General features: G+C 53.2%; 2 protein-coding genes across 2 annotated transcripts; one reads left to right on the top strand and one right to left on the bottom strand.

Moving 5' to 3' along the window:
• Nucleotides 1–41,958: 41,958 nt before the first annotated feature.
• On the top strand, nucleotides 41,959–90,183 carry SLC6A2 (solute carrier family 6 member 2). The gene is made up of 14 exons (XM_055145983.1): nucleotides 41,959–42,238; nucleotides 54,158–54,289; nucleotides 57,660–57,897; nucleotides 71,616–71,754; nucleotides 79,763–79,897; nucleotides 82,479–82,582; nucleotides 83,722–83,846; nucleotides 84,615–84,727; nucleotides 86,094–86,222; nucleotides 86,356–86,455; nucleotides 88,395–88,495; nucleotides 88,861–89,028; nucleotides 89,397–89,468; nucleotides 90,026–90,183. Exons 1-14 carry the CDS (start codon nucleotides 41,959–41,961, stop codon nucleotides 90,047–90,049), a joined length of 1,860 nt encoding a protein of 619 aa, XP_055001958.1. The 3' UTR covers nucleotides 90,050–90,183.
• Nucleotides 90,184–102,490: 12,307 nt separating this feature from the next.
• Nucleotides 102,491–137,348, bottom strand: CES1 (carboxylesterase 1). The gene is made up of 14 exons (XM_055145510.1): nucleotides 137,201–137,348; nucleotides 132,071–132,275; nucleotides 129,257–129,401; nucleotides 125,819–125,952; nucleotides 124,633–124,786; nucleotides 122,345–122,449; nucleotides 120,432–120,536; nucleotides 118,349–118,387; nucleotides 113,466–113,606; nucleotides 111,912–111,992; nucleotides 111,493–111,640; nucleotides 104,746–104,877; nucleotides 103,047–103,119; nucleotides 102,491–102,823 (listed from the first exon to the last, which is right to left on the bottom strand). The coding sequence occupies exons 1-14, from the start codon at nucleotides 137,250–137,252 to the stop codon at nucleotides 102,640–102,642; spliced, it is 1,698 nt and encodes a 565-aa protein (XP_055001485.1). The 5' UTR covers nucleotides 137,253–137,348; the 3' UTR covers nucleotides 102,491–102,639.
• Between the last annotated feature and the right edge of the window lie 4,602 nt (nucleotides 137,349–141,950).

The raw sequence follows: 141,950 nt of genomic DNA, 5'->3' as shown, positions 1-141,950 counted from the left end.
AGCAAGCACCTTACCTGCTTCACTGTCTATCATCCCCTGAAAAGTATTTTTATGCAGTTAAATTCACATCGCATTTCTTTCCTGTTGAATTTATAACAAATTGCCTTAAATTGAATGGTTTTAACAATACAAACTCATTGACTTGCAGAGGTCTCTGGGACTCATTGGCTTAAAATCAAGGTGCCAGTGAGGCTGGATTTCTTACCTGTGGAAATTTTAGGGGAGAATTTCTCTTGCCTTTGGCAGCTTCTAGAGGATGCCAGCACTCTGTGGTTTGTGGTCTCTGACTTCCTCCATTTCCTTTTCTTTGTGGTGTTGCCCATGAGGGGGTTGGGGGTTGGGTCATACCCAGCGGTGCTGAGGGGTCAACACCTACTCTCTAATCATTCCTTCCTTCCTTCCTTCCTTCCTTCCTTCCTTCCTTCCTTCCTTCCTTCCTTCCTTCCTTCCTTCCTTCCTTCCTTCCTTCCTTCCTTCTTTCCTTCCTTCCTTCCTATCCCTTTATTTTTCTTTCTTTCCCTTTGTTTATTTCTCCCTTCCCTTCCTTTCCCTTCCCCTCCCTTACCTTTCTTTTATTTCCCTTCCTTTATCTTCCCTTCCTTTCCCATCCTCCCTCCTTCCTTCTTTCCCTACTTCCCTTTCATTCTTTTCCTCTCTGCTTCCCTCCTTTCTCCTTCCTTCCTTCCTTCCTTCCTCCCTCCCTCCCTCATTCCTTCCTTCATTCATTCCTCCCTCCCTCTTTCCCTCCTTCCTTCCTTCCTTCCCTCCTTCGTCCCTCCCTCCCTTTTTCCCTCCTTCCTTCCTTCCTTCCCTCCTTCCTCCCTCCCTCCCTCTTTCCCTCCTTCCTTCCTTCCTCCTTCCCTCCTTCCTTCCTTCCCTCCTTCCTTCCCTCCTTCCTTCCTTCCTTCCTTCCTTCCTTCCTCCCTCCCTCCCTCCCTCCCTCATTCCTTCCTTCCTTCATTCCTCCCTCCCTTTTTCCCTCCTTCCTTCCTTCCTTCCCTCCTTCCTCCCTCCCTCCCTCTTTCCCTCCTTCCTTCCTTCCTCCTTCCCTCCTTCCTTCCTTCCCTCCTTCCTTCCCTCCTTCCTTCCTTCCTTCCTTCCTTCCTTCCTTCCTTCCTCCCTCCCTCCCTCCCTCCCTCATTCCTTCCTTCCTTCATTCCTCCCTCCCTTTTTCCCTCCTTCCTTCCTTCCTTCCCTCCTTCCTCCCTCCCTCCCTCTTTCCCTCCTTCCTTCCTTCCTCCTTCCCTCCTTCCTTCCTTCCTTCCCTCCTTCCTTCCCTCCTTCCTTCCTTCCTTCCTTCCTTCCCTCCTTCCCTCCTTCCTACCCTCCCTCCTTCCTTCCTTTCTTCCTTCCTTCCTTCCTTCCTTCTTTCCTTCCTTCCTTCCTTCCTTCCTTCCTTCCTTCCTTCCTTCCTTCCTTCCTTCCTTCCTTTCTCCCTCCTCTCTCCTTCTCTTTCTTTCCTTCCTTCTTTCTTCCTATGCAACTGTGCAAGACAAGTGCCCTACCTGCTCTACAATCGCCGAGCACCTCTTTTTTCTTTTTTACCTTTTTGGTTTGGGGGGTCACACCCAGCGGTCCTCAGGGCTTACTATTGGCTCTGTCCTCAGAAATCACTCCTGACCATGTTCAAAAGACACCATATTGTGATGATGGGGATCAAACCGGGGTCAGGTTTTTGAATGGGGAGACAGGTTTTGTGCCATGCCTGGCCAGGGCTCAGGACTTACTCTTGTCTCTGTGCTCCAGGTTTCACTCCTGTCTCTTTGCTCAAGGATCATTCCTGGTGGTGCTTGGAGTACCACATGGGGTGCAGGGATTAAATCCAGGTCGGCGACATGAAAGACAAGTGCTCTACTAGCTGTATGAACTCTCTACTCTCCCATTTCTTATACAATATTTTGATAGTGTTTCTCTTTAAATGGTATAACAGGAATCCAGGATAACTATTAATTTGAACTTATTTTTTATTTTACCTGCAAATTCATTCCCGTTTACCAACATACTCACTGATTCCATAAATTAGGACATAAACACCTCATTTTGACAGTATGGGATCATTATTCTGCTTAGTTAGGAATACATTAGAAGCAGAATTCACATATAACCACAGTAGATTCAGAAAAGATGCTTTCTATCTTGTTCTTACTCATCTTGATCATCATGGAATAGAAAGAAACTTTTAAAGCTTTTAAAACAGAAATTTCTAGCAAGTACCACATTAATTATGAAGGTGTTCCTTTAAAACCAGAGAAGGGAAGAATTCCTGCTGCCCCAGCTTCTGGGAACCCTTATAGTGGAAATTCTCACTAACACAGGAAAATGGGGAAAATCAGAAATGGGAGAAGAAAAAAATATAAGATATAAACATAAAATAAGGTGTTGATGATATAATACAGTGGGTAGAGTGTTTGCCTTGCACATGGCTGCCCTGGGTTCAAACTTTGGCACCCTGTATGGTTCCCTGAGCCTGCCGAGGGTAAGGCACAGGGCCAGAAGGAAACACCCTGAGCACAGGGCACAGAAGGAAACACCACTGAGTGTGTCCCAAGCGCCCTCCCTCCACACAGAGAGCCTAGCAGCAGTTCTTGAAAAAAATATCGATTGAAGGCACATTTGGATCGCACCCAGCAATGCTGAGGACCCTTGCTTGGATCTCATGAGTTAAGGTGGCTTCAAGGCAATTGAACCCTGGTCTCCTACATGCAAAGCATGCTCTCAACCCACGGAGCGCTCTCTCTCTCTCTCTCTCTCTCTCTCTCTCTCTCTCTCTCTCTCTCTCTCTTCCTCCCTCTCTCTCTCTTTCTTTCTCTCAACTGCTATATTTTTATATGGGAAACTAGCCACATCAGATGTTAAATCTTCTACCGTCACTGTCACTGTCATCCCATTGCTCATCGATTTGTTGGAGCGGGCACCAGTAACGTCTCTCATTGAGAGACTTATTGTTGCTGTTTTTGGCATATCCAATACGCACGGGTAGCTTGCCAGGCTCTGCCGTGCGGGCTCAATACTCTCGGTAGCTTGCCAGGCTCTCCGAGAGGGGTGGAGGAATCGAACTCGGGTTGGCAGCATGAAAGACGAACACCCTACCGCTGTGCTATCACCCCAGCCCATGTTAAATCTTCTAAAGATCTCAAATTAACTGTAGCACTGCAGCACTGTCGTCCCATTGTTCATTGATTTGCTCGAATGGGCACCAGTAACATCTCCATTGTGAGACTTGTTACTGTTTTTGGACTGGACTGATAGCACAGCGGGTAGGGCGTTTGCCTTGCACGAGGCCAACCTGGGTTCAATTCCTCGGTCCCTCTTGGAGAGCCCGGCAAGCTACTAATAGTATCCCACCCACACGGCAGAGCCTGGCAAACTCGAATTAACTGCATAGTAAAAAGACGTGAGAGGGCCAAAGATGGGGCTCAGTGGGTAACGCATTTACCTTGCACGTGCTTCACCCGGGTTCGAATTCCAGCACTACATACAATAACATACAATACCTCCAGCTTTTCCAGGAGTGATCTCTGAGCTCAGATCCAGGTATGTTAAGCCCTGAGCCCTGCCAGGGGTTGTCCCAAAACAACAATAATGATGTGAGAGTAGAAAAACAGATCTTGGGGTAATAGCAAGCATGGATAACGAGGTCTCTACACAGCTGGCCTCCCTCATTCAAATTAACTTACAAAAATACCTGTCTTGGGCATGGATTACTGCCAGGTCTTGATCTGGACAAGGAGCTAGTGACCTGAAAGACAAATAGTCCCTCACCTCATGGGACGCAAAGCCTAGTGGAGAAGTCAGGTGATCAAACCATTGTAATTAGGCAAAGGAAGAGGTTACTCCAAGGAAAATCCTGGGGAAGTTTGGGATATGTGAAGGAACACTGTAATTCATATCTGCAGAGAAAATCCTCTATCTGTCAAGAAAGAAGTGGAGAAGTCAGTCAAACAATGGAGAGAGTGTATTTCTTTCAGGATGAACAAAGTATGACTGGGAAGCAAGTCTTCCTTGTGGGACTAACAGGAATCTGACTTGGGTGGGGGTAGAAGGAGAAGAGTGACCTCTTAAAATTCATCTGCATTGATTTTAAGGAGTCCTCTTCCATGTTCACATTGCCTTATTTGAGAGAAAAAGGGCACTTCTCTCAGCTAGTCTGAATCTTAAGATCATATCGTATCCCACGGGTGTAAGAATTTTCTGGGATGGAACAAAGAAGCTACTTGAAATGCTAATATAGGTATTGAGAAAGTGAATAGAAAAATAATCAGATACCAAATATCTCTTATGCTTTCAACAAAATTGAAGGACAGCCACCAATTCCCTAGTGAACCATTTACAAGTAAATTTTTGCTATTAGATTTGTATAAATTTATGGGGAAAAAAACTACCAGTAATTAAAATCATTTTCTATAGCAAATATTTCCATTTCTATTTCTTACATAGATTTTTTTTTTAAAAAAACCACATCAGGGCCTATCTGTATGAAAATAGAATGGGAATAGTAATGATAACAAACTGAATCCTTCCTGTAGTGAATAATAATCATGAGTGGATACTAATGGAGAGAAATCTTACCCATCTTATTAAAAGATGCATTTCCAATAAAATTCGTATTTGATATTAATTTTCTTTGTATTTGATGTTAATAAAAATTTAATGCATTCAATATATCAAGATAGAAAAAATTTAAATTTTATAGCCTTAGATCAGATATGAAAAAATGATCAGTTCATCAATATAAGGGTTAAGGCCAAACTTAATAAATACAAAAAGAGAACTATTATAAAATATCTGATAAAAGAAAGTTTGTCCCTGTGCTTTAGAGCTCTATTGAATGCAAAATATATATATATACTGAAGTATACAACTCCAACTGGATACACATATGTAAGCCACAAATGTTCAATTAAAATCTTACACTTCAATAATCCCCATCAGGTAATTATTGCTCATGGCTGACCTTGGTTCGATCCCTGGGATGACATATGGTTGCTTGAGCAACTCTAGGAGTGATCCCTGAGCTTTAGTACTTCTGAGTATCACCGTATCATTGTCTCACTGTCATCCCGATTTACTCAAGCTGGCGCCAGTAACATCTCCATTCATCCCAGCTGTGAGATTTTAGCAGCCTCTCCTGACTCGTCTTTTCCAAAGATTGGAGGCTCTTTCAGGGTCAGGGGAATGACCTGACCTGGTCAGTAGGCAACTTCTGAGTATGAACCCTTAACTTTAAAAACAAACAAAAATCATCATATTTTTTGTACCCCCATTACCACACAGATGGTTATTGTTTTATTTTCTGGCACTGAAAATTGGTTGTTGCAGGGCTGAAGAGATAGCACGGTGGGTAGGGCACTTCCCTTGCACATGGCTGAACCGGACTTTGAACACTACCAGGAGTGATTCTGAGTATAGAGCCAGGAGTAATTCCTGAACGTTGTCAAGGGTGCCCCCCCCCCAAAGAATGAAAGAAAATTAGCTTTGCTCGTTCTAGAAATCCATGTAAATGAAATTAAAATCATATACCTTAAGTACATAAATTATGCACTCCTAGAGTCCAGGTTCTTCTGCATGACTTATTGAAGTATATCTATGTTGATGAATCTATTGAATATTAGGATTCTGCAGTAAAAATATACCTAAACTTCATACCTATTCTTCAGTTGATCAATAATTGAGGGCATATCTTTGAAATAAAGATCAATACAGATAAGAGGAACTATGCCCAGTTTCCCTGCCACACCCCCTCCCCACCCCCAACTTAATTCTTTGTTTGGGTTTTTAGATGAGATGGCATGTGCCCCTGGAACCAGCACATCAGGGGATTTTATTGACCATCCTGGCTCCCACTAGTCTGTTCTCCTTTTCTTTCCCTTTTTTTTCCTCTATAAAATTCCTTTGTCATGACCATGTGGAAATGATGAGTTTTTGAGGACAATAAGTGTCCACCATCTTTTCCGTTTCCTAGCCCTTTAAGTAAAGTCTTTTTTTTTATTACTCATCAACTCTTGTCTGTAGGATAACATAGCCTCAGTAGTTTAGGTTTATTGGGTTACTCCCATTACAGTGCTCCTATTCCTCTTTGTTTATTTGTAGCTTCTTTCTTAGTGTTCTGTTGACTTGTAAATAATGTTTTTCTCTTCTCCTTGAGTCCTTTGCATAGTTTATTCAGAGCAAGTCCTTTTTGTATGGACACAGGAAGACTTAACAAATGTTATGCTTTTGTAACCTGGGAGTCATTTGACTCTACATGATATTTTCCTCCAGGGCATCTGTTCTCTTGACCTAAGCCTCAGCTGCCCTTACTTCGTAGCACCCCCAAAGCACGGTCCCGACGTGGGACAAGAAGGACCCAGGGCAAGCGGTGAGTTGTGTGCTACCCTGGCATCGAGATGGGCCTGGCCAAAGTGCCTAATGCTTAACTATAAGTTAAGAGCTTGATCATGGACAAATGTTGTCATGATCCAAACAGTGATACTAGATTTGGACCCTGCTAGGGTTAGGAGTGATTAATCTGGCCTGAGTGCTGTGGTCTGAGCCTGTGGCAAGATGTTGCCAGGAGAGCTGCCTTGCAAGCCTCAATGTATCCCTTGCTATGTCCATACAAAAATAACTAGTATTAAGATGTTAATAAGTTCCTGGACTAAGGAAAAGAAAAAAAACCTTATGAGGAAGGGCTTTGGAGTGCCCTGCCCTCAGGAAGGGCTTTCTTTTTTTTTTTTTTTTTTTGCTTTTTGGGTCACACCTGGTGATGCACAGGGGTTACTCCTGGCTTTTCAGGAATTACCCCTGGCCGTGCTCAGGGGACCATATGGGATGCTGGGATTTGAACCCGGGTCGGCCGTGTAAACGCCCTACCTGTTGAGCTATCTCTCCAGCCCCTGGAAGGGCTTTCTTATGTTGATTTGGCTACCTGGCTGGTTGTAGCCTAGAGGGCAAGGTGGGAGAGACAAGGAGGAGGAGAGAGAGAAGCCAGGAAGAAGCAGAAGTGGATCCAGAGAGAGGCCTGAGCAGGGAGTGCGGGAGATGAGAAAGATGAAAGATTGAATAAACGGTAACTAATCAGCAACTAGCTTGGTCCTCGTTCTTCCTTCGCCTGTCCTTGACCACCGGCCGTCCCGATCCAGCCCATACACCGCGGTTCCAGGGCACCGAACTCGGGCGGTGAGACAGAGCCGCCTAGAGAGCCCGCGAGTGCACTCGCCCCTCGGCGAACTTTAGTTTTTCACACTTGTCTTTCTTTTTTTTTTTAATTTTGTTCTTTTTACTTTGTTTATTTATTTATTTATTTATTTTTATTGAGTCACTGTGAGATAGTTACAAGCTTTCATGTTTGGGTTACAATCACACAATAATCAAACACCCATCCCTCCACCAGTGCACATTCCCCACCACCAATATCCCTGGCATACCCCCCCCTTTCCCATCCTCCTCCTGCCTCCATGGCAGTGTAGAATAACATCACATGAGGCTGACACCTCAAGGACAGCAGATACAACTCTTGTCTTCAAGAGGTGAGCACCTAACTTGGATTTGGCTACATTTTCAACAATAGAACCTTACTGTTCAAGGGCCCAGAGAGAGGGTACAATGGATTAGGCTTTTACCTAGCATGCAATTGACCTGGTTTCGATCCCTGGCATATGGTCGTCCAAGCCTGCCAGGAGTGACCCCTGAGCACAGAGGCCAGAGAAGGAGCTGAGCACGGCCAGGTGTGGCAAAAACAGCAAGAACCTTACTGCTTAAGATGTGTTTTGAGGTTGATTTGTGTGTTTTGGTTTGGGGATCACTCCTAGCATTGCTCTGGGCTCATTCCTGGCTCTGTACTTCAGGTTTTTTCTCTTTCTCTCCCTTCCTGTCTCCTGCATAAAGACATTTTACTTTGTTCTCCGTGCCTTTGCTGAAATTCTCTTTTGCAAGGATAGAGGCTGAACAGGGTTCGGAACGTGGACAGAGGTCAGGGCTGACTCCTTCCCTATAGAGACCATGAGTCCCCCAAAGAAATGGGTGGTTGGAACTCTCTCCTCTCCCCCTGGGTCTTGGGTACAGCTTCTTGGCTGACTGGTGGGACTTGTGGGATACAGGAACTTTTGGCTGATTTTACCAGGTCCGAATGATCCTAGGCACTTTCCCAGTGACTAGCGTGCACTGAGCAGGAAGGAAGTAGCACCCCCTCCTTTGAGGTTACTTTCCCACCTCCCTTGCCCTTCACTTTATCAAATCACCAAACATCAGTCAAGTCACTCAGAGCCAGATGACCTGCAACACTTGAGGATCCACCCAGGAAACCTACGCATCTGGGGACCCCCTCCTTTCACCTGTAACACCATCAATAGATTAAAAAAAAAAAACAAAACCTTGATTCTTCTACATTCTCATTCACATTTGGTTGCATTGGGATTTTTTGTTTTATGTTGAGTCTTAAGGAATTTGTTGATTTTATATATTTTTTGAATTTGTTACAACAAAGTTTTTGATGATATCCTTGTGCTATTCATCTGAGGTCTTAAGATTATCCACACTCCAGTATACTCTTCCTTATTCTTAGCATTTATTAGTTGCATTTTCTCCTTTATTCTCCTTTATGGTCAGTCTTGCTTTTTAAAAAAATTAACAGGTAAAACTAATAGGCTTATTTATTTTATTGTTTCAAAGAATCAACTTTTGACTCTTAATTGTAACTGTTGCTTACTTTACTTTTGTACGAGTTCTCCTGGGTTTCTTTTTGCTTTAATTTTGGTTTTTGTTATTTGTTCTAACTATTAAACATGAATGCTTGAATCATCAATCTTTTAGAGTCTTCCCCCCCCACCACCACCTTTTGCTTTTGTTGTTCTCGTGGTGATTGCACACACTCTGTGCTGCTCTCACACTCAACCCTTGGTTGTGTGCCTGCACACAACCTCATGCCTGTAAGGTAGGCATTGTACCACTGAACTAGGACCCCAGGCCCAAGACCACTCACTTGATGCTCTTCTTTCTGAACAGGCAATTGGAATCTATAAATTTCCCCCATAAGCATTACTTGAACTGCTTCCCGTGAATTTTGTTTTTACATTATAATTCATTCCCTAATATTTTAATTTTCCTTCAATTTTAATTGCCCTTAATTTTTTTTTTTTTTTTTTTTTTTTTTTGCTTTTCGGGTCACACCCAGCGATGCACAGGGCTTACTCCTAGCTCTACACTCAGGAATTACTCCTGGCGGTGCTGGGAGACCATATGGGATGCTGGGAATTGAACCCAGGTCGGTTGCGTGCAAGGCAAACGCCCTACCCGATGTGCTATCACTCCAGCCCCCTACTTGCCCTTAATTTTGACTCATGGCTTATTTAGAAGTATATTATTGACTATTTAAATATTGAAATACCTTCTATATTTCTTATTTTTAATAATGTCTAATTGAATTGTGTATATTGCCTTTCTGATACCCTTTTATTATTATACAATGTCCTTTGTATCTAATAATGCCTTTTTAAGTCTCTCTCTCTCTCTCTCTCTCTTTCTCTCTCTGGATTTTTTTTGGGTCACATCCTGCAATGCTCAGGGGTTACTCCTGGCTTTGAACTCAGGAATTATTCCTGCCAGTGCTCAGGGACCATATGGGATGCTGGGAGATTGTACCCAGGTGGGCCATGGGCAAGGCAAAAACCCAACCCTCTCTCCAGCACCAAGTCTATCTTTTATGATGCTAATATAATTACTCAAGTTTCTAGTGCTTACTGCATGGTAGATAATGCAAAATATATATATTTTCCCTCACTTATTTTCATCTTTTTGCATAAAATATTTCTCGAACAGATATGTATTTGTGACTTTCTTATACAGTATGACATGCTCTGATTTTTGTATATATATCTTATTTACATTTAGTATATGTATCCTATTTACATCAATTATTGATATGATTAGATTTAGGTCTACCCTTTCACTGTATTTTCCATGTTATAGGATTTCCTTTCCCAGCTTATTTTCCCAGGTTTTTTTAAAACACAAATTAACTGAATTATATATTTTTAAGATTCTACTTGAATTCCTTTCTTGGACTTTTTTATTCTATTCTTATGTAATATTTTTCCTGCTATCGGACTTATAATATACACCTTATCACAGACTATTTTGTATTGCAATTTATATTGGATAAAGGAACTTCCAACATTATAGTTCTATTTATTCCACCTCCTGCTTTTTGCATTTTCACTGTCAAATATGTTATATCTATCTGGATTGCCATAAAGGTCATTTATATTCTAAAATTGATTTGGAGGGAAATTAACATAAATCTTATATTTATTTATCTACTCTTTCTGCCCTATTCGTTTCTTTATGTACATTTAAATCACCATCGAGTGAGATTTTTCCTCAGCTTAAAAATCTTCATTAAAATATCTTATAGTGTGGTCCTATTTGAGACAAACTCTCCCTTGGTTGGTCAGAAACTATTTTTATTTCATCTTAAATAAAACTAATCAAAGCATTAGTTTCACTGAACACAAAATTCTAGATTGACAGGTTTCCCATGAAAATATATCATTTTCCTCTCTCTGGCCTTCTTTGTTCCTCCTGAAAGAGGCAGGCTCAGTTTCCCCTTGCCAGCGAGAGGGGAAGACCCAATTTTCTCTTGCCAGATGCTTCTCTCTCCTCCATCCACTTAACATATACTTCATCCCCAAGGTCCTGTCTTAGCATTCCAGAAATTAGCCAGGATCATAAAATTCTGCCCTAGAGCTTAGGCTCCCAGGGAGCACACAATGCCTGCGGCAAATGGCTGGAAAGACAAACTAGTCACTTCTTTACATCCTCTGTAACATTTGTCAATAGATAAGAAATGTAAAGATCTCAACTTCCACTTTAAAGGGTCTACAGGAAGAGCCTTCTTCTGTAACTTCCTGGCATCCTCTGTAACATTTGTCAATTGATAAGAAATTCAATTGATCAGAGAGACTTTAAAAAGGGCACCACAAAACTCCCTTTTAACTGAGTCCTATACTAAGTTCCTCCCCACTTGGGGAACTTCTTTTCTCTTCTCTTTTCCAATAAACTTTTCTACTTTCCAACTCTGAGTCTGAGCATCGTTCTTGTTCAATATTTTCATCCTTGAAGTCACTAATGAGCATAAAGCGAATCGCTAATGCCGCTGCCTCTGCCTCATCTGCATCCTGGGAATGCAGGGAATGCAGTCAGCCCTTCTTTGTATTATTATTATTATTTCCCTGGCGGTACTTTGTCTGTATGCTCAGACCACCTTCAGCTCTTGGGAATTCGATGAGGTCAGATCTACTTGCCTTGCTTTCCTGTGATCTGTTGGGGTCAACCAAATGCGGAGATGGGGCAAGAGATCAGAGAAGGGAAGAGCCTGAAGCCAGAGCATTTGTCACTCCAGCTTCCTCTCTGTAGGGGTCTCCTCAGCCTGGCCTCATCCCTTTATTGAGGCTCACTGCTACATCCCTGAGTGCTCTCCAGCAAGCTTCCTCCCAGAATTCCCATCAACAATTCCATCCCTGACTGTAAGGCTGCCATTAACCTCCACCGCCAACACCATAGTAACAGTCCCTGGATCCCTCATGCATGCGTCTTTGTGATTTAGATCCTTCCAGAAGTCTTCCTCCAACTATCCTAATTGGATCACACCATCTGTTTCCTTTTGGGATCCTGACAGAAAAAGGTGGGGGGGTCGTTTAGAATTCAAAGAGAGCTTCAGGAATACCATTAGCTCAGTAAAGCTGGCCTCAGGAGAGGGGCCTGGGATGTTTTGCTAAAAGGTGCGAAATTGCTGAGAACAGAATCGGGTAGTCACTAGGTAAGATCAAGGGAGAGCTCCAAGGGATTTAGTGATCTAATACTGAAAACAGTCTTGTTGAGAGCATAGAAATCTATGCCTTGATTGACTTCTGCCCCTTCCCTCCCACCTCTGTGTCAAATTCCCCAGTATTTGGGTTGCCAAATTTTCTGTACCATTATGAAAGGTAAAAACCTAAACTAGCACCATGAAGTATCTTCTCTCTTCCTGCCAGTTCTCATCAAACCAATGCCTGAGTCCACTAGGACAGCTTCTCACCCTATCCCAGAGGCCCTGAGGGAGGGTGAGGGAGAGGCGTGCTTCCTATCTGAGCCATCCCATCCAGCAGGGGTGCCCAGCACCCCAGGGAAGTGGAACCCAGAGTCTCAGGTGTCCTGTCCCGTTCTCAATCTAGTGAGTAAGGGAGAGAGCCACAAGCTCCAACCTTCTCTCAATTCCCAGATAGGAGTGGGAAGTGAGGTCTCCTGAGAAACAGAAGATTAGACTAAAACAGCCTAGTTTCCTTTCCTTTTTTGGCTAGAGCCTGTGTTCTAAGACTGGGTTTTCCAGAAAATAGCTTCATCAGTGGTTGCACATATACTTTGCCAGGAAGAAGGATCAAGCTTATGCGTCTGATGGAGGAGGTTCAAGTGGAAGGACTGAGCGATCATTTGAGAAGCTGGTTTAGAGAAAGAGAGAATCTTCTCTAACCTTGCTGCTTGAGGTGACATTGCTGAGTTTTAGTACAATTCACTTCTCTACAGTAGAAAAAACTATTTCCCCCTAGATTTATTTTATACACATACACACACACACACATACACACACATGCACACACTCACACACACAGAGTGCTTTCCACAGTGAAAACATTCATCATTTAAACTTGCATATTTCCCCAGATTTCTTGGATTCAATCACTTTACTTGTCCGTATTTTAAGCCACCAGGCTCTCCCAATTAAATTGACATAATTGAAACAAAATCTCTGGGTTCAGCATAATTGTTAGAAAAAAACCCAAGTTCCTTGGCAAGGTAAACACAACCCTGTGAAAATTACTGATGAGAATCATTACAATCACTTCTCGCTCTCTCTCTATTCAGGGTAATTTCCAGATGCAAGGGCTGGAGGAGGACCAAGGACTTAGCAAAGCTCACTAAAATGGACAGAGAGAAGTTTGGGGGATGAAATGGGATTTCTTATGTAGCTGATAGTCCATCACAACACATATGGCCTCAGAAAAAGGGCTCGACATGCACTGAAATATATTTCCGCTTATTTACTAGCCCCCAACCCATTGTACCATCTGGGCTTTGTCTTTACATCTTATCTTTCCTTTCCTGCCACATCAGTTGAACTTGGGTTAACTTCTCCACTCTGGCCTGGCACATCTAGACAAATCAGGAACTGAATACACAACCAAGAGTTGCCTCCTGAAAGAGAAGTACTGGCACATTCCCCAATGACAGTTTGGGTCTTTGTTTTGGTTGTCAGTCAATAGAGATCCTGCCTGCTGGTAAGGCTGCCTTCCATCTGCCAAAAGGGCCTCTTTCCCCATCACTGCTGTGCAATGCCTGCGTCATGGGCATTGCTAACAAGTCTGGCAAATGAAGAACAGTTGGGAGAACATTTCATCATTTTCCACAAAGGGCTCAGAAGAGAAGAAACCAGATCATTGGTTCACTGCTATGCTCTGTGGTTCTCCAGGCAGGATTTCTTTTCTTTTTGAGTCACACCCAGAGATGCACAGGGGTTACTCCTGGCTCATGCAATCAAGAATCACTCCTGACGGTGCTTGGGGGACCATATGGTATGCTGGGAATCGAACCCGGGTTGGCCAAGTGCAAGGTAAACACCCTACCTGCTGTACTATCGCTCCAGCCCCAGGTTTTTTTTTAGATTTTTTGGGGGGTCACACCTGGCAATCCACAGGGGTTACTCCTGGCTCTGCACTCAGGAATCACCCCTGGTGGTGCTCAGAGGACCATATATGATGCTGAGAATCGAACCCGGGCCAGCCACGTGCAAGGCAAATGCCCTACTCGCTGTACTATTGCTCCAGCCTCTTCTTTTAAATTTTTTAAAATTTTATTGAATCACCGTGAGATAGTTACAAGTTTTCATGTTTGGGTTACAATCTCACAATGATCAAATACCCATCCCTCCACCAGTGCACATTCCCCACCACCAATATCCTAAGTATACCCTCCCTTTCCCACCCTCCCCCTGTCTCCATGGCAGACAACATTCCCCATACTCTCTCTCTACTTTTGGGCATTATGGCTTGCAACCCAGACACTGAGAGGTCATCCATCATGTTTGGCCCATTATCTAAAAAGCACAGTAGAAATGACATCTATACCTATATATTAATTGCAGCACTGTTCAGGTTTATTTTTGAAGGCTAATTTTGGTTTCGTCTTTTTTTTTTTTTTTTTTTTTTGCTTTTTGGGTCACACCCGGCAATGCATAGGGGTCACTCCTGGCTCTGCACTCAGGAATTACCCCTGGCAGTGCTCAGGGGACCATATGGAATGCTGGGATTTGAACCTGGGTTGGCCGAGTGCAAGGCAAACGCCCTACCCACTGTGCTATCGCTCCAGCCCCTAATTTTGGTTTCTAAACTTTGAGTTCACTTGTGACTAAAAGTCTATTTTGCCTAATTCTGAAGTAGATGTACGTGTTGACATTTATGTAAAATATTTACACTGCAAATGTTTTTTTGTTTGTTTATCCTCATAAAAGATCACTATCTTTAAGTGAAAACTGAAGGTCAGCAATTTAAAAAAGGAAGCCATAAATATACCTACACTTTGTTCTTCTTTTTTCATTTTCTTTTAGTTTTTGAATCATACCCCATGTTTCTCAGGGGCTACTCCTGGCTCTGAACTCAAGAATTACTCTTGGCGGGCTGTGGGGACCATCTGGGGAGCCAGGGATCAACCCTGGGCCTGCTGCATGCAAGGCAAGCACCCTTCCCACTGTACTATCTCTCCGGCCCTGGTCTTCATTTTTTTTCTTTTTGAGTCACACCCGGCAATGCACAGGGGTTACTTCTGACTCTGCATTCAGGAATTATGCCTGTCGGTGCTCAGGGGACCATATGGGGTGCTGGGAATCGAACCTGGGTCAGCCACATGCAAGGCAAAGGCCCTACCCGCTGTGCTATTGCTCCAGCCCCCTGGTCTTCATTCTTGCTTTGAAGTCATGGGGCCCCAAAGCTGAGGGATTGGCGTGTGTGTGTGTTCAGTGATCCTCAAAGCACTGTCTAAAAGAAACCATTCTCTCACTGAGGTCCATTCTCTTGGACCTCAGTGGGGACCGCCAAGAAGCAGCAGCCCTCTTCAGTGGGAAGCGTTGCCCTGAGGTTCCATAGCGGTGGCAACCCAGAGCCTGCACATCTCCATGCCTGGAGTCCTGGGTCAGCTTCCTGTCGCCTCCTTGTCTCTGCATCTCTAATCCTAACCGGCCCAGGCCTTTGGAGAGAATAGAGCAGACACGAGAGGGGAGAGCTCTCTGGACAGGCGTGGGGCCACACCTAAGGGTAGGGACGGGAAGATGACCTTGGAGGGGGGGCCTCCTTCGCTCCACACCCCTCACATCAAAGGCTCACGCTTCCTCCGCCATTGTCTGTGCGTTTATGGATGAATTCCTGCCAGCGTTGCCCAACCCCAGTGCCTTGGCAGCGATGAAGCCTGGATCACAGGGAGGGGTCAGCCACGAGAGGGGAGAGGGGAGGTTGAGGGTGGTGGGGTGGGGAGGAAGAGCTTTGTTTATTCCCAGACAGCTTGATTCTCAGGCTACAGGCCTGGGCTCCAGTGCACATTTTTTGGGGGGAGCAGAGGGTGTGGGATGGAGGGGCTGAGACTTCTATCTATACCTTCCCAAGGGGGCCTCACGGGGGCCACATTCTGTCCCAGTGCTCCAACCCTCCTGTCCTACCCTCTGCGCTTCCTTAAGTGTATCAGATCCAGAGGAAAGAACACCCCTCCTGTATCCATCCTCTGACTTGCTGCCACTGTCCCAGCCTTTCCTGGGACTCAGTTTCCACATTATTTCATCCACATACAGTCATAGCTCTTATGTATATGTATAAAAAAAAAAACACCCAAACCCAGAAAAAACAGTGGAGTGGGTAGAGAGATAGTACAGTGGGCAAGGCACTTGCTTTACACACATCCAACCTGGGTTCAACCCCTGGCACCCTATATGGTCCCCTGAGTCACACCAGGAGTGATCCCTGTGCACTGCCGGATGTGGCTCAAAAACAAAAACAAAAACAAAATAAAACCAAAAAAGCCACAACTTTGTGAGTCAGTTGGGACCCAGCTGGTGTGTGTGTGTGTGTATGTGTGTGTGTGTGTGTGTGTGTGTGTGTGTGTGAGTGAGTGAAAGAAACAGACAAAAACAGAAACATCAAGACTGAAAGGAAGAAAATAATGAACCTGGTAAGAGTAACATGTCCTGCGGATGTTGTAGCTTCTGGAAAGCTGGTGCCTGACCATCTGAGTGCTGGGAATCACGAGGATGGATGTGGTCTGGTAACTTTCTTCACAAGATCTCCGGGTGGAGCCTAGCTCTCGCCGAGGCTGCCCCCTGGCACAGCCGTTGTGCAGATGGACAGAGAGAGCATCAAGGCGACCGGCGTCTCAGGCTTCCGCTGGAGAAGCATCCTTGGGTGAGGTGCGGGGTGAACTGGCCAACTGGCAGACCCTTGCCCAGGTCCTCTGCCCACTCAGCAGAACGTCCGGTTCAGGCCCAGCTGCCCAATCAACCCACAAAATGAGCTGCTTCTGGCGCTGTGCTGCAGGGGGTGGGCAAGACGTGGCTGTGGTCCTCTGCAAGCACATACGCTCGAGGGGTCATTGCCGGCCTGTGGCTGACGCCTGTGACTAGCCTCACCCCGCACAAGAGGGCCATGGAGTCAGGACCCAGGATCTGACTAGGCTGTGGGCTCAGGGAGCTGGTGGGAGGGGACAGAGACAGATCGGGTCGCCCTCAGCGGAGGAGCAGGAAGTCTTGCATGGCCGGTAGAGGCGTGAGGAGAATGGAGGCAAGAAAAGTGCTTGAGGGCTGGAGTGATAGCACAGCGGGTAGGGCGTTTGCCTTGCACGAGGCCGACCCGGGTTCAAATCCCAGCATCCCATATGGTCCCCTGAGCACCGCCAGGAGTAATTCCTGAGTGCAGAGCCAGGAGTAACCCCTGTGCATCACTGGGTGTGACCCCCCCCCCAAAAAAAAGAAAAAAAAAAAGAAAAGTGCTTGAAGAGACAGACAGGAAGGAGGCTGAGTGCCTCATTGGAGCTTCTCAACTTTCTCTCAGGTGGTAAGGCCCAATGGTTGGTTCCTTTACACTATATACATATATCTCAGGGATTCAGAGAGAAAGAGCTGACACCACTCAGCCCACTCATGACCTCCAACCCCTAGCAAGGTCTTGACCCAGAAGAGTCAACTGCCGAGCTCTGCCTCCCTTTTATCTCCCTGATCAAGAGTGCGTTTTCCAGACTCATGCAAGCAAAGCCTTGGTCATTCCCTCCTCGCCATGGCAGCTCCTTCACCCCCCCTGAGACCAGGCCCAGCTCTAATAGAATCTTCTCCCGCTCAGCCCCTGTTTTAGGATGATGAGGAGCCCCCACCCACCACCCACCCCTGCTTCCACCCAGACCTCGGCTTGCTCTTGGAGCAGCCAGGCCAGCCCTAAGGTTGAGAAGGAGCGTTCTTTCCAACACACACACACACACACACACACACACACACACACACACACACACACACACACACACACTTCCAGGTGTGAAGTGGGCAACCTAGAGACCCCTCTGCACCCTGCGTTCCAGGGTGACCCCTTCCCTTCTGCTTTCAACCTCCTCCACTAGGCACACCCCCTTTTGAAGGCTTGCGGGTGGGGGCTCAGTTTCCTGCTTCCTGCTCTGTCTCCTGGGATCTGGGAGTTGGGGACACTCAGAGAAGCTCAGGGAAGTTGATGTCCTAAGCGGTAGCTCCCTCAGTGACAGGGATGGTGAGGGAGCTGCCGGACAAATGTCCTGTTTTCCTCCTCCAGGGAACCTCACGAGGGCTCCGGGCACAAGGATCTTAGTCCTGCGCCCACCCACCCCCCTCACCCCACTGCTCACCACACCACCCTGATAGTATCGCCTTCCCAGGTGATGTTTCTTCAGCCCCAGCTTCCTGGCTCACCTCACAGAGAAAAAACTGCCTTGGGCCCAATCTTCCTTATAGACACTGAAAGCAAACTGTGCTCTCAGGTAAGAGTCTCTTCTGAGAGAACTGAAAAATTGTGTCTCTGTAAAGATTTAGACCTTCCATCCTTCCACTAACACACTTACACACTCCTTCATCCAGTCATCTATCCACTGCTTACCTGTCACTGCTTCCCTCAGGGTTCCCTCACTCCCAAACCCAGGGCCTTCATGCCTCAGGCTGCTGCCCCTTCTCCAGGCCTCTTGGCTCAAGGGTGGAGGAGGCCACAGCCTTGAGAGGATCTGCTCACCCAGAAATTGTGCCTCACAGAAGCTTTCCAAGGCTTTGGGCCTGGCAGGAAGCCAACAGGCAAATCCGCTCCCCACACCTTCCCCACTCCTGAGGCGCCTCTCCCACAAGCCACCATCCCTTGGGGCGGGCAGCCCCTGTGTTGATAAGAGGGGGGCCATCTTTAAAACTCCCTTAGAGGGAGTTTTCATAATTCCCTTCGCCCTCTGTGGAGCTCAGTGGGGAAGGAGGAGCACTTTCTCTGATGAAAGCCGACCACCCTGAGGGGGCTGACAGGAATAACCATTTTCTTCAGATATGCCCTCCACCCGCTTATCCCTGTGACCCCTTAGTCTGGGAGTCCTTTAATGGGGAGGGGCTTCAGATCCTTCTACTTTCCCTTCCTAGCAGGAGCAAGAGGGGCCGGGCCGGAAGCGCTTGGCTTGATGTGTGGGCCTCCCGGTGGAAAAGTTTCTGAAGTCTCTGTCATCAACAAATATCTAAAAGCTAAAAAGGATGGTGGGAAGGCAACAGCATCTTCCCTGCTTGGGGGAGAATAGCTTTGTCTGCCAGGATGAGAACTGGTGAGGAAACACCGCCTGGGTTAAAGGTTCTCATCCGAGACTTCCTGTGCCCACGCGCCTCTGCTGGTTCCCGCAAGAGAAAGGGGCACATCATCTGTCTCTGAGACTAAACTGGCTCAGGAGCCGGAACAGTTATGGAATTAAGGTGAAAGCCTGGGGTTCAATCCTTAGCACCACCACTTGGTGCCCTGACTATTACTCAGTATAGGATGAGCACTGTTGGGGGTGGCCCTGGAGGTAGCCCTGGAGACCCCCAACAACTCCAGGGTGGTCTGGGTTATCTCTAGCACCACCAGGTCCAATTAGCACCGCATCCTCGGTCCTCACATTGAACCAGTCCACTTGTTCATGAATCACTAATAAGGCCCCCGGGCCTCATGCGTAACGATTAGAAGCCCACCTCTCACCAAAAGTGAGCACTGTTGCACTGTAGCACTGTCATTCCGTTGTTCATGGATTTGCTCGAGCAGGCACCAGTAACGTCTCCACTGTGAGACTTGTTGTTACTGTTTTCGGTATATCAAATATGCCACAAGTAGCTTGCCAGGCTTTGCCGTGTAGGCGGGATACTCTCAGTAGCTTGCCGGGCTCTCTGAGAGGGAGGGAGGGTGGTGGGATGGTGGTGGATTCAATTCCTTCCTCCCACCAAAGTTAGATAAAATAAAATGACCAGATTGGGTAAAGAGTGGTCTGGCCTATCAAGAAAGGCCAACTCCAGCCTCTGCTCACAGAACTCACTGCTGACCCTCCAAACGATGGCAGCCACCCTTCCATGACACCCTTTCCTCTCCCAGGAGCTCAACAAAATGAGGCGCAGGTTGGAGTCTGTCTCCACGGGGTTATACACCTGGGGGCATCTCATGTGTGTAAGTGGAGAAGCTGCCCGTTGCCAAGTAATCGTGAGGTTCTGGTGTGTGTGTGTGTGTGTGTGCGCGCGCGTGCGTGATGGTGGTGGTGCGGGGTTGGGGGGGGCTTGGTTTTCCAGATGGCAATGGGTCTTGGTGAAGTGTGATGTCCGCCAGTCCTAGCCTGAGGCCCTGAGAGAGCTACTGGTCAGGTCTGCGGACTGGATCACCTTGCAATCATCAGGCCTGCCCTCAGGATGCCCCTCAGGGACACACCCGAGAAGTATTTCATGAAACTCCTGTTAAGCTTCCTTGAGCCAGGCTGGCCCTCATTTAAGTGTCTGAAAGGCCCCCGTGGGTGTGAACACACTCGCACATCATCTAAGGGGTGGCCGTGGCCATGGCATTGATCAGATTGCCGCTTCTTCCTTTTCACCCGCCTGGTTCTGAGATCACACACGACATGTCAGATTCCACTGAGTGCCCTGGCTGTGCTTGTTCTGGTTTCCCACGTGGGAAATGGGCAAAATCAAGCGCAGACCTAGGGCAACATGGCGGGCCCCGAGGAGGGCGCCACGGCACCCTGCGCACGGAGAAAAGAGCATCCATCAGAGCTGGTCACACAGACCCGAGGATGGTTTAGCAGCCAATGGGGTGGCCGTGAGTGGGGTGCCTTGGGCAGAGAGACTGGCAACATGCAGAAGGGCCAAGGAGTTTCACACGGCCCAGAAATTCCCGCCACACTCCCCTGGGTAGGAGCTTAGCCAAAGGGACCACAATGGCCGGGGAGGGAGATTCACACGGAAAATTCAGTACTCATAGAGAGGCAAAACAATGGCTCTTTCCCAGACAAAAAAACCCCATCCTGGGGCGATGCCCAAGAGAAGGAAGTGCCCAGGGTAGGGGCTCATACTCTCAAACAAGACAGAGACCTGGCTGCAAGGCAAGTGAGCAAAGCTACTGAGACATAGGGTCTGGAGAGCTGGAGAGCTCATGCCCTCTGAGACTCAGCTCTGATGACTGATGAGAAGCCAGACCAGGTAGGTTCATTTTTAAGGAGTAATTAGGGAGCTGGAGAGATAGTACAGTGGGTAGGGCATTTGCCTTGCACACAGCTGACCTGGGTTCACTCCCCACACCACATATGGTCCCCCTACCCCTATTCGGAATGATCCTTAGCCTTGAGCACTGCCAGATGTGGCCCCAAATTAAAGAAATAAGTAATTTATCTTTTATAAAAGAGAGTAACACTGTTGCACTATCGTCCCGTTGTTCATCGATTTGCTCGAGCGAGCACCAGTAACGTCTCCAGTGTGAGACTTCTTGTTACTGTTTTTGGCATATCGAATATGCCATGGGGAGCTTGCCAGGCTCTACCATGCAAGTGGAATACTCTCGGTAGCTTGCCGGGCTCTCCGAGAGGGATGGAGGAATCAAACCTGGATCGGCCACGTGCAAGGCAAACGCCCTACCCGCTGTGCAATTGCTCCAGTCCATAAAACGAGTAGGTAAAACAAAATTTTGTTTGGGGGCTACACCCAGCTGTACTCAGAGCTTACTCCTGGCTCTGTGCTCAGGAAACATATGTAGTGCTGGGGATTGAACCTGGGTTAACCACATGCAAGGCACGCACCCTACTCACTGTACTATCTCTCCAGACCCCAGACCCAGGTTTTTAAGGGAGGGGTCCTGGTTTGCCAAGCACTGAGTGAGCCGGAGCAAACACCGGGGCACTCAAGCTGGCTCAGAAGGCATTGGGGGGTTGGTACCTCCATGTGGGAGAGGTGCCTTCTTCCACTGCCTACCCTCATCCCCGTTGTCAGTGACCTGCACCCCCAGTGGGTTCTCTCCTGAGTGATTGTAAGTGGCGAGGGCCTGTCCAGGGGCAGATCTCGGGGTGGTGAAGTGGTGCGAATGTTTGCCTTTCCCTGGGACACAATCGATACAAACCGGATCAAGGAAACCTGAGAAAGTCAATGGCGGAGGCAGAAAGACCTGTGTCCCCATGGCCTCTTAAGTAATTAGCTTTGATATCCCTGGCAGCTGCTGAATTCCAAAGGCGACTCCAGGCACCGGGATTTGGAATCAGTCTCGTAAGACCCGTTTCAAGGCACTGGAGGGCGGAAGACTGGCTCAGTGAGAGAAGAGAAAACCCAAGGTAGGGTGGATGGGAGAGTGAGAGAGACGTTACTCCTGTCTTCAGTGTCAGTGGGCTTGTGAGGTAGAAGAAGAGAGAGTTGCTTCTTTCGTGTGAATCAGGGCCAGTAGGTAGAAGCCACTGATGGATCTGACAGAAGAACTACCTAACCGGGTGGGGGCTTTGGCGACAGCACCATATTCCACTGTGTCATCATCATCACGGACTTTCTTCTCATTTGGTTTTGGTTTTGATTTTTCAGGTGCTCAGGGCTTACTTGTGGCTCTGTGCATAGAGATCACTCCTGGTGGGCTCGGGGGCCCAAATGGGATGCCAGGGACTGAATCTGGGTCAGCCACATGCGAGGCTAGCGCTCTACCTCCTGGACTATCACTCCCGCCCCCATCATCACAGACATTTATCCCTCTCCCCCCATCGTATCCTTAGTGCGTGGGACTTTTCTAAAAAATATAGACAAACCCATTTTAGGGGCTGAAAAGAAGAGAACACACATTATGTGGTGAAATATCGTGAGCACGGGGGTTGGGAAGTCATGTCCAGTGGTCGCTGTTTGGGACGGGATGGTGGGCAGAAGGGCAGCTCCGCCTGAACTCAGTGTCCTAGACGTGTGGTGATTCAGCTTGATGCTGGTGATGTTCTTTACCCTATTTGGGAGGTGGAGGGGTGTCTCACTTGGTCCTTTAGAAACACTGGCAGACAGGTAAAAATTCTCTCTCCACCCTGCAGACAGGACACGGTGCACTCAGCTCAGGCCCTTGGGGACCAGAAGGTGACCCAGAAGCTGGCTGCTCTGGGAGCAAAGGTTGCTGGGAGTCCTGCACCCTGGCTGCCCTTGTGACTGCTGCCTGGAAAGGGTTAAGGTACAATCCAGGAGTCTGACAGACAGAAGGGAGGATGGGCAATGAGGGTGCGGGAGCCCCGAATTAACGAGAAATCAAATAGCTGAGCCACTGAGTTCATTTCAAAATCTAAAGGTAGCAGGGAGGAAATCATTTTTTTAAAAAAAAATCCTGTGGTTACAAAGTAATAAAAGCTTTGCAAAGACCCCTAAGTGACCAAAATAACGGGGAAATTCAGGTGGGGGGAGGTAATCCCACACTACTATGTGAATTCTTTGCAGTGGCCAAAACAAGCCTCTGCCCACGCCCACCCCCCTTTTATTCCATTCCTGTCTGGCCACTGGATGGCCCCTGTGCCCAGGAACCATTGGAGCGGCCGTGGGGCTCCCCCTTGGTTCTGGAGGGGTCCAGCTTTATGCTGTCAGTCCACCAGGTGGGAAGGACTGAATGTCAGAAGTGAGCTTGAGGCGTCAATTCATCTACGATATAAGTGGGAAACCCATAAGTGGGCAGAGAGTGGGAGGGGCTGAGGCTCGAGGACCCGTCCGGGTTCTAGAAGGGTGAGTTTATGCTGCTGATGTTGGCACAGAGCCTTTATGGCAAGAAAACAACCTCCCGCATGGCAAGGAGCCTAGTGGAAGCCCCCACCCAGTAAGAGGCTTGAGAGGAGCAGAGAGGATTCCTGTTCCCTCAAACTGTCCCCTGTGCCAGCTGAGTGAGGTGGGGGAGTGATGGGACCTCAGTTCTGAGTCTCCCCATCCGGGGAACCACCACCCCCATGCAGGCCCCCCAGCCTGGTTTGTCCAGCCAGTATCATCTGTGAAGGACTCAAGACATTACCGCTTCTCACGGGTCTGTCTCTCTCCCGCCCTCACCCTGGATTTTGGGCCACACTCAGTGCTGCTCAGAGCTTCTTGTCTCTGCACTCAGGGGTCACTCCTGGGGGTGTAGGGGTGGGGGTGGGGTTAGGGGAACTATATTCGGTGCCGGGGATCAAACCCAGAGCAGTTGCGTGGAGGCCAGTGCCCTGCCTGCTAGACCATTGCTCTGGCCCTGAGGGTTTCTCTCTTTGCAGAATCAGAAAATGCGCCCTTGGCTCTTTGGGGGGTGGGCTCTAGTCTCGTTTGCACAACCACCTTCTGCTATGCTTCCGCCCTCCCCTTTTGCCAGTGACTCCAGAACCTTCTGTCCAGGTCTCTGCTCCCCACTGACCACGCTCACAGGCAGGGTCTGCAGAAAGCAGAGCTCCCCGGGCTACTCCCCGTGACAAGGCCTCAGAGGCCTTCCTGCTGCCCCTCTGCAAGCCCCCAGGGTGCCCCTCACCTCTTCACCATATCTCAGTGCTCTCTCCTCGGTCCTCCTGCTGTCTGAGGCCAGGCTCCTCTTCCTCTCCCTCCACTTGGAGGCCTGGGAGACAGAGACAGCCTCCCTGGGTGCCGGGTAAGGGCCCCCACAGTCTCTAAGTAAAGCCCTCGCTGGGCTATTTTCCTCCAGGATTTAGCAGCTCCTGCTGCCGTCTGGGTTCCGTGCCTGGGTATTGGTTTCCACTTGCCTGAGTTTAAGCAGGAACCTCACCTGCAGGTTGCTGTCAGTGCTCCAGTCCTGGCTCACTGAGCTGTTCTAGAGGCGGAGTCGATGCAGGGGAATGGTCTTGACAAGTGGGGGGTGGGGGAGGGAAAGAGAGAGAAAGGGAAGAAGGGAGGGAGGGAGGGAGGGAAGGAGGGAGGGAGGGAGGGAGGAAGGGAAGGAGGAAGGGAAGGAGGGACAGAGGGAGGGAGGGAGGGAGGGAGGGAGGGAGGGAGGGAGGGAGGGAGGGAAGGAGGGACAGAGGGAGGGAGGGAGGGAGGGAGGGAGGGAAGGAGGACAGAGGGAGGGAGGGAGGGAGGGAGGGAGAGAGGGAGGGAGGGAGGGAAGGAGGGAGGGAGGGAAAGCAAAAGGGAAACCAAAAGAGGGAGAAAGGGAAGGAAGGAGGCAGAAAAACAGAAAGGGTAGAGGGAGCAGTTTCCTTGCATCTACATATTTCAGTTGACTTTTAGAATAAGTAGAGGGACACCTAAAACAAAATATTGGGGACCCGTGGTGGATGGGAGCTCCCCAGTCACACTTCTGAGCAGTCAGCTCTGCCACCAGGGGTAGGACAGACTGAGCCCGAGAGGGAAGGGAGCCCCAGGCCGGGCAGAGCAGGAGGAGCCAGAGGCCAGGAGAAGTCTCCACTCCCCTGCCTTTGCAGGAGCTGCCTGGCCTGGGAGACAGGGTGAGTGAACAGCATCATCCACCCATCCATCCATCCATCCATCCATCCATCCATCCATCCATCCATCCATCCATAGGGATTCACAGTGCTCCCGGGATAACCTAGAAGCAGTGGACGACAGCGTAGAATGCAAACATCACAGCCCTGCAGCCTGAGCCGGGCAGCCACCGTCCCTCACAATGGGTGCAGAGGTCAGGCACACGCAGTGCAAGCTGCAGGAACCTCAGCCGCTCCCCCTGCCCGGGGCCACCACAGGCCAGGCCCAGGTGCCGCCGACATGCTAGTGCACGCCAGTGGGAAGGGCTTTGCCGGATGGCGGGCTGGCCAGCATGGGGCAGTGGGGTGGGAGGTCAGCCCGGCCGGTAGCTGCCCCTGAGTGCTCAGTCAGCCTCATGCCCTGCTGAGGACCATGGCCTCAGAGTCTGAGAGCTGGGTGGGGGGTGGGGGGTGGGGGCGGGGGGGGAGGGTGTCCAGCTCATAAGGGAAAAGTCAAGTCCTCGGGGCTTTTACTTATAACTTTGTTTGCAGATAGTGAGCCTTTTCCGTCCTTCTGCCTGTAACAATCACATTATTTAATTTAGACAAGTGAAGTTACCTTAGATCAATTATACTTCTTTTTCCTGTGTAATTTCCAAAGCTTAATATCTCCATTCAGGCCCAGCCTGCGGGACACGTTGTCTAGCAGAGTCCTAAACGATTTCAGCCCTTAATTCAATTGTACTTTTACCACAGCCCGGGCAGCGAGCATAATTCTTTTATCCCTAAGATGTCTCATTAGCAATAATCTAATAGCACATATTAAAATATAGGTCACCAAAGTGGCCTGCCAAGTGGAAGACTTGTCATAACTTTGAAGACTGGATAGCTGTCTGGTCCCCCTAATACCACCCTGCTCCATCCCCGGGCTTGGTTCTCCCCCCAACGAACCCGTTCACTTGCTGCCATTCGGGGTGAAAGGAGTGTCGGCAAGGGAACAGCGTTGAAATCTGTAGCCGGGCTTGGGGCGGAGGGCTATTTCCTGCCAACATGACTTAGCAGAAAAGATGTCTGACCTCAGATGTTTGGGGTTGAGGTTCCCCACCCCTGCTGTACCCAAAATTTATAGTGCCCTGGGGAAGTCAGCTCTGACGCTCTCTGCCCTGGGTGTTCACATTGTATAAGGGTGGGGGGGCATGGTGAGGGTAGGGAGGTAGCCTGGTATTTCTTAAGTGAAGGCGCAGTACTATGGTACTCCACCTTCACCTTGTCCCCATCTGCACCCGGTACCTCCCTTTAAGTCAACTCCCTCTCCTAATTAGATACATTTGTTTGAAAAAGGAAGCCCAAGTATCAACATGGAAAACTCTCAAGAACATTTGCAGAACGATTCATGCAGAATGATAGCTGTTCACATAAACTTGAAAAGTGTGCAAAATGATCCTTTCTCTTGTTTAGACAGGCGAAACCAAGCTATGCTCTTAGCGGTCAGAACGGGGTCCCCATTGGGGTGGAAGAGGAGTTGCTGGCTGGGAGAAGCAGGAGGACGTTTGGGGTGATGATTTGCAACATAGGATTCTCCCAGGGCCAGAGTCAGGTCAGAGAAATCCCTTGCCAGTCCATTAAATAAATCTACTGCTGCTGATCACAGCAGTTTCAACAGTTGGTCCTTGGTTCTAGGGACCTTGTTCTTTTTTTCTTTCCACTTTTTGGGTCACATCCAGGGTTTTCTCCTGGCTCTATACTCAGGAGTTACTCCTGGTGGTGCTCGGAGGACCATATGGGATGCCAGGGATTGAACCCAGGTTGGCCAATTGCAAGACAAATGCCCTACCCACTGTACTATCACTCCAGCCCTATTCATTTTTTATTTTTTTTTAATTTGTTTATTTTTTTATTTTTTGCTTTTTTGGGTCACACCTGGCGATGCACAGGGGTTACTCCTGGCTCTGCACTCAGGAATTACTCCTGGCGGTGCTCAGGGGACCATATGGGATGCTGGGAATCAAACCTGGGTCAGCTGCATGCAAGGCAAACGCCCTACCCTCTGTGCTATCACTCCAGCCCCTGTTCATTCTTTGAAATGGCTGGATTGGGCCTGGGGAAATGGCTCAGTGGTGAAAGTGCATGTTTTGCAAGCATGAGACTTTGGTTAGATTCCCAGTAACACACAAAACAAAACAAAAAAGCAGACATGCAAAAACATACCCATATACTTTCTGTGTGTGAAGCCCCCACACATACATATAAATATAAACACACATATAATAGGTATATATTATAATTCCATAATAAGAACACACATAATGTATTTTATGATGTATACACACACATATAAGAGTATATAACTTTAGAAATCTATCCCTCTACATCTCTGTCTAGCTAGCTAGTGAAAATTAGAGAGCAGCTTGGGGATCCACCTGAGTCGAGGGCAGTGACTCGACAGAGAGAGCGCAGAGGGAGAGAGATGCAATGGGGAGGGGGGTTGGGGGAGGAGGTGCTAGGTGTTCCTTACATGACTGTTCATTGTGTTTCCAAAGTGGTTAATAAACCCCCCCACCCTGACACACACACACACACACACACACACACACACACACACACCAAGGGGTGCTGGAATGATCCAGGAGGGCAGAAATGGCTTCAGGGGTGTAGGGGGTGTGTGTGGCGGGGGATGGGTGTGTGTATGGGTGTGCACGCCTGTGTATGTATAGGGGGAGGGGAGTTCTACCTGCTGAAAGAAAGCAAGTTCCCAGGGGTCCCACGGGATCACTTTTCCCTCTGAAAAGAGAGCCTAGGTGGGTCGAAAAGTTTGGATAGGACTGTTTTCACTGCGGGAGAGCTGACGGGCATCAGGCCGGGGTGGGGAGAGGTCTGTCTGGATGGGGGACATGGAGGAAAGAGGAGACATCGTGATGAGCACAACGCTAGCAGTTACCAGAGAGAGAGTGGGAAGTCTGGGCACGCCCCTCCCGCCTCTCCATCTCCCCCCAGGCTCCAGGACTGCCTGGGGCGGGGTGGGCAAACCACTCCAGGGAGGGACTGGCCCTCACACAGCAGGCAGAGGTGACACGGAGCCGGACACAGCACCTGCGAGGCGGCTGGTCACTGCAGGCATCCCTTGGAGACCCTCAGCGCCCCCCTGCACACACACACACACACACACACACACACACACACACACACACGCTTTTCTCCGCCATCTCTCCTCACGCCCCACGCCGCAAATGAGCATTGTATCATGGTGGGGGCTCTGTCTGACTTCCACTGAGAGCCAGTATCTATCCAGGCCCTTCAGACAGCAAAGCAGCTGCATGGACTCCGAGGGAGCGGGGGCTCCTGTCCCTCAGGATGGCCGGGTGGCCTCTGACTGAGTCCTCGGAGCGTCCCGCCTGGCATCCTTCCCTGAGCCGCACATCCTCCCGCTGCTCACCTTGACCTCCCTCCTCACCTGTCTGCCCACACCCGCCCCGGAGATGTGAGGGTGTGTGTGTGTGTGTGTGTGTGTGTGTGTGTGTGTGTGTGTGTGTGTGTAGGATTGGGGGGAGTCTTATGGGGGAGAGCGAGGTGTGGAGCCCATGTATGATGGGTGTGAGGAGGGTGTGGTGTGCTGTGTGTGTGTGTGTGTGCACGTGCATGTACGTGTGATGTGTTTGGGATGTGCATGTGTGCTGTGTGTGTGTGGGGGTGTATGGGATATGTGTGGGAAGGGTGTATGGTGTGTGGGTGTGTTTCTGTGGGTGTGTGATATGTGTGTGATATGTGGGGGAAGGGCTGTGATATGTAGGATGTGTGGGTGTATGTGGGGGTCTCTGGAGGTTGTGATGTATTGGAGGAGGGTTGTGGGGGGATGCTGGTGTGTTTGGGGGGAATGTGGGGAGAGTGGGGTTCAAGTCCCACCCTGGGTGTGACTTCTAACCTGCTCAGCATTCACTCTAATCTGTGCAACTTGGTGACAATCAGGAGTGTTGCGGGCAAGAATACTTAGCCCGGGACAAGGACCTCTGAGCCCGGTGGGCGGAAGGGTTGCCAAACGCAGAGCGAATGTCTGCTGTGGGCACTGTGCCTGCTGATGCTGTCACCGTCAGAGCTCACCTGAGAAGCTGGGGAGGGGGCACAGATACCCTTTTCTGGTATTTGCTAGAAAGGGGCAGAAAGTCACTATCCCCAGCCCTGTCTGCCCCTCTATCCCCCCAGTCTGCCTTTCCTGGCTGAGAACTCCGGTCTGTGGGGGATTAGGGGCCAGGGGGAGGAGAGGGAAGAGGAGAGGAGGCAGGCTTCACCGGCTGGGGGGTCCCAGTGCGACCACTGCCAGTACTTGGATGAGACCCAGGTCCTTGGGCACAGGTAGAGGAGAACCAGCCCGGGTCAGGGCAGCGTCCACACTTTGTGACATGCACCTCAGCAGTTTTGGAGCGGTTTCGGCCGCATCGCTGTCGCTCTGGGACTCTATGACTGACCCTGGGAGTCCCAAACAGCACCCTGGCCTGCAAGCAGGAAGCAGCGTCTCTCCCTCCCTTGCCTTAAAGCGCACCTGTTGGTGCCCCCTTGGGAAGGACAGCTCAGCCTGGAAGCTGCAGGTTCTTGCTAAGCGGCGGGAGCAGAAGGAAGATGTAGCAGTAGTAGCTGAGAGAAGAAGGTCCTGGGGTTGGGAGAAGCGACCAGGAATTGCTAGGGCGACCATCAAGTCTGGGGCCAGGGAAGGAAACCGCAGGCACCCTACGGGATTCGGATGTAAGCAGGAAGCAAACGTGCCACAATCGTGCTCCTTTCTGGTTCCGGCTCAGATCCACCGTTCCCCGGTTTCTGGGGTGGACGCCAGGAGTCAGCACTTGAAATGTTGGCTAGTTTGGCACGAGCCGGATGGGAGGCAGAGAGACGAAAGGAAGAAGTAGCAACCTGTGAGGACTTGCCTGCCTCAGGCCCAGCGGAACCAGGGTAAGCAGCTCCCCAACAGCTGTGCCACCCCCATTTCACACCAGGGAACACTAAGGCTTAGAAGCAAAGGGCTCCCAGCAGGTGAAGGGGAAGCAGGCTTTGTCAAACTTGGTGCTCCAAACCCTATTTTTGTTTGTTTTTTTTGTTTGTTTGGAAGGCCACAGCTGATGGTACTCGGGGCTTACTCCTGACTCCATGCTCAGGGATCAGTCCTGTGGGCTCGGGGGAAACTTATGGAGTGCCGGAAATCAAACCTAGGTCGACTGCATGCAAGGCAAACACCCATTGCTTGCGCTGACTCCCATTTGTTATTTTAGCCCCAGCCTTGGGATTCAGATTCAGGTGAACCTGACACCGTTCTGGACAAGATCCCTGTTTCCCACACAGAGAAAGGACAACGTTTGAATCAACTATAGGAAGGAACATGTGTTTCAGCGGCTGCTGTTGTAAGCGCTTCCCGGCTAGATGTTCACTTACTTTCAAGGATACTATGTAGCATCCATACTCTGGCACCAGCTCACCCACCTAGAGGAGAGGAAATGGAGACAAGGTGAGGTGGGAGAACGTGGCCCAGGTGGTTTAAGTAGTGAAACCAGGAATCAGATTCCAGCAGTGTGGCTCTGAAATCTCTGCTTCTAGCCACAAGATCATTTTGTTTCTCAAAATTGCAGAAAAAAATTTAACTTGGTGAGTTTCCTAGGACTCCGTCCCAGCGGGGCGAATGAGGTGGGCAGGAAGGTGGAGGACTCCCTTAACCCCTCTGAGTGGTGAATTCATTGAAGAGTGTTTCCTAATGAAAAGGAAAAGAGAGGAAGCAGGAATAATAGGAAGGCAAGTAGGACATTTAGCTTGCACCCTGCCCTAGCATTCCATGTGGTCCCTCGAGCAACCCTAGGACTGATCCCTGAGCACTGATCAAAGAGTAATCCCTGGGCACCTGGACTCTGATCCAGAAACAAAAGCCTTGCATATTGCTGACCAGGGTTCGATTCCTCCATCCCTCTCGGAGAGCCCGGCAAGCTACCTAGAGTATCCAGCCTGCATGGTAGAGCCTGGCAAGCTACCCATGGCTTATTCGATATGCCAAAAACAGTAACAGCACACTGGAGATGTTACTAGTGCCCACTTGAGCAAATTAATGAACAATGGGAGGACAGTGCTACAGTGCTACTACAGCAGGTAGGGCGTTTGCCTTGCAAGGGGCTGACCCGAGTTCCCATAAGGTCTGCCAAGCACCTCCAGGAGCAAGTTCTGAGTGCAGAGCCAGGAGTAACCCTTGAGCATTGCAGGGTGTGGCCCCAACAACCAATAAAATAAAATAAAATGCGGTGTATAGAAAAGACAATAAATACATGGAAATATGTACTATGCTCTTGAATGGGAAGACAGAATTCTGTAAAAATTCCAATTCCTCCCCCAATTGACCTGTTAATTCAATGCAATCACAATTAAAATTCCAAAGGAATTTTTTTAAAAGAAAAAACCCGGAATTCAGCAATCTGATGCTGAAATTTAGATGCAAGAATGTTGCCAAAGAAAATAATCTGTAGATAACTGCCCTATCACATAGGAAACATTATTAGAAAGTAAGTTTATTTTTCCTGGCTTATTGGGGCATAACTAACAAATAAAACTGTATATATATTTAAAGTGGACAACGTTGTGATTTACATATGTATATAATATATAATAGGACTAGCACAACTAAATTAATGAATATATCTATCAACTCTCATAGTTACTTTTGTGTGAGGGTAGTGTGAGGACTGATAAAAATCTACTGTTTTAGCAAATTTGAAATATACAATATGGTATTGTTAATGACAGTCAACAAGCTGTACTTTAGATCTGCAGAATGTATTCATCTCATAACTGAAAGTTTGTACTTAGAAAAGAATGTTAATAAGACAATGAGGTATTGCTCAAGCAGAAACAAACAGAGCAGTGGAGCAGAAACAAAAGCCCAGAATCAAACCCAAAGGTAAAGTTGGTTTGGCTAGAGCATTTTCTTCCAATCAGAGCAGAAAAAATATGGCCACTAAATGGACCGAGACAACTTTTTAAATTATTATTTGTAAGAAAAGAAGAAATGGAATCCCTATCGCAACTCTATACAAAAATCAACTTTTTGTGTATTAAAGATGAAAATAAAGGGCAAAACTCATCATATAGAGAAAGGAGATTTGTAATGAGGAAAATATGTTTGCAACTGAACTACAAAGACTCTGATCCAGAATATGCTAAGAACTAATTTGAGCCATAAGAAAAGACTAAGAAGTTAATAGAAAATTGGCATTTTTTCCTTTTCTTTTTTTCTTTTTTTTTTCTTGTTGGGTCACACCCGGCGATGCATAAGAGTCACTCCTGGCTCTGCACTCAGGAATTACCCCTGGCAGTGCTCAAGGGACCATATGAGATTCTGGGAATCAAACCCAGGTCGGCCGCATGCAAGGCAAGTGCCCTACCCGCTGTGCTATTGCTTCAGGCCCCGGCATTTTTCCTTTTCCATTTTCCTTTTTCATTTCACAAGATAAGAAGGAACATAAATGACCCAAAGCACGTTAAAATACTCTGAAAGGCATTAGAAATCAGGGAAATGTATATTAAAACAATACTTAAAATATTGGCAAGAGAAATAACACTGCTAATGGCAGTTTCCATTGATGTGATTATAGAAATTAATTTTTTATTACTTGAAAAAGCTGAATCCCTAACAATACACCCCAAGAAAACCCATAAACTTATACCTACATATAAGGCCTCAAGAAATTTTTGAACATACATATTAAAGATGTCCAAGTAAAAGCTTATTGGAAGTATTATTTTAAATAATTGTAAAAGTTCATAACAGTATTATTTGAAATAATTTAAAACTCATAAACAATCTAATGTCCTTCCACTGTTGAATGAATAGGTTATTTGTGGTTGTTCATATAATAGAATGAATTTGTGCAATGAAAATAAGTGCAGCTAACTCCACCATCATGGATGAATCTCAAAAATATTATATTCAGCCAAAGAAGCCACGGGACCATATTTGTAGTATAAACCCTTTGACATAAAGTTAAAGAAGAACAAGACGAAATACTGTCCTGCTCAGACCCAGTGGGCAGCCCATATCCATGTCTCGACTCTGTGATTTCTGCTCTCCACATTCAACCAGAGTCCTAAGTACATACAATGGAATATTTTGAGAGAGAGAGAGAGAGAGAGAGAGAGAGAGAGAGAGAGGTTACATCCACCTAACTTACCCAGGGATAAGGGGAACTAATGCTTCTTTGTAGGTGATAACAATGCAGAGAAAGAGATGTGTGTTTGCTAAGCTCAGGATAATGGGTACCTTGGAGTGGAGGCAAGGGATGCTGGGATATGCTGAGGGAGGGGCAAATCCGAGAATGGGGTCAGTAGGGTACTGGAAACACTTCCTCTTCTGGGGGTGGAGGGTAGGTTCTTTTTTTTTTTAACATTTTTAATGATTTAAACTTTATTTAAACACCTTAATTTACGAAGGGTAGGTTCTAATTACTATAGTAATACATTACTTTTATATGTATAGTATACTTTAAAATATATAGTATACTTTATTATATATAGTATATATAGTAAATATAGTATATATTTTTAGTATATATATTATATATGAAGTATATATAGTATACTTTACTATATACTCTAATATATAGAAATACATTTTTTTAACTGTAACCTGTTTGAATATGTTTTCATCTGGTCACCAACATTCAGGCTAAATTTAGAAATCCTAAGTTCCGGTTCATATTTCTAGAAGTTTCCCCATGTTAATGCACTGTCTCAAGAAAGCCCGGTGCTCCATCAGACTATACCTGGGTGTGAGGGTTCCTGAGTTCCAACCTGCTCTTAGTCCCCAAGTGGACAGAAACGTGTGCTGTAGCTCATGTTAGACTGCTGACCCCATCCCTCTCTGTCCTGGGGTGAGACTTCATCCAGGCGTGAGTCCCACACAGAACCCATGTGATACCTTAAACTCAAAGGATGCCTTTGAGGGGGAAGATCCCCCTTTCCCTCCAGGAGACCTTTGTGGAGAACAATTCCCTTCCTTTCCCCCATCCCAGTCATCTCTGTCTCACCTCCCCGGGGTCCTTCTTTATTCTCTACACGACCCATTCATCAGTCTCTGCATTGCTGTTGAACTTGTCCATCACCACGAAGCCTGAAAGCAGTGGAGCAGGGGTCAGGACCCAAGGCTTTAAACTCTGAGCACAGTGCTCTTCCTGCCACCCCACCTTATACTCCTGGTCCTAGCATCTCTCTCCCCCCACCTGATCTTGGTTCCCACAAGGGCCACAGGCTCTGCTGGCCTGTTGGCAGGCACACCAAGGGACCCATTTGCTCGTTCTTCCAGACTGGTTATGAAAGGTATTTGGAGTTTATTCTCAAAGAGGCAATAGAGGGAGAGAGAGTAGTAGGTTCTGAATTCTTTCCCCAAGGGTCTTTCTGGTGGCTCTGGGGAGTGTAAACCCGGGGGTATGCAGGGCAGAGGCCACTAGAGAGTGCCACTGGTCGCAGTGAGGTCAGTCATGGCCTGGAATAGAGCCGTCACCATGGAGGTGGGGAGAGTGGATCTGATTTAGAGGCAACAGGTTTTGTCGCATGACTGGCCATGTGAATACACACAAAGGAGACGTGGCTGAGTCCCAACTTTTTGGCCAGATAAAACTAGAAGGATGACATCATCCAAATCAGGGAGTCAGCCTTGGAGCAGCAGGTTTGGGCAGTCAGGATGGGGAGGTCGCGGTGCCTTTGATGAGCTCTGTGAAGATGGCTTGTCTGTAGGTCCGGGCAGAGAAGGGATATATATATACATGTAGTTCATTAGTGGTCAGATACCTGACCTTTGTGAGGTCAGGCTTTTTTTTCTTAACACCTTTTAATTGTATCACCGTGAAATACACAGTTATAAAACCGTTCATGATCGGGTTTCAGTCGTACAATGTTCCATCACCCATCTCTTTACATGCTCATTTCCTATCACCAATGTCCCAGTATCCACCCCCACCACCACCCACTCCCTCAGGCCCTTCTCCTCTCCCCCCTCCACCCTTTGGGCATTATGGTTTGCAATATAGGTACTGAGAGGTTATCATGTTTGGTCCTTTACTTAGTTTCAGTATGCATTTCTTACCTGTAGTGTTCAGGTGTTTTACTTGCTTTTTTTAGTCCCTGGCTCCCAACTTGAGTCTTGTATCTGAAGTTTTTTTGTGGTTGATAGAATTGGATCGCTGTCTTACTGTATCACTGTCATCCTGTCGCTCATCGATTTGCTCGAGTAGGCACCAGTAACGTCTCCATTGTGAGACTTGTTACTGTTTTGGGCATATGGAATATGCCACGGGTAGCTTGCCAGGCTCTGCTGTGTGGGCAAGATACTCTTGGTAGCTTGCCAGGCTCTCCAAGAGGGGTGGAGGAATCAAACCCGGATTGGCCGAGTGTAAGGCAAACACCCTACCCACTGTGCTATCGCTCTAGCCCATGGTATATTTATTTACTCTTATGATTTAAATAGTCTATTTAATTGACTTATGATAGTGAATTTTATAATAGATAACATGCAAAATATGTGTTAACTGTTATCAGTAAGGTTGTTGGTCAACAAAAGCTGTTAGTATGGGGGGAGACAAAGTTATGAAAGGATTTAAAACAATATATAGATACATTTTATAAAATACAAAAAAAGATAGAATTGGATGTGCATAGGAATTCTTTTGTAGACCGACCAATTCAGGTTTGTCCACCAAGCCTTGCAGTCCCTGGGGGTGGTGTTGGTCAGCTGGTATAGGACCCCAGTAGAGAAAAATCTGAGCTAAGCCACACTGAGGTGGGTTAAAAGCCTCAAGAACCCAGGATAGGTGAGGATGCCTCTAGTTGAAGAATATTCTAAAAGAAGCTCATTTCAGTTTTTGGTGGGAGGGGGACCTTATGCTATTTTCAAAAGCAACACAATTATACTAATGACCAAGGATCTCAAGGCAGGTCAGCCTCAAAGATGCAGGTCTATGTCTATTATCCGTGAACCAAAAACAAGTAGAACAAAACAAAAATAATAAAAAGAGAAGGAAGAAATAAAGGTAGGAGCAAGGAAGGAGGAACAGAAAGAAGAAAGGAGAGAAGGGAGGGAAGAGGGAAGGAGCAAGAGAAAAAGAGGAAAAGAAGGAAAGAAGGAAGAAAAATGAAAGGGAAGGAAGGAAGGAGGGAAGGAGCAAGCAAAGAAGGAGGGAGGGAAGGAGAAAAGGAAGGAAGAGAGGAGCAAGGAAGAAGGGAAGAAAGGAAAGGGGAGGAAAAGAGGAGTAAGAAGGGAAAGAGAAGAAAAGAAGAAAAAGGAGACTACAAAGGAAGAAGTGAAGAAAAGGAGTGAAGGAAGAAGAAAGAAGGAAGAAGAGAAGGGTGGAAGAAGAGGGAATACACATACAGGAAGCCCTCCTCCCTGGCCTCAGTTCTCCTATCAGCAGTGTGTGTATATGTGTTTGTGTATTTGTGTGTGTATATGTATTGGGGGGGGAGGGTGTGTTCTGGAATAATCTTTAGGACACTGCCGCTTCTTGTGTTCCAAGTGTCCTAAAGAGTGTCCAAGCCCCTTCCAAGTCCTGGGGCTTGGAACAGCCTCTGTGTCAGGGTCTTGATGTCTGCAAGGAGAAGGCTGGGCTGGACTGGTGCCCATGGCCTGTGTCACCAAGGCCATGGTAAATGGAAGTGATGCCTCCCAGCAATCCCATTAACTCTGCTAATGCTCCAGCCACCGCCCTATCCACTTGCCCTCAGGCCCTTGGAGGGCCAGGACACAGGGCCTAGAGTGAAGCCACATGGCCCCATGGCTCTTGGAGCCTGAACCAGAGAGAGAGAGATGCCTCCCCCTCCAGCCTACTCCCGCTGGTCCCCCTGGTCCCCCAGAAAGTTCGGAAACATAAGGTGGAAGTCTGAGGACTTAGCCATTGACCTGGTGGCCTACACGTGTGTGTAAATGGGGGACTGGAGGGTCATCCCAGCTGCAACCCCTTTCTCCATTCCTGCAGTGGACACTGGTGGTGCCTGCCCACACTGCTGTCAATCACAGCTGCTGTCAACGCAGATCCCACCCACCAGGCTTCCACTACCTGGGGCTTTGTGAGAAGACTTTTATCTTGGCAACACCCCCAAACAGCCTGTGGGGATAATATTTTGGTTTTCAGGCCCAAGAACAGGATTGCTTTGAGAGTGCTTTGGACAGTGTCCCCAGGGTCCCCCGCAAGACCGAGCACCAGGTAGCTGCTCCTTACTGCGTCCTCAGGTCCCTGTTCCTCTCCTGCCTCAGCTCCCCCATGCTCCCAGGATTCACCTGGCCCCACCACCCCCACCCCACACATCACATCACCCTTATCAATGACTAGAATTTGAATTTTCATTTCAGGGTGTGATTCTTGAAAAATATGAAATAAACACTCATAATCAATGCCCAAACTCTCAATCCAATACCCCAAACTGAAGAAGAAGCCACAGTTATGTAATAAGATAGTAGACACTGTCCTTGGCCGAGGTGGGGAAGGCATGGTCATGGCTAGACAGGTACGCGCAACCTCCATAGAAGGAGAAATGAGGTGATTGTCAGAAAAGATTTTTTTTTTTTTTTGGTGAAGGTGACATGCATTGAGCTTTGAAGGCTGGCTTGAAGGAGGTTTCTTGGTAGACATGAGAAAGATGCAAAAAAAAGTAGATTTAAAAATCCAGGAAAAGTTGTAAAATGTCTCTGGGGGTCTGGGGGGTGGTACTGCTGGTAGTTGTGCATTCCCCCAAATTTCTAGAAAATTAAGTTTATTTTGAGGATGGCAAAAGATTTGCCGAAGAGGAGAGAATCAGAAAAGCAAGAAATGTGGTTAAGTAGGCAGGCAGTATCTTGTCTCTTTTGCCTCCGAGGGTGTTTAGATATTATCTGGGAAAGATTGGAGGATTTTAAGAAATTGCGGGTTATCTCCTTCTGATTGCATAAGTATCAAGTGTTCATTGTAGAAAAGTTGGCAGATACAGAAAAGTATAAGGAAGAAAATAAAATTACCTCCACCCGGAGTTAATTCAATCACACAGATGTGTTGTTGTCTCTCTGAGGAGTTTCGGGCAGGAGAGGGAGGTGGTCAGATGTGAGTTTTAGAAAGAGCTCCTGCAGCTGGTGAATATCATGGGGCTGGAAAGATACTGGACACGACCATCAGCCAGGAGGCAGCTCACACATAATCGGGGGCTTCACAGGATATTGAGAGGTGGGATTGGGCAACGTGGGTGGGGCAGGGTGGTAGCAGGTCACTGGGGAACATGACTACCACGGGGCAAGGAATCCATCCAGAATCTGGGGGTGAGGAAACTAGTCATGTGGGTTCTCATTCTTGTTCTGTTGCTTCCAACCTGTGATTGGTCCCTAAACACTCCATCCTAAATAAATGGGATCTTGGTTGTGTTCCTGTTTTCCTTGTGCACTGGTCAAGAGTCCCAAGCAAGGCAAAGTTCTAAGATGTGAACATCTGGGGCTCTGGATACCCTGCTTCATTCCCTCCCTGAGCTTCTCTCTCCAAACATCACCCCAGAAGTCCAGGGCAGATGTGGCTTCCTCACTCCCTGGAGGACATTTGGTCCTGTTAGTCCTTGAAGATCTCTTCAATGTCTCATATACCATCAAGAGCTCATCTGCTTCACATACTCTTTGATGCCCTAGGAGGATCCAGGAGCTTGGGCGGGCACAGCACTGCCAATCTCCATGCCCTCAAGGAACTCACAGGGCACTAGGAGTGAATCATAAACAAATAGACACAGCAAAGTAAAGTGGGTGTTGCTTTAGATTCAAATGTTCAGGACAGAATCAGAGAAGTAAGATTGGACCACTTAGAAGAGCACTGTAAAGTTCTGGGGGGTAGGACTGGAGGGTTGAATCAAGGATATTGGGGATATTGAAGGAGCATAAAGGCCAGTATGTGTGTGGGGGGGGGGTCCAAACTCTTATCCACCCCACATAAGCAACACCACTTCTATGAACCCATCGTGGGTCAGCCCCCCTCCCCTGAAATTCTGGCCTTATTTGTTTATTTTTAGGGAAGCAAGATAGTTTTTATTGAATGAAAGTTACTTAGAAAGATGTGAGGAAACTAAGAACAGATGACTAGGAAAGAAAAACTATGGTATATATACAAAATGGAATATTACTGGGCCATAATAAGAGAAAAAGTCATGCAATCTGTTGTTATCTGATTGAATCTGGAGAGCATCCTGTTGAGTGAAGTTAGGCAGTGAGAGGGACAGAATGATCTCTCTCACATGTGGGCTATATGGGAACTTCCTAGGGAAATATCAAGTGCCAACGGCAATAAGAATGATGAGCAAGAGAACTGGTCTTTGGTAAGAAGCTTGCCACTGGGGTGGGGTGGGGCCATGGGAAGGGGGAGTATTAGTTAGGGAAAGGAACACTCGGACAATGGGGCACAGGGAAAGTGCCTGTCATTGGGCGGGAGGGGGTGTGGACACTGTTGAAGGGATTGGCGGTGGAACATTGTAAACCTGAAATCATGAATATCTGCGTAACTTTGTGATTTATGGCGATTTAATTTAAAAAAAGACACGAGGGGAGATAAAGAGAAAATAAATGTTCAAGAGAGAACACAGGCTTCTCCAGAGTGGAAAAAGCCCAGCAAGCAAAGAGACATCGAGACAAACAGAGACAAGCAAAGCCAGATATGTGTTCAAGGGAGAACAGAGGCTTGGAAGAGCAAATCTGATGGACTCCTCTAGCTCCGCCCCACTCTCCCTCCCCTGCGGACTCAGCCAATCCTGAGCACTTTTGACCCTGATGGACACGCCTTCCTGGACCAGGCGCTCCCTGAAGGAAGGAACTCTCTTCAGGATGTCTGCGACCAGCACTGCTTGGTCCAAGGTAGACATGGACACAACGATGGGATGCGTGAGTGAACCAAGAGGGTTGAATGAAGAGGCCAATGAGTGAGTGGAAGGAGGAATTAATGGCAACTTCAAATGTCCCACTCCTTGTTTAATTGTTGCCTTCTCAAATTCCCTATCACAACCTGACTGCCAACCACCACCCCTCTGCCCCATTTCCTTACCAAATCTTACCTCCCATAGCATCTCTTTCTTTTTTACATTCCTGTAATAACTTAGTGAGGATGCCTCTGACCACCCCCAGACAGATTGTCTGTTATCTCATGTCAGCGATTTCTTTCTTTTTCCTTTTCTTTCTTTCTCTTTCTTTCTTTCTTTCTTTCTTTCTTTCTTTCTTTCTTTCTTTCTTTCTTTCTTTCTTTCTTTCTTTCTCTCTTTCTTTCTTTCTCTCTTTCTTTCTTTCCTTCTTTCTTTCTTTCTTTCTTTCTTTCTTTCTTTCTTTCTTTCTCTCTTTCTTTCTTTCTTTCTTTCTTTCTTTCTTTCTTTCTTTCTTTCTTTCTTTCTTTCTTTCTTTCTTTCTTTCTTTCTTTCTCTCTTTCTTTCTCTCTTTCTCTCTCTTTCTTTCTGCATGATTTCCCCTTCAACAGCAGAGAAAGAGCCGAGAATAGTGCCAGGTACATAAGGAACCCAGAGGGGAATGCACGAATGAGTGAAGGAACCAGCCAGACACTATTGGTCTCAGACAAGCCCCGAACCTTACCAGCCAAATGAGAAGCTGTAGAGGTACAGGAGAGAGGTGGTCCTGTGGGCAGGGAACTTGCCTTGCACAAAGTTCACTGGGTTCGATCACCAGCATTACAAGGGGTCCTCAAGAACCAGGCAAGGAGTGATCCCTGAGCACAGAGGCAAGAGTAAGCTCTGAGCGCCAATGGGTATGGCCCAATCCCCCCCCAGCCCCCTTCTCCCAAAGCTGCAGAAGTAAATGCTGGGTTGTGACCTTTCACCCCAAAGCCAGTGCAAATCCACCAAACAAGCCACTTGGCCAGCCTTCCTTCTTCCTGCTAGGCACCGAGGCACGGGGCACTCCTGTTCTGTGGATGGAGCAACTTGGGGTGGCGGCGAGGGGATGGGGGGGGGGGGTGTCAGCTGGTGCTCTGGTCCTTTCCTGTCCTCTTCTAGGTCCCGGTGACACAGACCGTAGCTCGGGGTGTCCCACTCCTTCCCCCTGGTAGGAGGTCAGAGCCGGGGGACCTGCGCCGGAGTGCCCCGAGGTGTGCTGGAAAGGGAACGAGGGCAGAGTTCCCTGAGTCTCCCGGAGCGCCGCGCCCGCCGCCCCCCGAGCCCGCGCCTCGCCCCAGCCCCTGCCCATCCCGGCCGCGCTGTCAGTCTCCATTAGCACTAACAGGCTCCAGACGGAGCGGGCCCGGCGCGGGGTTAATGCAATCGGCGCGTTACCTGGGGCGCAGGCTACATTACCAGCCTGGCCCCCGCCCGACACGGCCAGAAGCAGCCAGCCCGCCCTCGCCGGCAGCCCCCCGGCAGTCTCCAGCGCTCCGCGGGCCGCGCCCGAGCGCCACGCGGTGGAGTCCAGCCTCAGTCCGCGCCCCACCGCTGCCGAGGCCAGGCGGGTCCGGGAAAGGAGGGACGCACAGCCGGACATGTGAGTGCGCCCTGCGCACGGGACCCGGCTTAGGTGTCCGGGGAGGCTCCGGAGGAGGCGCGCGGAGCTGAATAGCGTCGGAGTTTGGCAGTGCATAGAGGCTGAAGTGTCGGGGAGGCTCCTGGAGCCGCTGGAGGTGGCGCAGACCCAAGCCGAGGGGAGGCGGCTGCAAGCTGTCCCGGGAACCCTCAGCCTGGGCGTGTCCACACCCCGCCGTTCCTTCTGGGGCAGAGGGAGAGGGCGAAGGAGGGAAGCCCCGCGGGGTCTTTACCCGGACCCAGAGGGCGGGCAGAGGCGGTCTCCACCTCTAAGTTGCGTCCCAGTCCCGGGGAAACATCACTTCTCTTTGCAAATTGCCCCGACCGACGCGCGCCCGGTTCTGGGAACCCGGCGCGCACGGACCGCGGTTGTCGTCTGCGCTCCCGGGAGGTCTCGAAGGCGCGCGCAGGGCGGAATGTCCCGCTGACCACCCGCCGCCCCGTGTCGCCTTTTCTCAGCACAGAGCCTCTGCGCGCTCGCAGCCCCGCTGACGTCCCGCGTGGCTAGCCGCACCCATGCTTCTGGCACGGATGAACCCGCAGGTGCAGCCCGAGAACGGCGGGGCGGCCCCGGAGTCCGAGCAGCCCGTGCGGGCGCGCAAGGCGGCGGCGGCGGAGCTGCTGGTGGTGAAAGAGCGCAACGGCGTCCAGTGCCTCCTGGCGTCCCGCGGCGACGACGCGCAGCCCCGGGAGACCTGGAGCAAGAAGATCGACTTCCTGCTGTCGGTGGTCGGCTTCTCCGTGGACCTGGCCAACGTATGGCGCTTCCCTTACCTCTGCTACAAGAATGGTGGAGGTGAGCCCCGGGTCGGATTGGGTGGAGGTTGGACTTGGGAAGTCACCTGCGGTCCACGGTAGCCAGGAGAGGAGCTGGGATCCTGCAGGCGTCAGCAGAAACATCTGGCCGGCCAATCTGGGGCTCAGGAAGGGACTATGGGGGTCGGGGTCGGTCGCGCAGAGTTGGGGTTGGCGTCCCGATGGAAGGGGGGAATAGAGGCACCACCACACGGTCCTAGAGGAACGTTTAGGGGATCGGGGCACCAGGCTTGGGGAGTATCCACAGTTATGATAGAGGAAGAGAGTTGGAGATGTGAAGGGGACCAGTGGTGCCTTGGCATGAGACAATCAGGTACACAGTGACCCCAATTCAGCTCTCCTATAGGACTGGGGTAGGGGCCATCCACCCAAAAGTGCAGAGCAACTTTTCAAGGAACTGGAAGCTGAGGGAGGAGAGAATGGGGGTGGCAGGCAGCATAGGAGGCTGGGTATGGGGACCCTTGCTCCTAGCCAAGGGCTTTTGTTCCAGGATCCCTAAACCATCCCAGTCTTCTCCCTGTGCTAGAATAAGTTTGGGGTACCCTGCATTTCCCCAGTGGGAGAATGACTTGGAGGCAGAAGTTGGCAAGTGAGAGGAAGGGGCCATCCTGGAAATTTCTCTCCACGGGGGACCCTCCTGCCTGGGGCACTGGCTCAGGAGGTGGGGAGTGAGCTGAAGAGAGAGTTGGGACTTGCTGCCCTAGGAGCCTGCTGTTGCTTCCTCACCCTGCTCTGTCCCTGGGCTGGACACTTGCTTTGGGTGTGACACCTAAGGGATAAGAGAGGCAGGATTCCAGAGGACCTCTGGGCTGTAGCTGCAGGGAACTTGGCATGCCAGTTATGTGTGTTTTTAGCTGCAGAAGGCTCAGGAAGGAAAATCACACTGAGGCACCCTGTGCACACCCTCAGGGACCCCTAAAACTGTCACTAAGCAGCGAGAGAATCAATACATAACTTGCAGCACGTGACTATGAACTTGGTTCCATGCAATGTGAGATCCATGCTAGGTTCAACCGTAGTCACCTCCGTGGACGCACGACCACAGCCCCCTGTTCGGGTGTGTGGTCCCCTCCAGTGGCCATCACAAAACACCCCATTGTCATGAGGTGGTGATGAAACAAAAAGCACCCCAAATAGCCTGTCAGACATGTCCACTAAATGAATATTTGAGGCTGAAAAGCGCCCTGGGACCCTGGCCTCATACACAGAACACCTACTGTATGCAGATGCTATCCTGGGACCCTGATCACGTAAACAGAGCACCTACTGTATACAGGTGCTATCCTGGAACCCTGGACACATACATGGAGCACCTGCTGCATGTAGGTGCTAGAGAAGTTACCTAGGGCAAGGTGGAGCTGGTTTGTCCCCAGATCCCACCTTCCACTGGCTGGCTGGAAGGAACATAGCTCATCTGAGTTGTTGGGTCTTTTCTGAGTGTTTCCCGAGCAGGAGTGGGCACATGGAGGGCAGAGACTGTGGGCCTTGGAGCTCTGTATTTCTAATGCCCGAGAGAGGACCTTGATCTCAAAGGGATTCCACACATTTCTATGCATTGAAGAAAAGAGTGAAAATGTTCAAATTCTCTAAGACCCAAGGTTACCTCCAGGAAGAGCAGAGTGTCCCCGCAGTCTCCACAGAAGGGGGGCACCTAGAGGTGGGGAGGGACCAGTGCCGTGTGGTTAGGGGTCTGGGCTCGGGCTCGAGGGCCCTGTCTTCCAGTTTCCAGCTGTGTGATATTGGACAGCACACTCAGCCTCCACTTCATCGCCTGTTAAGGGGACATGGCGGGACTCACCCAAGGACTCGGTGAGGGTGGAGGCTGGTGATGTCTGGCCCCGGGGAACAGAGGCTGCCACTATTTCTCCTGCCAGTAGGGTGAGGTGTGGCATCTTGGGGGGCAATGCTCCCCCTTAAGACCTCAGGAGGGGCTGTTCAGGGAAGGCTGGGAGGAGGGGATGTGGTAAGAGCCGAGGAGCAGCTGGTGGGGAGCATTTGGGACTGTCTCTGAGGCAGGGGTGCGGGCTGGCTGGGGGAGATAAGGTGGAGAGGAAGTCGCCGCTGGGTATGATGCCCTAGAATGCCAGGCACCGGGTGGAAAGCGATACCAGTAAATTTCCCCTGGGTGAGCATGTCTGCAGCAAGTGCCATGGGCAGGGCAGCCTTCCCCACTTCCCACCTCCACGTCGGAGGTGTCCCCCATGCTAACTCACAGCCCCCTTGGGTACATGCTCACACCTGCTGGGACATAGCTTGCCGAGCCCAGGCCTTCCCTTATCCTGAGGCTGGCCCCAGACATGGGAAGGTAGGCTGGCACGGGGTGACCTGGCATTGTGAGAGCCACCTACAATCCATCTCATCCCTGCGAGACACAGCTTGCCTCTGAGCCCACTAAGAATGGGGGGGCAGGGAGGAGTCTGAGATGACCCCCAGACCTACCCTGTTCCCTGGCAGTGCCTGGTTCAGCACTACTCCTGGCCCGCACGCTCCCCCTACCCATTTAGCAGCCCAAGTGATGCCAGGATGAACATGGTGAGGGTTTGATGAGGCAAAAAGCACCCAAACAGCCTGTCATACATGTCCAATAAGTGAATATTTGGGGCTTAAAGGTGCCCCAGGCCATGGCCACCATTCTGGGACCCTGGTCACTTACATAGAGCACCTATTGTTGCAGTTGCTATCCTGGGACCCTGACAAATACACAGAGTGCCTGCTGTATACAGGTGCTATCCAGGGACCCTAGCCACATATACGAAGTGCCTGCTGTATGCATGTGCTATCCTGAGATCCTGGATACTTACACAGAGCAACTACTGTAGGCAGATGCTATCCCGGGACCCTGTACAAATACACGGAGTGCCTGCTATATGCAGATACTATAGCAGTTACCTAGGGCAAGGTGGAGCTGGTTTGTCCCCAGATCCCACCTTCCAGTGGCTGGCTGAAACATGGCCCATCTGAGTTGTTGGGTCTTTTTTTAGTGTCTCCCGAGCAGGAGAGAGCATATGGAGGGCAGGGACTGTGGGCCTTGGACCTCTGTATTTCTAATGCCCGAGAGATGACCCTGATCCCAAAGGGATTCCACACACTTCTATGGGTTGAAGAAAGGAGTGAAAAGACCCAAGTCCTAAAAGATGCCACAGCCTCACACCACCCACCAGTGCAGCTCGAATGCCGGCCCCATCTTCAGGGGGCTGTGAGACAATCCAGGTGCCAAAGTTAAGTCCCTGGCTCAGGCTCACAGGCTCTGAATGAATCACTGAGTTTGGGGCAGCCTGTCTGAACATCTTCATGAGGGCCAGCTGCAGGGGTCTCTTGGGACAAGAGGCTTCTGGGTGGGGAGACCGTTACTCTGGGAAATTCCAGGGCCTGGTCCAAATCTTTTCTGGCAGAGACAGTGCCAGGCAGCGGGACCGTTTGCAGGTTCTAGAGTCTCCCTCTGTGCCTGTGGTTCTGAGCTGGGGCTATGCCAGTCTCGAGGGGAGCAGAGTGGGAAGATGTCCCTCTGCCAAAAGAGAGCCTGTCTGCAGCCCCACACCACCCCTTGGTTTCTGCTCAGGGCTGGCCGGGTGACAGCCCTGAGGGGCCAGAGCAACGTCATGGCCTCAGGCTTAGACAGACCCACAGTGGAGTCCCAGGATTATGTTTCCCGGACTTGCAGCCACAGGCAGGCTGGGGCCCCTCTCTGGACCTCCGTTTCCTTGTGTGAAAGAGGTGAGCAGCTCAGTTTCCCTGAGGTGATGTGACACGAGGCATCTCACAGGCAACCCCCCAGAGCAGTGACTCCTTCCTGAGTTGGAGCTCAAGAAAGGTCCTGCTCCGATTCGCTGAGAGGCATCTGACTGCAGGCCGGGCTGAGGCCAGCTGGGTCCTGGCTCGGGAGGGCATGGAAAGGGTTCTAAGAGGAACCTGACAACGGGGAAATAAGCCAAAGTTGTATTTCCTTGGGGTAAAATAAATGGATCCCAATAGTGACTCCCAATATGTCACAGTGACAAAGCCTGGAGCCTTTCCACGCCACTGGCTGCGCTGGCGGTGTCTGAGCTTGGGGTCTCAGGGCAGGAGGTGAGATGTAGCCCTAAGAAATCCCATGTTGGGACCCCTGAGTCAAGAGTGTGTGGGTTCCTCCTGCCCCCATCCTAAGAACTGAGCCCTGTTTTAATTAATCTTGTCTTCCTTGCCTGCAAAGTGGGAATTCGCATTCCTGCATGGCAGCCCCGTGCAGAGATCGGTAATTCTGGTACTCAGGGCTCACACTGGGTGGTGTTTGGGGAGCCCTGTGGTGCTGGGGGTAGAAAGTGGACCACCTTTATGCTAAGCATACAGCCCTGGGGTGCTCTCTCTGGCCCGAGACAGAACCTGTTTGGGTTCCCGTTCAACTTCAAGTAAGTCCCGAGTCTCATGATCAAAATGTCTGTGGCAGGTGTTGGCAAACTTGGTGCCTGACCCCAGGGGCACCTGTCCCCACTGTGTGACACTGTGGAGCACAGATGCACGTGACCCAGGCTGCTGGGCGGGCCTTGGACTGGTGTGATTGCAGGATTGAGGTGCTTGTCTCTGGCTGGAACTGAGTGAGGCCTTGCTGGGGGCCCTTATGGTGACTTGGTTCCTTGCTCTGTTACCAGAAAAGATCTGGGGTCTATGACCAACAAGATAGGAGTTCCTAGGACTGCATCTTATCTCATGCCCTGAGACCCCAGACCCAGCCACCTGAGGAGGACTGTCACTGCGTGCGGTGGCATGGGATGGCTTGGGACTTTTCACAGTGGCATCCACCCTAGGAGTGTTGATATCCATTAATTTAACCCCAAAGCCATTTACCGAGAGCCTGTCATGTGTAAGGGACGAAGTGACGAGAAGAGGGCAGTCCCTGTCATCCTTGGGGAGCTTAGTCCCTGCTGCAAGACACCCCCCAGAGTTGGCTTCATGCTGGAGCCGATGATTAGAGGCGTTCTCTTCCGAATGAGGAGGGGAGATCCTGCTCTATTCTTCATGGACCATGCTGTCCTCGACGACATAGTTCTGGAGACTCGAAGCTCTCTTGTTTGTAGCAAAGTGTAGAGTTGACGGGACACCAGTACCTTCCGGGGGCTCCTAGATGCAAATGTTTATGACCCAGGTTTCATTCCCAACACCAAGTGGTCCCCTGGGCATCACCAAATGCAGCCCTTGAGGTCTTCTCTCCTCATCACCACCGGGGTGACCCTGGGGATCCCCAACATCGCCGGAACTGAGCAGGGCTGCATCCTCAGGCCTGGTCACGAACCACAAACTTAGTTGGCTGAGAATCACCCAGGAAGCCCTCAGGCCACCTGAGCACTGCTTGGGAGCCTCCCCCTCAAAAAAAAAAATCCCCTAAAATCAGATCCAGACCCTGAAGGTTCTCAGCAAAGGGAGAACCGTCATATAAGGAAGTGTGTGCCCTTGGCTTCCACCTGCACTGCCTGTCTTAAAGGGGCAGGCCTTTATCTCTGGGGCTGTTGGAAGCCAGCTGGAGGCACGCACAGGGAAAGAGAGAGATCACAGGAGCAACTGTCACCACTGTGTGCACCCCCAGAACAGCAGCAAGGGCTGTCCAGGGCGTGTCTAGATGATTCCATCCTGGACAGCACCAGGCAAGGTCTGAAGATGGGGACGACCGTACCTGGGCTGAGGTGCCAGCACCTTGAAGATAGTCAGGGCCGCAGGGTCATGGAGCAGCCCAGGAGGAGACCAGACGTGGGGTGCAGGAGCTGTGAGAGGGCGCCTCCTGGCCAGCTGCTGTGTCTGCGGTGGGGCATCTCCTGGACAAACTAGTTTTATTGGAGGAACTAGAGGGTTTTCCTGCAGTCGCTTAGCTGGCGATGCCATGATGCCGGTTGCAGGGGCGTGAAGGAGGGCCGGGAAGAAGGCTGGCTCGGCTGGGATGCTGAGGATAGGGAAAATGCAGAGGCTTTGAGGTGAAGGTTGCAGGGGGCTGGAGGGAGGGGCATGGTGGAGACAGCACCCCAACACAGCAGCTAGACTTTGTGGAGGGGACAGATGAATAGTCAGATGAGGGGCTTGAGGGTCTAGTCTTCCGAACGCAGGAGCTTCTGTCCCTGGGGCTGAGCTGGGTTACCCTCCTGTGTTCGCACCCAGCGGCTCTCCCAACCCCTTGGAGGCTTTTGGGCCATACCTGACCGTGCTCAGGACTCACTCCCGCCTCTGCACTTAGAAATCACTCCTGGTGGGGCTCGGAGGACCATGTGGAATTCTGAGGATTAAACTCAGGTTGACTGTGGGCAAGGCAAGTGCTCTCTCTCGGGAGAATTTCTAAATGAATTTTTTTTTATTAAGACATGGTGATTTACAAAGTTATTCATAGTGGAGTTCCAGGAGTGCAATGTGCCAACATCAATCCCACCATCAGGGCCAAATTCCTCCCACCAGTGTCTGCAGGTTCCTTCCCACCGCCACAAGCCTGCCCCCTCCGTGACTGGCACTGTTTTAAGTTTGGCTGTTTTAAGTTGGTTTTAAGTTTGGCTGTTTTCCACACTGTTTTCCACACTGCTGCTGGCACTGAGATTCAGAGAAATATATATAATGCCACAACTGTGCCCGAGACCCTGGCCCCTGGCCCTGTTACTGCCCATCTGCCACTTCATACTCCGCCCCTTGATTTCTTTCCTCCCCTGCCCTCTCATTTCTATACTGTAGGATCAAGGCATTTCTATACTGTGACCTAGGAATCCTCCCATTGATGCCCTGCATTCCCTCACCCTGTTATTCTGCACACCACAGATAAATGAGGTCATCTAGTGTCTGTCCTTCCGTGACTCACTTCACTTCACCTCTTCTCCTCTAGTCCAAGCTGCTGTGAACTGTGAGATCTCATCACTGCTTGCAGCTACATAGTATTCATTGTGTGTGTATATATATAAACATCCTTCCATGATCCACTCCTCTGTCACCCTTGGAGATTTTTTAATTTTTAACATTGAATCAATATTCACTCAATCTCCCACCCTTCTCCCCTTGCCCAAACAAGGGGGTTCCAGCTTCTCATCACAGCTGGGCCTTTCATGGTGAATGGAGTTGGAAGCATCGCTGTCCAGAACTCACCACAGGCCCACAAGTGATAGGGACCAAGACACTTCCATCACCCAGGAAGTGACAAGGGTTTTAGGAATTCTGTGTCAGGACCAAATATGTCTATTTTGTTAGGTCTCTGGGGTCTGCCCTGGGCCTGAGCTTTAGAAAGCCCCACACTGCCTTCCTCCCTCTCTCACAGGGCCAGGAGGATATTGGGGGGCACCTCCCACCCCCACCCCCAAGTCCCTAGACTCTGGAAGTCCCTGTCCAAACACCCCAATCCCTCTGACACCCATGTGGACCTCCAACCTGCTTCTTCCTCCCGACTTCTTTGGGCCCTAGGGAGTCCAGTGGATGGACAGGGCAGCTGAGGTCAGAAAGAAGCAAGGTGGGGGCAAGCGGGAGTTCACGTTCCAGATGGAGCTCTGAGAGGTGCAGAGTCCGTACTTGAACTTTGTGATAAGCTCGTGACAGAGGTCTGGGAGGCAAGACAGGCCCACGGGGTAAATTGCTTTACCAACTGGAGCCTGACTCATAGTCTTTTAGTCTGTTTGTTTGTCTAGCGGCCATGCTTGGCAGCATTCAGGGGCTACTCCGAACAGAGCACAGGGGGCCGTATGGCACCAGGGATCAAACCTGAGTCTCCTGCACAGAGCCTGCACAGGGCAAGTCTCAGACCTGGTCAGTCATCTCTAATGAGACAAGTGGGTCCAGATCTTTGAGCCCAGCTGCCAGTGGGCTGTGGGGCATAGCCCTCTCTTCTGCTGAGTGCCCACGGGCTGTGAGGGGAGGCAGGTAAGTCTGGCTGCCCTGAGCATTACTCAAGATTTTCTTAGGCGCAGTGGAAGATGTGGGCAGACAGCCCCTAACTGAGCTGTGGGCCAGTGCACCAAGGCCCCCCTGTTGCCCTATCAGGGCATGGTAAGGAGCCACGGTTTGGGGACTCCTGTCCTTGACAGATGAAGCTGATGTCACCAGGTCCTAGGAAACCCTTTTCTCCCTGCCGGTGATCACACTCCATCCCCCTCCGCCCAAGCCCCCTCTGGTCAGTGCTGTGTCCAGGCATTCTCCCCTCTCTCCCGAGTTCCTCCCAATGTGCATGGGTCTGCTTGGCACCCTCCACTCAGAACTCAGCACCATGAGCAACTTGGCATTGGCACAGAGGGTTCTAGACCCCTCCAGGGGCTAGTGGAGTGCCAGTAATGATGGGCTGTCTAGCAATGTGTTTAGAACTTGGGAGGGAGAGGTCCAGCTGCCTTTTTTTAAAAAAAAAAATTGTCCATTCAGAGATTCCAAGTGCCTTTCACAGTTGACAGCTGTGTCCCTCAAGTGTATGCATGGGGGGGTTATACCCAGATATATGGGTGCATCTTAGCAGGGGCACATGCCAGCATGCATGCGTGTGCCTGTCTTTGTGTTGGAGGCTTAGGAGTTGAGAACCTCAGGAGTTACTGCCCTGCCTGCGTTTCTCCAGCTCAGCTCCCTGTAAGCACTCACATAGGTAGAACATTCCAGAACCATGAGAGTCCTCTGGGGTCACAGACCCTAAGATCTCAGATCTTCAGACTTGTGAGAGGGTGGTTGATGGGTTGAGGCTGCACACAGGAAGATGTCGCAGGTCAGTGGGAGGTGAAGTTCCGGGCGTGGTGGGGCCATAGCTGCTAGAAGTCCAGCCTTAGTTACTTGGAAGCTGCCGCAAGGCTGCTTCTGAGAGCACATCCTCCACTGACCTCAGAGAAGGCTCTGCCCACTGGGCAGCTCTCTCCAGTTCTGCTCAGTTATGGTGTCCTTCTTGGTTTCTCTGGGACTGTCCTCCCCTGGAAGCGCTGGCTGGCCCACGCCCAGCACGCTCCTGCAGACGCGCCTGGGCACTGCGGGCCCAGCACCACCTTCTCTCCCTCCACTGCGCCTCCCAGGCTGTGCGTGAGGAGCGGAACCTCAGCCTGGGCGGCCCCCTTACCTGTTGGCAAGCGCCACGCCAAACTTGGAGCTGAGAAAGCCCCGTGTCAGAGTGACGCAGCCAGCTAATGGGCCCGCACCGTCCTTTCCCTTCTTTGCAGAAAAGAACATTGTGTTGCCTCTGGCGATCACATGGCCAAGACCGAAGCCCTGATGCCAGCCCTTTACTTCCCCACTGTCCCGTGGGCCATTATTCCAGCACCCCCGGGCTTAGGAAATAGGGGAGAGCTCTATTTCTCCTGGTTCCAGGCCTCCGAGGGTGAGTGGATGGCAGGTGGCCAGAAGGAGGAGGACTGAGACAGGTCCAGGGTTTGAAGCCATGTGACATCTTTACTAGTTTGGACAGGATTGGCACCTTAGACTTCCTAAACCTCGGTTTCTCGTTCATTAAATGGGAATAGCGGTGATTGTCTCTCCCGGATGGCCTTGAGTGAGGGGTTGCATAAAAGCTTAGTGTGTGCTTAGGGGTATCACAGTGGCTCTATGAACAGGACTCACTGCTTTCACCTCTGACAGCCACACCTCCACCTGCTCTGCTGGTCTCCCTCGCATTAGCCCCATCACCTGCTCCAGCTCTGGGCTCAGTGTGGTAGGTGTGTAGATCCGGACAGCAAGGACAGGGGGAGAGAGAAGTTGGCAAGGGGCCGCTTCAAAGAAGTCCGGCCTGGTGGAGGACTTACCTGTGACTTACAGGTCAAGTGGCAGTGGCGGCTCAGCACGTCCCAGAACACCCCCCCCCCCATTAGACTGAGTCCCAACTCATGTCCTTTATCTGGGGCTAGAACATTTTGGAAATTGCGGGTGTGCTGGGGATGGCTCGAGAGCTCTGGAACCAGCAGACCTGGGTCCAAATTCCAGTCCCCAGTGTCAGCCGGGGTGAGCTGACAAGTCTCTGCATGTCTTCAAGCCCCAGTTTCTTCCTCTGAAATGTATTTTCCGAGTAGGGGGCATGGATCCCAGACACCAGTGCTCGGGGCCCAGGCGTGTTCTCACTTTCCCGTGCTTTCGTCCTATCCCCACCCTACTGATCGCCTGCCACAGAGGGACTAGGTCTCCGAGCATCAGGCCCAAGGCTTTATACCTCCTCCTAAGAGGCCTGGGACTCCACCAGCCTCAGTTTTCACATCTGTCAAATGGAGGTGGTACAACTCTGTGGCTAAGTGGTACAGAAAAGGCCCTGGGGCACAGCGGGAAGTGTCGCTGTCTTGCAGTACTTCACTGGCTTCAGTTTCGGCACTGGGGGTGTGGGGAGAGCTCCCAGAGAGTGGGTTTCCATGGGAACTATATCCGGGTCAAAGGGCAAAGGCAAGAAGAGTGTGACTTTGACCAGACACCTTCCGCTACATCAGATGAAAGGAATTGGCCTTCTAGCTCAGATAGAGAAGGGGACACCAAGTAGAGGATGTCGGGAGGACCCATTCGAGTTGGAAGATGCGAGCTGAAATTAGACTATAGACCGAACATGATGGACACTCAATACCTCTATTGCAAACTAGAGCACCCAAAAGGAGAGAGAACAAAAGGGAATGCCCTGCCACAGAGGCAGGGTGGGGTGGTGGGGGATGGGTGGGGGTGGTGAGAGGGATACTGGGATCATTGGTGGGGGTGAATGGGCACTGGTGGAGAGATGGGTAAACGATCACTGAGTGAAATGCAAACACAAAAGTTCATAAGTTTGTAACTGTACATCACAGTGATCCTCTAATAAAAATATATATTAAAAATAAAAGAAAGACAGGAGTTGGCCTTCTGCTCTGACCACACTGGCCCCCTGGGCTGATGTTTCCTGTGTCTCTGCGAGCCACCTGGTAACTTTGCAGTTCATAAGCAGAGAATTCTCTAGAGCCCAGAGCTGAATCCAGTCACGCCAGGCTTGCTCTCAGGGGTGCATGACCGCCAGTTGCCAAGGGCCCCCTCTAGTTTCTGCAGCATTCCAGGTGGGCATCTCTCTTGCCCAGGGACTTGCATTTCCAGCCAGTTAGCTGCAGGGTTTCCCTTCAGCTTGGAACTGGGTGAGCCCCGGCGGGGCGTCCTGAACCTGATCCCAGTTCCTGTCACTCACCCGCAATGCAAATGATAACCATTCCCTGCCAGGCCCTCACTTCTTTCCTGGGGGCTCCCATCTCCGTGCTAAGGCTGTGAGCTGTGGTGAAGATTCTAGAAGAATCTGGGGAGACGTTTTCGGGGTGACCTTACAATGATACCAGTAAGAGCTCGGTCCTATGGGGCTTGAGGTGTGGTCTCGCCTCTGGATTCAGTCCTCTCACTTGTGAAAGGGAGAGTTCGAGTGACTGGTATGCCTGAGAATGAGGATCCATGAAGGAAAGGCCTCTGTGTGTAAATGAATGTGACTGTCAAATAAATTCTGCAGCATTTCTCCTTCTCCCTCTCCACAGCTTGCAGAGCTGTGAGCTCGTGTGTCAGAGCCCAGAGGGTCCTCCAAGAAACAAATCTGTCCAGGGCCTGGAGAAAGAGTGAAGCGGATAGGGTGCTTTCTTTGCACGCCGCCAACCTGGGTTCGATCCCAGCACCCCATATGGTCCCCCAGAGCACAGAGCCAGGAGTAACCCCTTGAGTACCACTGGGTATGGCCCCTCCAAAACAACAACAACAACAACAACAACAACTTAACAAAACCCAGAAGGAGAAACAAATCTTTTCAACTTTGATGAGCCAAGATAGGCCTAATTCCCTCGCAGACCCTCAGGAGTGCAACTGTGATCACAGCGGTGATTTCTCTTATGACTGTGGGGATCATTACTCGGCACAACGATTTACCTCCTGCCACCCCCACAGAGCAACAGCGGGCACGCGGGTGTGGCTGGGTGGCCCCGGCAGATGCCAGCCAGGTTCTCTCGGGCTCACGCTCTGCTTGTGTGTCTTCCAGGGGCCTTCCTGATCCCGTACACCCTCTTCCTCATCATCGCGGGTATGCCGCTGTTCTACATGGAGCTGGCGCTGGGCCAGTACAACCGGGAGGGGGCAGCCACGGTGTGGAAGATCTGTCCATTCTTCAAAGGTAAAGTCTGTGTGCAGGAGGGGGAAGGGGGGAGGCGGGGCGGGTGGCGCGATTAGACGTTATTTCAAGGGGTGGTTCCCATTTCTTTTACACCAGTAGATCAGCACCCAGCCACAGACTGGGGGTAGGACCCCTCTGGTTTAGGTTGGGGTCGAGGCTCAAAGGGCTGGTACACTGCCTCGGGTTTGAGCCCTTGCCCTGCGTGGTGACCCTGGCAAGGGCCCAGGACAGCTTGGCCCAAGTAGCACCACATTGCTGGGCCTGAGTGTTGAGCCATCTGACTTAACTGGCCAAATACCACTGGGAACACCCACAAACACAGAAAAAAGAATCACGGATTTACAGAGCCCTAGAGGCCCTTAATCTCCACCAGAGGGATAGGGAAATCTCCGGCACTGCAGGGCCCAACGGTCCTTTTGAACCCTCCTATGGACATGCTGCTCTGTTGCCTAGTATTGCCAGGAGTGGCACCCTGGCCCTCTGTGTGCAACTGGGAAGGCTCCCAAATTATTTTATTTTATTTTTGCTTTGGGGGTCACACCCAGCGATGCACAGGGGTTACTTCTGGCTCTGCACTCAGGAATTACCCCTGGTGGTACTCGGGGGACCATATGGGATGATGGAAATCGAACCCAGTTTGGCCACGTGCAAGGCAAATGCCCTACCCGGTGTGCTATCACTCCAGCTCCCCAAATTATTTTTTTAGTGAGAGACTTTTGTGTTGTCCCTGGGGAGTCTGCTGCAAAGGAGAGGGCTGAGGGGCGGGATTGCTGGGACAGGAGGTAAGGCACTGGCCAGGAGGTGGCTGCTGAGGCTGCAAGAGGCTGATTCAACTCTGTGGCACCACATACAGTTTCCCCGAGTGCAGCCAGATGTACTTCCTGAGTACAGAGCCAGGCACAGCCCCTGAGCACCCCGAGGGGTGGCCCCCATCCCTCAAAATAAAATAAAACTGTATCCTGTTCCAAAAAGCAAAAAGGATGGGGGTTGCGGTAGGCCAGCTTCCTCGTGGGGTTCGCAGGTACATGTCAGATCAGGGGTGCTGAGTGTTCTCAAACAACAGCTGAGGTCCAAGTGGAAAGCACATGGCTAGCACACATGAATCACCAAGTTTGATTCTGGGCACTGCTGGGAGGGAATCTGTGATGTCCCCCAACTCCCTTGCTCAACACCCCAGCTTGGCCCCTTGCAAAAACAAAAAAAAAAAAAACAAAAAAGAAACAAGGCAAGCAATTGTTTGGGCCAGAGAGACAGTACCAGCGGGAGGGCCTTGCCTTGCATGCAGCCAATCCAAGTTCGGTTCCTGGGCCACATCCCTTGGAGCCTAAAGTCTGGCCTCTTGGGCCCCAGTCTAGGCCCTACTGCCCGAGGAAGCAGTGGGCATTCTCCTCCCAGGGCCAGTACTTGAAAGTACAAATCAGGAGCACCCAGCTTTCATTCCACGGCATATAGAGAAATGGAGACCAGCCAGAAAGCTGCCTCTGGGTTCTGAGCACCACAGTGCTCACTCCTCGGCAGCAGAAAGAGACTGCTTCCCTGTGGGACTCAGCACAGCGGGACAAAGTGGCCGTGGCAACCATTGCTTCCCCCCCACTGCAGCTGTGAGAAGGGTGTGGGGTAAGAATGAGTGTCTCCCAGTCAGACGACTGGGCCCAGGGAACTCCCACGAGACTCCTCTCAGCTGGTCCGTGCTCCCTGCACACTTCCTGTGTGCTCCATCTTAGGGTAGAAACAGGCTGTCCCAAGGGCTTCGAAGACATGTGTGTTGGTAGAAATGTTTGCTTTACTTTCCAGAAATCCCACTCAAAGCAGTTTTCATCCAGAAAAAGAAAGTAAGGCTTCTTCCTTTACTTCTTCTTCCTTCTTCCTTAGTGATAAGAGTCAGGTACAAGGAACACACACACACACACACACACACACACACACACACACACACACACACACACACACACACACACACACACCCTCTCAGCCTACCTAGAGGTAGGCTGACCCCTCTCCCTCTCCCTCCTCCTTCTCCTCCTCCTCTTTCTTCCCTCTTCTCACTCCAAAAAAGATATTTTAATGGTTTTCTTCTTTATAAACCTTAGAATGAGGCTGGAGAGATTGTAGGGCACGTGCCTTGCAATGTGGCTGACCCGGGTTCAATCCCTGGCATCCTATATGGTCCCCCAGCACCAGGAGTAATTCCTGAATGCAGAGACAGGAGTAACGCCTGAGCATTGCTGGGTGTGACCCAAAAATCTAGGTGTTTGACTCTTAGGACCCTCATAGGTACCAGGGTCAAACCTGGGTCAGCCGTGTGCAAGGCAAGATCCCTACCTGCTGTACTATCACTCCAGCCTCCAGCTTTCCCAGTGCTTCTCCATCTCAGCTCTGATTTCTTTCTTGTTAGACTCAATCTCAGTCACTTTCTACTCAGCTGCTAGCAGTCATGGCCATCAGCAACAATATGATTATAACCGACGAGCCTTGTCAAAGACAACACAAAACAATAGCACTCTGTCTAGCGTCATCATCATTTCAGTAAAGGTGCCAGAACTACAGTGTCTTGGGTCTTTATTTCCCTGATCATGTCCACCTCCCAGCCAGTGACTATGGCTGTGGACAGAATGTGGCCTGGCCAGGTCCAGGCCATGTGCTTATGCCTCCATCAAGGAAGCAGAAGACAAGTTGCCCCCAGACCTCACCCCCTAAGAATGCAGAGGGCTCCTCCATTAACACAGGGCCCGGCAAGCCAGAGCTGCATCGAGTGGAGGGAGGCCACGGCCCGAAGGGAGGCCCCGCCCGAAGGGGCTCCCCATGCAGCGGGAAGAAGAGCTTGCACCAGAGAACCCAGGGCCCAGCTGGGGTTCTACTTTAGGGTTCTCCAGAAATAGGTCCCAACAGCGATGTCAGAATAAGGAATTCTTTTGGAGGTCATGCCAGGAAGTGCCAGGATGGGGGAAACAAGCTCATAAGCCAATACCTCCATGGGCAAAGAGTCCATTCCACCAGAGAAAGAGCATCTGCATACCACAGTATTATCCTTCCCGACGGGGGACGGGGGTGCTCAGAACTGGTGCCTGATCCAGCTCTTCCCAGCGGGAGGTGGGTGCTGGTCTTCCTGAGGGCGAGTTGGCAATCTCTGGCCTTATCACCCTGGGGGGGCCCCAGCCCTGGCCAGTAAATGGGCAGAGGAGCTCCCATAGCAAGAGAGAACCGTCAGGCAAAGGGGTGGGGGGCTTCAGGAGCATGGAGCGTGGGGGTGTTCACTACAGAGCAGGAGAGGTAGAGGGTCTGTTGCCCTGGTTGGAAGCAGCTCTTCAGGGGAGCTGGGGAGCTGGGCTGGAGACAGCCAGTCCTGAGCCCCACTCTGTGCTGGCCCCAGGTGTCGGCTATGCCGTGATCCTCATCGCCGTCTACGTGGGCTTCTATTACAACGTCATCATCGCCTGGTCCCTCTACTACCTCTTCTCCTCCTTCACCTTCAACCTGCCTTGGACTGACTGCGGCCATGCCTGGAACAGCCCCAACTGCACCGACCCCAAGCTCCTCAATGCCTCCGTGCTGGGCAACCACACCAAGTACTCCAAGTACAAGTTCACTCCGGCTGCCGAGTTTTACGAGTAAGTCTCCCCCGGAGTTCGCAGAGACCAGGGCCAGGCAGAGCCCGAGCCCAAGCCCCGACTGTAATGTTCCCTGAGCAGCCAGCCCAGGCCTTACCTGGGGCTAGGAATGGTGGATTCAGGCAACCAGGGAAGCCATGCAAGTGCTGGAGCCTATGGCACAGGACCCTGGCAAGCAAGTAAGAAAGCGAGAACAGGGGCTGGAGTAATAGCACAGCGGGTAGGGAGTTTGCCTTGCATGAGGCCGACCTAGGTGCAATCCCCGGCATCCCATATGGTCCCCAAGCACTGCCAGGAGTGATTCCTGAGTGCAGAGCCAGGAGTAACCCCTGAGCATCACTGGGTGTGGCGGAAGGAAGGAAGGAAGGAAGGAAGGAAGGAAGGAAGGAAGGAAGGAAGGAAGGAAGGAAGGAAGGAAGGAAGGAAGGAAGGGAGGAAGAGAGGGAGGGAGGGAGGAAGAAAGGAAGGAAGGAAGGAAGGAAGGAAGGAAGGAAGGAAGGAAGGAAGGAAGGAAGGAAGGAAGGAAGGAAGGAAGGAAGGAAGGAAGGAGAGAGGGAGGGAGGGAGGGAGGGAGGAAGGAAGGAAGGAAGGAAGGAAGGAAGGAAGGAAGGAAGGTAGGAAGGAAGGAAGGAAGGTAGGAAGGAAGGAAGGAAGGAAGGAAGGAAGGAAGGAAGGAAGGAAGGAAGGAAGGAAGGAAGGAAGGAAGGAAGGAAGGAAGTTAGGAAGGAAGGAAGAGAGGGAGGGAGGGAGGAAGAAAGGAAGTTAGGAAGGAAGGAAGGAAGGAAGAGAGGGAGGGAGGGAGGGAGGAAGAAAGGAAGGAAGGAAGGAAGGATAATTTACAAGGGGTAGTACCACATTTTCAGGAGGAAAAAAATATCCCACATTCTCAGGAATGTAAGAAGCTGAACTTGGATATGTTCACATTCAAGTGGGACAAGTCTGGGGTGTGGAAGGGCAAGGAATTTTAGCACAGGAGACCTGGGATGAGATGATACAGATGTTGATCTGATAAAGTCAACCAGAGATGGAGCTAAGGGCTTACTGGTGAGACATGAAACCAAATGGGTCAGAGAGCACAGCAGCTGTTGGGCCCACCCCATGGCTGTGTCTCTGTGGATTTGGGAGCGGGTAAAGGCGTCAGGAATTGTGAGTAAAATTCAGGAATGGGATATAGGACAACTGATGGCAGAGCAGGGAGACTTTAAACCACAGGTGGCAAGGTGAGCATTGATGCAGGGTGGCAGAGAGAATGTGCTTCAGAAGATATATTTATGATGAAACTAAAAATATTATTTTAATCACTGTGAGTAGTCACAAAGTTGCTCATGATTGGGCTTCAGTCATACAATCTTATACCTGTCCCTTCACCAGTGTATGTTTCCCACCACCAATGTTACCCTCCTGCCCCCACCCCCGTCCCCTAACCCCTGCCCCAGTCTCTCTCCCTCTCTCTCTCTCTCTCTCTCTCTCTCTCTCTCTCTCTCTCTCTCTCTCTCTCTCTCTCTCTCTCTCTCTCTCTCTCTCTCTCTCTCTCTCTCTCTCTCTCTCTCTCTCTCTCTCTCTCTCTCCCTCCCTCCGAATTATGGTTTGCAATACAGGTACTGACAAGTTAAGTTCTCATGTCCCTTTACCCTGCTCTCAGCACTAAATTCGTGTTGAGTGGTCATTTCCAACTGTCACGGTCAGAGTGGTCCCCTCTATCCCCTAACCGGACCCCTCTACTTATGGAAACTACTTAGAGGTTGCAATGCTGCAGAAGGAGGGTGTCTGGGCAGCTTCCACTAAGACTCACTGCATCTACCTAACATCAGTGCAGGGACTGGCGTCAGGAAAGAGCCATGACTGCCTGCTAACTCGTCTGTGCAGACTGGGATTTGGCCATTTCCCACTGAGGTCCCTCTGCAGGTGAGAGTTCTCTGGGGATTAACCATGACGGCTCCTTCCTGTTCTCCCATGGTGGGGGCGGGGGGTGGATCTCGTGGTCTTCTCTTGAGTGTCATGGCCTTGAGACTTCTGACGAGAACTGTCAGAGTGCAGCAGACCTCAGAGACGTTAGTTTCCTATTTTCTCCTGCTTAGTCTGAGCTTACGCACTGCGGATCAAGAATCTGGCAGTGATGAGGTGGCACCCACGGTCCTGCACCATTCTCACCGGGATCCAATGCCGACTTGTTCCTGGGCATGCTACCCTGCATCCCTTGGCTCAGGTGTGTCAGCAGGTATTCCCTTGGAGAGGTAGCATTATTCTCTTTGTAAGTAGTGTCTTCTTGGCAGAGGGGTTCTTCTCTGATATTATGGAAATATCTCCTTTCTCACCCTACTTTGGGGTCACAGCCTTATACCCTTTGATGATTCTTGCCAGCCAAGATCTAGTGTTTGTGTAATTGTGATTTCCAGCCCACCATCCCTCTGACCAACAGGAAGAGTTCTTTCTTCCCTAATTATTCACTCATTCACTCACTCATTCCTTTTTGGTAGGAGTCACTCATGGGTCTTTGGTTTGTCCTGTGACTTGAGACCATCAGCAGCCTTAGTTATGTTGCAGCTTCCCTCAGCCTCTCAAGCTTTACTCCATTCTCCTTAGCAAACCATGGCTGTGGAGCCACATGGGTGGGGCCTGGGGCCTCTCGCTACAGTAGTGATGGGGGAAGTGGAAGAGAAGGCCTTGAACCCAAGACCTTGAGCACGCAAGGCTACGGCCACCACTTCACTGCATCCCCAGACCTTTTGCATCTTGAAGTGAGTGATGGTCTGTTTGTTTCCAGTCTGTGGCTGGTGGTCTTCTCAGAGTGGAGCATCTCTGGTCTTTCTCCCCCTGGTCCCCTGTGAGACATATTGTAGCATCCCAGACCCCTGCCCCAGTCTTAGCAGATAAATAGTTCTGGGTTAACCTGTGAACCAGAGGAAGGGGGGAAACTATCCTATACAACACTGCAGAGGAAGCCTGGGTGATGGATCACAGAGATGGAGCATGGGCTTAGCATGTGGGACTCCTGGATTCAATCCCAGAGCACTGTTTTGGGAGCAATCCCCCAGCGCACTGAGTGTGGTGTGACCCCAAACAGGGAGGAAGTAACTTTGAGCTTGTGGGTCCCGTGTCTCTGTGGCATAGTCCTTGTTTTTATTTTACCTTAACACACACACACACACACACACACACACACACACACACACACACACACACACACACACACACACACACACTTTCTTTTCCCCAAACAGGCCACAGCTCAGATTTGGCTGGGCTGGGGTGGGAGAATTTGAAGACCCTGAGTCAGCTTTCCTAGTGCCCGAAACACCCTCCATGTGGGGTCTGTGCCTGAGGACACACCAGGTGAGAGGCGGGCCAGTCGGAGAAGGGGCTGACTGTCACACTGTCTCTCACTGTAACTGTCCCCTTAATCAGCCCCTGTGCCCAGTGGCTCCTATATAGGACTTTGCAAGCTCTGGAGAATGAGGAAAGGCAAAATCCCCAACTCCAAGGCTGTGGGTGGGTCTCCTGCCCCATGCATTCCCTACCCCAGGGTCTGCGGAGGAGTTGGGTGAGCTGGAGATTAGGACCACTTGCACCTGCTGTTTCAATGCAGTGGGGCCGGGGAGGGAGAGGCAGTGGGGCCGGGGAGATTCTGTTGGCTTCCAGGTGGCTTAGGAACATGAGTTTCCTCTTCAGACTTGGGGGAACTGGAGGGCCCAGGCCCCCGGGGCCCAGGAACTACCCTCAAAGGGCCACCGTCCGGATGACACTGAGTTCCTGGCATGCCCACTGTCACCACCTCCACTTCCTCTAGACTCCCAGCAGGCATGTGCACGGTTTCCTGTGTTTGTGGGTTTTATTATATTTGGGGGGGGGCTTGAGGATCCCCACTTGTCTTCCAGTTCTAACTGCATCAGTAGCTCACCATTCCCACCCTCCAAGGTACTGAGTTGAAGCTGGTAGATTTTTTTGTTGTTGTTCATTTGTTTTTGGACCACACCTGGCAGTACTCAGGGATTCCTCTTGGCTCTGTGCTCAGGGATCACTCCTGGTGCTACTCAGGGGAGCATATGGGATGCTGGGGGTCAAACACAAGTAAGGCAAGTGCCCTACCTGCTGTACTCTCTCCCCAGCCCTGCTGTTGCTTGATGTGAGATTCAGTCCTGGCGCCTTCCCTGTCTTCTTCCCCAAGGTGGGCACAGCCAGCCACTGGCCTATCTGGTCTCTTTGCACAGATGATCTTGATTTAAGTTTCACACCAGTCCACGAGGTTTCTGGAACCCTAACCCTCATGCACACACAAAGAGGCTGCCGTGGAAGATGGGTTTTGCAGATGGGACCGTGACTCTCTGGCTGGCAGCCCTGCCTGGTGGTGGGTGGAACCCAGGCGGCGGGCATGGCAGGGCACTGAGTGGGAGGTCAGGACCCTCTCCTGCCCCGCTGTCCTGAAGGAGCCTGGCTCTCTCTGCCCTGAATTCCACCTGGACAGGCAGTGAGGCCCTGGGGCCACTGAGGCAGTGTGACCAGCGCACACTCTGTTCTGAGGGGCTGAGATGGACAAACATTGTCCTGGGCCCAACCACACTCTCCACCCACAATCGTCCAGGGTCACAGTGCCTTTCCTCGCCCATCTTGTCCTTCCCACCCCGATGGTCTCACAGTGCTCAAAGCCCGTGGAGGAGGAAACGGGCCAGAAGCGACTTGGCCTGAGTGAGAAACAGCACTTGCAGCGGGTTTGGACCCCAGCAGGCTGGCTCCAAACCAGGCTCTTGGCCCCGAGATCTTCAGTTCTGACTGAGTGTTGGAATCACCTGAAGAGCTTTCTTTTTTATTTTGTTTATTTTGAGGAAACTATGCACAGAGGTGTGGTGGGGGAGGGGGGAAAAGAGCGTGTCCAGATCCCACCCCAGAGCCCCCAACCCACCACGGGAACCGGCCCAATCCCCACCACCACCCCATCACGCCTGCTGAGCACAGCCACGTGTCTTCCTCCAAGAAACAAGGCTGAGAAAAGGGAACGAAACCCGTGGGCGGCTGCCCCCCTTCCTGCTCAGCCAGTCCACCCCTGGGCCCTCATGGGGTCCCTTGAGCATTGCCAGGAGTGACCCCTGAGCACTGCCTGGGTGGCTTGAAACACACACAAGCCAAGAAAAGGAAATGAGAGAAAGTGCATGCACCCAGCGATCCTCCTGGACGGATGTGGCCACGGAACGCTGACCACGGGATGTCAGCGTTCTGTGAATAGTTTCCTCAGCCCTCACCAATCTGTAGCGATAGCACAGCGGGTAGAGCATTTGCCTTGCACACGGCCGACCCGGGTTCGATTCCTCCATCCCTCTCACAGAGCCTGGCAAGCTACCTAGAGTATTCCGCCTGCACGACAGAGCCTGGCAAGCTACCCGTGGCATATTTGATATGCCAAAAACAGTAACAAGTCTCACAATGGAGACATTACTGGTGCCCGCTCGAGCAAATCGATGAACAACGGGATGACAGTGCTACAGTGCTTTGCTTATTTAAAAAACTTTTTTTCAGCAGTGAGATTTACAATATAGATAATGGTTGGGGTTCATGCAAAAACATCCAACAACACACCCTCCTAGGTCAGCTCCCTTCCACGGTGTCCCCATGTCCCCATCCCACTCCACCCACTCCTGTCCCCCTGAAGGTCTTTCTGATGCCTTGAGCTGATGCCCAGAGACCCCAGGGCTGTTGGTCTGGGTGTAGCGAGTGTGTGTGGGGTTCAGAACAGCAACTACAGCCATCTGGTCAGTCTGGGAAGCCACACTCTGCAGACTCAGCAGAATCAGCTTCTTGCTGGGGCCAGGGAGAGAGCTCAGGCTCAGGGGGCTGTGCCTGGCTGGGGCAGGGAGAGAGCTCAGGCTCAGGGGGCTGTGCCTGGCTGGGGACGGGAGAGCTCAGGCTCAGGGGAGTATGCCTGGCTGGAGTCTGAACCCAGTCACCCTGTGCTCCCTAAGCAGCGTCATGATGGTCCTGGTGGCCCTCAGCACTCCTGGCCTAGAGTTGTGCCACATCACCAGGCCCAAGCAATGAACTGTCTGACCCCATTAACTCAGTATCACCAATGGTAGCCCCCAGGTCTGCTGAGTCCTGCTCAGGAGCTTTGATGCCCGACAAACACACACATACACACACACTCACACACACATAACATACTCACACACACTCTCACACATATACACACTCACCCACACACATACACACACTCACACACACTCACACATACACATACACTCACTCACACACACTCATACACATATACACACTCGCACACATATACATACACTCACACATACTAACACATACACAAATGCACACACTCACACACTCACACATACACACTCACACACATACACACACTCACACATACACACACACTAACACATACACAAATGCACACACACTCACACATACGCACTCACACACACACACTCACACACAAATGCACACGCACTTACACACATTCACACACTCACACATACACACACTCACACACTCACACATACACACTCACACAGACATACACGCACTCACACTCATACATACATATACACACACACACACACACTCACACACACACATCTTGCTGGCAGGCAGAGTTACATTGGAGAAATTCTCAGGCCTCCTCTGCCCTTCCCGGGAGTGTCTCCTCGGAAAATCCCAGGCCGGTGGGAAGTGCAGGGTCGGGTGGCTGAGTCCCCTGGTTGGTGAGCAGGTTTGGTCCAGGAGCCGTCCCTGGGAGCCGGGCAGGCGCCGTCCGTGCAGACCACAGTTCCCACGCTCGCCTTTGCCATCTTGCTGTAAACGGAGAGCAGACATCTTCTTGCTCGCGGCAATCTTTGTCCTTATAAATTACTGTGGAAGATGATATATCTTGTCTCCGGTCTGGTGCTTATTTGATTCTGACATCGTCATGACCAGTAGGTCTGTCCCTGCTGGCCATCAGGATCCCACAGCAGGCGTGGGGGTGAGCCGGGGTCCCGAGGCCCTGGTTACTTTAGTAACACCCTAAACACCCTAACCCACTTCTCGGCTCCACTCTGAGCAGAGTGGGGCAAGAGGTGACATTCTAGGCACAGGGAGGAAGGGACGTGGGGCACAGGATCCAGAGCTTATCTTAGCAGCTTCCTCTTATCTCCTCTTCTCAACCACCCTCACCCCCCTTTTTCTTTCTTTTTGGTTTTGGGGACACACGCAGTGGTACTCAGGACTTACTCCTGGCTCTGTGCTCAGGGATCACTCCTGGAAAGGCTTGGAGTGGGGACCACATGGGATGCCAAGAATAGAAGCTGTATTCCATCCAGGGGCACCCTGCCCTCTGGATTATCGCTCTGACCCCATATCTCCTCTTTCCTCCCCTCCTCGCCGCCCTCCTTCCCTCCTCTCCTCCCTTCCCACCCCTTCCTCCCTCTCCCCTCCTCTCCACGCTCTGCTCTACTTTATTCCATGCAGTGCCTAGGAGACCCAGGCACCAGTCTAACAACACTCAGTGCTAGGGCTAAGAATGCAATGCTGCCGGGATCCACCAGGCTCGCCTCAGCAGTGCTTGGGGACCTCCCAGCAAAGCTGGGGACGCCATGGAGTGCTGGAAATTGAACCCAGTGTCCTAATCTTTGTAGCTGCTCTGCGGGCTGCTCTCCCTGCTGTATCTCAAGTTATCATTACCAAGAACCAGACATTATGTACCTCTGTGGCCATTGGTGGGGGTGAAAAATTATTCGCATTCTGCAGAGGGGACACCTAGCGACTTAGGTGCCAATGAGCAGAAGAGCCGGGTCTGGATGCAGCTTCTCTGACCGAGGCTGTCCCCTGTGGTACAAGCGGGTCTTCTTGCCCTGCCAATGCCCCATAGGTCGTGTCTGGGTCAGGTGACTGGGGCATCTGTGGCAGATATTAACCCCTCACATGCTTTCCCTTCTCTCCTTGTCCCTGCTTTTGGGACCTCTGAGACTTATTTATTTTATCTGGGTTTGTTTTGCAGGTAGGGACTGGAAATGATAGAACGATTCCTCCATCCCTCTCAGAGAGCCCGGCAGGCTACCAAGAGTATCTTGCCCGCATGGCAGAGCCTGGCAAGCTCCCCATGGTGTATTCTATATGCCAAAAACAGTAACAACAAGTCTCATACTGGAGATGTTACTGGTGCCCATTTGAGCAAATCGATGAACGACAGTTCCACAGTGCTATTTTGCAAGAGGTGGGGGGTAAGGAGGTGGGTCACACCCGGCAGTGCTCAGAGCTTACTCCTGGCTCTTTGTTCAGTGATCATTCCTGATGGGCTTGGGGGAGACTGTGGGATGCTGGGGATCGAACCCAGGGCAGCCATGTGCAAGGCAAATGCTCTACCCACTGCACTATCACTCTGACCCAACCTCTGGGTTTCATTTTGAGGGACCCATGACCCTTGGATGTGATTATTCCTGCTTTTTAACCCATCACCTACTTGAGTGGGGACCCCACCGGTAGGACCCCCATCAGAGCCCGAGGAGGCGGGGGCTTGTTCTCTTGCAGCAGAGCCTGCTGGCCAGTTTGTTACCATCTTGTACTCATTTAAGCCAACGGATTGAACCCATCATTCAAGGGAACAAAACCACTATTCTCCCCGGGCTCCGGGCCTGAAGCCAAACAGCTGGCGGCACAAGGAAACTTGGACGGGGCAGTCGCTTGGTCTGTGAATGGGCACCCTTTGTAAGCACGAGCGGCTTCCCCCTCCCCAGTCCTGGTGAGGAAGAGCACCCCCCGCCCCACCTCACTCACGGACGCCCTACATTCCAGTGTCAAGGCAGGAGCTGGGCCTGTTTGGCCTCTGGTGTCCGGAGAGCCTGGGCCGTGCACATCCCACGGGCGATTCGCTGCCCTTCAGATGCCGAAGGCGTCCATGCAGCCTGTCCCGAGCTCTGCCCCTGCGGCGTGCAGCTGTGTGGGGACATACAGATCTTCGCTCCTGGGGGCTGCGCTCCAGAGATGGGTCTTCTCGGCACCATGAGCTCAGACCAGGCCCTGCATCCCAGATGAGCTGTCAATGCATGCCCAGTCCCCTGGGGACATTGTGACTGTGGGGCGGATGTGAGAGTCATTTTAGTGAGCTTCAGGGCAAGTTCAGTGGGTTTGAAGCCTTTCTTTATGTTGTTGTTGTTGTTGCCATTTTATTTGTTTTGAGACCCCACCTGGTTGTACTCAGGGCTTAAACTCTTTGTTCTGCTCTCAGGGACCACTCTGGCAGTGCTCAGGGGACCATAAGGGGTGTCAGGGACTGAACCAGGTCAGATGCATGCAAGGCCAGTGTCCTACCTACTATACTATTTCTACCATCCCTTCAGTCCTTTTTATTTTCTTTATTGTTATTTTTTATCCACCCCCCCCTACTCCCCTACCCCTGCTTAGGGGTGTCCGGGACTGAACCAGGTCAGATGCATGCAAGGCCAGTATCCTACCTGCTCTACTATCTGTACTATCTCTTCAGTCCTTTTTATTTTCTTGGTTGTTCTTTTTTTCTCCCCTTACACCTCTCCCCCCTTTTTTGGGTGGTGGAGGGAATTGGACTCAGAGCAAGGCACATGCTCTCCCACGAATTGTTATCATTTTAATAGTCGAACTGGACAACTGGTGGGTGACATCACCAGACATGCCCTCCCCTCCTCCCCCCACCTGGGAGGGGAACAAGGTTCAGCCCGGAAGGGCTCTTAGCGGTCCTGGTTCTGTTTCCAGATCCCAACTTCATTCAGATCCACTCTCTGCTCTCAGACCCTCCCCCATCGCTCCGTCACTTCTCTCGACGGGCCCAACCAAGGGCATGATATCAGGACATCCCTCCTGGCCAGGGGGATGAGGAATTTGCCAGACATCCTGGGCTGGGAAGTGTATTCTCGGCAGAAGGAACAGAAAGTTCCAGGCTGGTTCGGAAAAATGAGAGCATTCCAGGCTTGGGGACGATAAGCAGCCTCCTGGCTGCTAGCTGGGAGCCCAAGGCAGGGGGAGAACTTGGCCAAGGAGCTCGGAGAACCACGTCAGAATCTGAAACACGCTCCTGCCCTCTGACCCGGGATCTCACATGCCTGGCATTTTTGACATTTGGGTCTGGATCTTTCTATGTGGGAGAGGGGCTGCCTGCCACCAGGTGCTTGTCAGCTGTGTTCCTGGCCCACAGATGCCAGCATCACCCTCCCTCCCCAATACATGGGCCAACCAAGAATGTCCCCAGGCCTGGCCAAGTGTCCCTAGGAGGCCAGATGCTGCCCCGAGCCCAGCCCTGCGGGGAGAATGGCTGTTTGGGGTGATAAGGAACCTCAGGTCTGGGGGCTGGGGATGGGGATTTTGACGGATCCTTCTATGGCAGCCCAGAGCCTGGATTCACAGAGAAAGACAGGGGGGGAGGAGACGGAGAACTTTTCCATCAGCCCCCCAACCACTTCCAGAAGAGGATGCAGGCTCGTTTGGGACAGGCCATGGGACATGAGCGTGGAGCAGAGATGCTTTAGGGTCAACACTATTGGGTCCGCCTTCATCTGATGGGTCCGAAGCCGCAGCATCCAGCTGGGGTCTGAGGAAGGGGGAACTCGGATTAAGGATCAGGGACTTTGTGAATCACGAAGATCCTCCCCACCTTCTCCCCGCCCCAGTGCTCCTTCACTCTCACAGAATCACATCATACTTTCTGCCAGCTCTCTGGTCTCTGCATGCAGAGAAGCCCCATGTCACCCACTCCACAAAGCCCACCAGGCTTCCTCCTGGAGTCCTTGTGGGGCTCAGTCTTAACGGGCATGAAGTGACTCTCAGCTGGAGTTCTAGCACCAACTCACCTTTCGTCATTGAATCCACATGAGCTTTGAGCTCTGACCTACCAAAGGCAGGATGGTTCACCACAAGAATCATTGTTCCTCCAGGGGTCCCAGTGCCTGGGGCCTCTGCCAGAGTCCTCGCCCATCTACCCACAGCCCCTGTGTCCAGCCTCGCACATACCTGGCTCCCTTGTGATGTGCAGAAAGAGCCAAGGAATCAGTGGAATGACTCTGGCCACCCTGATGCTGGTGGCAGGGCCGCAAGATTATCAGCTCAAGCCCATCTGATTCCAGAGGCCCCTACTCCTGCCTTCTGGGTTCCTCACATTCTTGTGAGACATTGATTTTGTTCTTTGATTTCTTTTTGTTACACTTGTCTCAGGGTAGAGACACCATAGGATCATTCCCCATCCCTGTGTATCACAAGTGCCTGCCTCTGGAAATCTCCTGGTCCCACATACAGACACTTGGTTTTGTCTTGTGATGAGAACTTGTAAGATCTTCAGAACTTTAAAACAGGCAGTCTAAGATTGTCGGCTCTTGTCACCTTGCGCGCATCACATCCTCCCCATTAACTTAATTAGTAACTGGAAGTTTGTGCCTTTGGGCTACCTTCACCTGTTTTTAAAAATTGAAGTCACATTAATTGATATCAAATTTTATATTAAATCAAATTTGAAGATATCAATGTTAGATGTTGAACTTGAGTAGCTGAGTGAATGGGTGAAACAGACCCTGTGTTGGTGGGACCTGCCACTCTTCATTGGTCAGGGGACAGACAACTCTTCTGCTCACCAAGTTCCCAGATGTGTGCACGGGGCTCACTTTATCCAGCAAAGCAGCAAAGTCCAGCACTTCCGATACCTGAGGGTCCGCTCCCCGTGAGAGCAGCAACTCCGTCTCTGATTTTATTTTATGGACTGATTAGAGACCCAGCCTTCCCCAGTCATTCTAGCCCACTTTTTAGGAGCATGTCCAAACCTTCTTGCTGGGTTCAGAATGCCAGTTTAGTTTTGCCAGGAGAGTAGAGGAAGTTTCTGGAAGCCTCATATTGTCTCCACCTGCCCTTGATGGGCTTGGAGTTTGGTGGGTCTCAGCTCTGGCTGCTCCCTAGAATCAGCTGGGGTGTTGTGTGGCTCTCCTTTTGCATGTTTCTCTTAGAGGGGAAAGAGAAGGAAGAGGGGGAGAGAGAAGAAGAGACAGACAGTTGAGTATCCGTCAGCATATCTGCTGCAGTATGTGCAACGCCGCCATTGGCCCATCCTTGGGGATGAAAGCAGGCGTCCCAGGAAGGACAATGCCTGTGGTCTTTGAGGTGACTCTGAGCTAATACTACTCTGCACTGATGAACCAGCTGCTTTGGAGTGGGCCCCCTGCCTTCGCTCAGATTCTAGTTGACTGATTCACTTTGAGTTAGTTAGTCCTGAGTGATTTGCTTGCAGATCAGTTCTGTGTGCCGGTCCTGCATTATAGATGGTAGATGCCCTGACATTCTCATGGTGTCTACGCTGCTGATTTGGTGCTCTTGAAGAGGGACAGAGTAGATAACCTTCAGGGGTGTCTCAGTGGATACCACAGACAGCACAGCCAGGCAGCAGAGCCGGATCCAGAAACAGATGTGGTTGGTGTCCCAGACGTCCCCCTGAGTGGCCTCCTCACCCCTCCCCAGGACACACCTTCCCGCCTTCTCATTCTTAGCCTGGATCTGTTGTTCTTTATATGCATAGACCCTTTGGGAAGTTGTCTTTGGGGCTTGACTACTTCCTAATAGTCATATACAATCCATCCATGTAGAAAACAATCATTGTCAAAGATTCCATTTTTCCATATCTCAGGATCCCTCCCCTCTCCTGCTCATGGGTAGTTGAGTATTTTGCTATTTGGAGTCATGGTGTTGGCTAATGCTGCTATAAACATCCTAGAGCACATCCTGGGATGAGCATATGCACGCACTTCTATTGGATAAAAACCCACAGCACAGGACTCGTACCTCTTTAGCTTTAGGAGATCTTCCCAAACAGGAGAGCTATTCTCTCTTGTCTGTCTCTAGACCCAGGATCCCTTCCCTCAGCCACCTGGGCGTTATACACCAGACAACCATTGGTTGGCACTTGCTTTATAGTGTATTTGTCTGTCTATCTGTTCTTCAGAGCAACTTTTGCCAAAGTGGGCCACACCGCCTCCCGGGGGCTGCTGGAATGATCCTGGAAAACCCTAATAGTCTCAGATGCATTTGGGAGGAAGGATGTTTTCTGTTTGTTCAGTTAAATAATGCCAATTTTAGGGAGCGAGGATGCTGAAGGATTTTTCTTCTTTTCTGAAAAGGGGTCAGCAGGCCAGATAAGTTTGGGGGACCTCTGGGAGGAGAAACGCCAGGATCCCTGCCTCCTTTCCGAGTCATCGCCAACACCACCACCCACCATCTGTTCCAGCAGCCCACCCACAGAAACTATCACTCCAGACCGGCATTTCTCAACCAGGAGCACCCCCTAGAGGCCCCCGGAATATTCCAAGGGGGCCACGAGTGGAAATTGTGGGTATGAGTGACACAGCATATGATGAGGGGGCCAACCAGTAGGTTGGGGTGAGGGTGCACAGGAATGGAACAGTTCCCAAGGGAGCCCTGGACAGAATCAGTTGGGAAACACCCTGTGGGTGCGCTCTGGAGGCAGGACCTATGCTTTGCTTTACCACCCTCTCCCCTAGACAGGTACACACGGCGTTTGAGATGCGTGGGAGACTGGACGTTTGTGGCGCTGTTCAAGACACAGGCTTTGCAGGGGGTCTCTGCAGATGATGGGCAGCACAGATGATGGGCCCACTGGACGCAGGGAAAGGGCGGCTGAGGTGCCATCAATGTGCACTTTGGGGGACTGGCCTACGCCCAAGGCTCGTGCCCCGCTCCCTGACGCTGTCTGACGGTTCCGACGCCTCTCCTTCGCGCAGGCGCGGCGTGCTGCACCTTCACGAGAGCGCTGGCATCCGCGACATCGGCCTGCCCCAGTGGCAGCTCCTGCTCTGCCTCGTGGTGGTCGTCGTCATCCTTTACTTCAGCCTCTGGAAAGGAGTGAAGACGTCTGGGAAGGTGAGATCTTCGCTCCTCATTCAGTTGGAAGGTGGGCCCCAAAGGGCAAGCATCGGTTTTCTAGCTATAGAACCCGCAGGTGCCAAGCAAGGAAGGAACTGGAAGAACAAAAGCTGGGCTTGCAGAATGCCCAGTAACAGAGGGGCTGGGGTGATCCTGAACGTAGACCCCTCCCATCTGTTCAGCTGCAGAGTGAGGGGCGCAAGGGGGTCAGAGCTCCTCAGAGCTTTCTTGCTGAAGCTTCCTGCAGAGCAGAGACCTGCCAGTGGGGTGCTCCAGGGCCCCAGCAATCTGTGAACACGTCCTTCCTAAGTCTTACATGCTTAAAATGTTTGAAAAAGTTTAAAAACTTTATGCCAATAATTGCCTCCACCTCTGGGATAGAATCATGAGCTTCGTTTCTAAAACCCATGGCTTCCACTCCTGAATTTAAAAGTTAAGGTGAAAGTTCTAAAAAAGGATGCAGATGATTCTGGATTTTGTGCTTCCTCTGATCTAAGGCTGAGTACCCTTTAAGGTCTTGGTGTCCTTGGGTGGGTGTGGAGGGGGGAGGTTCAGAGTTGGGTGACAGCAGAGCTTAGCCAGAGTTGACTTTCTTTTTCTTTTTCTTTATCTTTTTTTTTTTGCTTTTTGGGTCACACCCGGCGATGCACAGGGGTTACTCCTAGCTCTGTACTCAGGAACCACTCCTGACAGTGCTCAGGGGACCATATGGGATGCTGGGAATTGAACCTGGGTCGGCAATTGCCCTACCCACTTGTGCTATTGCTCCAGCCCCCAGAGTTGGCTTTCTGACCTTGGCAATAATGCCCCATTGGGGTGGAATATACTCAGGACATAGCCTGATTCTTAGGCTTAGGAGCACCAAGATCACCCCGCCACCATCATTTGTACCCACGTGGGATCTGTCTAGGATTTGGTAATATTAAAGAGGCTGTTGTTGGGAAATATTCTTTCCAAGGTTATTGGTTAGCTAGTACCATGAACAAACTTCCTAAGATGCCATGATTTAAAATAATGTTTATGACCACTCGTGATTTTGTGGGCCAACTGGAATTTGCTGGGTGGTTCTTCTAGCCTACGTTGTAGGGCCTGTAGGGTGGGGGTGTCTAGCTGGAACAAGATGACAGCCTACGTGCATTGTCATAGATGTTGGTTGGGAGTGTGCTCCGGAGCCCTAGATGCCTACTTGGGTTGTTTCCACATAACCTCTCCCCGGGGCTGGGCCTCTTGTAGCAGGGCAGCTGAGTTCTAAGCGCAGGTTCCGAGCAGACAAGCCCCTTGTCTATAGCAACTCTAGTCTCTACTTGCATCATGCTTGCTACTGAACCCATCCTCATGCTGGCCAAGGTAGGTCTTGTGGCAAAGCCCAGAGTCACCGTGGGAGGTGACTGTGGCCAAGTGTGGATTGACTGGGGTTCACAAGTCAGCTGTCTACCATCACCAGGTAAGTCTGAGTATGTGAGCATCTTCCCTCATTTGGCCACTGATGTGGAGAAGTGAGATTGCACCGCAGTATTCTCTGGTGCTCCTGGAATCTGTGGTCATGCTCTTGAGTAAAGAAGTGGTGAGGGCCAGGCCGTCCCCTGGGAGGGACGTGTGTCAGGAAGAATTCGGAGTAGAACTTCCTCTTGGTGTCTTGGAGACATAATGTTTGCTCTAGGAAGAACCCACACGAGGTGCAGATCACCCCAGCTCCTGACTCATAATAGGTCTTGAGTCAAGGTGTACTGAAGAAGGAATAAGGAAAGGAGGGAAGGTAGGGAGAAAAGAAGAATAGGGGAGTAAACCAGTTTACAGACCTTCCTTAAATGTCCTTTTGGGTGTAATTAAACTTTACTTTATTTGTTTAATTCTTTGTTTGGGGGGGCACAACTGGTGGTTGTGGTCAGGGCTTACTCCCGGACTCTGTGCTCAGGAATCACTCTTGGCAGACTTGGGGAGCCTTTGGATCATGGATACATCCATGGATCAAATCTGTGTTGGCTGTATGCGAGGCAAGTGTCTTAGCCACTGTACTCTCACCCCTCAAGTTGTTTTTTTTTGAAGTTTGTCACCCACAATTTTTACAAATGACATAGGCAAGATAAAAGCTGAGTGCATTGTACATGGTCCAGGAGGAGCTTTCTTGGGGTAATCTGTGTTTCAGTCATCATGGTCCGTATGTTCATGGATATTTTGACATATGGTTGACATGACACAAGGTTCTTTTTACCACAGACAAAAAGGCACAAGATGGGCATTGGTGAAAGAAGGAACCTCTTTGGACTGAGAGCATCTGCCAAGTGGCTCTTGGGGAGGTCTCTGAAGACAGAGGAAAGTAGAAGGGCATTCATGGAAGGAACTGCTTGAGACAGTCACGGAGATAGAGACCCACGGGGAAAGCTTTGACCAACCTCTGTGGGCCTTCCCTGGGTATCGGGGGGCGGGGGTGTCGCCAGGGCTTCCTGGACCTTGGCAGGAGCTAGAACTCAACAGCACAGCCTTCACTGCTGCTACTAACATGAATATGAGGCTTCTCGTGCTGCACCCAAAATTAATTTCCTTGCCGTTGTTCACAAAGAGGATGTCCCACCTAGTGTGAGACTTGGCCAGAGCAGAGCCCGGGCTTTTGGTGCAAATTCCAAATGCACAAATCATTCTCTCCCCTGAGGGGTGGGGGCAAGAGTGTTGCAGGAAGAGTGTTGCAGGAAAAGCCCCCACCCCCACCCCATCCCTGCCCCGGGCAGGAACACCAGGAATGAGAACTATGACCCCTGCAGGCATCAGCTGGAGTGATAGCTCACAGCAGGCACATCCTGTGCTCTGGCCTGAGCTGGCCTGAGCAGGCAAGAGCTACCAATAATTCTGGGAGGGAACGTTCTAGAATGGGGATCATTGCTTCAGGCATTCCTGTGCCCTGGCTTGAATTGCTTTTATAAAATGGCTCATGAGAAAACGGAGAGCATTGTTGATTTCTTCCCAGATTGCACGTGGAGCCTGAGTTTGACTTTCTTAGCCATAGAACTGGTCTAAGTACTCCTACATTATTAAATAAATAAATAAATAAATAAAAAGAACTGGTCTTCAAAAAAAAAAAAAAGAGTTGCAGATTATGGGAGCAAAATGGAGTCCTTGTCCATTTTGCACATCAGGAGAGGAGGTAGAGGCCAGAGCCAGGAGTTAGCCATATTCCCTGGAGGGAGAGGGCAGGTGTACACAGAGGGCTGCATACAGCACCCCCTTTCCCGGTAGTCCTGCCATCTCTTCCACCTAGGCATGCTTGGCTCCCAGAATGTAGCAACCACAGTCTGCAACAGAGCCCTCTGATGTTGAGCTGGAGGTACTCAGGGGCCTTCTCTGAGTATAGACGAGGACCCCAGGGTGTGGAGAAGGACCAGGGTTTGCAGCTGTCCTTAGCCTAGCTGGAACTTGAACCCTAGCCTCAAAGACTCAATAGGCGAGCCAATAAGGGCCTGGTTTTTCAGGGCTGGAGCAGCAGGGTAGTGGGTTAGGCATCTGCTTTGCACTTGGCAGACCTGAGTTTGATCCCTGGCACCACCCCCCGGAGTGATCCCTGAGTCAGAGTCAGGCTAAACCCTGAGCATCACTGGGTGTGGCCAAAAAAGAACATGGCGTTCTGTTCAGACTACCTGGGTTGGAATCCTGGTACCCCTGCAGCTTAAGAGATACCTTAAGCTTCACTGTCTTCACCTCCAAAGTGGGGACCATCCAAAATGGGGGGTGCAGGGGGAGGGAGAAGAGAATGTCCCGAGAAGGCTGGAAGCTGGAGTTTTCTCCGGAATGGTCTTTGTTCCTTTAGCATCACCCCTGCCAACGTCCTGCTCCTTACTCAGAGCGTCCCCACTCTGCCAAGCTCCCGTGGACAGGGAGGTGTGGCCCAGGCTCCCACCCAATCTGTTAGCATGTGAGGCGGAACTTTCAGGGACCCTGAGCCCCACTCTGCCTAGAATTAAGTCAAGTCCTATAACTGCCCACGTCCAGCCTGCAGGCTCTGCTCCTTCCTGGCTAGTCTCTGAGCTATTGGGAAGTGGGGACAAACAGAACTTTTTCAGTTCTGGCAAAACTGTTGGGATAAGGGAGAGAGAAAACTGGACCAATTTGAAGAAAATCTGAACTGCAGAATACTTAAGTAGGAAGAAGAAGCTTGGTGATGTTTGAGTTCAAGTGGTACCGTGTTTCACTGAATAATCGCCAATAACTTTGGGGGCAAATTTTAAGTCCAAAAGTGGAGTGCAACCCTTAGTGAAGCTTTAAAAACACTTTTGCCAGTATTACTGAAAAAAAAAAAACCAACATTATTTACTGATTATGTGGTGGAGATGATTACACAGTGAAATATGGTAATTCTGGTCAAGTCTTGCCACCAGCGTATCAGCTTAGGCTGGTCCAATCAGTCTCTGGATCCTAATGAGTAGCATCATTTGCATATAAACAATGAGTCATGGTCAAATGCCAAAAGCTCCGTGTTTTAGAGGTTTTTTTTTAAGTGTGTATCTTATATCTGCCGCACCTCACATGCCGTGGTTGGGCTATTTATGAATAAATGTCTTGAAACCCGGTTCAGAGGATCCTATGTCCTGAATCAGCAGAGACTGGAGTGGGAGCATGAGTATTCACCACCCCCCTGTTAGAGTTGAGGATCCGGGTGACGCGGGGCTAAGTGTTTCCCCTTTACTGTACCATCGAAACACAAGCAGGGCTTGTTACTGTCCAACGCCTGGAACCCTCTCTGAGATGTGACTCAGTAGTCCAGGTGGGGTTGGCACTTGAGCCACGCTCCCAAACATTGCTGCTGCCATTGCTTCCACCCGGGGCTCTCCTCTACCCAGACAAATCCCTGCCTGAAACCCTCATCTCTGCCATAGTTTCCTTATCTTCAGCATCAGGGAACCCTCCTGAGAGAAGCCCTCTTGGGACAACTTTTCCCTCTTTAGAGAACTCTCCTCATTAGGAAGTTCCTTCTTTTCCAGAGTTAAGGTTTCCCCCTGTATGATTTGATGGAGTGAGTTTGACATATAGAACCACAAACATTCTGACCAGAATTCACAGGGATAAGGAGGTAGGTGAGAATTTGGATTTGAGGCAATTAAAAAAAAAATGTTTAGTGACGTCCCTTAGGGATTAAGGGTGCTTGCAAAACCCATGGGCTTTTGGGTTTGGGTTTGTCTTTGTTTGGGCAGCCCCACCCAGCTGTTCTTGGGGGCTCATTCCTGGCTCTGAGTTCAGGGGTCACTCCTGGTCATGTGCAAAAGACCATATGGCTTGCCTGGGATGGAACCCAGGCCGGTTGCATGCAAGACAAGCACCCTGCCCACTGTACTATCTGCCTGGCCCCCTGGGCTGCTTGTGGCTGCCTTCATCATGTGCTCAAGGGATGACCACAAATGGCTTCTCGTGGCCAGAGATGCACTGCCATGGTGAGATGTCTGAGAGCAGAGCTACATGGGGTGGAGAGGCCAGACCCAGTGTGAGCAGAAACAGGCTGGGGTGCCGGGACCCAGGAACCTTCCTTTGCAAACAAGACATGAAGCAACTGAACTCACTTCCGTCACCAGTTCCCAGAACTAACAGCTGAATTTACAGGATTGAGCTTTGAGCATGTGCCCATGAGTAAACTCTTCTCTCTTGGAGTTTGACTGCATTCGGGATGAGCTCAGTCATGTCCTAACATGTTCCCCAAGGAAATTGGATCCATGTTAGAGCCTCAGGCACCGCCAACCCGGGGCTGCTTCCAGACCCTACAGGAGCCTCCTGGACTCAGAACTGGGGATGTTGTTTTGAGATGGATGGAGTGTGAGCTCAGCCAGCCTTCAGGAATGGACAATGCAACTGCAGCTGTTGACACGCACGAGTTGTAAGGGACAGAGCAGTTAGGACCCCCCGTGAAGGTCCCCAGGCTCCTCCTCATGCCTTGCCAAGGAGAAAGACCTATTTGTCTAACCGAGTTTGGGAGGATAAACCCAGAAGTCCCATGAGTCCTCCTCTCCCCCCTCTCCAGATGTGGTGACTTCACTTTCCAAGGCTCCATTTCTTCCTCACTTGTTTTTGGCTATTCGTCTTCCTTGTTTCTGGCCCCCCTGCCCCACCATAGAGAAAACAGATGTCTAAGGACACTTTTGCAAAGATTGCTCCAGTGAAAGAATCGCTGGTTAGCACAAGACAGTGGAGTCTGATTTCTCTCCTGATTTCCTCAGATGCCAGGACTATGACAAATGCACTCAATTACATTTGTTCTTTCATTCACTTGCCACTTCTTTTATTCTTTAACCAACTAAGCCGTTTATGAGCCCTCTGAGGTATCATTAACCCACTCATCCACTCATCCATTTACCCATCTACCATCCATTCACCGTCGACTCAACGACATTCCTAACCATGCAGTCATCCATCCACCCCTCCTTCCAGTCATTTTTCTGTACCACTCTCCAATCATGCACTCACCCATTCAATAAATATTATTTTAAAGCAACCATGTGTGTCATGGGCTAGGGAGACAAGTTTGAGAAATATGGAAATCTTGGTCCAAGAAGCTGATGGGCGAGGGAGAAAGACACACAAAGAGATTATATCCCGGTCATGACTTTATTGTCCACATCTTGGTTTTCGTAAGGAGCCTGTGGTATTTCAGAATTTCCCAAAGGAAGTTTTTTTACAGAATGTCCCAAAGAACTTTCTCTGGGCTTCCGTCCCACCCTGGGGCTGTGAAGATTCTAGAGGTGGGTGGTGCCTGGGCTCTGAGAGTTCAGAGGTGCTCTAGTTCTTCAGCAAGTGTCCTTTGAGTTGAGTTTTCTTTGGGAACAGGACACCTGGGCCTGCCCCAGTGATGTATTTAGGGGTCTCTGTGCAAGATCTCCTCCACCATCACAGTGATTCCCAACCCCATCTATGAATTAACATCACCGCGGAACTATCACGAGTGATGTGCAGTTGCTCCCAAGAACAAAATCTGGACTTGGACATTCTTTTAAGACGTGAGGAGTCACACCTGGCAATGCTCAGGGCTTTCCCCTGCCTCTGCACTCAGGAATCACTTCTGGTGGTGCTTGGGAGACCCTCTGGAGTGCCGGGGACTGAACCAGGGTCAGCCATGTGCAAAACAAATGCTGTCCCCGCTGCACGACTGCTCTAGCCCCTGGACCTGGACGTTCTTTTTTTATTTTTTAATTTTTATTTGTTTAAAAAATTTTTTTAAAATTAATGAATCACTGTGAGGGTACAGTTACAGATTTACACATTTTTGTGCTTGTGTTTCCGTTATATAATGTTTGAGAACCCATCTCTCCACCAGTGCCCATTCTCCACCACCGATGAACCCAGTGTCCCTCCCACCCCCCAATCCCATCCCCCCCACCCCACCCCGCCTCTGTGGCAGGGCATTCTCTTGGACCTGGACATTCTTATCTCTAATCCCCAGAGTGTTCTGACGGGTGGGCAGGCTCCCGCAGGAGCCAAATGACGCCTCCTGTCCCCATCCTCCTCCTTTGTCCTAACGCTGGTTGTCTCTTTGTGGCCCTGGGGTGATCTCTTCCCAAATGTGCTCAGGACCCATTGTCTCTGCCCCACACCTGTCCCCGTTGAGGGGAAGGATGGCAGAGCACCAGTTGCAGCCATGCACCTCTTGGTCCTCTGAGCGTGGGAGAAGAGCTAGTCTGAGGGTTGCGGGGAAGGCGGGAGAGGTGCTGGTCTTGGTTCTACTGGGCAGTGTCGTGGTGTCAGGAAATGTGGCCTGGAGGGCCACAGGCACGGCATGCTGTGAGACCCTCATCCTTGTCTTTGTGCCCTTTGGTGGCTGCTTTGTCTCCTGGGGGCGGGGTGGGAGGGGGGATACCTTGACTGGGCTCATTTCCGGTTGCCCTGGTCTGTGGCCCGTCTGGGCTGGGAGCTGGGAGCATGGGTCATGCTTGTGCCATGTGGGAAGGCGTGACTGGCTCCTGGAGAGTGCCCGCCACCATCCAGGAGCCCTCAGAGTGAGGTGCCCGCCCTCATGCCAGCTTTGTCCCCGCAGGTGGTGTGGATCACGGCCACGCTGCCCTACCTCGTGCTCTTCGTCCTGCTGGTCCACGGCATCACACTGCCGGGTGCCTCCGACGGCATCAGCGCCTACCTGCACATCGACTTCTACCGCCTCAAGGAGGCCACGGTCAGTGCTGGCCCGGCCAGGGGTGGGGGGCTTGGGGCCGGGACTCACCTGGGTGGCAGGGGCCGGCATGGTGGCATCTCCTTTCGAGCCATTCGTGCTTGGCACTCACGCGCGGTCTCAGTTCAAGTGTCTGTGATTTTTGAGGGGCCACTAACTAGCCCTGTCCCAGGAGAGTGAGCCCTGTACTCCGTCCGGGACGGGCCCCACCCCCAGTCACCACAGCCACTAGCTGAGTTCCCCTCTCGGCCCCTGTAACCTTGGCCTTTGCACCACCCCAGAAGCTGACATCAGGAGCAGCATCCGAGCCCTGGGGGGTATCTGGCCTTGCTGACCCCCACAGGCAGTCTCCTCCAGCTCACCTCGAGATCTGGGGGACCCTGGGAGTAGAGTCTGAAGCAGGGGTGAGGGGAACAGGGATCATCCTGGAGGGACCCAGGACATACAGCAGTTTCAAGTCACGCGAGACGGCTTTCAGCTGCCTCCTGGGACGTCACCCTAGAGACAGCAACCCCCCCACCGTATCCCCCCACCATTTCCTAAGCATCTTCACCCTCATTCAGACAAGAAGGGGCGACCTAGGCTTCGAAGAACAGATCCCACCTAGTTACAGTGCTGCAGGGGGATAGCCCCGCGGCCAAGGGCCAAACCTCTCCCCAGGTGGCAGAAAGGTAACAGTGCTCACGACACCAGCCAGCCTGGGAACCCTGGAGGAGCTCAGACTCCCATTTGTCCTGCACCTGTTTGGGTAGCCCCAGCCTCTCCCGCAAGGAGAAGCGGAGCCTGAGCTCTGGGTTCCTCCATCCAGTGGCTCAGTTTGCAGTGTTGGTGTTGGCAGTGGGGAGGTGGGAACCTGCTGGGACTGTTTTACCGTATTTCACCAAGCAATCGTCAGCATCACATGGTCACTTCATCCTGTTTTTAAATAATATTTCATATGTCTTCTTTTCTTCCTTGTCCTCCTCCTTCTCCTCCGCCTCCTCCTTTTCCTTCTCCTTCTTCTCCTTCTCCTCTATATTCTTCTCCTTCCTCTTCCTCCTCTCCTCCTCTTCTTCCTCCTCCTCTTCCTCCTTATCCTCTTCTTTTCTCTTCTTCTTCTCCTTCTCCTTCTTCTCCTTCTCCTTCTCCTTCTCGTTCTCCTTCTTCTTCTTCTTCTTCTTCTTCTTCTTCTTCTTCTTCTTCTTCTTCTTCTTCTTCTTCTTCTTCTTCTCCTTCTCCTCCTCCTCCTCCTTCTCGTTCTTCTTGTTCTTCTTGTTCTTGTTCTTCTTCTTGTTCTTGTTCTTCTTGTTGTTCTTCTTCTTGTTTTTCTTCTTCTTCTACTCCTCCTCCTCCTCCTCCTCTTCCTCCTCCTCCTCCTCCTCCTCCTCCTCCTCCTCCTCCTCCTCCTCCTCCTTCTTCTTCTTCTTCTTCTTCTTCTTCTTCTTCTTCTTCTTCTTCTTCTTCTTCTTCTTCTTCTTCTCCTCCTCCTTCTCATTCTTCTTGTTCTTCTTGTTCTTGTTCTTGTTCTTCTCCTCCTCCTCCTCCTCCTCCTCCTCCTCCTCCTCCTCCTCCTCCTCCTCCTCCTCCTCCTCCTCCTTCTTCTTCTTCTTCTTCTTCTTCTTCTTCTTCTTCTTCTTCTTCTTCTTCTTCTTCTTCTTCTTCTTCTTCTTCTTCTTCTTCCTTCTCCTCCTCCTCCTCTTCTTCTTCCTCCTCCTCCTTCTTCTTCCTCTTCCTACTCTGCTTCCTCTCCTTCTCCTTCTCCTCTTCTTCCTCCTCCTCTTCCTCCTCCTCTTTCTTCTTTCTTTTCTTTTCTATTGTGGTGGTGCTCAGGGGTTACTTTTGGCTCTGCACTCAGGGATCACTCCTGGCAGGCTTGGGGTACCATACGGGATACCAGGGATCAAACCCAGATTGGCTGCATGCAAGATTTACCCACTATACTTTCTCTCTGGCCCCACACTGCTTTTTTTTTCTTTTAGAATGCTTCACGTAATGGTTACACTCACACTTTTTGGCCGAAAATTGTGGGTTGCCTAAGATCTGCAAGATTGTGCAATGAAATGTGGTGTTTAAAATTACCCCCCCACTAAATGTTTGAGGAAACTAAAATGGAGAGGAAATGGCCCAGGGCTCGAGCGGGAGGTGGAGAGGCTGGAGACAGACAGACTCAGATGTGCAGACTTCAGGCTCTGTGCTCTCACTGTCCACCATCGACCCAGTAGAGCTCCGAGGCGCTGCCATTGTCTGCGGCCGGGGCAGGCAAGGGGGAATCTCACCCTCCTTCTGCTGGGATGGTCCCACCCTCCCCACTCGCTCCGTCCATCTCTTACCTCTTATCCTGGCTTTCCTCAAGACTCGGGGCAGCCAGGGAGTGGACCCAGGAGGGGGGTTCCCGACCACCCCCACACTCAGGAGATAAGACCTGGAGCCAACGCGGCCTCCCTCTGCCCTTGTCCTGTCCCCGTCACCCGGGCAGGTGTGGGGGCTGCTTCCTAGCCCCAGAGCTCCCAAGGCCGCCTGACTGTCCTGAGTGGGGCGAGGAGGGGTGGCCCTGTGCTGTGGGGGGGCGGGCGGTCATGCTCGGGGCTGTGTCTGCCCACTCCAGGTCTGGATCGATGCCGCCACGCAGATATTTTTCTCCTTGGGGGCTGGATTTGGCGTCTTGATCGCCTTTGCCAGTTACAACAAATTTGACAACAATTGCTACCGGTAAGCGCCGCCTTCTCACGGCTCTGGGCAGCTCTGGACCGTGGGGATGCCCCTGGGGCCGGGGTGGGAGAGGGGAGGGAAGCCCTGGGTCGGGCAAGGTGATGTTTCTTTCCTCCTGGTGTTTTCTGGTGCTGGAAAATGGGGCAGAGGAGACAGTTCTGGGATTCCAAGGAATCAAGGCTCGTGGCTGCTCCCTGTGGATGTGTCTGTTGGAGCACTTCCCCAACAGAGGCTGGGGGGAGGGGGGAGGGGGAACGGAAGGTTGAGGCCACCGCCCCCCAGGGGTCCTGGATACGGGACTGGCCCAGAGGCTCACTGTGCACCTCTGCCCCTCAGATGCCTCCCGAAGCCCATGGTAGCAGTCTCACTGCCTCCTGTGGGCTGAGAGCAGGGGGCTCCCGCCATCAGCGCCAACTGGGCCTCCTCCCTCAGACTCTCTCAGAGGAAGAACTGCAAGTTTGTCTGGTACAAGATAGGATCTACGGAGACTGAGGACAGGGGTTGATCTCTCTGCTGGGTGACGGGGGCGCACAGGGGTGAGCCCTGGGGCTAGAGAGGGCAGTGACAGGACTGAGCAGCATATGGGGACATCGAGAGAAAGGCAGAAGGGGCGTGTTTGCAGACAGAAAGTGTGTGTTGGGCGGGAGCGATAGTACAGCAGGGAGGGTGCTTGCCGTGCACTTGGTCAACCTGGGTTCAATCCCCGGCATCCCATATGGTCCTCTGACGCCCATCAGAAGTGATACTTGAGCACTGAGACAAGAGTAAGTCCTGAGCACTGGTGGGTGTGATGTAAAATTTAAAAAAAAAAAAGAAGTGCACATTGAGGCATCAGGTAGAGCATCCTACAACGATGAGGAGTTTCGCAAAGCCCTTGATGACTGGGTGAGAAGGTGGAAGGACCCGGAGCTGGAGGTATGGGAGGGTGCCAGGAGGCTGAGGAGGAAGAAGACCCTGGGGGTCAGTTCTACCACACCAGCCAATACAGACTCTATCACAATGCTACCCCGGAGAGTTCCTGGTCCAGTGATGGGGGCACTGGGTGGGCGCAGCAGCAGGAAGAGGAGGCGGGAGTGTACGTGACGCCCCCTAGAGGGCCCCAATGCCGGGACCTGGACCTCCCCGTGCTTCTTCCCCAGGGATGCTCTGCTCACCAGCACCATCAACTGCGTCACCAGTTTCATCTCTGGCTTTGCCATCTTCTCCATCCTTGGCTACATGGCCCATGAGCACAAGGTCAACATCGAGGACGTGGCCACCGAAGGTGGGCGGGGAGACCAGCACCGAAGAAGGAGGAGGGGAGGAGGAGGGGGAGGGGAGAGGGGAGGAGAGGGGGGAGGGGAAGGGAGGAGTGAAGGAGGAGGAGGAGAGAAGGAGGGGAAGGAGGAGGGGGAGGAGGAAAAGGGGAAGAGGAGGGAAGGAAGAGGAGGCGGGGTGGAGGGGAGGAGGGGCACGAGCATGCCCTCCCCTCAGGCTGGCCTTGCAGCTGCTTCCTGCACACAGCTATCCCGGGGTCTCTCCAAACTGCCCACTGACTGGGTTTCTCTGAGGCGGTCCATGGGGGATTCTGGCCATGCTCCTGGGCCCTGAGTGGGTCATAAGAACTTCCTTGGAGTCAGGCTGGGCAGGGTGGAGGCTGGACCCTCCACACTACCCCCCACCCCGTGCCAGGCACCCAGACCCTGACAGAGAACTCAGAACGCAGCAAGACCTGGTGCCCAGACCCACTTCAGAGAGGGGTAGACTGAGACCCAGAGCCGCCTGCCTGCCAGTGAGCGAGGATGCAGCGTGGCAGCCCCAGGACGCCCTCTTGACGGGGCCTCCCCTGCCCCTCCCATAGGCTCAGAGAGCTCCCGGAAGCTGAGAGCTGAGAGGGGCTGCCCTGATGGGGAGGGCCACATGCTTCCGGAGGAAGAGGGTCTGCCAGAGGCGTGGAAGCAGCCCCAGTCACCTACTGTGTGCAGCCCCAGTCACCTACTGTGTGTGGCCAGCCCCGGCCCAGCCCCTGATGAGCCCGTGTCCTTTCTCCCAGGTGCCGGCCTGGTCTTCATCTTGTACCCTGAAGCCATCTCCACCCTGTCGGGGTCCACGTTCTGGGCTATTGTGTTCTTCATCATGCTCCTGGCCCTGGGAATTGACAGCTCGGTGAGGACCTTGCTCTGCATGTCAGGGCTAGACCCTGCCCCCCCCCCCCACACACACACATGCATTTACACAGATACATGCATGTGTGCCCATGTAAGCACATGCACAGATGCACATAACATGCACGCACATGCGTATTCACCAGTGCACACCTGCACACAAAATAGAGCACATATTTACATGCACACACAAACATATGTGAGCATGCATGTATACCCGTCTATACACCATTCTACATATATCCAATATGCATGTGCGTGTAAACACACAGACATCCATGAGCATGTGTGCACATGCATGCATGTATGCTACTCAGCCTGAAGTTCCCATCAGGGCCTCCTAGGACCTGGGTGCTGCTTCCATGAAACACAGAGGGGAGTCCCGGGTCTGCAGAGGTAGGACGTGGCTACGGTGCCGTTTTGCTTCAGACCGATCCTGTTCAATTCCCAGCACCACGTGGTTCCCCTGAGCACCACCGGGGTGCAACCCTCGAGGCTCCTGAGCATTGCCAGGGTGTCCTGGGCCATCTCCAGCACCACAGGGCCCAGGAAGCACCAAATCTCCACACCCCAGGACGAGCACTGTGTCCCTGAGCACCCCTTGGGGGCAAAGTGGGCATTCATCCATGTGCTCCCTCCTCAGCCCCACATCCTCGGGGTTTTACTTTGGCTTCTACGCCTGTGTCCGACTAGTGACTCGCCTCTGTCCGCCCCGCAAGGCTATGCAGGCCTCCTCCCCCAGCCACCTCTCCTGGTCCTGCCTGGTCCCCGGCAGGTATGGGGACTGGCGGGCAGGGAGGACTCCCGGCGGGAGGCTGCCCGTCTGCAGGGACGCAGGTGACAGCGGTGGCTGCAGCCTTCTCCCACCCCCAAGGCCTGGGCGTCCCTTACACGAGCACAGGAATATTGTTCAGAGGAGGCCAGGGTCAGCCTGGGGGTCTCCTGGTGCTGGAGCCGGGTCCCTGGGGGTGCAGGCAGCTCCTTTCCCGGTGCTCCGAGAAGCGGCCGCAGCCCCTGTCAGCAGTTGCTCCTGCAGCCCTTACTCTGGTTGCTCCTCCAGGACCCCCGTTTCAGGCACTTACACTTGGGGTGCAGGCCCTCGGGCCCCGTGGCTCCCCAGGGCCTCACCGTGCCCACTCAGGCCAAGGGAAGAGGACAGGAGGCAGGAAAGCAGCACCCACAGGCCCCTCTCGGGGGTGGCTGCTGAGTCCTTTGGGTGCTGGGGAGAGGGCAGAGAGGAACGCCCCGGACACCCCAACTTCTGGAGATACGAGTCAGCGCTAGTGATCACACACAAGCTGGGGATCCAAGCCCGAGACCGGGGAGCCCTCACTCCTGCCTCCGCACCCCCACCCGGGTCCCTGCAGATGGGAGGCATGGAGGCGGTCATCACCGGCCTGGCCGACGACTTCCAGGTCCTGAAGCGGCACCGGAAACTCTTCACCTTCGGGGTCACCTTTGGCACCTTCCTCCTGGCCCTCTTTTGCATAACCAAGGTGAGGAGGGGGTGGTTTGGGGGTCACCACGGGGAGCCAAGGGGAGTCGGACCCTGTGAATGAAGGAGGAAGAGGCAGGGGTGGCCCCTTCCGGCCCCGGGGAGGGGCTCAAGCATCCCCTGCCCCCCGCCAGGGCGGGATCTACGTGCTGACGCTGCTGGACACCTTCGCGGCGGGGACGTCCATTCTCTTTGCTGTGCTCATGGAGGCCATCGGCGTCTCGTGGTTCTATGGTAGGTCTGGGCGCCCGCCCTGCCGGAGCCTTCCACGGGAGAAGGGGAGGGAAGGGAGGGAGCCGCCGATGCTCTCAGAATCCGCTCACCTAGAGGGCTCTGCATGGACTCCTTGGACAGAGCTTGCAGGATCAGCTGTAAAACTGGGGGTGGAAGAATTAGGACGGGGCGGGGGGGGGGGGGCGGAGGGGAGGGGAGGGTTCCGGCGCTTGCCTTGCACGTGGCTGCACCTGGTTCAGCCCTCGGCAGCACATACACATCCCCTGAGTCCTGAGCCAGGGGTAAGCGCCGAGCCCGGTGTGGCCCAAAAGCACCTAAATAGTTTTATTTTTTTCCCCCTAAGGGAACTGAGGCACGCTGCAGTGCTCCAGGCCCTTTCACGGGTGGTGGAGTTCTGAGAACAGCAGAGAGAGCGCAGGGTGAAGGCACACGCTGTGCCCCACAGTCCCCCGGGCATGGCCCCGTGGGGTCCTGGAGGTTCTGTGAGTGCCATGAGGGTGGCCCGGCTACGCCCCTGCACCTCCGGCCCCTCAGACCCGGGCACTGACCTGCAGCCATGAGTTCTGGGAGGGAGGAGCCCTGGTGCCCTCCCCCCCCCCAGAACAAAGCAAGTCACAGCGATGGTGCCAAGACGCCCAGTGCCTCTGGCCTTCCAGAGAAACGGCAAACTGTTCAGTGCGTCCCGGAGATTCCTCGGGAGGGGCTCACACCGGAGCGCGTGTGCTGTGGGGCTCAAACTCCGGGGGAACTGCAGGATGTTGTCGTCATGCAGTTCCTTCCGGGTGTGAAGCCCCGAGAGCGCCAAGCGGGCAAGTGCGGTGACAGGACTGTCCCTCTGGCCCGCGTCCTGTCTGCCCTCGTGGGCGGGGAGCCGCATCCATCCCCCCTGTCCCGTGCTGAAAGGGTGCCCACCATGTGCTCGGGGGTCTGTTCCTGGCTCGGGGCCGAGGGGGCTCTCCCGGCAGAGACGAGTGGGGGCACGGGGGGCAGTGCTGGGACTGAGGCTGGGGGCGGGCGAGTGTCGCACCCACAGTACAGCCGCTCCGGCCCCAGAGGGGCCTGTTGGTAGAGAGTGACCCGAGGGGGCGTGTGTGTCTTCAAATTAGCACTGTTGGGGTCCTGAGAGTGGGAGTGGGCCCCTCCTGGCCCCTTACTCTACTTACCCCTGTGCTCTGCTGTTAGGGAGAGTCGGGTATGGGTTTGATCTGACTTGCGTGGGCTACTGGACAGTGTTCAGTTACCCCCCCCCCCCCCCGAGCCAGACCCTGCAGGGTGTGCTGAGGGGGTGGGGACAGTCCCCTGGGCCTGGTAGAAGGATTGTGACACTTCGGTTGCAACCCTAAAGCAAACGTTCATTTTTTTTTTTTTTTTTTTTTTTGCTCTTTGGGCCACACCCGGCGATGCACAAGGGTTACTCCTGGCTCTGCACTCAGGAATCACCCCTGGTAGTGCTCAGGGGACCACAGGGGATCGAACCCGGGTTGACAGCATACAAAGCAAACGCCCTACCCGCTGTGCTGTCGCTCCAGCCCCGCAAACGTTCGTTCTTGCCAGCTAACGCTATGGAAACCAAGTCAATGAGGAACTTGCCTTTTTTTTTTTTTGCTTTTTGGGTCACACCCGGCGATACACAGGGGTTACTCCTGGCTCTGCACTCAGGAATTACTCCTAGAGGTGCTCAGGGGACCATATGGGATGCTGGGAATCGAACCCGGGTCAACCACGTGCAAGGCAAACGCCCTACCCACTGTGCTATCTCTCCAGCCCCAAGGAACTTGCTTTTCATAGAAGAAGGAGTCCCGAGCTTGGAGCCAGACCCCTGGGTGCAGCAGGGGGCAGGTGCCCTGAGATGAACTGTTGGGACGGGGGGACACAGTTCATCTGGTCTCCCGGGGCCGGGGCCCATCGTGCCAGGCCTCAGTGTGGGCTGTGTGTGCAGGTGTGGACAGGTTCAGCAGCGACATCCAGCAGATGATGGGGTTCCGGCCCGGCCTGTACTGGAGACTGTGCTGGAAGTTCGTCAGTCCCGCTTTCCTCCTGGTGCGTGGGGGGTGTCCTGCGGGGGGCTGGGCCCAGGATGGGGGGGAGGAGGGAAGGGGCCCTGGGGAGGGGATGCTGTGCCCAAGGCGAGCAGGGAGTCCGTCTGTGTGCATTCAGGGGCGGAGGTTCTGGGCTGCAGAGGCTGTGGACGCCCCACGCGGGGCTTCCACCGTGGGAACCCGGGTCTCTGCGTTCTGCAGGGCCGAGCTCACCTCTCCTGGCTGCTGTCTGTGTCTCCTCTGCTCCCCTCCCTCCCTCTCCGCCTTCCCCCCACCCATCTCCCCACCCGCCCTCCTCCTGACACCCCTCCCCACCACATCCCTTCTCTGACGCCTGCTCTGGCCCCCTCCCTCCCTCTCCCCCAGTTCGTGGTGGTGGTGAGCATCATCAACTCCAAGCCGCTCACCTACGACGACTACGTCTTCCCGCCCTGGGCCAACTGGGTGGGCTGGGGCGTGGCGCTCTCCTCCATGGCGCTGGTGCCCACCTACACCGTGTACAAGTTTCTCACCCTCCGGGGCTCCCTCTGGGAGGTGAGCTGGAATGAACGGGGGGGGGGGGGGGGGGGAGGGGGGGCGGGGGGGGGCTGCCAGGGCGGGAGAGGTCGGGAGGGGCGTCCTGGGTTAATCCTGCAGTGTGTGTGTGTGTGTGTGTGTGTGTGTGTGTGTGTGTGTGTGTGTGTGTGTGAGTGAGTGTGTGTGTGTGTGTGTGTGTGAGTGAGTGTGTGTGTGTGTGTGTGTGTGTGTGTGTGACACGGGCTACTAGGCCAGCCCAGGTCTTTACCACCCTCCCCCGCCTCACCATCAAGCCCTAGTTTCCGTGGAGTGTGCTTGGGGGCTGGTGCTGCCGGGGTGTCACTGAGCCCCGGGCCCTCCTCCCTCCGTCCCTCCGTCCCTCACAGAGGTTGGCCTACGGCGTCACACCGGAGAATGAGCACCACCTGGTGGCCCAGCGCGACGTCAGACAGTTCCAGGTGAGCGGGGATGTCCAGGTGACTGGGGGCAGGGGGGGGGGGAGGGTTTCTGGCTGTGCCCAGTGCCCAGGGCAGCACCTAAGAAAGCCCAGGGCAAAGATGTACATTGCGACAGGGGTGAGGGAGAGAGAGAGAGAGAGAGAGAGAGAGAGAGAGAGCCAGGTGCTCGCCCTCCCCTCTGCACCCTGACCCCTCGGATGCCCCAATCAGCATCACAGCACCCTTGTGGGTCTCAGCTTCACCCTTTCCCCAAATAACTGCCCTCCCCCCGGGGGCTGGTGCCCGCACAGCCATGCCAGCTCCCAGAATGAAGCCAGGACCCGTTCCTGGTCAGACTGCCGGCAACATTGGGATGTTGGGGACGGAGGGTCCCAGGGAGCCCCCCCAACACCCCCCCCCGCTTCAGACAGGAAAGTAGCTTTGCCTTCCCCAGGCTGCAGGAACCCCCAGGAATTCCCTGCCTGTCCTGGCGCGGGGCGGGGTGGGGGGTGGTCCCGTCCCCGCAGAGCCCCTGCTCCCCTGCCCCCCGCTGACGGGCACCCCGCCCTGGTCTGCAGCTGCAGCACTGGCTGGCCATCTGAGCCACCCGCGGAGACACCCCGACAGGCACCTGCATCGCCGCCCCCCGGAATGACGGACGGACGCCTTGTCGGGGGCACCCCCTCCTGGAAGATGTCCTCTCCCACCCCTCTTTCTCTTGTCCTACTTGCACTTGACTTTGTGGTTCTTCTTAGTCACCTTCTGTTGTGTGGCTGGGAGTGTGGCGCGAAAGCTTGCGGGGGAGAGGGGTGGGAGCCGGAAGCCAGGAGTCCTGTCAAGCTTCCTGGGTCTCGGGGAGGCAGCAGCCTTCAGAGCCCCCAGTCAGAGAGAGGGTCTCTGGACCCCAAACCCAACCCCCATGGGTGCCGCTGGGCCGGAGGACAGAAAGCACCTTAGTTTCCCCTGTTTGCCCCCCCTAGGCTGTCCCACCTCAACCAGGGCACCTGGGGGTACTTGTCCCTTAAGTGAGCAGGAAACATCACGGTTTTCACTGCGGTTGATCTGTGCCTATTCTGGAACATTCTTCCCTGTAGGTGGCCAGAAGATCTGGAGGCGGGGGTGGAACAGGGATGAACAAGGCTGGGCCTCCTTAAGCACAGGCAAACCTGCCCCCTGGCCAGGCCACGGGGGCGCAGAGACCCCCCCACCCCAGGCCCCCAAGCCTGGCTCCCGAGACTCCCAGGCAGGGAGGCGGTGGAGGGGAGGCTGACTTCACCGTGGGGGTCTCTGCTGGCCTCTAGGGGCCCGTAGGTTCTCCGGTGGAGGTGGCGGGGTGCGGGGTGGCGTCTAGACAGTCCTGATTATTCTTGTCTGGACACCACAGAGCGACTCCCTGGGACATCTACAGGGCAGAGCCCGGGGCTCACAGGGCTTGAGATGGCTCTCGAAGCTGCCTGGTGTCTTCTCCTAGGCTCACCGTGGCACCTTGGTGAGCAGGGGGATTACTGAGCAGCCCCAGGGGACCCTCTGTGGAGGGGGGATTCCTAGTGGATTCCTAGTGGCACAGGACTTTCAGACTTCTTTACAGGTGGCGCCCTCTGGTGGGAGAGCTGGTGCTTTGTTTCTGTTTCTTGGGCACGGGGCTAGTTTGGCAAAGGGGGGGTCATCTTGGTTGGGGGCTTCTGCTTCAAGTCGGAGAGTCTTGGGTCCTTGTTGGGAATCTAGACCCGTTGGGTCTTGTGCTGATTGTGAGGGAAGAATCTTGGCAAAAAAAATAATAATTAGCAAAACAAGAGGCCACTTCCCTCTTAGGGCATTGGGATATACACCTCAAACCTGCCCAGAGTGAGGGTGACAGGGTGACCCTGAGACCCAACTCTCCGTGAGTAATCTCCGGGGAACGGGGAGGTATGTCCTCTCCGGGGCTTGCAAGTCAGAGTTCTTAGGTCATTCTTCAGAGAAAAGAAGGAGGAGCTCTGTGTCTGAGGGGCTCAGAGCCCCCCAAAAGGCATGTCTGGAAATGGGCAGAGGAAGTGGAACGAGAAAGAAGGTGGGGTCTGGGATATGAGCTGGAAGGACCCGTCCCTGGGGGGTGTGGAACTGCCCCTACAAGTGACCTAAAACCTCCCTGCAAAGCTCCTTGCCTCCCTCCCTGGGGGCGCCTCCCCTTGGCAGGGCGGAATAAACCGGAGTCCTGGCAAGCACGCCCGGAGCCTTAGCAGGAGAACAGCGGGTCTGGTGGGAGGACGGGGAGGGGTCCTCCATGCTCCCCCGAGGCTCTCCATGCAAGAGAAGCCGATTCTTGAAACAGCAGGCGGGGCCGGGGGGCGCTGGAGGCTGAAGGCACCCTGAGAACAGCCTGGGGGTCCTATCAGGCCCCCCATCTGCATTTCCCTCTTTCACACACCCCCCACCCCCGCCCCCTACACACACACATACCCGCATGCATGTGATTCTTCTGTCCCGGGTGGAGGCGAGTGGGAGGCGGTGCTAGCCCACCCCCGCCAAATCAGGCAATGGTACTCCGGAGTCTGGGGAGGGGTACCCAGGAAGCCCTGGGGACTCTGGTGGAGCTGCTGGGAGACCCCCACCTCACATCCACTTTTTTTTTTTTTTGCTTTTTGGGTCACGCCTGGCAATGGACAGGGGTTACACCTGGCTCTGCACTCAGAAATTACCCCCTGCAGTGCTCAGGGGACCATATGGGATACTGGGAATCGAACCCAGGTTGGCCGCATCAAGGCAAACGCCCTACCCACTGTGCTATCCCTCCAGCCCCACATCCACTTTTTTTTTTTTTTGCTTTTTGGGTCACACCCGGCGATGCACGGGGGTTACTCCTGGCTCTGCACTCAGGAATCACTCGTGGCGGTGCTCAGGGGACCACATGGGATGCTGGGAATCGAACCCAGTTTGGCCGTGTGCAAGGCAAACACCCTCCCCGCTGTGCTATCGCTCCAGCCCCAGCATACACTTTTAAGGAGAGAAAATGTGTGTGTTTTAACTGCCATCATTTCGCTTTTTTGGTGTTGTTGTTGATAGCAGAGGTACTCAGGGCTGGGGTGCTTCTATGACGTTTGATATTTTATCTGTTTTTTATCTGTTTTTAAAAAGTGTTATTTGCCAATCTATTTTTGACCACCATGTTAAACTTAGCTATTCTGCCTCCCTGTTCCTCGCGCTTCTGGAAAACCAAGGAGAAAGAATAAGGGGCAGCTGCCAGCTCTTGCCACTATCCTGCCAGATCAAAGTCCCCCGAGCTGCCTTAATTCTCACAGGGGGTCCCTGCCCAAGCTGGGGTAGTCGCTGGGTGCCATCCCCCGAGGCTCCAGAAAGCCTTCTTACCAAAGCAGTCAGTTCTCAGAGAGGAAGCCCGCCATGCCTTTCGTTTGTAAGTTTGTTTCCTTTGCCGACCCTGGAATGGAGATGAACAGAGAAGGTGTGGGATGCACTGAAGCAGCACAGCACTGAAGTCACACAGATCTTGGTAGGCTGTGTGCCGATGGGGGCGGGGCGGGGGGGAGTCCTGGGGAGAGACACTGCCAGTCTCCGGGCTTCCGAGTTCTTTGTCCACCACAGCAAGGACTGTGTCCATCACTCAGAGGATCTGCCCGTCAGAAGCAAATTCCCATCTCCAGGACAGTGCTCCTGTGCTCTTGCACAAGGCCGGAAATGTCCCTTCCGCAGAAGACCTGCCAATCAAGCCATCAGCCTACCGAGCAGGAGAACGTCAGATTTCTGGTCACCAGAACTTTGATTTTTTTTTTCCCCCCTCGGCATTCGGTATGCCAGGAACGCTGGGTGGTAAGAATGAAAATTCAGTCTTGGGCTTTGGTTCCGGGGTACCACGTTGCCGTTCCCTCGTCTGACCCAGGACGCCCGGTTCTGTGGACAGGGGCACTGAGTGTGCCCGATTGTCGGGCTTGCCGCAGTCCTGAGTCGGGGGACCCTGCTCTGGTGTCCCCGTGTCCTCCCCCCGCCGCCCCCCCACCTCCGTGTACATAAGGACAGTTCGAGGGCACCGCCCCATGCCATGCTGGTGTCGTGTTTGGTGTGGATTTCCTTTACAAAGCTGTTGTCTTCATGGAAAAACAACCTGTGTACAGAAAAATAAAGGGTCTCTCCCGAGCCGTGTGTCACGCGTCGGGTTCTTCGGGCCAAACGGTCAGAGGCTCCCGACCCCGTCGATGGGAAGCACATGGGTCTGTCTGCAGTCAGCCACCGGAGGGTGAGGAAGAGTCCGACCCCCGTGGCCCTGGGGTCACTCTCCTAGCTGCCAGCTGGAGACTGTGTGAGTCTCGCCCGTGGGCATGTCGCCGGGCTGAGCTCGAGCGCAGATGCCCAGTGAGGTGTGGGGGTCCCATCCTGTCCAGCAGGGAGGACCCCTTGTGGGGCTGAGGAGGGGACGCAGCCGAATGAGCAGACGCAGAGCCAGAAAGCAAGAAGGAGGAAGAAGAGTTTATTCTACTGGCAGTTACAATCCTCTCTGCTGGGAGGAAATGGTGCCTGGACCCACACACAAATGCAGATGGACATGTCCTTTTGCTACAGGCTATTGAGAAACAAATGGCGACCATAGTGGCAACCTTGCTACGAGCCTCTGTTTGAATCGGAAGAGCCAGGCTGTCTGACTAGGAAATAAGAGCCAGGCTTGTAAAGCAGCTCCCTACATCGAGGGGTGTTTCCGGGGGCTCTGAGCCTGCAGCTGCACGGAGTTTACCGCCGGGTGCTGTGCGCGTGTCTGGGGAGAAGCCGCTCCCCCACGAAGGCCCTTCCCTTCCTGCTGAGGTGGGGGCTGCCGGGGGGGGGGCGGTTGGGGAGGTGGGGAAGGTGTTGCTTAGAGAAATCCCGTGGCGGGAGCCTCCAGAGCAGTGTCCAGGGGACCCCGGGCCACTCCCAGAAGGACTCAGACCAACTCTCAGGACTGAAGGGTCAGTACTCAGGCACAGTGGAGCTGGGCACACCCTAGCCAGCCTACACTGCACACTACACTCGGTTTTCACTATGTATCTGACCCGATTTACACCACACACCCTACCCAGTCTACACTACACACCCTACCCAGTCCTCACTATGTATCTGACCCAATCTATACCACACGCCCTGCCCAGTCTGCACTACACACCCTACCCAGTCCTCACTACGTATCTGACCCAATCTACACCACACACCCTGCCCAGTCTACACTACACACCCTACCCAGTCCTCACTACGTATCTGACCCAATCTACACTACACACCCTGCCCAGTCTACACTACACACCCTACACAGTCCTCACTACGTATCTGACCCAATCTACACTACACACCCTGCCCAGTCTACACTACACACCCTACCCAGTCCTCACTACGTATCTGACCCAATCTACACTACACGTCCTGCCCAGTCTACACTACACACCCTACCCAGTCCTCACTACGTATCTAACCCAATCTACACTACACACCCTACCCAGTCTACACTACACACCCTACCCAGTCTACACTACACACCCTGCCCAGTCTACACTACACACTTTACCCAGTATATACTATACACCTTACCCAGTCTATACTACACACTTTACCCAATCCTCACTACATATCTGACCCAATCTACATTACACACCCTGCCCAGTCCACACAACACACTACCCTGTCTATACACCCTATTTAGTCTATACTAAACATCTTACCCAATCTGTACTACACACCCTACCCAGTCTACATTACACAGCCTACCCAGTCTACACACCCTACCCAGCCCACACTACACACTATACCCTGTCTACGCACCCTACCCTGTCTACACTACACACCTCATCTTGTCTATACACCCTACCCAGTCTACACTACACATCTTACCCACTTTATACTACACAACCTACCCAGCCTACACTACACACCCTACCCAGTATATACTATACACCTTACCCAGTCTATACTACACACTTTACCCAGTCCTCACTACATATCTGACCCAATCTACATTACACACCCTGCCCAGTCCACACAACACACTACCCTGTCTATACACCCTATTTAGTCTATACTAAACATCTTACCCAATCTGTACTACACACCCTACCCAGTCTACATTACACAGCCTACCCAGTCTACACACCCTACCCAGCCCACACTACACACTATACCCTGTCTACGCACCCTACCCTGTCTACACTACACACCTCATCTTGTCTATACACCCTACCCAGTCTACACTACACATCTTACCCACTTTATACTACACAACCTACCCAGCCTACACTACACACCCTACCCAGTATATACTATACACCTTACCCAGTCTATACTACACACTTTACCCAGTCCTCACTACATATCTGACCCAATGTACACTACACACCCTGCCCAGTCTATACAACACACTACCCTGTCTATACACCCTATTTAGTCTATACTAAATATCTTACCCAATCTGTACTACACACCCTACCCAGTCTACACTACACACCCTACCCAGCGCACACTACACACTATGCCCTGTCTACGCACCCTACCCTGTCTACACTACACACCTCATCTTGTCTATACACCCTACCCAGTCTACACTACACATCTTACCCACTTTATACTACACAACCCACCAAGTCTATACTACACTCCCTACAAATCTACACTGTGCACCTTACACAATCCACACTCCTACCCAGTCTATGCACTCTACACAATCTACAATACACACCCTGTAAGTCTCTACAAAACACCCTACAAGTCTACATTACACACCCTATGCATCTATAAACCCCACACAATCTAGACAGCCTGTGCAGTCTACACACCTTACTAGTCTACATCCCCTACCCAGTCTACACCCCTACCCAGAATCACTGCACACTGTACCCAGTCTACAACCATACTGAGTCTACACTATACATTGTACCCAGTCTACACTACACACTATATCCAGCCGGTATACTCTTCATACCAATATTATACACCCTAACCAGTCTACACTGTTCATCCAAGCTAGTATACATCAGTCTACACTACACACCCTGTCCCTGTCATCCCATTGTTCATCGATTTACTCGAGCGGGCGCCAGTAACATCTCCAATCGTCCCAGCCCTGAGATTTTAGCAGCCTCTCCTTACTCATCTTTCCCAATGATTGGAGGCTCTTTGAGGGGCAGGGAAATGACACCTGTTATTGTTACTGATTTTGGCAGATCGAATATGCCACAGGGAGCTTGCCACCTTAAAAATCCATATTATATCACACACCCATTCTACACTACACACCCAACCTAGACTACATACTCTCTGCAGTCTCCATTACTCATCCCACACAGTCTACACACCCTACACAATCTACACTACCCATTCCCAGGACCTGCTAAGTGTCTGTCCTTGGCCCACCTCCTCCCAGAGACCCCCGTAGTCGCCCTGGAGCCCTGAGCCCATCTGCAATCAACACCCCATAAAGAGCAGGTGAAAGAGGGCATGGTAGAGATCTCCCCGGGACCCCACCGTGGGGGGATGCTCGGCAACTCCCATTTCTAATGCCCTACCGTGCACCGCAAGGGTTGGAGGGAAGATTAGGCATGTTTGCTGGGCAATACAATGTAGAGAGACGTTTGGGAAACTGGAACCGGTAAGGAACAGTGATGGGGGCGTCTCTAGAGTTGTTGGAAGGGAATAGAGTGACCCCAGGTTGAGCAGCCCCGGAACCGCAGGGCAGACACCCAGAGGATATCAGCACCTCGGACAAGGCCAAGGGCCCCAGGCGTTTAATTAGTAGACCTGTTGGCCTGCTAGTGACGCCGCCGTTTTTAGAACTTTACACATTGCAGCTCACTGGCCACCAGAGGGCGCCAACACACCACCTGCAGCCAAACAGAGAGAAGCAGGAAGGACGAGGGGGAGTTGGTGGCCCCACCACTGGATCTATTTGAACCCTCAGCTCAGCCCTGAACTCAGGGAGTGAAACCGGTTGTTGTCTAGTTGAAATGACCCAGCTGATTCGGTATCGTTACATCCTGGCTAGACTCATTCATCCATTCATTGCCTGCGTCCTGCTAGGTACCAGGAAGGACCTGGGAGCCACAGAAGCTCACCGTTCCAGGAAGGAGAGAGCCCGTGGGAGGAGCCGTGTGCTGAGCTGGCTGCACGCCTTGGAGCTCCAAGCGTGGGTGCAAGTCTGTTGCATCCAAGCTCCACGGGGGTTCAAGCTCCGTGAGGGTCCAAGCTTCATGCGGGGGTGGGGGGGTCCAAATTCCATGGGGTCCCAGGTTCTTTGCCTCCTCCACTCCCCTCTCCTCCCCTCCTTTCCCCTCGCCCTTAGCTTCAACCACCCCTGCAGGTGTGTGTCCCACCCTACTCCACCCCTGGGCTGCATCCTGTGGCCAGTCACCATCTCTTTAAAAGTTGTCTCTCCTTTAAAAATCAAAAGAGGGCTGGAGCAATAGCACAGCGGGGAGGGCGTTTGCCTTGCACGCGGCCGACCTGGGTTTGATTCCCAGCATCCCACATGGTCCCCTGAGCACCGCCAGGAGTAATTCCTGAGTGCAGAGCCAGGAGTAACCCCTGAGCATCACCCAAAAAGCAAAAAAAAAAAAAAGAAAAGAAAAATCAAAAGACAAAAAACAAACAACGCCCCCCCCCCGCCTTTCCTAATCTGTCATAAACTCACCACCACTTGCTGAAACCTCTCGAGGACCAGAGACTTTGGGACAGAAGGTGCAGCCACCGTTTCTCCAGTGTCCGGGCACTCGGCCAGCTCTGAGCAGAAAGGGACAAGGCCACCTGTGCAGAGGTCTTGCACAGGCACCGTCTCTTCAACACCCGCCAAGACCCAGGAGCATCCCCAGGGCCCTCGAGCTGAGTCCTGAGGGGGGGAATCTCAGGTCACTGGGAACAGGGGCGATGACAGTGGGCGGGGCTACCCAGTGTGCAGGAGTTGGGGGCGGGGCTACCCAGTGTGCAGGAGTTGGGGGCAGGGCCTGCTCTGGAGAGTAAGATCTGGGAGGTGTGGGCCTGCCCGGGACAAGAAACGTCTTCCTGGGGTCTCTGGGGAGCCAGAAAAGTCATACATTTGGGTTTTTATGTCGGTTTGGGCCACACCCAGTGGTGCTTGGAGACTACTCCTGGTTCTGTGCTCCCAGTAGTGTCCAGGGGACCATGTGGTTCCGGGGATTGAACCCAAGCTTCTTGCACGCAAAGCAGATGATCAGCTCTTGGACCTCTCCCTCTCTCTATCTCTCTCTGTCTCTCTCTGTCTCTCTCTCTCCCTCTCCCTCTCTCTCTCTCTCTCTCCCTTTCTCCCTCTCTCTCTCTCTCTCTCCCCCTCTCTCTCTCTCTTCTCTCTTTTTCTCTCTTTCTTTTTCTCTCCCTCCCTCTGTACCTCTGCCTCCCCCACACACACACACACTGAAAAGTTTCAGGTCACTATACACTGTATCCATGAGCTGTGCTGTGCAACAAACCACCAGCATCCTCCCCTGCCCCCCCCCACCCTCAAGGTTCCGCAGATCCCGAGGCTCAGCTGCTGGATTGGTCCGTCTTGTGTGCTCACAGCTGGGCTGAGGTTCATCACCCTGGGCAACAGGGTTTCGATAATCTACCTTGGATTAACTCCCGGCCACGTGGTGTCACATTGTCCCACAGGCTGGCCTGGACTTGGTCACATTTATTCAAGCAAGTGAGAGGCCTGGCACAAATCTCAGGAAACCTGATCTGGGAGCTGGTGCCCCGTGTTGCTTCTGCCATATCTGGTCACCAAAGCCAGTGCAGGAACTGGGCCAGATCTGTACAAAGTGCAGCTGCCAGACCCCCCCCCCACCCCCACCCCACACCCCTGGGAGAGGCGTGCACAAAGAGAGGTGAAATCGGACTCTGTGCAGGACGTAAGAGACCACTTGGCGTCTGACAGCTCCCAGGTGTCACCAGGGCGACACCTTTGCAGAGAAATACTGTGTGAGCTGGATTTTTCTGAACCTCAAAGGGCCAGGAACTGGGTTTGTTCTGTTTTACGGGCTGGAGAAGTCAGAAGAAACAAGGAATCTCCCTTTGCAGGAGAAAAAGAAAATAAAGAGGTGGGGGTGGGAGTGGGGGCTGGTGCTCCTTCCCAGCCAGTCCTTGCTTTAGGTCACACTATAGAAACCGCAGAAGGCTAACGGGCCAGTCTGGATGCAATTCCTGGTTGTGTCCGGTACTGCGGTTTATCAACGTCACGTGGCGCAGGATTGGGAATAGGTCTGGGATAGGTCCTGGCTGCGCAAGCGTGGCTAGGTGGACACTGGCCACAAGAGGGCAGCAGAGACTTAGCAGTCAGTAGGGGGCTGAGCTGGTGAAGCTGGAGCCCGGGACCAGCCCAGAAACGGAGTTTCAAACGACTTCCGGGGTGGGAGAGTGCGACTTTGCACCCAGGGATGCCGCGTTGGAGGCAAACGGCAGGAGTTACCCTCCACCCCCACGGCACACCGCACCCAGTGTCCCAGGCTGCTTGAGTGCGCTGCTGTGTCTTGAAAGCCGCAATGATTTTCCCCAGCATTTTTCCTAGCCTGGCGTTTTCCCCCTGCACGGCCCAGCACCAGCTGTGGCCCGGGTCCGAGTGAGTTTTCCTCGGCTCTCGGGATACCTTTTTCTTTGAAGGCTTGAGGGCAAAGACCTCAGAGTGGAGCTGGAAGATGATTTATTTAGATCAGCGAAAAGTATTTGACCCTGAAGACCGATCAGAAAAAACTGGGCTCACATCGTTTCTATTACTACCGGGTTCAAAGGGTTGATCACGAGGTTCCTGCCCCCTGTAACGTTCATGCCACCTGACGTCTGGCTGTCTGGCTGTCTGCCCAATGAGACCTTCATCCAAGTGCTTGCTGGGGACCCCCCATGAACCGGGTCTCCATGGTCACCCCCTTTGCGTGATTCCTGGGGAAACTTGAATTTCTGGCCCTACGAATGGGGGTCCCGATAACCCCTGCACCCCCTTCCTTCCCCCTGCCCTACTCCCAGGCAGCCTGCCCACCCCGCAGTCCCACTCTGAGATGGCCAAAGAGTCAGAGGCAACTGCTATCGTGCAGACACTGTGGTGTGCGGGTGATGGGGGTCCAGGGGCCCCTTGCCCACCTCCCACACACCGCCCCAGAGAGGGCAGGGGGCGTCGTCTCCCCAGCCGGCATGCACTGCTTCCATGAACCAGCACCCCCCCCCACACACACACACCGGTCAGTGGGGCCCCGAGTTCCTCCTTGCCACGTGCAGGGGGAGCTTCGAGGTCTGTCCCGCCACTGCCCCGCCCCCAGCACGTGGCACAGGGCCTTTTGGAATGTTCTCCAGAGATGTTTCCTGTCCAGCCTCGTTCCCACTGAGCCAGCTCGGGCCTCTTTCGGTCACCACCCTGGGAAATGGGCGCAGAGCTGGGCATGGGAAACCACCCAGAGAGTGGTCCAGACTGGCTCTGGGCTTGGGGTCACGACTAGCAGTGCCCGAGGGCTACCTGTGGATGCTCGGGAGAGCCCCTGTGGGGACCTGGGGCCTGTACCAGTGCCAGGGATCGGAACCCCAGGCGCCCTTGTGCCAGGCAAGCTCTTAGTCCCTGTACTATCTCTCCAGCCCTTACTTTATTTCTTATTTTATTTTTGTTTTGGGGCGTCACGCCCAGTGGTGTGCAGGGTTTACTCCTGGTTCCGTGCTCAGGGATCAGTTCTGCAAGGGCTCCGGGGACCCGAGGAGGTGCTGGGGGTGAAACCTGGTCAGCTGGGGGCAGGGCAAGCGCCCTACCTGCTCTACTAGCTTTCATCTACTATCTCTCTAGCACCCCCCCCCCTTTTATTTTAATTTAGTGGGCTGGAGCGATAGCACAGCGGTTGGGCTTTCACCTTTCACTTGGCCGACCCAAGTTCGATTCCTCCGCCCCTCTCAGAGAGCCTGGAAAGCTACCCAGAGTATCGAGCCCGTGCGGCAGAGCCTGGCAAGCTACCTGTGTTGTATTGGATATGCCAAAAACAGTAACAATAGGTCTCTCAATGAGAGACGTTACTGGTGCCCACTCGAACAAATCAATGAGCAACGGGATGACAGTGACAGTGACAATTTAGTGGGATGTTTCTAAGACAAAAGCTGTCTCAGCATTGGCCCCTGGAATGATGGTTTTCCCCAGTGGGCAGCTACCCCACTGTCCGTAACGTCCGGCTTGGAACAAAGACATTCTTTTTTGTGCCTGTCCTTCACGGCTGCTTTTGAAATGCGTTTGCCTCTGAGCAGTTCTTTGTTTGGTTCTTGAAAAGAAGGATTTTATTCCTTTTCCATTCGGGGGCCATACCTGGCAGTGCTCAGGGCATACTCCTGGCTCTGGCTCAGGGGTCACTCCTGGTGGGCCTCCGGGGACCATAGGAAGACACCGGGGATCGAATCAGGGTCACTCACAGGCAAGGCCGGGGCCCTGTCCCTTCTCTCCGGGTGCCCTCCTGGAATCTGGAGCGGCCCCACGAGCAGGGGGGCCTGGTGCCCTCAGCAAGTATGGACAAGGGGAGGAGCCAGGCGTCCGGATCAGGCTGGGCATTGGCTGGGCCCCTGAGGTGGAGGGACTGGGGTACTTCGAAGAAACAAGGTGTTGCTGAGTCCTTCAGGGGGGACATGCCAGAGGGGCCTGTCAGCGTCCCTCAGAGCAGAGCGCCCCAGCCCCCCACAGAGCATGCTACCCCGTGGATCCGGGGATCCCCGCCACACTCAGTCCAGCAGGGCGAGTCTGACCGTGGCTGGCCCTGCAGCTAACTGCACCTGGGACACAGCACCCACATCCTGGTGGCAGCCCAGGGCCCGAGTGCAAGGCCAGCCCTCCCCACGGGGGTCTTTCACCGACTGACCGGACCTTCCTCCTCTTCCCCTCTGTCCTCCCCACCCTCCTCCCCTCCGCCCTTCTCCTCCCTTCCTTCTTCCCCTTGCCTTTCCCTCCTCCCCTCTCTTTCCCTCCTCGCCCTCTCTCCTCCTCCCCCTCCTCCACCCTTCTCTGCTTGCTCCTACTCTTCTCTCCTCCACCCTTCTCCCCTTGCTTTCTCCATCCTCCCTCCCTCCCTCCCTCCAGCCCAGACACACACTCAGACTTGGTCTCCAGATGATTTATTCCCGTGGAGCGCACAGACACAGATTCCCTCTCTGGCGTGCTCACTGCCCAGCCTCCACCGTGTGACACCTCTGACTCGGCACCGTGGCGCACGGGCTCCCCCAGCCCCGCGGCCGCCGGCGCTTCTGCTCACAGCTCCACGTGCTCTGTGTGGGGGGGCATCTCCGCTGCCTCCTGGGCCAGGAGCTCGGTCCAGAAAGCCACCTCCTCGTCCTTGAGCTTGTGCGCGGCCCTGGAGGTGGCGCCGATCTGCAGGTACCCCTCCTTCTCGTCATACGCTGGCCACTGGGGCAGCCCGGCGCCATTGGGGTTCCTGCGGACAGAGTCCAGTGAAAGCCCCGGAGGGTGAGGCGGGGGTCCTAGCCATCCGCTGGGGTAGCCGCGTCCCCCTTCCAAAGGTGAGGATCCCCACTGTCCTGGTGGCCTTGACACCCTGTCACTATGTCGGTCAAGGTCAGGGGTCACCAGCCACCATTCCACGCCACCTCCACCCACTGCCCTCCCCAGCCCCATGCCTGTGGGGCGGCCAGCCTCACCCATTCCGAGCAAAGTTGGCCCAAAATTTCATCATCATCTTGCTGAGTTCGGTCTCCTCCTCGGAGGCACCACCTGTGGGGGGAGGGAGGGGAAAAGGCTCTGCTAGTTCCAGCCGGCAGCAGGGCATCGCTAGGGGACTGCTAGGATACACCACTGAGGTTTCCTCCAGCCCTCGGGGGACGGGTGGGTGGAGGGGTGGGTGGGTGGAGGGGTGGATGGATGGAGGGATGGATGGATGGAGGAATGGGTGGATGGATGGGTGGGTGGATGGATGGGTGGATGGATGGATGGATGGATGGATGGATGGATGGATGGATGGATGGATGGATGGATGGATGGATGGATGGATGGATGGATGGATGGGTGGATGGGTGGATGGGTGGATGGATGGATGGATGGATGGGTGGATGGGTGGATGGGTGGATGGATGGATGGATGGGTGGATGGGTGGATGGATGGTGGGTGGATGGATGGGTGGGTGGGTGGATGGATGGGTGGATGGATGGGTGGATGGATGGATGGATGGATGGATGGATGGGTGGATGGATGGGTGGATGGTTGGATGGATGGGTGGATGGATGGATGGATGGATGGTGGGTGGATGGATGGGTGGGTGGATGGATGGGTGGATGGATGGATGGATGGATGGATGGATGGATGGGTGGGTGGATGGGTGGATGGGTAGGTGGGTGGATGGATGGATGGGTGGGTGGATGGATGGATGGATGGATGGATGGATGGATGGATGGATGGATGCGTGGATGCGTGGATGGGTGGATGGGTGGGTAGATGGATGGGTGGGTGGGTGAGTGATTGGATGGCTGGGTGGGTGGGTGGATGGATGGCTGGGTGGATGGGTGGATGGGTGGATGGATGGATGGGTGGGTGGGTGGGTGGATGGATGAATAGGTGAGTGGATGGATGGGTGGGTGGGTGGATGGATGGATGGGTGGATGGATGAATGGACATATGGACAGATGGATGGAGTCAAATCTATGTTTTAAAAGGATCCAGGTCACGGAAGGGCTGGAACATCCTGTCCTCTGCCCTCTCCAGCTTTCCCTCCCCTTGGGGCAGCAAGATTCCCCCTCGCGTCCCCCACAGGGTTTCTGCGGCAGCGCCCCACTTCCAGGTGTCTCTCTCCTCTGCTTCCTTCATCCACTGCATCTGCAGATAAGAGTCTGCAGGCTTAGCACAGCCAAGGCCTTACGGGGCCTCCCTACCTGGAAACAGGGCCGGTAGCCACAAGCTATCTGTCCTGCTGATCCCAACCTGCATGAAGGGCTTCCTCCCAACAGCACATACGCTCACGCCTTATGTTGTGTGTTACTGTATCTTTACACGCACACATGGCCTCTATACAGGGCACCTTAGGTGCGTGATGGAGAGAAGGAATGACATCCGATGGTTGCCTAGGGAAGCTGACCACAGCAGCATGATTCTAGATCAACACCAGCTCTCACCTCCCTCTCACAAACTCCTGCGGGTGGGAGGGGCACTAGTCCAGCCCGTGGGTAGAGTGCCCCCTACCGGGGACCTGTGGAAGAGCAGGTTCTGGAGCGGCCGTGAGGGAGGGTGCTGAGACTCTTTAGAGCGGGAGTGGCCGTGTGAAGTTGGGGTGAAAGACCCAGAGATAAGGTTCCTGCCCAAAGACCGCCAACATTACCCCCAAGCTGGAAGTCAGGAGACAGTCATCACCTTTCAAAAGCGGGGCTCCGAACACTGAGAAGATCTCATCCCCATGGTCTCCCGCCACCGTCTTGGGTCTCATGTCCGAGCAGAAGCTGGGTCGGTACTCGAACTCATACATGTAGGTGGGGGCTCCGGAATCTGGAAATACAGGGGGCCAGGCATGGGTCATTTCACCAGACACGCCCCTGGGTGTCACAGGGTATCTGGGGACTACTGGCTCAGTGGGTCCAAGACCACAGCAGCCCTTTCTGAGTACCAGTCACATGTCAGCACCCTATGGCCCCAAGCAGAAACCCGCATGGATAAATGTAACATAATAACAGGTTGGGAATGGTTAGGAACTTGCGTTAGGGCACAGAGCTGGGAAGGAGTTGAGCTGGGTGTCGGATGGGTTGATGACGGATGGGTGGATGATGAGGGAATGATGATAGATGATGGATGGTGAATGGATGGAGGATGGGGAATGCATGATGGATGATGGAATGGATGATGAATAGTGGATGACAGATTGATGGATGGATGACAAATGAATGGATGGTGGGCAGGTAGGCAGACAGATGGGCAGATGGATGGGTGGGTGGATGGCTAAATGGGTAGGTGCATGAGTGGATGCTGGATGGTGGGTGAGTAGAGAGGTGGATGAGTGGAAGGATGGACAAGTTGGTGGATAGGTAAATAGGTGGGCAGGTATGTGAGTAGTTGGTGGGGTGGATGGTTGCATGGGTAGTTGGGTGAGTGGTTGGATGGGTAGTTGGGTGAATAGTTGGGTGGACGGATGTCTGGATGAGTGGATGGACGGATAAATGGATATTGAAAGCCCGGGGGTAAATCCACATATTAGATCTCTGTTACAGGGCATTGGGCCAGTTCGCACACCCCTGTGGCCTGCAGACACATACACACAAAGAGCACCTGCAGACACAGTTCACACTGCCGTATCTCACCGAGAAACACAGCCAGATGTCACTGCATCTCGCTGATCTTCCCCCACACTCCCCTGGAGCAGGCCTGAGCTGCAGGTCCAGAGCGCAGCTGCTCTAATCAGACTTAGGGAATAATCGGTCCCTTGTCACTCAGAGAACTGCAGACTTGGCACTCCCTCTCCCTGGCTCCTGGCTTATCTTGCTCCAGGCTTAGCCAGGGAGGAGAAAAGGGAGAGGAAGGAGCTAGAGATAAGGGGGCTGTGTATGTCTTGGCCTCTCTCTACTCCTTGCTCCTTCCCTCCCCACCTCCTTGAGAACCCTCGTGAGAGAGGACGCCCCCTTTCCTGCCAACTGCTTCATCAGAGACACACAACACTGCTCCTCAGGGCTCAGCCCTGGGCCGCCCATCCCGGGAGTGCCAAGGCGTGCATCAGTCATTGAGCCCACGGCGGCATGGTCCTGGCCAGTAAAGCAGTCCCAGGTGATGGCTCTGCCTGGGACAGTGTCCCAGGTTGGGCTGGTGAAGAAATCTAACAACATTACAATCCCTACACTGCAACCTCTTCAGAAAATGCAGAGGACAAAATGAACAGAACAGTCATTCTAACGCTCGGAGAAAATGATGGCCACATTTTAGCACAGATCATATGTCACTGGAATGATAGCATGTATATTAATTTCTAGAAACATATGCCACAGAATGACCTAGTAACATACAACAGGAGGAAGACTAGCTGAACTCACTACTTCTCTTACTCCCTGATGACTAGCTACATCTTGGGTTTAGCCAGAGAAGCTCCTGGCGAGAAGCAATTTGAGATCCACTTGATAAACAGCTGCTCCAAGGCCCGGTAGAAGCTTCTGGAAGGGCACATGTGTTGGTGGCCTCTCTCTGTCACTCAAAAGTTTTAGAAAGGAAGTCAGCACCCAGCACAGAGAAAGGACCTTTTGTGGAATCAAGAGCTTATTTTTGACAGCGCACTGCTTCCCACATACTTTCTCTTTAAAAATTTCTCTCTGAAGCGGCTGAAACCCCATGACACTCCTATTATCACAAGTCGTTAAAGGATGTAGCAGTTTGGGTAATGATAACCCGTTATAAGAGAAGCAAAGGAAAAGAGAGAAATTAAAAACAGGCCACGCAAAACATACTGGGTGGTCTCCTGAGCGAACAAGGGCTTGTGAAATTGGTAGCATAATTTTTAATTTTATCAGCTCATCTGAGAGAATGACGAAATTCGAAATTCGTGTTCCCGACGCTGGCCATTGTGATGAGCTCACACAAAGCTGGTTCACAGGACCAGCAAAAGCTTCAAAGCACTCCTCAGAGCAGCCTCAGGGTTTTTTCAAACCAAGCCTTGGCGAAGTGCGTAGGGAGGAGGTTCCAGGTTGCTGCACATCAGGGTGCGCAAAACGGTTTTGGGGACAAGAGAACACGAGTGGCCGAGCCTCCATGCCGAAGAGGACAGGGACGCCAAGTTACAGGGCGCTCATCTCAAAAACAACAGAAGTTTTTGAGGAGTTTGTTTTTCACAGCCCACAACATAAGGCGTATTTAACGGATATGTAAGGCTTAGAAGAAAACACACGAACATTTTATAGCAGATACTTCTAGGTGAATAGTTGAAGGTGATTTAATTTGTTCTTTACCTGGGCTCATATTTTTAAAACATTTAATCATTTTAACACTAACAAATTTGGTTTTTACCAAAGGAAAGAGACAAGGACCAGGAGAGGGGACAGGTGTGCCCGACCCGGGTTTAAGCCCCAACACCGTATGGTTCCCAAGAACCACCAGGTGCAGCCTTGGAGCCCCCCAGTCCCTGTGGAGGTAACCCAGAGGGCCTGGGCAGCCTTGCATCCTCGGGTCCTTACACTGACCCACTGGTCTGGTTGGTTAAGAATCACCAGAGGGGCCCCTGACCTCCTGAGCACCATTTGGCTTCCCCGCCCCCAAAAAAGAGAAAAACAAATAGAAAATTGAAAGAATAAAGTTGAGAAAATAATCTCTACAGTCCTCTAAGAAAATCTTTGAATTCAAAGGCATGAAATATTAGACAAAAAGACAACTCCACAGGCCGGAGAGCGAGCATGGCGGGTAGGGCGCCTGCCTTGCACGTACGTGGCTGACCCACCGGTCTGATCCCCGGCACCCCCTATGGTCCCGTGAGCACCACTCGGAGTGACCCCTGAGCACAGAGCCCTGAGCATTGCCAAGTGTGGCCCTAAAAACAAGTCAAGTCTCACAGTCCTAGTGGGGACCAGAAGGTGTGGGAAGAAATCCCACAAATACACAGCAAGAGGCAAGACCAAATTTATGAAAATGGGCCTGGCCCTAGATGGCCACTGGCTGACCAGTCCAGCAGACCTTGGTGGGGGGGTTGTGGGGGGTGAAGTCCTGCTGGGCAGCACCTGCACGAGTCTGTCCTGAGTCTCAGGACACGGCAGGGCAGACACAGACATTTCCCCTCATGCTTCTACATCCGTTGCTTTCAAACGTTCCGCAGGGCCAGGGCCTGCAGGGTGGCAGAGGGCCTGTCCCACAAGCGTGAGGCCATGAGTTGGTCCCCCACAGTCTTCAGCCCCATCGCCGGCACTGTGACCTCTGCCACCAGGAATGCGGTCCCCAGATACCGGAACCGCAGCCCCCCACAACACAGGGAGATGTCAGAACCAAAGTGCGGCCGTTTTCCGTGTGAACCAAAGCGTTGTGGTAGCCATTTTGTCCAACTGACAGCTGACCTGGGCATGAACCCGAGACCAGGTCTTGGAAAATAGAACAGAACAAACAAAAATCATAATACTCGCAGATGGTGCCGGTCAATCAGTAGAAAGGAAGAATCTAGTGGTCAGCCAGGCATGAAAAGAAGAGAACAAAAGGGCACACCCACAGGGGCACGGACCAATCAACCGACAGGTCAGTTAGGGAGAAAGAACAATGCAGACAGCCAAGGATGTGGTTTAGACTACTTAAACCCTCCCCCGAGGTTGGAGGGGGTCGTACCGGACGTTTTTCTATGGTGTGTGACCCTGGTGGGTCAGTCTGCAACAACTCTCTTTAATAAAATCTTTAAGCTCCTTATAGGTATCTTGTGTTCGAATGACAGCCCCTAACAGAGAGAAGGTGGGGAATGGATCCATTTTTACTAAGAAACACTGAGTCAGATGCAATAAGAGAGTATTTTGCCTCAACAACAACCACACCAAAAACAAAAGGGGGCCGAGGAACAGTTCCACGGGCGGAGCGCCTGGTGTCTGCCAGCAGGTCAGTTCTATCTCAGCCCTGTGTGTTCCCCCAAGCACAGTGCCAGGGAGGCCCTCTGGTGTGGCCCAGTCAGTAAAAGACAAACCAAACCCCAAACAAACAAACAAACAATAAAAATAAACCCAAAAGACTGCAGTTAAAGGAGAGTGGGATGTCCATATTGAGGAATGTCCATCTTGTTTCCCAAAAGGCCGGGCCAGTCGGCGTTCACCGACAATGAAGGAGAGAGTCCCTTTCTCCCTGCATCCTCGCCAACACTAGTTGTTCTTGTTCTTTTGAATGTGTGCCAGTCTCTGTGGTGAGATGATATATCTCATTTCCCTGATGATTAGTGATATAGAGCATTTTTGTCATGTGTCTTTTGGTCATTTGAATTTCTGCTTTGAGGAAGTTTCTGTTCATTTCTTCTCTCCATTTTTTTGATGGGGATGGATTTTTTTTTTTCTTGTCAAGTATATGGACATTCCTCAAAAAACTAGAAATTGAGCTCCCATTTGACCCAGCAATGCCACTTCTGGGATATACCGTGGGGGTCCCCAAAACACACAGCAGAAATGCTATCTGTGCTTCTATTATGTTCACTGTGGCATTGGCAGAATCTGGAAATAACCTGAGTACTCGAGAACAGACAACTAGATAAAGAAGCTATGGTACATCTACAGGATGGAATATTACACAGTTGTTAGGAAAAATGAAGTTATGAAATTTTCTTGTAAATGGAGGGCTGGAGTGATAGCACAGCGGGTAGGGCGTTTGCCTTGCATGCGCCCGACCTGGTTCGAATCCCCCAGAATCCCATATGGTCCCTTGAGCACTGTCAAGGATAATTCCTGAGTGCATGAGCCAGGAATGACTCCTGTGCATTGCCAGGTGTGACCCAAAAAAAAAAAAAAGAAATTTTCTTGTAAATGGATGGACATGGATAGTATCATGCTGAGTGAAATGAATCAGAAGCCAAGGGACAGATATAGAATGACTGCACACATTTGCGAGATATAAAAAAAAATAATATAAGACTAATATCTAGGGTCAGGGAAAATAGGGCCAGGAGGACTGGTCAATGGTTGTGGAAGCTTGCCACAAGTTTGTGGGGGGGGGGCGGTAAAAGACAGGATAGAGAGGGGACCAGTATGACAATAATAGTTGGAAATGATCACTTTGGAAAGAAACTGAGCACTGAAAATAAGCAAAGGGACAAACATGATAACCCTTCGATATCTTTATTGCAAACTATAATGCACAAAAGGAAGGAAGGAGGGAGGGAGGGAGGGAGGGAGGGAGGGAGAGAGAGAGAGAGAGAGAGAGAGAGAGAAGTGCCTGCCACAGAGATGAGGGGTGGGAGGGAAACTGGAGACACTGATGATGGGAAATGTACACTGATGAGGGGATGGGTGTTGGAACATTGACTGAAACCTAATCGTGAACAACTTTGTAGCTGTGCATCTCACCGTGATTCAATTAAAAAATTTGAGACAGAGAGAGAGAGACAGAGATAGACAGAGAGCGAGAAAGAGAGCAAGAGAAAGAGACAGAGCGAGAAAGAGAGCGAGCGAGTAACAGGGGAGTGTGAGACAGAGAAAGAGAGAGAGAGAGAGAGAGAGAGAGAGGAGAACCACTCCCGAGTGAGTGCTCCAAGGGAAGGAAGCTTCTAGAAGGACCCCAGGAAGGTTCCCCAGGGACATTCCCTCTGGAGTCGCTTCATCCATCCCAACCTCACCACCACCTCATCCCGTATGGACCAGTGTCGGGAATCCGGGGCAGAGCAAACAAACCCTGGGACACACCAAGGCGGGCCCAGACACTGGCCCTCTCACCCCACCCCCCACCGCTGTTTTCCGTTTCCTTGCTCCGAGGCCCCCTCCTGAGCCCTCCTGCCTCACCCTCCTCCCGGCTCTGCTGATCCAATGCGCCTGCAGCGAGCTCTGACCGTGGGAACCTTCCAAACCCACCTTCCAAGATACCTGCCAGGAAGCAGCTCCTCTAGCTGATAGCCCAACCCCTTTGCAGTGGCCAGGGGGACCCTCTGCTCTCAGGAGAGCTGTGCCACATGTCTTCGGCCACTAGGGGGCACCTGGCCCTGCCGGCAGCAGGTCAGGGCACCTAGGGTGGGGGGTATCAATCCCGAGGGGCAGTCTTTGTTCAACCCAGGGGACCTGGAGAATGTGGACCTCAGGGCAACGACGTCAGGCTTCTCTGCCCACCCCCTTGTTCAGGGTGGTCATCTGCTTGGCTGGGCAGTACTGATGGGTTCCCCGGCCCTTCCAGCCCCTGGGATCATCTCCCAAAGAAACACCTGGCTGTGTCTAGACTCTTCAGAAAGCCAACTCAGACGGGGCCCCCCTCCCCCCATCCCTCAAGTCATACAGAGCCAGCCTGCAAGGGGTGGCCGGGGCCTCAGCAGTGTCCACGCGTCTGCCAACGCTGAGGCCTGGGGGACCCTCTGCTCTCAGGAGAGGGTCAGATACCTCAACGCTCTGGACAGACACCAAAGCTGATGGGGTGAGTGTCCACCCGCCAACCCTGACCGTCCCCCACCCCCACCCCCGCCTAGCCACCCAGACTCACCCCGGTGGTTGCGGGCCACTGTCACGGAGGGGACACTAAAGACCAGATCGGCCATCATGTCCTGGAAACGGTCTTTTTTCTGGACGGGGTCGTCCGTCCCGCCCAGGTACTTCTCAACGGCCACCGGGGTGAGAGCCTTCGGAACGCCCTAGAACAGCCCGAGAGTGGGTGTCACCACCCCCCACTGGGGGAATCCTGGGTTGTACGTGCCGGCAAGAGGGCGAAAGGAGGGAGGAGGGGTTGTTCAAGCAGCCCAGGCCGGATGCCCCCACCAAGGAAGGGTGGGGTGGGCAGGGTAGGAGAGGCAGGAGAAGGGGGAGAGGGATTCAGATCTGGCTTGGATCCATCGTGTCTGGGATCTGGGACAAGCCCTGCCCTCCTCCGACTCAGTCACTTCCGGCTGCGCCCCAGACACTCACAACCATGGAGTAGGACTGCCACAAGAGAGAGGCGGCCGTCTGGTCGTCCAGCTTGCCTTCCGAGAGCGGGTACCCCATCATCTGTAAGACAACGGACAGCCCTGGTGAGTCTCCGGGGACGGCGGGGGAGACTCATACCCACCAGCTGCCCCGCCCCTGCAGGCCGCCAAGGCCCCCTCACTCTGCCACGTCCCACCTGGCCTGGGTCTTAGGAACTCAGGCGAAGCCAGTGCAGGAAAAAGGACTTAGCTCCAGAAACTCAGAGGGTAATGCGGACGTTTACGGGGTCCCGGGAGGCTGGTGTGTCCCTGAGGTCTGAAGGTGGAGGCCAGGCTGGTGTTGGGTACAGGGCTGATTGCTACAGACCTCACAAGGGCCTGGACCTGTCTTGGGGCCCCGAGGAAACCCCACATTCTGCCTTGGCCCTGGGGTCAGCCAGAGAAATCGCTCTAACGTGAACGCCACCCAGCTGGGCGCCTACCACTGTTCTCCACGGGACCTCCCAAGCATGGCTGCCCGTAACTCCTGGCTGCGTCCCCTGGGATCCCTAGGTGCCCTTACAGCACCAGAAGGCTCCCTGCCACCAGGGCCACTGACACTTTGTCACAGCCAAATCCTGGCCCAGGCACCCAGGGCTCCTGGGGCCAGAATTTCTAAGTATTAAACCTGGCTCAGCCCGGTGGGCTACCAACCCGCCCGCCCAAACTCTTTCTGTAGAAGCCTGAGTAGGCTTCTCTTTGTGTTGAGGCTGCCCCTTCCCCCTCCGAGGCTCAGGGCCCGGGTTTAGGGGTATCATGCTTCTACCTGCGTCACTCCCCATCATAAAGACAGAGGGGCGCCGAGGGAGAATCCCGCGGAACAATCCCACTCCCCGGGTCCAGGGCAGATTCCTCCTACACCCCCGTGACCTTCCGCTTCACACACGCCGGCCTTCCCATCTTCTCCAGCACCTGGCCTCAGGGATCTAAGCCCCTTTCCCACTGGACTCGCCCTGCCGGCAGCTGGCCTGGCCACCTGGCGGTCGGAGGGCTCTGTGGGACGGGCAGCAGGGGAAGCCCGGCCTTACGTTCCCAAGCCGAGTGGAAGCCGATTGTTGGCAACTTCCCCCGGGCTGTAGGCAGAGCCTGTGCAGGGGATGACGGGGACAGTGTAAGCGCAGCCAGGCCGCAGGGTGGACACGTCCACGCTCCCATGTGTCTCTGGGCGTAAGAGCCCGGAAACACGCATGCCAGGGAGCTCCTCCGTCAGCTCTGCTGCACAGAGGGCCAGCGTTTCTGGGATCGTTGGTTTCTCGCCCAGTAAGTCCCAAGCACCTTGGTTTCCTCCCCCCACCCCCCGACCTCGGGACTCCCCAGCACCCAGCTTTCAGGACCCTGGAATCAGAAGCCCAAGGGGAGCATGGTTAAGGGGCGCCCAGCCCGGGCCACACGGCCCAGGTACCTGATGCGCCAGCCCAGAGAAGGTTCCCATGGAAACCTCACGCCAGCTGCCCTGGAGAAGGGGTGTACCCCCACTAGCCACGGAAGGGGTCACGCGTGTCCACCCCGTGCTCACCGTCGGGAGAACCCAGCCGAACTCCTGCTTGTTGATCCCCACAATGAAGGGGACCTTGTTGAAGTTCTTCTCGGCCAGCAGTTCCTCGGGCGTCTTGTGCAGCAGGATGCCGTCCACCACCGTGGGCAGGAAGGGGTGACTCTGGGGTGAGGGGAGCAGCGGGTCAGCCCCTCTGCAGGCAGCCCCCGCACCCCACACCCCTCCAAAGCAAAGCAGCGCCAAGCCCCTACGGCTGAGGCCTTGTCTCCCCCTCTCGCACCCCTTCCCCCACCCCGGTCCCAGCCAGGGTGGCGAAGGCTGTGTGACCTCAGCGACCTGGATGTGGAATCAGAGGGGAAGAGAGGACCAAAGTTCACTCCATGGAGACATGAAAAACATAAGCTGGATCCCTATCTGCATTCTGGGGAGTCACGGGGTCTCTTTTCCTTGGTTCCCTTGGAAGTGGACGTTGCCCACCCCCTCTGCTACCGTCAGTCCCCACAGGGCTGGAGGGGGGCTTTTGGAAGCAACCCTGCGAGTGTGGAATCAATGTCCCGGGGAAATGTGGGTTTGGGACCCCCCGCCCCGCCATGGCCTCGCCTCTCCTTCCCATCACTTTGGTTTTTTGTTTGTTTGTTTGTTTTGCTTTTTGGGTCACACCCGGCGATGCACAGGGGTTACTCCTGGCTTTGCACTCAGGAATTACTCCTGGCGGTGCTTGGGAGACCATATGGGATGCCGGGGATCGAACCCGGGTTGGCCGCGTGCAAGGCAAACGCCCTACCCGCTGTGCTATCGCTCTGGCCCACCATTGCTTTGTTTGGGGGGTTTACCTGAAGACATTTTCTCACAAATGCAGCTTCAAGAATCTGTGATTGGCTCAGAGCCGGGATGGACACTGTTCTGGCCTGGACGAGGCGACTAAAGCCCAGCCTGCAGTCTCACCGTGGCACTGTCTCCTTCGCTATTTTTGAATTCTGCCATTGTGGGGGTTTGGAGGCCGCACCCAGTGATGCTCAGGGCCTACTTCCAGCCCTGGGCTCAGGGGGACGCCTGGGGATGCTGGGGGGACCCTACGCGGCACTCAGCTGTTATATCAACCCCCGCACTAGCTCTGGGGCCCTCTCTGTCTTCTGATTTTATTCTTATTTTAATAATTAATTGGTTTGGGGGCTGGAGCCATAGCACAGCGGGTAGGGCGTTTGCCTTACACGCGGCTGACCCGGGTTCAAATCCCAGCATCCCATATGGTCCCCTGAGCACCACCAGGAGTAATTCCTGAGTGCAGAGCCAGAAGTGACCCCTGTGCATTGCCAGGTGTGACCCAAAAAGCAAAAAAAAAGCCCCTCACCCCCTCCTGCAGCTCCGTCCAGTGCTCCACCAGCACTTTCTGCAGCAGCTCAGAGCACAGGAGCTGTTTCTCCGGCTGTGTTGTCAGTTCTTAACTCTGAGTTTGGAATGCGTCAGTCCCCAGTGCATGGGGCCAGTAGACAGAGCAAGCACACCTCTGCCTCCACATGCTTGGAACACTGAGCACTCCACCAGGAGCCTGGGGGTGGTCGATGAATTTTATTTAAAGGACATTTTGTCAATGAACTGCTGTCTCTGGCTCTCGATTTCTGGGAGGCGCGAGAATGATGATGATTCTAGACAACCAAACAATAAGGAGATAATGGCTCTGGACAACCAAAGGTGCTCTGTGCCTGCCAGTTCTTTCTGCAGGATTGTAATCTTGTTACCCTTCCTGCTACACGGGAAAGGTCACGGCAGGTGTTAGCAACGTGATACTGAGCGGAACTGGCAACAGAAATTGCAGGGAATAGCAGCACCGGGCGGTTTTGTGGGGCTTGAGGGGAGGAGGCTAAAAGGGATTGAAAATGAATTCACCCTAAAATGGGTGAGACTGTTAAGTCACATCTCATACTTGGCACGACAAGATTCAAACGGCCGTAGGATGCCATTACACAAAGGGTGTGAACATCACCGAATGCAAGTAGAATCAAGACAGCAAACAGAAGCTCGAGGACTTCCTTCAGATCGGGAAATAATTTGGAAGGGTGCACAGAAGACCCTTTTAAGCAGAAACGGCTCCAAAAGAAATCACGAAATCACACCGCCAAGCTCACAGCTGCTCTCCTCCCCTCGGGCGAGCCTCACCCATGAGTGAACCGATTCCTGGACCGAGAGGTCGCATTCTCAGCCATGCAACACCTCATAGGACACACCCTACCCATATACCCCCCAAGAGTACTGCACCACATTTGATGGGGCTCAAAGTAGGAGGCAACCAGTCTTAGAGGGAAATTAATTTTTTTAACAAACTTATAGAAGGGCTGGAGCAATAGCATTTGCCTTGCACTCGGCCGACCCAGGTTCAATCCCTCCGCCCCTCTCGGAGAGCCTGGCAAGCTACCGAGAGTATCTTGCCCACACGGCAGAGCCTGGCAAGCTCCCCGTGGCATATTCGATATGCCAAAAATAGTAACAAGTCTCACAGTGGAGACATTACTGGTGCCCGTTCGAGCAAATCAATGAGCTACGGGATGACAGTGATACAGTGATAGAAGGGCTTAATGGTCCCTAAGTGAAATGCACACTCTTTCCTCTAAGGATACTTTTTTGTGCCATTTTCAGCGGCTTTTCATAACAAATAATACAAAACATATTAGTTCGGTTCTGCTTTGGGTCAAGGATTAGGGTTCGGAATAGAGACATTCGAAATATGGTGATGGGAATGTGTCATGGTGGTGAGATTGGTGTCTGAATATTAAATGTAAGCAAGTATTGTGAACTACTTTATAAAATAAAGACATTTTTTTTAAAAAAAGAAAAAGAAATCACAAAGTCCCAAGCAACGTGGCCCTCTCGAGACCTTGCAAGGGACACTTGCCAGTCACCAACGAGGGGAAGGACATGTTCTTGCCATATTATGATGTCCAGGAAGAACGTCCGAGGGGCAGGAGGTCAATTTGCAGCTCAGCTTCAGTGAAAAGCCAAATCCCCCAACACCTCTAGTAACGGGGCTCTACGGGCCAGTGCGCTATTGGGGATACATGGTTTGCTCAAAGAGGGGCCCTGCCCTGGTGGCCCTGAGCCAAGGATGCTTCCCTATCAGGGAGGAAGTGCAGGGACAGAAAAGTCAGGAACAGACATGGGAAGATCTGAACTGCAGATCTGATGGTGGATGGAAAACATTTACAGAGCCCCCTGGAACTGTTTGCCCATGGGCTGGCCTGGGAGAGTGAGGTAGGGGCAGGAGAGTGACCATCCAGGGACCAACGAGGCCCTGAGCTAATGGGGCAGTGGGACACAGAGGGCTGAGCCAGGCCACTGCCCCCGTCCCCCACCCCTGTGGTGACCCTTGAGCATGTGTCTGTCACCTTGCTCCGGGGAAAACCCCCAGGGGCATGAGTCCTCCTTCCCCTCCTCTCATGCCCCCAAACTGACCCGGAGCAAATGCTGACCGGCTTCTGAGACACCCGAACCGAACACCAGCTGGAGAGATGGGGCAGCGAGTGGGTGAGGAACTTCCCTTGACAGCTAATCTGAGCTCCATCTCGGGCACCCCATCTGGTCCCCTGAGCCCTCCAGGAGGGATCCCTGCACACAGAGCCGGGGAAAAGTCCTGAGCACCGCCAGGTGTGGCTCAAAACCCAAAAACTAAAATACAGAAATGAAATGCATAAAACACGCAGCCTCCAGCCCTGGATCTCCCACGGACTCTGCAAGGGCCAAATTTGAATAGCCACAACCTCTAGCCTGGGTTACTATAGTCCAGTGGCGTCCCTGCACGTGTCCCTGTGTCTGTCCAGCCTCTTCTGTCCCCACGTCCACAGCAGAGGCCTCTGTGAGACCCCAGCTGGGTCACTGGGTCCAATGCCCTCTCCAGCTATAACACCCGGAAGGCAAGTGTAGCCTAAGACCTTGGCATGATCACCTGCTTCCTCCCTTCTCTGCATCCAGCCTGCTCCTCACTCCTCTCTCCCTGCCTCAGCACCACTGCCCTGCCCCTCCCCCTCCAGCATCGGAGTCTGTGCAGACGATGGATGATGCTGTTCCCACACCCCCAACCACCCCCCTCTGCCCCGCACAGCTGCCTCCTGCTCAGGCACAAAGGTCCCTTTCTCCTGCAGTCATTCCCTGGCCCTCCCTCCTCGGTTCCAAGGGCCTACAAAGGCCACCCGGGCCTCTCCCGCCCTCTGCCAGGCCGAGCCTGCAGCAAACACGCTACAGAGCTCCGTGAACTTGTGTCTCCTGCGACTCCCTCAAGCCAGCGGGTAGAGCCGGTGTCTGCCGGGCCTGTTCCACAGTTCCCACAGTGTGCGCTAGTGACTGCAGAGCAGGAGGGAGACGCCGCCCTGCCCCGAACACCTCTAAGGCACCAGCTTCTCTCTGCAGAGAGAGGACAGCGGGGCCGTAGGGCCAGAGAGGCTGCGGAGGTAGCAGGTAGCATGGCAGCTGCCAGAGCTTCCAGTGGGACTTGGGGGAGTGGTGGGGGGATAGTGGGGGTCCCTTCCTGACAGCTCTGCAAACCGTGCACTGCACAGCACCCTGCAGCCTCCAGGGAGAAGGTCTGGGCTGCTCCAGGAAGGTTCTGGAAGAAGGCCCTCATCCATCAACTCGGCATCTGCTAGGGAAAGGTCTGAGACTAGCCTTCTCTGCGCAGGCCGGGAGCAAGAGCCTAAGAAGGGGGTTGGCATGTCCCAGGGGGCACAGATGGGTGGTTGGGAGTCAGGCGGGCAGGTCCCAGCCCACCGTCTGTCCCCCGGGCAAGTCACTCTCCCTCTCTGGGTCCCACCAGAGAGGCACAAGGAGTGGCCCGGGAGAATTCCTTCACTCAGGCTTGATAGCGGCTGGAGCGTGCGAGGCATAAGACCTGGATCGGAGAAGCCCACGGTCCTTACCTCTCTGGGGTCTTCAAGCAAATCGAGCGCGAAGAATTTCTGTTGAGACAAAGGCAGAGACTGTGGGTGGAGGCCCCCTGGGAGAAGAGTGGGTGCTTGCGTGACACGGGCCACGGTCTCGGTCTCGGCTTGTCCTCCCCGAGCCGCCCTGTCTGGGCCAGGAGTTGGGGGGGCTTCCCTCTTCCCCATCCCCCATCCAGGCTTCTGTGAGTGGGGCCCCGTGCCTCTGGCCCCAGTCATGAATGCAGGGATGGGCACACACCTGTGTAAGTCCCAGAGGCGTTTACTCCAAAACTCTGTCAGCAATTCCCAGGATAGAGGGTTTTATAAACAGACAGGACATGAATCGAGGGTGTGGCTGTTGTCTTTGCAATCACCCCAGGGGCAAAACCTGCCTAAGAGAGAAGCTAACGCAGCAAGAGAAAAAAACTGAAGGACAGAGACCGAAAAAGCTAAAATTGCACAGAGGCATCTGGATCCAGCCACGCCTGAAGCCGCCTACCCCCCCCACACACACACCCCGACTTTCCTGTTAGTTGAAGATTCTGTTGCAACACATTCCATTTCCTTCTAAGGCACATTGAGATCTTTCTCCCCCATTGAAATCCACCCCCACCCCCACCCCATGTTTCTCTTTGTCGTACATTCACTAATCTTGTTGTTTCTCTTTGTCGTACATTCACTAAGATTGTTCTTGTTGTAGCCAACTTGTCTGACCAGTAAGAGACTCCCCACTACAGGGGTGTGTATGTGTGTGTGTGTGTGTGTGTGTGTGTGTGTGTGTGTGTGTGTGTGTGTGTTAGGGAGAGTGTTCATCGAAGAAGCACTTCCACATGATCTCAGAAAATCTCAGAAGATTAACACAGGCTCTTCACTCCCTCTCGTTTTCCCACACTCACCACCTCTCCCCTTCTGAACAAGTTACTTCAGCACCCGGGGGGAGAACTGTTGTAATAAACGTGTCTTTCCACACATCAGGCATGCTGGACTCAGCCCCAGCGAGACAGCAGAGACCAGCTCAGGGGTCTGGCCTGGGGGGGAGCTCAGGGGCTGAGACTGCTCCTGACCCAGGGCGTTTGTCCCGCTGGAGCTTCCTGTGGTGCTACGTTGCACAGGCCTCCTCTGGGAAGCATCGTGCTGCCCAGAGGCCCTGCTGCCTCTCTGTGCCCACCACACGCAAGCAAGGAAGCACACACAAGCACTTCTCGTGGGACAGTTCCACGAAGCCAGTGACTAGAGCTGATTCATGTCCATGATACCCTCCCAACTGCCCCCGCCTGCCCACCCCATGTATCATGGATGGACAGGAGCTGCTGGTCTATATGAAGAGTTTGGGCGAGTTGGATGGAAAACTCGCCCAAACTCTTCATCAGGTCGAGCAGGTAGGTGATGGATGGAGCATTGAATTTAGAAGGATGGGCAACAGGGAAGATATACAGAGTCTAGGTGATCCATGGGTGACTGGTAATAGAGGAATAAAAGCCGTGGGTGTATTGGTGGGTGTATTGGTGGGTGAACTGCTATTAGATATGAATGAGAGGACACTGATGAATCAGAGAGATGAATGGGGGAAAAAGAAAACCATGAATGAATGAATGAATGAGTACAGAGTGGATAGACGATGATTCTAGAGTGAACGGAAAGAGCGTTTCAGCAAATCTAGGACACTGGACTCTACTGGGACATAATGATAAGTTTCCGAATTAACCAACGTAAGAATGTGACAACCTTTCTCAAAATATTTGTTTTAACTCTCTTCATCCTTCAAACCCGGATGGCAGCTTTGTCCGGGAATATGTAATGTTTAGTGTCCCCCAAAAAACGTATCTGGAGACCAAGAGTTGCAAAATAGTTAAGGTTTGATAGAACTGAATTCTCCCCTGTGTTATCTTAGACTTGGCTCATGTTGATGTGGTTTCATATGAAAAGGACATGAATGTTTTCCTCATTCAGCTCCAGAGGCCGACAGCCCGCTGAGAGGCAGGGAGTTGTCTGTCCTGGGTGAACGAACAGCTGAAGAGCTGAGGCCTGGGGCCCCGTCTGCAGGCTGGGGGGCTCGTGTGGCTCAGAGAGGGGTACCTACCATTTTCAGCCCCGTCTCCAGAAGCTCCTCCTCCGACTTCTGGCGCAGGCAATGCACCATAACAGCTGAGGTGGTGGTCTTGCACCCAGAAAAGACGGCGATTTTCTGCAAGGAGAACGGGGCCAGCAGCATTAGGAAGCCACGTCCCTCCCTCCCACCCCTGAAGAGGTGGCTGGTGCTGCCCCAGGGCCTGAAGTCTGGAGTGGGGGTTGGGTAGCAGAAAATCTTGCCCACCGCAGGCATGGGCTCTGGCTCCCTGCCCCGGGCCTGGTGCGGCCACCACTGTGGCGTGTCCTGGCATCCCGGGTGGTCTCACAGCGAAACAAGCGGAGTCACAGAATGAGGCGCCAAACCCTCCAAATCACAGCACAGCCCTGGAGGAGCCCTGTCCGTGCCTGGAAGGACACTCATAGCGGGGTGGCCAGAGGGGAGGATGCAGGGGGACCAGGCTGGCCCCGGAGCAGGTGAAGGGGCATGGAGCACGCGTGGGCTCCGCTTAAGGCAGAAACCAAGTTGGATACACTGGCTGGATCACAGAAGGGTCAAGGGGGAGGAGCGGAGGGAGAGGGGGAGGCGGAGGGTAAGGGGGGAGAGAAAGAATATGACTTGCCATAAAATTTTCTTATAGGTGGATGAACATGGAGAGTACCATGCTAAGTGAAATGAGTCAGAAAGAGAGGGACAGACATAGAGGGACATTTGTGGAGTATAGTGCAGTCCATCACATGAGGCTGACACCCAAGGACAGTAGATACTAGGGCCAGGAGGATTGCCCCATAGCTGGAAGCCTGCTTCATGAGTGCAGGGGAGAAGGCAGATGGAATAGAGAAGGGATCGCTAAGCAAATGATGGCTGGAGGAACCAGTTGGGATGGGAGATGCATGCCGAAAGTAGATAATGGACCAAACATGATGACCTCTCAGTGTCTGTGTTGTAAGCTATCATACCCCAAAGTAGAGAGAGAGAGTTTGGGGAATATTGTCTGCCATAGAGGCAGGGGGAGGGTGGGAAAGGGAGGGTATATCTGGGATATCGGTGGTGGGGAATGTGCACTGGTGGAGGGATGGGTGTTTGATCATTGTGAGATTGTAACTCAAACATGAAAGCTTGTAACTATCTCATGGTGATTCAATAAAAATTAAAAAAAAAAAAAAGAATATGACTTGCAGAGAGGGGAGCCAGAGAGATAGTACAGCAAGTAGGGTGCTTGTCCCCCTCTTGTCACACAGAGTCCTCCTCCGGCCCCAGGGCCTTTGCCCAGGCAGCTTCCTCTTCTGGAACAGTCTTTTCGCAGCATCTAAATGACTTTGCATCCTTTGGATCTCAGCTCACTGACCACTCTCCAGGAAGCCTTTCCTGCCAATGCCCCCGGGCCCCTGGCATTTCTCTTTCCTCTGGAATTCTGGGACCACACCATCACCTTTCCTGCTTGCTCTGATCCCAGTTGACAATGAAGTATTGGCAGGACTGGACGGCAGTCAGTCTGCTCCCTAGAACAGAAGCTTCCAGAGGCTTCCATTGTCTCCCTCTATGAGAACTGTTGGGTGAGGGGATGAGTGAGTGAATGAATGAATGAATGAACGAACGAATGAATTCTGCAGGATCTACAAGGCCCAGGGGAAGGGGAAGGAGTGGTCTGGGCCCCCTCTCTTAAAGGGGTCGGAGTAGGGACAAGACAGAGTGACAGGTCATCCCTCACCTGGGTCAGTAGCTGGGCACGTGCAGGGACACCGCCCGCCTCCCAGCCCTGCCCGCTCCCTGTGGCTCTTCCCCGCGCCGGCTATCTCCGGGAGCAGGGCTGGAGGCCGGGTCAGCCCTGACCTTGCTCCCTCTCCCCATGCCCCGCGCCAGGTCCCACGGGGAGAAGGGGCCCCACAGGCTGGCCGTGAGCTGAGCAGAGGGAGGCGGCTTACGTGGGCTGCGGCCTTCATGTCCTTCTGCGTCAGCTTTCCGGTGAAGACCACGCCGCTCTCAGCGATGGCCCGATGGAAGAGGCCCTTGGCCAGAGGAGACAAGACCTGCAGGGGGAGGGGGAGAAGCCTGCGTGTTCACAGAGGGGGTCTGCCCCGGCCCAGCCCCCCTGCAGAGACTGGGGTTCTGCCCTGTTGCCCAGGCTGGCCCAGGAAAACCTCTAGAAGGAAGGAGCCAGGAGCGGAGAAAGGAGTGAGGGCCAGAGGAAGCGGGCAGCGGGCTGGACCCCACAGAAGTGTCCAGGGGACACTGGGAAATCAATTCTTCAGCTCAGACACGGCTCCGGGCTCCATGCTCTGGTCATGCCACTGGCTTGGTGCGGGCAGCCCGTGGTACCAGGAATGGACTCGTTTCCCTTCCACAGACGCGAGCTCTGTTCCCTGGTGCTCTCTCCCTAGCCAAGACTGCCCTCAACACTTTATTTAGTGTGGGGGGGGGGAGGGAGGGGAGCCTGGAGCGATAGCACAGCGGTTGGGCGTTCGCCTTTCACGTGGCCGACCCGAGTTTGATTCCTCCGCCCCTCTCGGAGAGCCCGGCAAGCTACCGAGAGTATGGAGCCCGCGCGGCAGAGCCTGGCAAGCTACCCGTGCGTATTGGATATGCCAAAAACAGTAACAACAAGTCTCTCAATGAGAGACGTTACTGGTGCCCGCTCGAACAAATCGATGAGCAACGGGATGACAGTGACAGTGACAGTGTAGGGGGGAGGGGGTGTCCCAAGCAGTGCCACAGGGCCTGGGACTCCAGGGGTCATTCCTGTCACTTGGCCAAGCAGACGCGGAGCTTCGGTGTGAGGGGCTGAGGATGCCAAGCTGCTCAGGTCTGTGGTCCCAGGGTCCACCAAGGCCTTCTGCTTGGGGTGCTACACCTAATGGCACCAGGTTTGAACTCGGGTTCCAAGTGTGCACCCCCATCACCGAGTTCTCTTCCCGGCCCGACACTTAAAAGGCAAGGTTCTGATTTAGACTACCTCATCAGGGGACGGATCAGGGAGGCCCAGGATGCTTTCTAAGATCTTCATGCTGTGAAAACTAGAAACAATCCAGGGTATCCACAGCATGTGCATGGGGAACATGCTGTGTAAACTGGTTTCCTGTTGTCCTGTCTGTGGAATAGTATGCAGCTATGAAAAGTGTTGTGGGAGGGTACTGCATGTTGTGGGGCTGTTTAATCACACTGCTAAAAATGGCTTGAAAAAAAATTTTTTTAAAAGCCTCAGCAATGGGTAAGGATTGTCATAATGGAAACGGTGGGAGAGAGATTAGACAAGCTCATGTTTAAACACACACAGAGAGCGTGCCTGGGTGATGGGCTTATGAACACTCTTTTCTGCTTTGTGCTTCTCTATACCTTCCTTTCCTTACCTTTATAAAATATAAAAATGTTTTCCTGGAGCTGGAGTGATAATCAGTAGGTAGGAAGGCCCTGCCTTGCACGAGGCTGACCCAGGTTTGATCCCCCGCACTCCAGATGCTCCCCAAGCCCCCCTGGATGTGGGCCCTGAGGTCAGAGCCAGGAGTCCACCCAGAGCACCCCCAGGTGTGGCTCCAAAACAAAAGTAGAGAATAAAGTTTTCCTCTGAGCATTCAGTGATGAAACCTGTGCTTGTCTCAAAAACGCACCAACGGTGCAGACAATTCGGTTGCAGCTGAAGGTTTCTTAGAACCCCTGATACCTTCAAATGTGCTTTCGGGTTTCACCTTCCCAGGTGGCTCTGCCCCAGCGCCACCCCCTCTCCTGCCAGGCCCCTGCCCCCCTGGTCCAGGTGGTGCCTGTGCCATCCTTCACTCCGCCTTCCCTTCCCCACCTCCTGGGGCTCATCCCAGCGTCTGTTGCTCTGAGTTGCGGGGATGGACCAGCTCAGAGCACTCCCAGGCCAGTGCTCACAAGGAACCTGACCTGTGGATCGGATTACCGAGCCCGCCCTGCACTCGGGGCTGCCTCTTCTTCCTCGTCCCTGGGCCCAGCCCTACCTCCTCTGAACCTGGGGTTGGAATGATTGAGGGGGAGTGGGGAGAGGGCTCCATCAGGAGGGAACAGGAGCAACGGCATGCAGGATTGACAGTCCCTGCGGGGTCAGCTGAGCACTGAGCTTCCGGGCACCACGGAGCCTTTGGCCATGAGCTGTGCCTCGCAGAGGGCGGCCAGCCCCACACCCAGCTCTCTGGGAAGTAAAGGAGCCGATGGCTTTACTGTCTGGCACGACCACCTGCTGGCCCAGGACACTTACGAGAATAGACACGCTTTCGCCTCCTGCTGACTCCCCAAAGATGGTCACAGATCCGGGGTTCCCTCCAAAGTTGGCGATGTTCTCCTGCACCCAGCGCAGGGCGGCCACCTGGTCCAGGTGACCCCAGTTCCCCGGGCAGTGCTCATCCCCCGTGCTGTGAAGGAGAGAGCAGGGTGGGGGTGGGGCAGAGGCCTCCTGGCAGGGGTCTCAGGGCCATGGAGGGGACTCAGGGCTCAAGGTGAGGCCTTGGGGCTGAGACAGGGGAGCCAGGCCCTGAACTGGGGGTTCACGTGCCTCTGTGTCTGCACCACCGTGCTGTGCTCACCCCTGCAGCCTCTGCTCACGAAATATCTGCTCTGGGCCAAGCTCTGTGCTCAGGGCGGGAGCTCGGGCTCGGCCATGGGGCAGAAATAAATGAACAGGCACAGAGAAGAGCAGGCAGTCAATGTGCTGCCAGAAGACAATAAAACAGGGAAAGAGAAAGACGGTGGAGGGTGGGGGAGGGGACAGTGTGTGGGGGGGTCCTTTCCACATCACATGACCAGGGAAGGCCTCATGGGGGTCAGTGATATTTGAGTTTGAGGCTTGAATGAAATGACCATGACATCCAAAGAAGTGAATCCCAAGCTGAAGAAAGAAGTGCAAAGGACCTGGGGCCCCATGAACCAAGGAGTGTAAGAGCTGTGGCTAGAGGGTTCCAGTGGGTGTGAACAAAGGTGTGTAGGAGCTGATGGCTATGGGGGCCTGGTGGAGAGCGGGGGGTGGCACTGTACAGACTCCGATAACCACTTCAGGGGGATGGCAAAGGGGCACTCATGTCTTCAGGGACCAACCTGGCCACTGTGGGAATGAGGCTGAGTTAGGAAAGGGGGTGATTCTTGTTGAGATCCAGGTGAGAGGCCCCGAGGGCCTTGACGACAGCAGTTCCCGGAGAGGAGGGACATGGGTTGGACTCTGGACAGGAGACTCACTGTACAGGGGCGCATGGGGCCCTCCGGCCCACGGTGTGGGTGTGGCAGTAAGGAAGCCCTGGACTGAGGCGTCGGGGAAGGAGAAGGAAGGAGGAGCCCAGGGAAGAGGACCCGGAGCTCTCACTAGGGGCCCCAGCCATGGTGCCTGGAGCACTCGCAGGCCCAGGGCTGGCCTGGCGCCCCGAGGGGACAGGGAGGCGAGCGCAGCCTCTTACCTGAAGAATCCCAGGATGCCCAGGCGGTACTGGATGGTCACCACCACCACATTCTCATGGGCAGACAGGGCCAGCCCGTCGTAGGTGGACGCCCCACCGGTCATGAGACCCCCTCCGTGGATCCACACCATCACCTGGGAGAAGAGCAAGGAGCAGTGGATACAGAGGCAGAGCAGGGGAGGACCTCAAGGGATGCCTGCTTTGGCCACAGCCCGCATGGAATGACCACAGTAGCCAAAAACAAGGATCCCAGGCAAGTACAAAGGGCCTGGGGCCCCATGAACAAAAGAGAGAAGAGTAGGAGATCTAGCTAGATGCGTTGTAGAGAGCACGACAAACGCCACTGCAGGAGAATGACAAGGAGCATGACTGGGAGTGACCATAACCCAGTATAGTCTCCCATGTCCCCGCTGGGGCCGGGACACCCCTCAATGTTCCCTAGGGACCCCACTCTAGGAACAATTGGGGACAGGAGTGAGATTTTTTTCGTCCAAACTTCCAGCATTTCCCACTGGACCCTCACCCAGCTCTGCCGACTTGGCTGAAAGAGGCACCTTGTCTTGAACCTTCACCTACACGACCCTGTGCCGGGAATAACGCTTCTCTCCTGCAGCAGCTAAACACACACACCCCAGGAAGGTTCTTCCTCTTGAGCCTTCCCTCTGCGGCCTCTGCAGCTGCAAATCCCACCCTTCTCCCACGGCCAACCTAGAGGCCACCTCCTCCAGGGAGTCGCCCATCCTTTGACGACGAGGATCTGAGAAACGGCACTGCACCAGCAACGAGTGTGATCCGCAACGAGAAAGAGCTGGGACAGCCACGAAGCGGGCAACGAGCCCCCAAGTGCCGTAGGAACAGTAAGAGAGAAATGCAGTGCACGTACACTGAGAAAAAATGAAGGCCAAAGAGCTCATATGTCTTATTTCCACTCTAATAGCCCTTTCCTGAATAAATGGGTGAATCAATGAATGTTTCATGAAGTCTGAGAAAGAAAGCTGAGAATAAACACTATTTTTTTTGCCTCTTTAAAATAAAAAAAAAAGAGTGGCTCAGATAATTATATTGGAATCGTTTGTCACTTAGGAAAAAAAGAAAAAAACTGAAGAACTCTTAAGAGAAAGGGCTATGCCCAGGCCCACCGTGAGGGAGGAGCTACTCTGGTCCCCAGGGGACAGGGAGTGGGCGACTAGGTACCAGCCTGGAGAGCAGGGCCTGGACCGCCCGGCAGGGGGCCCCAGAGTCCCACTGGCCAGTCGGAAGCCCCAGGGCAGCAGGTTGGCTGTTAGACCCTTAGACCAGACCTCAGGCTCTGACCTGTCTCTTCTGGCCCGTCTCTCTTAAGGGAGCACTTTCCTCGCGTCCCGTCCAGCTCCTGAGAACACGCCTGACAGAGTAAGTGAGCAAGCAAGAGAGACTCCATGCTGCGAAGGGATTTCTCCCAAGCTCTCTCCCGGAGGGGTCTCCCCCCTCTCTCAGTCCTGAGAGACGGTCCCGGGTCACGTGTTGATGCTAGACTAAGTCCAGAGGTGGCAGGTGGGAGGAGGCTCTGAGAACACTCCCGTCAGGCTTAGCAGGCCCAAGGCCTCTCCACGTTCTTGGAGAAGATTCAACACCAGGCCCTCCAGATGGACTCCTCAAGGTCACCCGGGGGAGACCACAGATAAAGACCTGACCAGGTCACAAGGAACAGAAACCATCCTCCAAGGATCCACCGGCCCCTGACGCAAACGGCCTCGGGACAGAGCTCTCCGCTCTGACCATCACCATCACCTTCAAGCTGGCTTTCCCGGCTAGCCCTGGGTAACCCCCAAGTCCCAACTTCAGAAGATGGGGGATTGGGTGGGGGACACAAGAGTACCCCCCCCTCTTCTTGGGTTAGCTCCTGAATAAACTCTATTTCTTGCATCAACCCTTGTCTCTCTCTCTTTTTTTTTTCTTTTTGGGTCACACCCGGCGATGCACAGGGGTTACTCCTGGCTCTGTGCTCAGGAATTACTCCTGGCGGTGCTCAGGGGACCATATAGGATGCTGGGAATCGAACCCGGGTCGGCCACGTGCAAGGCAAACACCCTACCCGCTGTGCTATTGCTCCAGCCCCACCCTTGTCTTTTGATAAGTAATTAGTCTTACAGGGACAAACACCCGAACTCAGGGCTCACTGCCTGAGAACAAGAATGTGAGTGTTCTTGGTTGCGGGCCAGATAGCGTCTGGTCTCTCGGCCGGTCAGACGCAGAAGCAGGAGCCTCGCTCTGAGTCTGGGGTCCAGGGCAGCTGCTCCTCCTGCAACCTCCAACCCCTCCCCGGTCCCCTGAAGGGAGGAGCTGTGTGGTCACCATCTCAGGGTCCTCGCTCCAGCTACCTCCTAACCGTGTTTGATCTGCAGGGGAGCGGCGAGGGAGAAGGGGAAGAACGAATGAAGGAATGAGTGAATGAGCCTTGGGCCCCCGCTCAGCAGTGCTGGCATCTGGCTCCAGGTGCACAATGGCCCACTTCTGGGTGGCTCGCCAGGGGTGAGGCTGGGAGATAGTGGCAGTGCGGCTCTCCTTCTCTCTCCTCCCCAGGGGTCTCCAGTGGACCCTCCCCTGCCTCCAGCCATAGATTGGGAGCCGGTGGTCCCTTCTCGGAGCCTCTGCCTGGTCCTGGAAATGCTGACTCATGTCTCCTGGGGCTGTGCCAAGTCAGCCACAATATACTCCCAAGACTCGCCCAGTGCGGGAGCTGGAGCGATAGCACAGCGGGGAGGGCATTTGCCTTGCACGTGGCCGACCCGGGTTCGATCCCCAGCATCCCATATGGTCCCCTGAGCACCGCCAGGAGTAATTCCTGAGTGCAGAGCCAGGGGTAACCCCTGTGCATCACCAGGCGTGACCCAAAAAGCCAAAAAAAAAAAAAAGACTCACCCAGTGCTCCTCTATCATAACATGGGCTCAGAGATGATCTGTCTGGCAGGGAGTGGGGGGGAGGGGCTGAGGGGGGTTAGAAATGGAGAGATGGGCTCAAACCCAGGGCCTGCCACAAGCAAGGCAGGCAGGGTCCAGTCAGCCACCGAGCCCCATCTGCCCTCCCGCCCAACCTTGAAAGAGTGCTGGGGGTGACGGGACCCCCCTCGTGGGCCTGAGTCTCCCCGCCTGTGAGGCAGGCTAGAGCAGCTGGCTTTGCTCTGAGCGTCTGTCCACTATGGTAAATCGTTCTGTCTGCTCAGATTCCTAACACAGCCGAGGGGAGTAACCAGTCTTCTCTCGTGCACGGCCCGGGCCGAGGGCCAGCGAACTCCCTCCGGGGCCCAGTCCGGTCACGAGGGGGAATGACGGGGGGCAGCTTGCTTGCTGGTCACGTGCCGTCAGGCTGTGGTGCCATGCCCCTGCTCCCTGGCCTTGCTGCCTCCCCGCCCCCCGCCCCCACCTGAGGCTCACACTCGGGTGCCCCCCGCTGCTTACCGGCAGCCTGCTCTTCTTGCTCAGGTCGGCGGGAGTGTAAATGTTGAGGTAGAGACAGTCTTCGGAAAACTTGAGAGGAATGTTCTCCTTTCTGTTGGTGATGAGCTCGGACAACACCTGGCCGCCCACGGCATCCTGGGAGCACCTGGAGGGGCCGAGGGAGACAGTCTGTGGGTCAGCAGAGCTACGGAAGGGCCCAGGCGGGGCTGTGGACCTGGGGCGCTAGGATGCACATGGGCCTGTTCTGTCCAGCTGGAGGCTGGCTGGAGAGGTCAGGGCAGGGAGGCCAGAGCTGGCCAGCTCTCCCCTCCCCCAACCTTCTCCAGGCCCTGACAGCCTGGGACCTCCTGAGCCCCGCCCCCAAACTAGGAGAAGTCACTTAAAGCGGAGAACGTTGGGGTCCACAAGGACTCGGGGGTGGAACGTGCAGGGGAGGTGGGGAGGCCTGGTCTGGTCCAGCCTCAGCCATTCATTTGCTGGTTGACCTTGGCTGAGTAACTTACCTGCCCTGGGCCCCTGTTTGCCAGATCCAAGCAGGAGGCCTGATTTCTACATGGTCTGGCAACCCCGAGACACGAAGATTCCCTATTGGGCCACCCTAGACAGGCACAGTGGACTGTCCTGAAAAGGACCTCCCAGAGGCCACACGATGCGGCCTGAGCCTTCCCAGCAGGCCGGGTACTGCTCCAAGGCCCCCTCATACACTAAGTCACTTAATCCTCACACGGCCCCTGAGCCAGCTTGTCAGTCCCATTTTGCAGAAACACCGAGTCACAGAGAAGTGGGCAGCCCTGCCCACGCCTCTCACAGCCAGGAGTAGCCCTGATTTGTGGATTCAATTCTTTTCTTTTTTTTAGGCTTAAAAAAATCAAGCATTCCCTTATTCATTAATAATTAATTTGGCACCAAAGTTCAAACCCAGGGTCATATCCATGCAAAACAATCGCTCTCTCTACCACAAGACACGCCCTGGCTCTGTTTGTTTTGTTTTTTAAATTGATTTGTATTGAAAAAGCAATGTGATTTACAAAGTTGTTCTCGCTTCGAGCATTTAGTGTCCCAATACTACTGGTGCAACCTTCCCTTCCACCACTATCCCCAGTTTTCCTTCCAATCCCAATCTGCCCCTTTGGGCACATCAGTTTGCATGGACCTTGTTCGCAGTGGCAGGCTGGCCCTGCCCTCAGTGTGCTCTCTGCTGACCGGGGAGGAAAGACCCATCCTGATGACTCGACATCACAGGCAGAAGGTCAATGTGGTCTTCCCGATTTCCATCCTGGAGAAGCTGAATCCAGACCACCAAGCAGGAGGACCATAAGGAGGATGCAAATGTCCAAAAAGGGGAAATGAACTCAGTGACACTTAGTATTCCCCAAAAGGCAGATATATGTCATTCAGATCATATAGAAGGATGATAATAATGATGCTTTTTATTATTACTACCAGTTTGCCTCTGTAATAGCTTTTTCAAAAAAATCATTGCAAGTATGGTAAATGGGAGTTTTCATATATACGTAGAGTGTGAATGACATCTCTGGTGGGAAACTGAACATAATGTCTATATTCTCTGACTTAGAAATGTTATCCCTTGGAAGTTATCCAAAAGTTCTCATGAATATGCATAAAGATTTAGCTATAAAATGTTTACCGCAGTGTTCTTTTATTATTAAAAGCAACTGAATAATCCTCCAAAGAAGAGAGCAGGTAACTGAATTATGATGCAATACCCAATATGAAATGCCACAATTAAATGCCAGGCTCTGACATTTAATGACATAGAACAATGTTTGTGACATACTTATAAATGAGAAATGCAGGTGTCGGAAGTATCTGTGTATTGCGATTCTATTTTTAAGGAAGGAAATATGCAACCAAGATCAGGCAAACAATCTACAAGAAGAACAGTTTTCTCTGGTGGCAGAATTCTAAATGACTCTCACTTTCTTGCTTTTACTTGCTTGTACTCCCTAACTTTCCTGTGATAAGTCTGCACTACATTTCCAAGCAGGGAATAAACACAGTGACTGTTATTTTCCTAAAGGAGGAAGAGGAAAGGAGGCAGGGAGGGGAGGAAGGGTGCAGAGGAGAAAGAAAGAAGGGAGGAGGGAAAGGAGAAAGTGGAGGAAAGAAGAGTGGGAGAAGAGGTGGAGGAAGGGAGGGGCAGTGGCAAGAGACAGCCCTGGAAGACCCTACAAATGACTCCTGGGGATGAGCCAATTCTGCATCTTTCCCTGCAGATGTCCAGGGTGCCCTGATGAGCAGCTGTGAGATTCTTGGCTGAATCAGGACAACTGAAACATACGGTCACCGCCCAGCTCACAGCTCAGCCTGGCATTTGAGACTTTTCCAGTGGACGCCCCAAAGCACTCCCCTGACCCTCACCATTCCCCAACAATAGCCAAGTTCAAGAGAAGAATGAACAGAATCATCATTCCTGGGGTCCCCCTCCCCTGCTCAACCTCTTCTTTCTTGCCGGAGCACCCACCACTCTCTAGCACAGCGCCAAAGGGATTTGTTGGCTGGTTCTGTTTGATGGTCTTCCTGCTGCAGAATCCTCCTGAACGCTACCAGATGGAATCACTAACAGACCCCAGGACCTTGGAACGTGCCGCAAATAGGAAATGTTCCAGCAATAGTGGTTGAACACAGGACGTGAGAATGCTGAGAACGTTCTAAAATGTTTCTAAGGATCCACAATATCTTGAGGGCTTCAGAACACATTAAAAGAAGATCTTTGGCCCCTCCCCACCTCAATCTGCACTAAACACACACACACACCCCTACCCCCATATAAGATTCACACCCCTGGCTTACATAGGCGGGTAGGAGGTGGTGTTCTTCACGAAGTTCCACGGCTCAGCAGGCTCTGGTGGAGAGAACCTCAGAGACCCCAGAGGGGGCTTGGCAAAGGGGACTCCAAGGAAGACGCCCACGGGCTGTGCAAAGCCCTCCATGTGCACATACTTCCCCAGGACTTTGCCTTGTGCGGTGTCCACCACCGGCGGGGAGGGCGCATGACCTGCCGGACACGGGGGAGAATGAGGACACGTCAGAGGTGAAAGGTCGCAAGGCTGACCCAGATTCCTGCCACTTTCTGCATCTGACCTTGGATGGGCCTTCCCAACTCTCAAGGTCTCAGTTTCCTCTGGCATTTTTTGGGTTTGTTTATTGTGAGAGGTGGGGGGGTGCCCCCAGTGGTGCTCGGGGGCCTGGGGAGGCCATTACTGGTGCTAAGCAGCCTGGCCTGGCCTGAGAAGGGTTCACTGTGCCGGCCTGGCAGGGCTGGTGGGCACCAGGGCCAACCCTGCAGTGCTGGGGGCCTGGGAGGGCACTCGGGGCTAGAGTACGGGACACAGGGACTCACGCGGTCAAGGCGGCATGTCAAGGAGCCAACTGGACTCAAAGGTCAACGGGCCTCAAGGCAAGGAGCGCCTGGACCGCAGTTTCTGGGGACTTCCAGCCATTCTCCGCTAGGCGCCTGGGCTGAGCTGCAGGCAGGTCTCAGGGAGGGGAACCTGAGCCGTGCCCTTGCCTGGCCTTCTGCTGGGGTTCAGAAAGTGGTCAGTCCCCAGCACTGGCCGACTGCAGAGCAGCAAGGGGCTACAGGAAGCAGGGAAGGGAGTGGGGCCTTCTCCTGGGAGGTATCACCCAGGACTCACTCCGGAATGGGTCCTCCAATCAGGAGGAGTGAACGAGAGGACACAGAGAAGAGTGGTACAAAGCACAGTGTCTGGGGAGTGGGAGCGGGCACCGCCTTACAGAGAGCGCCATGTCTGTCCCAGGGCCCTGGGGCAGGGCCAGGCTGAGACTCTGGGCTTCCTGTGGTGGCATCAGAAGCAGCCATGCACAAGTGGTGTGTGTGCGGGGGGGGCACGTCCCCTTGGAGAAGATTCTCCTGGTAGCTCTCCACTGGGGTTTTAGAGGAGAGAAGGACTTGGCGGGGGCAGAGTCTACCTCACTCTATAGAGCAGAACCTTCGAGCTCACACAGCCCAAACGCATCTCCCTGCAACTTTCGCCCCACGCTGGGTGCCAACTCTGGGGTCCTTTGAGACACTGCCTCATTCCCACCCCTAGAGTCTTCCCTTATCTGCCCTCAACAGCCTCTAGGGGTCAAAGCCCTCTGCTCTGCAGAAATGATTCCAGTCCCCGGCCTCCTGGACTGAGACAAAAACTGTCCACATCTCCCCTCAAGCAGGAGGCCAGAACAGAGCAGCACCTTCCAGCCCATCCGTGTTCTTAGGAAAGATGACCCAAGGATGCAGATGCCACGTGGGGAACCGAGTTACAAAACAGAACCCATGTCTCAGGCTATTAATAGCCAGTCCCTCACTGAGGCCATTGAGGTCATTCTTCTTAGCTGATTATTGCAAACAACACCGAGGTCAACTTCGTTAGAAACATCTATTTCAAGATGTCATGGGGGAGGGGAGCAGGGGGCCACAGGGTTGTCATGGCAGATGACTTGTTTTCTCCAAGTTTTCTGAATTATTCTGCATTGAACAAAGCTTCTCTTTGCTCACTTGAAGGCACTTTTATAAAGAACTGCGGTGAGTATCTCTTCCCCGGATACGGGGATCACTGAAGAAAAGAATGACCAGAGGAGGGGTCTGGGTTCTATCCTTAGACAGTGCCAGGGAGATACCGGGAGAGCGACAGGGCAGTGGGAAGGGCATTTGCCTTGCACGTGGCTGACTTGGTTCTGTCCCCAGAGCATTGCCAGGAGTTCAGGGCCAGGACTAATCCCTGAGCATACCCGGGTGTGACCCAAAAAGCCAAAATAAATAAATAAATAAAAAGTTGGCACCTTCCAAGTCCCTGGAAGGCAGGAAGGAGAGCAGGGCAGGGAAGATGCAAACCATGAATGAAGCGATCGGTGGGAGGGAAGGGAGGGAAAGGAGAGGAGCACAGGACAGACAGACCTTCCGCCAGGGCCCGTGAGACCCAGATGTGGGGGCGGGGAGCATCAGGGGAAACCCAGAGTTAAGGAGGTGAAGGAGGGTAATGGCCAGCGAGCAAACTGGCTGGACTGAGGCCTGCCTTCCGGAGCTCTGGAATGGGGTGACCCTCAGGAGGACGGAGTGATGGCAGCTGTGGGTTTTCCCAGAACAGCTCGGGGCAGCTGCCTGCAGCCAACTATGACCAGGACTGAACAGGGGCAGGGGAAAACCAGACCCCAGTTCAGTGGGCGGGGCCCATCTGCAGGGGCGGGGCAGAACCTCAGCCCAATGGAGAGCCAGGGCCTATGTGAGGGAGGCGGGGCCTATGTGAGGAGGCGGGGCCTATATGCAGGGGCGGAGCCTACCCACGGAGACCCAGCAGAGTGTCAGACCCAAGGGGCAGGGCGGGGCTTGTGTGCTGGAGGCGGGGTCTACAGGTGGGGGGTAGGGCCTACTTGGGGCGGGGCAGAGTAAAGAAAAAAAGTATAGCCGAATGGCTATGGGGGTGGGTGCTCCTGCACTCCCCAAAGTAGTCCTGGACCCGAGACCCCTGTCCCCGGGGCTTCCTTTGCCACAGTGGCAGGTCCTGTGACTGCAGCCTGCCAACTGCTTGGGGTCCCCCCCACCCCAGCCAGTTTCCACAACGGTAAGGTGGCTGCTGAGGCTGCCAAAACCGAAGTGACCCTCTGGAGAAGGCACTTGTGATATCCGCCATCCCCGCCCACATCCCCCCCCCCGCCCCAGTCAACCAGAGAGGGAGAGGAGAGAGGGCAGACTGCCAAGCCCGAAGGAGCGGAGAGTAAGGGAAATGACCGCAGTGGTAAACCGCTGCTGTTCCACTTCCTGTTGGCACGCTGGGCTCTTACTATGTGCCCACGTGCAGTCCACTCACATGGACCCTCATGGGAACCTGGCCAGGTAGGGGTTAGTGTGCCCATTTTACAGATGAGGAAGTGGAGACCTGGGAAGCAGACCATAGGGACTTTGTAATGAGGAACATGTGATGTCTGGAGCTGGGTAGGTAGGTCAGTGCCCAGAAGCACAAGCAAGGGACCTGGGTTTCAAGCCTGGCACTGCATGACCTTCTGAGCACTTCTGGGTGGCTCCCAACACCTCTGGGTTCAAGAAACTCTGCCCTAATGAGCGCAAGCATTAAACCAAACAGCCTCGCTGCCAAGTATGGCTGGAGTCCTTCAGGCACCGCGAGGCATCCTGAGCATCGCTCAGAGAGAGAAGGAAACAGGCGCCAGCAGCCAGGGAGGGAATGTTCTCCCTGACGTGCCTCTTCTCGGTCGGCCCTGGCCTCCCGCTCCTGGCGGCTCCCAGGGCCCGGGCAGCAGGACGCAGAGGAAAGCTGGCAGGGCCTGGGCAGATAAGGCGCTGCCCTGCCGGGACCTGCTCTGGACCCAGGGCAGCAGGCTCCTCCCGCTGACCTTGGGCAAGTGCGTGTTTCCCTCCTGAAGAAGTGCACGGGTTCTTGGGGCCCTGGTGGCACCCTGGATTCACCGTGCCCCGACTCTGCATTCTGCAGTGCTGACCCTGCAGGGCTCCCCCACCCCCCACTCCTCACCCCTTCCTCGCGCCCTGCAGGCTAACCAATCCCTAGAGTCGGATCAACTCGAAGATGTGGGATCCTGTGCCTCAACCACCTTCCTCATGGGCATATCTCCAGCAAGGGCCCAGGTCATTCTTGTCCTAATCACCCCGCCGGCCCAGGGCTGGTGACAGTGAGGCCTCAACCAGCCCAGCTCCCTCCCCTCCTGCAGGGCCATCTCCTTTTTCAGGGCCAGGTAGCTCCCACTCCATGGACTGCCCGGTGCCACACCCCAACCCCCTTATCGACCCACCGACATTGCAAACTAGCCCCTTCGTTGCAAACTAGCCCCTTTATTTCTGGAGCCTTTTTCTTCTGGGAAGGGGGGGTGGTGGAAGACAGGTTCACTTCCAGTATACCAAGCGCCTCCGGCTTGAAAACAACCATTTCTTTCATCCTCACAGTAGCCAGGTGAGACTGGATTAGGCCCAGAGAAATCACGTGACCCGGGCCCACAAGAGCACCACTAGCTGGGCGCTGAGCTGGGATTCATCCCACAGACTCTGACTCCAGAGCAGCAGTTTGAGTATTCCGCTCAGCCGCCCGGCCCGGCAGGGCTTCTCCAGCATCCTAATTAGGGAAAACAAAGGCTCTCCCCGGGCATGCGGTGGGGCATGAGAAAAGTGGAGAGGCGTGCAGTAGAAGGATGGGGTGTCTAGGAAGGAGAGAGAGAGAGAGAGAGAGAGAGAGAGAGAGAGAGAGAGAGAGAGAGAGAGAGAGAAAGTGAATGTGTGTGTGTGTGTCTGCGTGTGTGTGTGTGTGTGTGTGTGTGTGAGGGGAGGTTCTGTCCCCTGTCTAGGATGGAGTGTGTGTGTGCACGCAAGTGTGTTGGGGGTCAAGTCTTGGGAGTGTGTGTGTGAGAGAGAATGTGTGTGTGTGAGAGAGAATGTGTGTGTGTGCATATGTCTCTGTGTGTGTGTATGTGTGTTGAGGGGAGGTCCTGTCCCCTGTCTAGCATGGGGAGAGTGTGTGTGTGTGTGTGTGTGTGTGTGTGAGTGTGTTGGGGGTCAGGTCTTGGGAGTGTGTGTGTGAGAGAGTGAGAGAGAGAGAATGTGTGTGTGTGTGTGTGTGTGTGTGTGTGAGAGAGAGAGAGAGAGAGAGAGAGAGAGAGAGAGAGAGAGAGAGAGAGAGAGAGAGAGAGAGAGAGAGAGAGAATGTGTGTGTGTATGTGTGTGTTGAGGTTGAGGGGAGGTCCTCTCCCCTGGCCCAGATGGGCAGTGTGTGCGTGCGTGCATGCATGCGTGTGTGTGCGTGCGTGCGTGTGTGCGTATGTGTGCGTGGAGAGAAGGGTCCTCTCCCCTGGTCTAGGCAACCACAGCCAGGGGGCTGCGGGGGCTGCTCCTGCCCCAGGCTGCCGCGCGCGGACAAAGGTCCCCACGTGCCGCCCGCGCCCGGCCCGCCGGGGACTCACCGCGAGTGGCGCACAGGGCCGCGCAGAGCAGGGCGAGAGCGAAGAGCCGCATGGTGCCGGGACAGCAGCGCGCCGGGCTCTGCGCCCAGCCGGGTCGGGCCGGGGTGCAGCCCCAGCGCGCAGCCCCGCCCCGGCGCCCTCCCCCGCGCCCCGCACTGCGGGGAGCGCCTTCCAGCGCAGGCTCCGGGGGTCAGTGGGGCGCTCTCGGCCACACCCCCCAGAGTTTGCCCTCCTTTATCTAAACAACCCGGGCTGAACTCTCGGATTACGGACAGGCGCGGACGCCTCAAGCACCCGCTTACATAAGGGTTTTCCCTTTCCGGCCTGTAACCTTAGCGCCCCGCGAGCATCCCCAAGGCTGGCACCAGGCCACGGACGCCTGTAGTCCAGGGGGCTTTGGTCCGGGGTCCTCAGAGCACGCTGGACAATGTTTAGAGCAGCCCCCAGCCCCTCTGCTGCTCCTCTAAGGCATTTAGGGCAAACGCCTGCATTTCCCCTGCGTAGACATCTAGGCTCCGAAGTTTGGAATACTCTTACAGCCCCCCCTCTGCAGGCGTGACGGTTAGAGGCTTGGTCCTGCTTTGAGGTGCTGGTGGGTGGGTAGGGGGCCAGGGGGTGCTTGCCCACACTCCAACCAGGCACATGCCAGCCCTGTGCTCTAGTTCTTCCAAGGGTCTCCCTAGACCACAGTCCTTCCTGATACCCAAATTAACTCTATCACTTTTATGCCAAGTGACTCAGCTTACTGCTGCTTACCTCCAAAGACAGGGCACTCAGTGCCTCTCCAGCAGGGACCCTCGATCAGAATGTTCTTGTAGAGCAGGAAGTTCGTCTTTCCATGGTTCTGGCTCTAATCAACCCTTCCTCCCTCCCTCCCTCCCTGCCTGCCTTCCTTTCTACCTTCCTTCATTCTTCCCTCCCTCCCTCCCTCCCTCCCTCCCTCCCTCCTTCCTTCCTTCCGTCCTTTTCCATCCCTTCCTTCTTCCCTCTGTCCTCCCTTCCTCTCCTGTCAATTCCTTCCTTCCTTCCTTCCTTCCTTCCTTCCTTCCTTCCTTCCTTCCTTCCTTCCTTCCTTCCTTCCTTCTATCCTTCCTTCCTTCTATCCTTCCTTCCTTCCTTCTATCCTTCCTTCCTTCCATCTTTCCTTTTTCTTCTTTCCTACTTTCCTTCCTTCCATCCTTCCTTTTTTCCTTCCTTCCATCCCTTCCTTCCTCCTTCCTTTCCTTTCTCCCATCATACCACTCTCTTCCTCCATTATTCCATGTATCCATGACATCTCCAGACACTCACCAAACCACCCTGTGTTGGACCTTTGGGATCTAAAGATAAAAAGTTTTGTTTCCCCTCATCCAGGAGCTCGCCAGGAAAGGCGGGAAAATAAGAGAGGTAGGAAGTAGGAGGTGGCGGGCACGCAATTTGAAAGGATCGAACAGATCCGAAGTGCTGTGGGCATGTGTGGAAAGTGTCATTTACCTGCATGGACACAAGGAAGCTGCTCAACGCCTTGACTTATAATGACTTATTACCTGCTGTGTAAGCAACGATAAGCTGAACCACTTGGCATAAAAGTGATAGTTATTTGGATATCAGGAAGGACTGTGAAAGAACTAGAGCACTGGTAATACTGACTTATTACCTGCTCAGCAGTGTGTGTGTGTGTGTGTGTGTGTGTACGCAGCAACCCCCCCCCCACACACACACCATATATACACACAAGTCACTCTAGTACCTCTCCCACCCTTCCCCCCTCCCCGGCCACTGGCCCCGAATCGCTCCTAGCTCTGATGCAGGCCTGCATGTATCAACCAGGGAAGATGGGCAGCAAGGGGCATGTGGGGGCCGTGGGAGCTGCCCTTTGGAAACAATTAGGCAGTTTCTCAAAAGCTGGAAGAGAGTGCCCTGGATTCCACTCCTCAGTAAACAGGCCAGCAAAAGGAAAACGTGCCCAATACAAAAGCCCGTGCAAAAGTAACAGCATTACTCATGGCAGAGTGCAGATCGTTCCAAATGTCCACGAACTGATCAATGGACAAACAGAAATGGCCCTAGGCACACCACGGCATGTTCTCCTTAATGGAATATGTGCCGGCTGAAGGGTCTGCCACAGGAAATAAGAAGAGACAAGGGGCACTCTTGGCTGCTGGGGGCTCGGAGAAGGGGGGTGGGGGGAGACTGGCAATGTGACAGGGTTCCTTTAGGGGCCAGGCAAGCATGCTGGGGATAGGGGTGACAAACAGCTAGCTTGTAACATCCTGAAAACCAATGAAGCTCCCGCTGCCCAGAGGTAAATTTATGGTGCATGAAGTTGAGGTGCATGAGAGAAAACATTTTCCTGCACTCTTGTGGGAAAACTTCTGGAAGGAGGCGTGTCTAGCATGCATTACAAGGGTCACTTCTTCCTGCTGGATAAACTGGTTTTCTTCGTTGGGGGCAGGAAAATGTTCCCCTTCGTGGGGCCACACCCAGAGGTGCAGAAGAGTTTACTCCTGGCTCAGCACTTCAAGGATCACTCCTGGCAGAGCTGGCGGGACCATTTAGGATGCCGGGGATTGAACCCGTGTCCGCTGGGTCTCTCCTGAACCTGCCCTTTCTCTTCGACCCCGAGGAGTCACTTTTTCTTGTCTGTGTTTTCTGCTTTCGTCCACTCCTGCCTTCATCTGAAGTTTGTCTCAAGTGCTTCCTGGCTGGTAGTCACCGTGCTGTATGTAAAGTGCATTTTCCCTGCTGAGTGTTTGTGTGCAGAACTCACTTGGTTCTTCAAGACGCCCCCGAGGCACCTGAGCACAGCACAGTGGGTAGGGCACTGGCCTAGCATGAGGCTGACCCGGGTTCTATCCCCAGCATCTCATTTGGTCCCCCAAGCACCACCAGGAGTTATTCCTGAGAGCAGAGCCAGGAGGAGTCATCCCTGAGCATCTCCGGGCATGGCTCCAAAACAGACACCATAGGCCAATAGGCCAATGCGCTCATCTCCCGGGCTCGGTGGAGCAAGGTGCCGTCCCCTACGAAGCCCACACTCTGAACTTTTCTGCCTGGGCGAAGAACTTTCCACAGGGCCAGGAGAGTAAGGCCGAAGGCCCTGAGTCTGATCACAGGGCCCCTGAGCCCTGAGCACTGCAGGGCTGGAGCAGCACCATAGCGTCTGGTCTGAGCACCAAAGCCTCGGGTCCAGCTGGCAGAGTGTCACTGGGAGTGGCTCCGGGGTCCCCTAAGCATACCTTGGGAGCCCCCAGAAACCATCTTTGTGGGGATGAAGCTACCAGGCTGCACCCAGCAGTGCTCAGGCCCTACTCGTGGCTCTGTGCTCAGGACAACTCCTGGCCGTGTGCAGGGGACTGGCCGGGATGGAACCAGGGTTGACCTCATGCAAGGCGAGTGCTGCACGCCCCACGCTGTCTCTGCCCGCCCCAAACAACTCCTAGGGTGGGCCTACTCTGGGCGGCCCCAAGCACATCCTTGATTCGCCCCTCCCACATGGCCACGTCCTCCTGGGCACTCGCTGCCTGGAAGTCCTTGGGCCCAGAAAGGAGGGCTCCCGGGAGAGAGTGGGGGGAGGGGGAGACCCCGGTTTCAAGGTCCCCTGCCCCAGTGTGATTTGTCCCCGAGAAATTGCCGCCCCAGTTTCTGTCCGGAGCCACGCGCCTTGCTCTGGCCCTGGAGAGGGAGCAGGTGTGAGTGGACTGTCCCCAGGCTGGGCTTTCTCTGGGCCTCCTCCCCAATGACAGGAACTCGGCAAAACTGTCCCTGTCCAGGCCAGGTCCCTACTGAGAACAGGGCAGTCAGCAGCCACCATCTCAACACGGTCCCCCCGGGCCGCGGGGGCATGGCCAAGGCCGTAGGTGCGGGCTGAAGGAAACGCTGGGGCGTGTCCCCCCATTCAGCGAGGAATGTTCCTCTGCGCCCATTAGCCCCTGGGACCGGCCAGGGCGGGCGGGACTGGGTCACTGCTGAAGGCCACACTCCACAGACACGTGAGTGAGTTTCTCCTTCATGACCCCGGGGGGAGCCACGGGTCAGAGCCTGCCTCGCCGTCCCCTTTCCGCATGGGCTCGCCGGGTGGGCCTCCTCAGCAGACAGACACACCGTTTCCAACCACTCACACACACACACACACACACACACACATTCACACTAATACACTCTCGCATACCACACACTCGCACACACACTCTCATACACACTCTCACTCAATACACACACGTTCACACTCACACACACTCTTGTACACACTTGTACTCTTGACACATTCATACTCATACACACTCTCACACAAAACACACTCACCACATGCCACGCACACATTCACACTCTCCTACACAGCCTCACATACCACACACTTACATATATCACACATTTACACTAATACACACTCTTGCCCATCACACACTTACACACACACTCATACACACTCTCACACGAAACACACTCACATGCCACATGCCACGCACACATTCACACTCTCCTACACAGCCTCACACACCACACACACACATATCACACACACATTCACACTCATACATTCTTATACACCACACAGACGTTCACACTCACACACATCAGACACTCACATTCATAGTCATACACACTCTCACACGCCACACACACATTCACACTCTCCTACATACTCTCACACAGAACACACTCACATACCACACACCACACACATTCACACTCGTATACACACTAACACACCCACACACACTCATAACACACACACATCACTCACACAGTCACATGCCACTTACATCCA

The sequence above is a fragment of the Sorex araneus genome, chromosome 8, assembly GCF_027595985.1.
Source record: "Sorex araneus isolate mSorAra2 chromosome 8, mSorAra2.pri, whole genome shotgun sequence".
Lineage (NCBI taxonomy): Eukaryota > Metazoa > Chordata > Mammalia > Eulipotyphla > Soricidae > Sorex > Sorex araneus.
The sequence above is the reverse complement of the archived record's forward strand: the minus strand, read 5'-3'. Positions and strand labels throughout refer to the sequence as shown.

Excerpts from the sequence above, each read along its gene's own strand:
- CES1 (XM_055145510.1), bottom strand. The coding sequence starts at position 137,252 with ATGCGGCTCTTCGCTCTCGCCCTGCTCTGCGCGGCCCTGTGCGCCACT. Across the intron at positions 132,276-137,200 it reads GGCCCTGTGCGCCACTCGCG|GTCATGCGCCCTCCCCGCCG; the intron begins GTGAGTCCCCGG and ends CGTGTCCGGCAG. Across the intron at positions 118,388-120,431 it reads TGGAGACGGGGCTGAAAATG|AAATTCTTCGCGCTCGATTT; the intron begins GTAGGTACCCCT and ends TTGTCTCAACAG.
- SLC6A2 (XM_055145983.1), top strand. The coding sequence starts at position 41,959 with ATGCTTCTGGCACGGATGAACCCGCAGGTGCAGCCCGAGAACGGCGGG. Across the intron at positions 82,583-83,721 it reads TTTGACAACAATTGCTACCG|GGATGCTCTGCTCACCAGCA; the intron begins GTAAGCGCCGCC and ends CTTCTTCCCCAG. Across the intron at positions 84,728-86,093 it reads CCCTGGGAATTGACAGCTCG|ATGGGAGGCATGGAGGCGGT; the intron begins GTGAGGACCTTG and ends GGGTCCCTGCAG.